The sequence below is a fragment of the Podarcis muralis genome, chromosome 6, assembly GCF_964188315.1.
Source record: "Podarcis muralis chromosome 6, rPodMur119.hap1.1, whole genome shotgun sequence".
NCBI classification, from domain to species: domain Eukaryota; kingdom Metazoa; phylum Chordata; class Lepidosauria; order Squamata; family Lacertidae; genus Podarcis; species Podarcis muralis.
Window position 1 is genome coordinate 5,852,128 of NC_135660.1, and position 141,336 is coordinate 5,993,463.

Sequence of the window (141,336 nt, forward strand, 5' to 3'; positions counted from 1 at the left end):
TCTTTCCTTTTCTTTGATGGGGTTCCTACTTCACCCCAGCAGTTTAAATGGTAATACTTCCTTGCAAGATTATTATTATTATTATTATTTGCATTTCTAATTAAAAGGTAAAGGTTGCATTTCAGATTACTGAATAAATTTGCCACTGGAGATGCTGCCAGGAATTAAACCTGGGGATTTGTGCATGCAAATTAGATGTTCTACCACTGACCTACAGAAGGGTTAGAAGGAATCAAGCAGCCCTTAAAGTATCCTGGACCCAAGTCATTAAGGGCCTTGCACATTAATACAATGACCTTGAACTTGGCCCAGTAACTTATGATCAAACAGTGCAAGGTTTTTAAGCACAGGATTTATGTGCTGGTGGTAGTTTGCCTCTACCAGCATCTAGCTACAGCATTTTGCACCAGCTGGAGCATCCACACCAGGCCTCCAAGGGTAGCCCCACATGGTGTGCATTGCAGTAATCAAGCCTTGGGGTTACCAGAGCATGAATCATGGTGGCCAACCTATCCCTGTCCAATACATCGCTGGCATAACAACAACAGCAATTTGACTGGTTTGCTTCCAACAAATATAAAAGCACAATAAAACATCAGGCATTAAAAACTTCCCTATACAGGGCAGCCTTCAGATGTCTTCTAAAAGTTGTATAGTTATTTATTTCCTTGATATCTGATGGGAGGGAATTCCACAGCGCAGGTGCCACTACCGAGAAGGCCCTCTGCCTGGTTCCCTGTAACCTCACTTCTTGCAGTGAGGGAACCGTCAGAAGGCCCTCAGAGCTAGACTTCAGCGTCCAGGCTGGATGATGGGGTGGAGATGCTCTGTCAGGTCTACTGGGCCGAGGGCATTTAGGGCTTTAAAGGTTAGCACCAAAACTTTGAATTGTGCTCAGAAACATATTGGGAGCTAGTGAAGATCCTTTAGGACTGATGTTATATGCTCCCATTGGCAGCTCCCAGTCACCAGTCTAGCTGCTGCATTCTGGACTAGTTGTAGTTTCTGAGTCACCTTCAAAGCAGTCACTGATAAAATTCCTAGCCACTGAGGCTGCCTGTGTCACCTTCAGTGACAAAGATGGATCCCCAAACTATTAACCTGTTCTTTCAGAGGGAGTGCAACCCCATCCAGAATAGGCGGCTAACCAATCTAATCTCCTCAAGTGGTTTTCTGGTATCAAACAATCTGCAAGTGGCCTACCTGAACTCTTCTACTGCTCAGCGTCATGGTGTCAAGGCTAGTGTAGCTGGCAGCACCGTTTGTACAAAGAGGAGCTCCTTTGCTGACGCAGCGTCCTTTATCCCAGGCAGATGCTCTCTTGCGCTGACATGCCAACTAATCCTCTCCCACCATTTTGGGCTGCTTTATTTCCCCAGGGCAGCTGGTCTCTGATGCAGCACCTGTTTCTCAGCAGAAGTCTAATCTAGCTGTTTTATTCCTGCCAACCAGCACAGTTTCTCCTCGTCAAACCCAGCCTTGCCTTCAGTGATGCTGTAAACCTTTAGTCTAAAAATCCTTGCCAAGCCCATTATCTAAATAATACACTCATTAGCTTCCCCCCGCCTTGGAAAAAAAGATAAATGGGTAAATATCTCGTTTATATTTCGTATCAGGTTACAAATATGATGTCTTTTCCTAGATTACTACAGATCCAGGGGTACTGGTATGGCCTTGGTCCAGTATACCTGAAGCAGCGTCTCCACCCGCACCTGTATCTGAAGAAGTGTGCATGCACACGAAAGCTCATACCAAGAACTAACTTAGTTGGTCTTTAAGGTGCTACTGGAAGGAATTTTTTTGTTTCCACCCGCACCGTTTAGCCCAGACACTGAGGTCCAGTTCCGAGGGCCTTCTGGCGGTTCCCCCCCTGCGAGAAGTGGGCTCAGGACTGTCCTACACCTGAGAGAGGCATTGTTGTTGTTTAGTCGCGTCCGACTCTTCATGACCCAATGGACCAGAGCACGCCAGGCACTCCTGTCTTCCACCGCCTCCTGTAGTTTGGTCAAACTCATGCTGGTAGCTTCGAGAACACTGTCCAACCATCTCGTCCTCTGTTATTCCCTTCTCCTTGTGCCTTCAATATTTCCCAACATCAGGGTCTTTTCCACGGAGTCTTCTCTTCTCATGAGGTGGCCAAAGTATTGGAGCCTCAGCTTCAGGATTTGTCCTCCCAGTGAGCATTCAGGGCTGATTTCCTTAAGGATGGAAAGATTTGATCTTCTTGCAGTCCATGGGACTCTCAAGAGTCTCCTCCAGCACCAGAATTCAAAAGCATCAATTCTTTGGCAATCAGCCTTCTTGATGGTCCAGCTCTCACTTCCATACATCACTACTGGGGAAAACCATAGCTTTAACTATACGGACCTTTGTTGGCAAAGTGATGTCTCTGCTTTTTAAGATGCTGTCTAGGTTTGTCATTGCTTTACTCCCAAGAAGCAGGCGTCTTTTAATTTCGTGACTGCTGTCACCATGTGCAGTGATCATGGAGCCCAAGAAGGTAAAATCTCTCACTGCCTCCATTTCTTCCCCTTCTATTTGCCAGGAGGTGATGGGCCCAGTGGCCATGATCTTCGTTTTTTTGATGTTGAGCTTCAGACCATATTTTGCGCTCTCCTCTTTCACCCTCATTAAAAGGTTCTTTAATTCCTCCTCACTTTCTGCCATCAAGGTTGTGTCATCTGCATATCTGAGGTTGTTGATATTTCTTCCGGCAATCTTAATTCCGGTTTGGGATTAATCCAGCCCAGCCTTTCGCATGATGAATTCTGCATATAAGTTACCGCAAACCAAAGCACTCACGCAGGACCTGCTCCAAGTCTGAGGAGAGGCAAGTAGGCAAAATTTTATGCATTTATCCTTATTTAAAAGAATAAAAATAAAAATAAAAATTGTATGCGGGGTTCCCTGGGGAACACCCTCCCATCAAATGTCAAGGAGATAAAGAACTATGCAACTTTTGGAAGACATCTGAAGGTAGCCCTGTATTGGGAAGTTTTTAAGGACTGATGCTTTATTATGTTTTTATATGTGTTGGAAGTCGCCCACCATGGTAGCCAGACGGGTGGGGAATAATAATAATAGTACTGTACGTACTGTAAAAATAATAAAAATTATGAATAAAAATTATAACTGTTATTATTTTACTCTGAACTCAGCAACCATTTTATTTGGGTGCAGGATCGCTTCCCAACTTCTGTGCATAGAACAAGCCGCTAAAGAAAAAAAGGCGCCGGAGCCACGCGAAGGCCCTACGAAGTCGAGCGTGCGCATGCGCCGCGCGGGTCCCTCACTCCTCGCCTTCCCACCCCCTCGCGCGGCGTCTTCGCTCTCCGTCTTTTGTCCACTCTGAGGCACCGTCCACCTACCCCCCCCCTCTTTCCGGAAGCGGAAGAGGCGGGCCGACGGAGGCCGCGAGCGAGAGCGAGGCGCGATGGCAGCTCGTGTCGGCGGGTCCTCCTCCGGGAAGCGTGGAGCCGGGTCCGGGGGCTCCCGGGGAGCCGAACCCCAAGAAGAGCCGCCGCCGCCTCTCCAGGCCGTGTTGGTGGCCGACAGCTTCAACCGCCGCTTCTGCCCCGTCTCCAAGGACCGGCCCCGGGTGAGGCGGCCGGGGGGGGGGCGGCGTGGCCTTGCCTCCCTCACGGAGCGAAGCGCCCGGAGCTTCTGCCTTGCCTGAGGGTCGGTGGGGGGGGGCGTGTCCCAGGTTCGACCCTCAGAGGCATCTCCGGGCAGGTCTGGGAGAGACTCGCTGCCTGGGCAGCGCTGATCATTCTGAGCTGAGTGGACCAGCCTTGGGTGCCCAGGTGTTTTAGAGCCGTAGAGTTGGAAGGGACCCCGAGGGTCATCTAGTCCAACCCCTTGCAAGGCACGGATCCTGGCTAAAGGATCCCTGACAGATGCCCCCCCCCCCGACCTCCACATTAAAACCTCCAAGGAAGGAGATCTCTGGACTACAGCTGCCGGCACTTCTAGCCAGCAGCCAGGGAGGCTGGGAAAGCCTCTGCTGGCATCCGTCTCAGGAAGGTTACAGCGGCCGCTGCAGGTGTAGAGACCGATGTGGAGAGACATGTTTTGTTGCAGCTGGGGTGGATGAAGGCATCTGGTTGTGCTGATGCAGGTGCACCGTGGCATTTCTTCTCTCTGCGCTCCTCTTCCTCTCCTTCCTCCACTGATCACTGCTGTGGTTGCACACCCTGTCTCCAGGCACTGCGGCCATTTGCAAGGGATTCCCACACATCGCTAGCCTTCATGTCACAAATTTAGACATCTTCATAACGCAGAATTGGTCTGCCAGCAGCCTTGGTCCCTGAAGCCGACTCAGCTCTGTGTTGCAAAGATCTCTGCAAACGTTACGTGAAGAATGGCAACATCAACCCTGCTGTGTGGGAATCCCTTGTGGATGATTGCAGTGCCTTGAGGTCTGGCTCGGCCTAAGGCAGCATCCTATGTTGTTTGTGGAAGGGCTGCAGCTTGCGTCTGCATTGACCTGGTTCAATATTCAGTGTCATTGCCAGCTGAGTTGAGAGAGACTCCTGACTGAAATCCTGGAGAGCTGCTGCTGGCCAGTGTAGGCAGTATTGAGCTGGACCCTAGTTGTCTGGCTCATTTTGGGGAAGAGCCACAGCCCAGAGAGTTAAAGTGTCTGCCTTGCAAGCAGAAGGTCCCAGGTCTGATCCCTGGTGGCATCTTCAGGTAGGGTTGGGAGAGGTTCCCTGTCTGAAACCCTATAGATCTGTTGCCAGTCACTGCAGACAGTACTGAGCTAGATGGACCAATAGTCTGACTTGGTATAAGGCAGCATCCTATGTGTACGCTATGAGTAAGCCCCATTGAATTCAATGGAGCTTCCCTGTGGTTGGTCACAGTTTGGATTGTGCTGTCATTCAGTGGTTGAAATTCATCCCCCTTCCTCCCAACACTGATCTTTGCTCATCTTTGGAAAAAGCTTCATCTCTCCTGTTGCATGACAGTTGGCTGTTAAAGCAGCAGAAATTATTTCTTTTCTTATAAAAAAGAATGGCTGACCTTCAACTAAACAATTGCACAAGCCGAATGAGCCCCTTGTGCAATGGACCTTTTGTTTTCTCCTTGCCCCCTGCCCCCATGCACACACCCCATTGTCCCCAAATGTGCTGCAGAAGGTTGGGGGAACTTCATAAAAGATTTAGGGGGTGTATGGGGAGAAGAGAGGGAGAATGTTATTGTGCAAGGAGAAATCCTAGCACTGACACAACATTTCCTTTAGTGCTATGTTGAATTCCACCCTTTGTGTCTTCCATTCTTGGAGAGATGACTTCCATTGTATCTTCAGACTCCATTCATAGCACACTCCTTTCTTAACTGTTAGTTCCAAGAATCTCATTGTAGGGACATATTTAAGATGCTCACCTCCAGCCTCTGAGCCCTGCACCCAGCACTGCAAGCATTTTGTGTACACACAAATGCCAATGAAAAATCTCTGTATTGGGATGTTTTTGGGATAATTTCTGAGGGCTGGAAAGATGTTCTTTTTTCTGAAAGTGAGCCAGATTAAGTCATCTTTCCACCTGTCAGAACATTAGCTTGCATCTTTTAAAGTAAGGAAAGCCATGACCCCTTATATTCAGTGCAATAGAAGGGTTAGTACTAAGACTTAAGCCTTTCTAGATATTGTCAGTTGACGGAGAAGGTAACTTCTCTGGGATAATTCATATGATCCATGAACAACAGCATGCCTTTCACTGAAATTACCAGTTGTTGTGGAAGGTGTGTCATCCTTTGATCTTGCCTTTAAAAGGGGGGGGGGGAATCCAGTATTTAGGAAGCCCTTGTAATCTGTGTCATTGCTGGTTGTTAAGCAGGCTTTGCTGGATAGTTTTTGTAGCAGCCAACTTGCCTGCACAGAGTTGATTGCTGGTGAGATTTATCAGTTTACAGCTGGCAAAACTTATTAAAAAGAGACACCTATTATTGTGAAAATAGCCGCTGAGTCCTGTCATAGTTCAAAAAAAGAGAATCAGTCAGCTCTTGAGCAGATTCCTTGGTAGGCTGGAGAATTCATCATGTTTTCTTGCAAGAGGGAGTCCACAGTGATTGCTACTGGTGGCTGATAAAAATATTATCCAAGTTTGAGGCACCTGCAGTCATCTGAGGAGTTATGTGTAGCACTTACTTGATTGCATGCATGCTTGTTTTGGAATGAACACATGCAACCGTTTCAGCAGAGTGCACGTTAAAGAACACACAAAGAGAACTTGGGACTCATTTCCAACAAGAAACTTTAAGTGAAGAATACCATATGCAGCAAGCTGGAGTGAATTGATTAGACTCAAGTTTCTGCCAAGTTTTTGTGGCACGATGGGGGGAAGGGAACTGAACTAATTTTTTTGCAAGGGCTGGTGGAGACAATAGCATTGCTCTTAAGAAACTCTCATAGATGAACTTGTAGGCTATGAGCAGGAAAGGACAGAAGGGTGCCACGACTGAGAAGGCCCAGTTAAATATAGTCACCTGTCTTAACTTGAGAAGCAGGAGAAGGATTCCCCCCCCCCCCGCAATCTTTGATTTAAAGGGAGAGTGTGTAGGCAGATGCAATTCTAAAAGTTACTGAGTCCAGATGATTAAGGGTTTTAACAATTAGCACTTTGAAGTTTTCCTGGAAGCTGTATGGTTCATTGAGTTAGCTGGCTTTCGGCAAAATGCGCAAGCCAGACACCTAATGTATAGGCACTTGTGTACACCTCAGACATGTAGGTCCCCTTAGGTCTTAAAACTTTAATGTGGGAACTTCCCATCAGTCACTAGTTTACAGTGAAGAAAAATAAACTACAAATCCATGCTGTGGTTAATTAGGAAACAGTCTGCACCAGCAGCTTGAATGATGTTTAACGTTCCGGCTGTTGAAGCTACTGTTGTCATGTGTGCCTGGAAACAATGTGTGCCATTGTGTAAGAAATGAAAGATGGCTGATCACTGTGATAAGAGAGCACTTTTATTCCCTGAAATTTGAGGATGTGGCCATATGTCAAGAACCCTCCCACCACAAGGTAACAGCCAGGGGGAAAGGGAAATAGGAGGGATCAGGGATTATAACAGCCGAAGTATGGCTGTGCTATCTTGTTTCCTGTACTTCCTGTGAATGAAAGACTGAATTTGGGCTGAAACGAAATTACAGGCAGAGGTTTCTAGCAAAAGTTCTGTTGGTTCGCCTGTCTAGACTCTGTGGAATGAAGCCACAAGTCAGGGAATGTGTGAGAAGGCTGACTTGTGGGTTTTTTGTTTTTGTTTTTTGGAAGGTTTACTTGTTAATTGGTTTATACGCAGAAATGATTCAAACAGGTTTTACGGTGAGGAAAAATAAAACACATACCTGGACTCTGTGGTTAGTGAAAAAGGAACTCCAGCAAGTATTTTGGAGGCTGCTTTGCTTTTTACCTTGCTGACGTGGAAGCTGCTGTCGTAATGTGTCGCTTTGAGGGAGTTGTGGCTTTGCTGGAGGCTAAAGAGGCAAAACCACCACACAAAACTGCATTGCTTCCCTGCATTGAATTAGCCAGTCAGTCTTGTAAGAAGAGTACTTTTACTACCTAAAATTTGAGGTTGTCGCAGCCTGGGAGGATGTGTAGCTTAGTGTTGTCCGATGAACAACTTGGGTGCAGGGTACCATAAGGATCGCCCAAGTCCTTATATCCCAGCTTGTTCACTGGGATAATCTGGAGGAACGCTGTTCATTGTACCCACTGCTACAGAGGCCTTACTGGCCTCAAACAGAAGTCAGACATTTAGTGTCAGTGGTCCCATGCCTTGGAACACTTTTCCAGCAGAAATTCAGCAGGCACCCTCACTTTTGAAGACTTTCCCATGCCAACAGGCCTATGTAGCAACTTGAAGGTTTTTGGTTTTTTGAGTGGCCAGTTGTTTTAGTCATTGTTTTGCATGGCTGTTTCCCATTTTATCTTTGTATACCACCCTGATACTGTAGTAGATAAATGGCAGTACAGTGGTACTTCGGGTTAAGTACTTAATTCGTTCCGGAGGTCCGTTCTTAACCTGAAACTGTTCTTAACCTGAAGCACCACTTTAGCTAATGGGGCCTCCTGCTGCCGCCGCGCCGCCAGAGCATGATTTCTGTTCCCATCCTGAAGCAAAGTTCTTAACCTGAAGCACTATTTCTGGGTTAGCGGAGTCTGTAACCTGAAGCGTATGTAACCTGAAGTGTATGTAACCTGAGGTACCACTGTATATAAATAAATGATGACCTTGGCAACTGGACATGCAATGTTTTTAACCTTTGATGTTTTATTGTGTTTTTAATATTCTATTGGGAGCTGCCAAGAGTGGCTGGAGCAACCCAAGTTAGATGGGCAGCATATGAATACAATCATCATCTTGCCACTTATTTTGGGACACTGGTTGAGGACAGAACGGGAACTGTCCCTAAATTTATCACGAGCAGCTTGGTCTTAAGATTGACCAGGAGATAAAAGGATGTGCTTTGCTGGCTGCTGCATCAGCAATAGGAGATAGGAGTGCATGACACAGCAGGAATTCATACCAGGCCGTGTATTATTGGCTGTTAGTATGCTTTGTTGAAGAGTCAGGTTAAATGGAGCCTGCGTGCAGAGATAAAAGCGTGTGGAACTTCAAAGTAGGAGCGCATACTTTGTGATGCAGTCCTTTGCATTTCTGCTTGGGTCCAATTCCCACCAAGTTACGTGGGAATGTGCCTAGATTTGCAGCCTTACAGAGCAATCCTAGGCATGTGTACTTGCGTTAATTGTCCCATTGTCTTAATTGGGGCTTACTTCTAGGAAAATGTGCATAGGATTGCTGCCTTAATTTCTTTGATAGACCAACCAACTAAGTCAGGTTAAATTCGTGGAGCCGAGACTGAGAAAGAATGGAAAATTAGAGGCAGTGGGTGAAGATGTACCCCAGTGCCTGGTTCAAGATAGCTGTTGCTATGCTGTGATGAGGGACGCGGGTGGCACTGTGGGTTAAAGCCTCAGCACCTAGGACTTGCTGATCGAAAGGTCAGCAGTTCGAATCCCCGCGGCGGGGTGCGCTCCCGTCGTTCGGTCCCAGCGCCTGCCAACCTAGCAGTTCGAAAGCACCTTCGGGTGCAAGTAGATAAATAGGGACCGCTTACCAGCAGGAAGGTAAACGGCGTTCCGTGTGCTGCGCTGGCTCGCCAGATGCAGCTTCATCACACTGGCCACGTGACCCGGAAGTGTCTGTGGACAGCGCTGGCCCCCGACCTCTTAAGTGAGATGGGCGCACAACCCTAGAGTCGGACACAACTGGCCCGTACGGGCAGGGGTACCTTTACCTTTACCTTTATGCTGTGATGTGTGTCACCTTCCTTTTACATGAGATGGAAGATGTGCTCATTTGGATGTCATGCTGGCTCTGTTGTATTCTTGGACTAAGGCATGAAAATATTAAGATGGCCTATTGATAAAAGCTACAACTCATTGTTAACTTAGCTTGTCGTTTTAATATCTTCAGAAGGCCACTTGTGGTGAGATTTGGTAACATACACAATTTAAAATTTTAATTGGCTAATGCTAGAAGGAAGATGGAATGGCGTGCAGGATTAAGTCCCTGAAGAACATAAAACTTTCAAACTCGGCAGTGCTGTTAAAGAGGATCAAAACATTATTCTAACAAGTTTCAGGGGCATGAATTCTGTAAACCCAGGGTATGGGGTTGTTAATTTCAAGGTCAAATTACACACTATGCTAAATGCATGATTGCATTCAATATGTCTGGTTGGTTTTTTTAAAAACCTAGTGACTGTGGATTTGGAGCATGCAGGTAGTGTTGCTGTACTGGACATCCCTGTCTAGATGAATATCACCCCTTGAAGTTTGCCATTGGGGAGAAGCCACTGTTAGCACCAGTAGCAGCTTGGGGGCTGATTTTTCTCAGGTGTGCTGGGGAGGGCAGGGCTTAACCCTCCTTGCTGTGGTCCTGATCCTATTCCCCCCCCCATGGCTGCTATTTAAAAACAACAACACACAAACTGTTTCATTAAATACAATCACACATTGAACAAGACATTAGGGTGTGTTCCTGCTAACAGAATTATAGAATATAATGTATTATAACTTTTTTTGTGGAGACGCTGACTTTTCTTTATTCTCTAGGCTCTGATTCCATTGGCAAATGTAGCCATGATAGATTACACCCTGGAATTCCTAACTGCAACTGGAGTAGAGGAAACCTTCGTCTTCTGCTGCTGGAAGTCAGCAGAGATCAAGGAACATTTACTGTAAGAGCAGACACATTTTTGTTGCTTTTGGTCCTCCTTAGCTTTATCTCAGGTCAGCTATTCCTGCTGATGGTGGGTGCATGGCTTTTGTAGGCCGGAGGTGGTCAGCCCCCATAACCTCTTGCTTCAAGTGGCATATAGGTTTGTGGCATCCAAGGGCAGATATTCTACAAGATGATGCTGTGCTTTACTAGGAATTGGGCGCCATGTATGAGTATGCTAAGTGGTGGAACTGAGGCAGAGAGAGATGTTGGGGGGAGAGGGAATGTTAGCAAGAGAGAAAACAGGATTTTAAACCAGCCCCTGCTTTCCTCAAAGTCTGTAGTACACACTCTTTATACAAACAGTAGGGTGACAGAATAGTTAAGATATGAAAGATACCTAAAAATCAACTCATTCTTTCCAGCTTTCTTTTGTTAGGTGACACCCACATATGAGAGGTTTCCTGTAGACGGTTTCTTTCATACTTCATACACAAGTCAATATCTGTTTTCCAGGATAGTCTGGAATAGCTCCTGATCTCCAAATTTATAGCAGTGCTAATAAAGAATAATAAATGTGGGCTAAGCAGTCTTGTAGCTTTATGCTCTGCTCAGGTGGACTCATTTGGTGATTTCGGTTTATCATGCTGGTTTTGGTTTTTTTTAAAGTATGTATGTCTTTGGATTTATATCACTGCTTATTCTGAATGCTTAGAATGACTAGTAGCATTTTAGTACTCTGTGTTTCTTTGAAATCTCCCCCATGCATGGATAAATCTTTTAGCCCGATCCTCTGCATTTTTATTATTAATTAAATTTATTAGATGCCTTCTCTCACCACATGCTGCTCAAGGCATCTTTACAGAAAACAAAAATGGCAAGAAAAAAACGCTTATTTTCTTTAAAACCAATGGGGTGTTAGGGTTATTTCCTTGTTGCTCCCTGAAGACACTTCAAGCCATTTGATTTGTGATACGGTTTTTTTCTTCTAATGCCAGAAAAAAACATCATGGAGTTGTCATCTACTGTACACAGTGTGCATATGTCCCCTTTAATTCCATTCTATCTGCCTTCTTTGCCAGGAAATCTAAGTGGTGCCGTCCAGCCTCTCCAAATACTGTACGGTTTGTGACTTCAGACCTCTACCGCTCACTTGGTGATGTGCTGAGGGATGTTGATGCCAAGTCACTCGTTCGCTCTGACTTCATCCTTGTCTCTGGAGATGTGGTGTCCAATATTAACATTTCCACAGCTTTGCAGGAGCACAGGTGGGTATCTGGGAGGAAGATGAAGCAGCCTTTCTTGATGAGATGGTCTCTGACTGTTTTCTCCTGGTTTGTGTCACTTAAGTTGAAATCTGTCTTCCTTCACCTCACCCTGACCACCTCTTTACAGGCTACGGCGGAAGCTGGAGAAGAACGTGTCTGTGATGACCATGATTTTCAAGGAATCCACACCAGGTCACCGTTCCAGGTGCCAGGAGGACGACGTCATCCTTGCCATGGACAGTGCGACCAAGCAAGTGCTGCACTACCAGAGAACTCAAGGGCTGAAACGCTTCCGGTTCCCTACGGTGTGTTACTAGGGGAGCAATTATCAGGAACCTGAGGATCAGATTGGACTAAACAGTTGCGCGAGTGGGAGCCAGCGCAGCGAGTCAAGTTGGTGCAACAGGGGTCTCCCTTCCCAACTAGCTTTGAGGTGTTGGGGATTCATGTGGGGGAGGAGAGGAGAGAAATGCTTGCAGTGATGGAACAATCCTAATAATGTGACATTGAATTCCTCATCCAGTTATGTTCTTCTCCTGATAATCCATCACTGGTTCCCTTCCAAGACCCGGGGTTCGGCTTGGGCTTGCTTTTGAGCACGGACAGTTCAGTGCACCTCCCGTTTTAAGATTATCTTGCAGGGTCAGTTGATGGTTGAATAAGAAAATGTTATATGCATGCCTAAAACAGGAGTAGGGAACCATGCGCCTGGCTGCAACCCACAGAGCCTTTGGGTTCTCCCCCTCAAAGGAACAATTAGGCTCTGCCTCCATGGTCCAAAGCAGTGTGTCTTGGATTACCAGTTCAGACGGTTGGGAATCACAATTGGGTAGAGTGCTGTTGCGTGCAGATAATGGAATAAAGAAGGGGGGGATGGAGAGGACAGAAGAGTGAGATAAGAGAAGGGGAAGTTTAATTTATTATTATTATTATTATTATTATTATTATTATTATTATTATTATTATTATTATTATTTGAATGCTGTGGATGCTTGTGAATTGATGTCATTTTCGTTCCACTGGTTTCTGGCACCCCCTCTAACACCTTGGGGCAGCTTCATGTTTTATGCACAAGTGCGGGCAGATATGCAAGTGACATTCAATAGTGCATCCTCTTCCTGCGTTCATTGTGGGGAGATGAGTGAGGAAGTTGAACATCTCCCCCTGTAGCAAAGGGCAACTTGCTGCACCCTAGATTCAGTTCTACACTTCCTGCTGTGAAGGAACCCCACACGTTGCCTTAAAAGTGTGGAAAGTCTTAAACTAGGTGCATGATCCTCACTTTCAGTTCAAATCCTAGGCAGGCTCATACAACCAGGGAAAATATGTTCGTCCCCAGCTTTGGTGGGACTCGTCCTAGCCTGAGTCAGTGGTGTTTCAAGTCAAAGGATCTTGGGCTCTGATAAAATTTGAAAAGACACCTTTGCCTGAAACCTTCAGAGCTGCTGGCTTTTGGAGAAGACAAAATTGGGCTCTCTTGGTGTGAAGCAATTTCATATGTTTGTATAGAGGATGTGTTTTCCTTTGTGAGCACCTCCACCTAACTTTTGATACTGTCTGGAAACACTGGGAAGCTTACTGTTTTAAATCTCATTTCACCCTACCAATGGGGTCGCAGGGGAGTGTTGCAGAGCTCTCTAGATTCCCTGTGTAGCGTTGTGAAAAACAGACAGGCCATTCACGAACAGAAAACCACTGATTTTAAAAGAAATGTTAGCATTCTTTACCAGGAAACTTAGAAGAAAAGCAGGTAACGGTTATGCCATTAACATTCAAACATGCATTGATTAAAGTATTAAATGCTGAAAACGTATTGGAGTTTGCTCCTGATTTCAATTCTGTGTACTGTTTCTGCAGGCACTAAATGTTTCTGCTGCAGGTGGTTTAGCCTGAGCTGGTTGTTGGGCTTGGTTCATGTGACACCATACACACGTGGTCCATTCAAGATACTCCTCCTGCCAGATTCTTGCTGTCGATTCTCTAGGTTAGCAAGCAGAGATGTTGGTATCGAATTTGTTGTGCGAGGCTCACTAGGCCTTTGCTGTGTCCTTACCTTTTTAGAGCCTGTTCCAGGGCAACGTTGAAGAAGTACAAATACGACATGATTTGTTGGACTGCCACATCAGCATCTGCTCTCCACAGGTGGGTGTCAGAAGCAGGCTCAGTGTTGCTGCTGGAGAGGCCTCCATCTCAAGTGTTGCTTTGTGTTTAGCAACGTTAAGGCACAATGTGTTAGCTGGACGCTGAGGGCTGGCCAGTGTCTGCTGCTTAGGGAAATAGTTTATGCAGAAGGACTTCTTCATCCTAGAGGAACGACCGCTTTGCAGTGAAACAAACTGAATCTTCCATCCGTCATTGCATGGCCCTGAGTATTATGGGAGAGTGAGAAAAACATTTCTCTCTGCCCTTTCCACACAATGCATGATTTTATACGACTTTTGCCATGCCCCCTCTTACTTGCCTTTTCTCTAAACTGCAAATCCCCCAAGGGTTGTAATCATAAGGCTATGGAGGTTAAGGCTATCAGTGGCTACTTGGATGCATTAAATCTCTTTTGTGTTACACATAATGGGTGTGTGTGTTAGAAATTCACTGCATTTTCTTCATCTTGATGCAAAGCTTTCTTAAGAGGGTTATTTGGAACTGTGACTTCCTGTTCTGGCTTGTTTACCCTTATGTTGCGCTTCTTCTCTTCTCGCAGGTGGCAGAGTTATTCACAGATAACTTTGATTATCAAACTCGGGATGACTTGGTGCGTGGGCTTCTAGTGAACGAAGAAGTAAGTTTGTGTGATGGGAGGCTGCTCTGTGCTAACGTCAAGGACTGATGAAGGGGTTTGTGGGTGGAGGAAGTACAGGGAGCTGGGGGCCTCAATCTTTAGTGTCATATTTGAGCGATGTTTTGGCTAAATGTGGCAGATTGTTGTCCCAGGCTGGTTGCTGAGGCACATCCACTGCCTTTTGACATCAGGAAGGCACCTTCGCTGTGCTCTTTTCGGCATCCACTTAAAATGTTTTTTTTTGCACAAGCCAATTCGGACATACATACATAATTTTATTTGTATGCCACCATGCTGAAGGTGGCTTAACAACATGAGAAAAATATATATGGACATAGCAAAAGTAGTTCTAAACAATAAATAAAGCATTTAAAAATACAAAACCATCTGAAATGTTTCCATATGAATCACAACAAAATCTAAAATAAAGATACAAAAAAGCCAACAGCAACCACATCCTCCAACAAAAATTCCCCAACAACAGCCCAGCTCAGGAGGCTGTTTGGCAGCCTCAGCTTTGTAGCTGGAGTCAGTTAGGGCCCTCCCAGGCTAAGTGGAAAAGGCCTGCAAGGCAGGGAGCAGGTCTTCCAGGGCTCACAGCCGAGACCATCTCTGACCTTTTCTTTATCTCTTTTTAACGTACGTGTTGTCTTATGCTCAGCTTGGTATGTGGCCTAATTATTGAGTGGCGACCTATGAAAGTAGCTTTGCAGGGGTGCCATAGCTGTGTGCAATGAAACCCCTGGAAGGGTAGAAATCCAGCAAGCAGCTGAAGTCTTTGAGAATCCAAAATCCGAGTCGAATTCCAGCCTACTCACAGAAAGGAGTCAAACTATCAGCAGCTTTGCTTGGGAATCGGGGACCATGGCCTGTCCTTTCTGTTTTGGCTTTTTGAATAGCATCTCTGAATAGTGCCTCTCTACTGGATGCTTTAGTTGAGATTCCTGCATTGCAGCGGGTTGGATTAGATGACCTTTGGGCGCCCCTTCCAACTCTACAATTCTGTGATTCTCCCTTCTCCAGGTCCTGGGCAACCAGATCCATATGCATGTGACATCCGAAGAGTATGGCGCCCCTGTGTCCAACTTGCTGATGTACGAGTCCGTGTCCTTTGACGTCCTGCAGCGCTGGGTTTACCCGTTGACTCCGGAGATGAACTTCACCGACGACAAGACGCAGAGTTGCACGCATTCGCGGCACAACATCTACCGGGGGGCGGGGGTGAGCCTGGGCCATGGCAGCGTCTTGGAAGAGAACGTCCTCATCGGGCAGGGAACATCCGTTGGCAAGAAATGCTCCATAACCAACAGCGTTATTGGCCCCAACTGCAAAATAGGCAAGTTCTTCCCTAGGCGAGGGTGCGTGGGTTGGTGGAGAAGTCCACACCGTTTTGTGGCTGAAGGAGCAGGAGTTCTGATAGAAGAAATGATAAATAGCTACCAAGAGACAAATGGGGGAGGTGAAGTTACGTCGGAAGGGGCAGAATTATCCATCTCTGTCTCAGGGAATTGGTTCTGCTACTCAGACAGTGTAGCATAGGCTTTGACAATCTGTTCTGGATTGCAAGCTGTCACAGCTGGGTTGGAGTGCATTGCAGGGCCTGGGCTGGTTCAGGCACAGACTTCATGGGGTTGACCCATTGGGTTATGCTTGAGTCTTCTTTTGCTCCTTGCATTTGCCCTACATAAAAGACCTGCTGCTACCTCTCGTCTTTGAGCGCCAGCTTCCCAACACTGGGAACAGGCTCAGAGCTGTCACAGCATGCTAGGTTCTGCTCAGAACATGAAAGGTGGCACATCTTACCATCTGCAAGAGAAGGATGGGTGAGCGGAAGAGGTAGGAAATTGGGGAAGCTGTGACAAGGCAGAAGCAGGTAAAGGGAGGGCTAGGATGAGTCAAGGTATATATTGGCCATCTCAGGTTCTTGCATGGAGCGTCTGTAGGGTTAGCTAGCAGCATTGGGTGTTTCTGCTGCATGATGGGTAACTGTGTTCTGTTTCATGTCCTTTTGTTTGTGATTGGCAGGGGATGAGGTCATTTTGGACAGGGCGTTCCTGTGGAACGGCGTCCATGTAGGGGACCATGTACGAATCCAACAGTCTATAGTTTGCGACGAGGCCGAAGTGAAGAAGGGGGTAACCTTGAATCCTCGCTGCGTCCTCACTTCCCAGGTGAGTTCAAAGAGCTGCTGCTCTGCCCTTGGACTTGTGATACGTCAGTGGACAAATTTCTGGCCCTCTGTCCCCAAGATGCCGTTTCAGAATTAAAATTCTGGCTGAAGACTTGCTCAACAACAACAACAACATTTTATTATTTGTACCCTGCCCATCTGACTAGGGTTGCCCCAGCCACACTGGGCGGCTTGATGAATGCCCTAGGCTAGTCACTGACCCAGCCTCTGCTGCCAATCTGTGAAATGGGGATAATGATGACCTGCTCTAGGGGGGTCCTTGCGACGTAAAGATTGCAAGGCATTTTGAGCAGCTATCAGCTTTGCTTTAAAGCAAGTGTGTGATGGCCAAGATGAGAATTGCTGGCAGCCTTGACTACTGACGCTTCCGCAGTCGCTTGGATTTGTTATTCGGACTATCTGCCTTGCATGAATGCTCTGGAATTCTGGGACTGGGGTTTGCAGGTGCTTTTTCCTCCAGGAGGAGTCAAAGCACCAGGTGTTCCTGGCATAGATGGAAACATTGCTTCATTTCCAGGTGGTGGTGGGACCTGACATGGTCCTCAAAGAAGGCACCGTCATCTCTCTGCATCCCACAGATGAAGAGGAGGAGGATGACGACCAGTTCAGTGATGATTCGGGTGTGAACAAAGAAGAGAGCAACGTGAAGCTAAAAGGTGTGTGAGCAATTCTGTCTGGAATTGCTGGCAAACAAAGTGTGGGGTCTCCTACCTCCCCCCACCCAATGCCTTGTATTCATGGTGGCTTTTACAGAGCCTTGTGCTTGTTCAGTTTGGAAAATCAGATATATGTGCAGGTATTGGTGGTTAAGCAAGTAGCCGAGGGACCTGTCCCTAGGGGAGCAGTAGGGAGGAGATGCAGGAGAGGACAGAGGCTTCAGCTCCCCCTGTTAGGTGGTGCAGCGTTCAGCATATCAAGCTGATCTTAGGTTCAAATCCAAGCTCAGCCATGGTTTTGCCAGCCTTAATTTCTGCATCTTGGAAATTGCAATTGGGGCTTAACTGCTGGAGAACATAAGAAGAAACTGCTGGACCAAGCAGGACCCAAGCACAAGAGCTGTCTCCCCTCCTGTGGCTTCCAGCAACTGGTATTCAGAAGCGTTACTGCCTCTGACCATGGAGGCAGAGTGTGGCCATCATGGCTAGTAGCCACAGATAGCCTTATCCTTCAAGAATGCGCCTAATCTTTTAAATCCACCCAAGTTGGTAACCATCACTGCCTCCTGTGGGCTAAGTGCCATAGGTTTAACTGCGAGCTACATGAAGCAATAGCTTGAACCTTCTTAAAAGGGAGAGCCCACTGTTAACTCTGCGTTGTTGGTTGGTTCGTTTTTGATAACATGGAAATAATCTGGTGCTGTGTTTTAGAGAACGATTTGAAAAGAAAGATGACTGTCCAGGGAAGAGATACAGACGGGGAAATACCATGCTAAACATGTACAGTACCATTTTCAATATTGAACACAGGCTGCCAGCCTTGATCTACAGGTCATCACGCACTGTTTGGGCCACATCTATCGGGGGTGTGGTCATGCTGGCTGCCTCCTTTTCTTAACCCAGCCTGTTTCCTGAGAAGTGGTTGAAATCAAGCCAACGTTGCTTCCTTTCCCCCTACTCTAGGCTACAATATAGCGGACGTTGGCTCAGAGGGGAGAGGTTATCTCTGGAAAGCAGATGATGAGAATGACGTAGACCAAGTGGAGCAAAGGCAGAGTCTTTGGGGTAAGAACAAACGGCACTTGGGCATAGTGGGTTTGAACAGGCGCCTGTTGGTGGAATGTCACAGCCACAGAAGAGAGGGCTGTTGATTGTGGGCCCTGCCCACCGGCTGCTTGTCCCATACAGATGCCCTTGGAATGATCAGGAGCTGGGCAAGAAGGCAGAAGAGGCAGCAGCTTCCCTTAGCCTTGCATATGATTGACTTGTTCCATGTTCAGGCTTCCTCCATGTGGCACAGCCAGCAGCCAGATACAGGATTCTTATACTTACTATTTTATTTATAGTTATATATATATTTATACACCTTTTCCCATGATGGGAATCAAGGCAGGGGTATCTTATTTTAGAGAGAAAAATAAGAACTGCTAAAAATATAGGGGGGGGGGGACTATTATTAAGGAGCACCTAAACATTGATGCATTTAAAACTATATACACATATAAAATGTATTAAAACCATACAGATAATCACAATAAAACAGCATGGCACCAGCCCTTTAATTTAAAGCAGGCAGTCCCCAAAAGCTGGTGGGAACAGGAAAGTCTTCACCTGCTGGTGGAAGAACAACAAGGAGGAAGCCAGTCTAGCTTCTCTAGGGAGGGAGTTCCAAAGGCTGGGGGCAGCCACCGAGAAGGCCTCCTAGGAACATGTCCTACTTGGGAGGCCATGCTGATGCCTTCCATAGGCAGGATCCTGCACTCCGGGTGACAGTTTCCTTTCCTAATACTTGCTGTGGTGTCCAAAGATCAGCTGAGAGCATCTTGCAGTACATAGTCCTTGGAAGACTGAGCAAGGGTGGGGTGGGGTTCAGCACTGCGTTCTTCCAATTGTTCATCTCCACAAGCATTTCAGCTTGCCAGATGGAACGATCCCCCCTCCCCACATGCGCTGTTACTGAGGTTCTCTGGATGCCCCCAGAGCCAATTTCAGGGGTGTGGAGGGAGGCGAGGGAGGGGTCCTTACTCAGGGTTTGTGCTCAAGGGGCTGGTTAGGCGAACCCTGCCCTTTAAAAAGCCATTCTTGAGTGGCATCATAGCTTTGCATAAACACCCAGCAGGTGGAATATCATCCTCTGGGCTGGGGCGTAGAAATGATGAAGGGGTGCTTGGCCAAATTGATTTTGGGGGGAACTTTCTCTTTCCATCTTCAATAGGTCCCATTTTAAATGCAGAAGAAGAAAGCGAGTCAGAAAGTGATATGAGTCTAGGGTCTGAAGGAGCAGACAGCCGGACAGCTTCTCCTCTGTTGGATGATATCAAAGGTAAGAGCCATTTGGCTTTCAAGGTAAGGAGTTAGCTCTGTGTGTATCCTCTTCCCTGTTGTGTACTGTGTAGAAAACCACTTGTGCAATAAAAAGAATCCAAGTTTGGCCACTGGACAGATTTGGGAACTGATGCCTCCTGCTATTGGCTCTTTCCCAGGGAGTGCTGGTGTTTGGTTGCTTCTGATCTAACAATCTGCTGTTTCCTTGGCTTGCAGTTTTCCAGAATGAGGTGCTGGGTACCCTGCAGAGGGGCGAAGAGGAAAACATCTCCTGTGACAACCTGGTTCTGGAGATCAACTCTCTCAAGTATGACAGTGTTCTCCCCCCCCCCCCACCAGATGTTTTGAACTTGCAGGAGGTTGTTGTTTGAGGGTGGTCAGTCCAGAGACAAGACAATTATGCAGAGCCTCAATTGCACGCGTGAGGCCCACAGTTACATGTACAAAGCTCTATTTTGAGTCAATTTGATTTTTGAACAGCAGGAGATAAAGCAGAATTCAGGTCAATTCCCTGTTCTGTTCCTCTTGCATCTCTGGCTTACTTCTAAAGCCAGTCACAGAAGCGGGCAGGAGGAGGAAGAGGATGCTCTGACCAGGCGTGTCTCTATGTTCCCTGTCTCTCCACCTCTTCTACGATAGCAGAGACATTTTGGGTGGTTGCAGTGCTAAACCTCTAAGTTAGGAAACTTCTCTAGGCTGGGTTTTGGTGCTCCAGATGTTGTTCGACTCTCTTTCCAGTCATCCCTGACCATTGACCACGCTGCCTGGGGCTAGTGAGGCTTGGAGTCCAACAACATCCACCCCTGCTCTAGGTCTGTCTGCTACAGGATCCTTCCCCACTCTGTAACCTTACGCCCACGGAGGATAAGGCTATGCTCTGCCTCCACGGTCAGAGGCAGGATGCCTTTGAGCACCAGCTGATGGGAGCTGCAGGAAGGATGCAGAGATGGATGCTGGAGCAGGTGGATCATTGACCTGGTCCAGGCTCCTCTAACATCGATGTTCAAGAGCTGCCCACTGTTTGAGAACCACTGAAGCAAATAATCTGACACATCTTCATGTTCTCCTCTGGGGTCTTCTGTGAACAAGCGCATGGGCTATACTGCTGGGCTGCAGGGCCAAACTCCCAAATGCCTCTGCGATAGCTCAGTGGGTAGAGCAAGAGACTTTAATCTTAGGGTTGTGGGTTCAACCTCACGAAGGGTGAAAGATTCCTGCATTGCAGGGGGTTGGACCCTTCTAACTGTGATTCTATGATTATTAACATTTGTAGTGTGAGTTACTGTATGAGTTTCTTTACTGCTAATAGTAGGCGTAGTAGTAGTAATAACTCAACTGAGAACATAATCTGTGAACTTCTTGTCAAATCGGCATGTTACTTATCAGCATGCTATTTATATAAGATTATTTTTGTGGCAGTAAAGTTCTGGCTGTAGGCTTTGCTGGCACTCTTAAATATTTAGGGCTGGGTCTGGACACTGGGGACTGTGGCTGAGCATGCAGTAGCACAGAGCAGATCAAGATTGTTAAAAACAAAGTAGTGAATAGAATGTTTTTTTTCAAATGACAGCTATGTTAACACAGAATCTTAATATAAGCATGATAGCCGTAAAGTGAATCTCTAAACTAGATCAGTGCCTCTACCCAAGATAAGTGAGTTATGGGAGAAGTGCTGATAGTCTGCTTACCAAACACAAGGCATTTCATTTTCTCCTGATGAAAGTAAGTTGTTCAAGTCTTTCCAGTAGCTCTCTGACCTTGCTTCCACCCTCCAGTCATGGGAATTTCATTTTTGCCTGCTAATTTGTTTTTTGTGAGGGGAAGGCAGGGATAGGCAAAGGCAGAAAGGAGAAGCCCTGAGAGGAGGGGAGGAGAAGAAAATATAAATTTTTCCAGTGTGCAGCTTTAACTTCAAAAACTACCATGAGTGCTGGCTGTAAGAAAGAGCCTATATGGCAATACTTCAAAGATGTTATCTTTGTAAGTAAAAAATGGAAGCATGTAAAATATGCAGAGGTGCCAGGTCTGGTTGGAATGAAGAAGTGTAAACAAACAAAGAACAAAAAAACCACCCTACTTAGTTGTAAATGAAAACCACATGGTCAGACTTCCGCCATTGTTTTAAAAATGTCAGACAAAGGATCACAGCAGGAAACTTTTTCAAATTACTTAATTTATTTTGGATATTCTTCCTTGCTCATTTGATCCAACCCACCCTGCAATGCTACACTAGTAATTACAGAGTGTTGTTGAAAGCACTGTGCATTTTCTTTAAATGTTGATAGTGGGTAGCAGATCAAATAGGGGAGATTGATGAGTTCCCCATCTATGTCCCATAATGCCTTGCTATCTCTCTCTTCCCCATTCAGATATGCCTATAATATTGGCCTGAAAGAGGTGATGGAGGTGCTCAGCAAAGTCGTTCTGGAGTTCCCACTGCAGCAGCTAAACGCGGAAAAGGACCCTCAACATTACTGCATGCTGGTAGTCCCTGTGAGTTTCCCTGCTCTCTTGGTGGATGTAGTGTCTGTCTTTAGTTCTTCAGGAACTCCCCTCTGTGTTTGGAGAAAGGGCAGTATTTGCTGTTCCAGAGACACAGGTCTGAACCAGCTGCCTCCGATGAGATACTGCTAGATTCTCCCTGGGCCATTGTTTCCTGTGTTGGATTTTGTGAACTGTAAAAGCATTATCTGCAGAGAAAGTGCTCGCTGTGTTTGCAATTCCTGCTCATTTGTGGTCTGGAAAGCTTATTATCTGTCTTTTCTTTTCTTTTCTTTTCTAAAAATACTTCTTATGCACCCTTCACCAAAAGGGCAGCATACGAAGGTATAAGTAGGATCAATTCACGCAGCATATATTAAAAGCCAGCAAAGCATGCATAAGAAAATCCAACAAGTCAAAATCCCTAACGTAGCTGCATCTTTTCGTTCTTGCTTCCCCCTCCCCTTTCCTCTGTCATGGTGCCGCTGCCTCTTAAATGCTTTAATAGTTTTCTTTCGTAACTCCTCTTTCCTGTAAGTATAAAATAGTAAGAAGCTGTTAACAGGCTCTGGCCGAAGTGCTATACTTAGTGGGGCTGCCTTGCTGCTTCCAGAGTGCTAATTAAATGGTGCAGGAGAGGATTGGCCAGGAATGCAAAGGGCTTCCTGTCTTTCATCCTTTCTCCTGTTCCTGGCAGTCTGCGCTGATAATCCTTGCAGTGCCCTGACTTGTCTCGGGCAAGCGCAAACGGAACTTCAGGAAGGCTTCTTAAGCGAGGGGTGCATTCGACAACTAGCCTCCCCCAGAGGATACTAGGGGGGCTCCACTGGAGCCCAACTTAATTGCTCCTTTCTTCCACTCCTGCTGTTGTGTCACAGGAAACTGCCTGGTGCACTCTTGCTCAGAATTGTCTACACCAGAAGTGGGAAACCTTTTAAAAAGAGGATTGGACAAATTCATGGAGGAGAGGGCTTTTGGTGGCTACAATGCGGGTGGCGCTGTGGGTTAAACCACAGAGCCTAGGACTTGCCGATCAGAAGGTCGGTGGTTCGAATCCCCACGACGGGGTGAGCTCCTGTTGCTCGGTCCCTGCTCCTGTCAACTTAGCAGTTCGAAAGCACATCAAGTGCAAGTAGATAAATAGGTACCGCTCTGGCGGGAAGGTAAACGGCGTTTCTGTACGCTGCTCTGGTTCGCCAGAAGCAGCTTAGTCATGCTGGCCACATGACCCGGAAGCTGTACGCCGGCTCCCTTGGCCAATAAAGCGAGATGAGCGCCGCAACCCCAGAGACAGTCATGACTGGACCTAATGGTCCAGTCATAATGGCTTTAGCCATAATGGCTGTTCTCTGCCTCCACATTTTTGAAGGCAGCAATGCTGCTGAGTACCAGTTGCTGGAAACCACAGGAGGGGAGAGGGCTGTTGTGCTCACATCCTGCTTGCGGGTTTCCCATAGACATCTGGTTGGCCTGTGTGTGAGAACAGGATGCTGGACTAGATGGGCCATTGGCCTGATCCACCAAGGCCACCTGTCATGGAAGTTTTAGCTGAGATTCCTGCATTGCAGGGGGTTGGACTAGATGACCCCTAGGGTTCCTTCCAACTCTCTTCTATGGTTCCGTGTTCTTAGTGGGCTTGCTTGTTTGTTTTTCATCCTGAGGCCCATATTTGCTCATGGTCAACCTTCCTGGGGCCACCTGCACGTTGCAGGTAGGACAATGGGTGTGGCTCTTTGTGTAGTGGGCTATAGGTCATCCATGCAAAAATCGGTGTTTTCTATAGAGGCATCTCTCTCCATCCAGGCATTAACACAGCTGAATGGCATATAGCAGCCAGGCAAAAGAACTGGAAGAGTTCTTTTGATTGGAATCCCCTCTCCATTCTCCCCCACCCCGTGTTGATTTCTCTAAACCAGGAACCTCTACCCTTTCCAGACCCAGAACCCACTTTTAATGCAACAGGGACTCATTTCTTAACCTTTCACCATATGTTTGCATGGTGGCAGTGCTCCTGTTGAGACTCACCTTGGATCAGGCTGCAGCCCACCAGGTGAAGACCAGTGTTCTAGGCTGATACATTGCTTTGGGTTGGAATCTGTCCCTTCCATTGAAGGCTCTCCTCTCCTCCTACCACCCTCCCTTTTCTCCAGTCCTCTGGAGCTAATCTGGGGAAGGTGTGAGGGTGGCTGCAAGAGGGAGGGGAAACTGGGCAGAAACTACCTCCTTCCCTGTCCCACGGACAGAAGCCTCTGCTGGATTAGAGAGCCTTCCGTCCGCAGACAGACCCTGCTGGATCCAATCCAGTTCTTTTCATAATGAATATTGCAGGGGTTTTTTTCTTTCAGCTAAATGTTTTCCATATTTAACTGGTTTTGTTTTACTCCTTGTGTGTTGCCTTGGGTGTTTACAAAAGGTGAAACATGAGTAAATAAATTCTTCTTTTTTAATGCCTTTTTCATGGTACATGCAAAACTTGCCATTCATTCCTGTTATGCGGAGGGCTTTGCCAGGATGTCACTCACGTCCTCTTGACTGTAAACAAAGCTTGCAAATTAATTCTGAGTTTCCATGCCATGCAAGCTGCCCACAGAATTAACTACACACACACACACAGAGTATATACAGCCCCCGCCCCTTGCATCTTTATTTTAATTTATGGAATAAATAATAATCCGCTACATTATCAAGATACTTAAAAAAAAATCAACCTAATTTTCAGAACAAATGGAAATTTCCTGTTTTTTTACAAGCTCTCTGTTAATAAGCAAGCAGCTCTGGTCCTTGTGAGAATGTGAGCTACAGTGGTATCTCGGGTTACAGACGCTTCAGGTTATAGACGCTTCAGGTTACAGACTCTGCTAACCCAGAAATAGTACCTCGGGTTAAGAAATTTGCTTCAGGATGCGAACAGAAATCGCACGGTGGCAGTACAGCAGCAGTGGGAGGCCCCATTAGCTAAAGTGGTACCTCAGGTTAAGAACAGTTTCAGGTTAAGAGCGGACCTCCAGAACGAATTAAGTTCTTAACCCGAGGTACCACTGTATTAGTGGGAATGCTGACTGCATTTAGAGCAAGATTTTGGCTCCCCAGCTCCCATATTCTTTGACCATTGGCCATTCTGGCTGGGGCTGATGGGAGTTGTAGTCCAAGAACTTCTGGGTGGCCTTTGATGGTGCACAGACAATGCACATAGTTATAATGGATAATGTGAAAGGAGTTTAATTTATTTCGGCTTCGCCCAAATCTGCAACCTGTAACCGGTTGTTGTGGAGCAAAATCAACAGAAGGGCTAAGCCTCAAGTACAAGCGATTCTTGTTTATTTGTAAGCTGTAATAAATTCCCACCATGCTGCAGTGTATGTGATGGAGCTGCGTTGTAAGGCACTCATCCATCCTGAACTGCCAAGCAGGGACAATGCACCATCTCCAATTGCACAAGTTTTAATTAGTATCACATGCAGATGTTGCTACAGGTGCTAATAAAGCAGCCTGCCGTTATGTTGCCAACTCTTTCTGTTGCCTATATTTGTATAACGTACTGCAGTGTTTCTCAAAACTTGTCTTGCTAGCTAGGGATGATGGGAATTGTAGTAAAAAAAACAACAGCTGGAGACCCAAGTTTGGGAAAGACTGATGTAATGGCACGTCTGTATATGATACCTCTAAGTCTTTTTTCTGCCCACTTTACCCCTCTAACAGTTGCTGAAGAACTGGGCTCCAGTCTTCAAGAACTACATAAAGCGGGCGTCAGATCACTTGGATGCCTTGCACGCCATCGAGGAGTTCTTCCTGGAGCACGAAAACCTATGCATGTCCATGGCCAAAGTGAGTTTTTATGCGAATGGGAAGGGTGGGTGGGTGAGAGGGAGAAAGAGCTTGTTCTTTCCAACGTGTCTGCTTGAATTATGCCTTGTTTTCTGCACCAGCACTTAGAGTTGTCCCTTATCAGGAAGGGAAGGGTTCATGTGCCTGTCAGCAGGAGTTGATTAAGAAGCTGCTTTCCGATCGTTGAAAGGGACTTGTTTGTGCAGCCAACACAGTTGGCGCAGAACCCACTGCTGTGTGCCCCTTGTTAAAGGCAAATGTCCAAGACGCACAAACACCAAATGCCTGCTATGTAGCAAGAAGACGCTAACCCTCAGATCAGATCCCAGTTTAGAAAGCAAGTTTTGCAAAGGCTCAGAAGCCTAAGCTACTCAAACCACGGGGTCCACACAAAGTCTTCTGTTTTTGGCTAAGATGCCACCTTTTCAGACTTTTCCTCTGTAGCAGTGTTGAGTTTGAAGGAGGGGTGTTAAGTGAAAATGGAGACCTTTGAGATTTTGCTCCGGCTCCTGAATTGCAGAAGTCTTTCTTCTCCCCTGAGCTGGTGGAGGCATACAAGTCTCTTGCATCACCTGCACTGCTGAGACTGCCAGGGACCTTGGAGGGCGTGTGTGCCTCTTTGCCAAACGTTCCTCTTCAACCAGGCCTTCAGCTGATTAATATTCCACAGCGTTTTAAATGTGTTTGTGGGAAGGCGGTGGGGGGCGGGTGTTAATAGTTTTGGTGTCTTTGGTGTCTTTGTTTTAACTATCTTGTATTTTGTTCTGTGAGCCACCCTGAGATCTTGTGATGAAGGAACATTTTTGCCTGGTGCCTAAAGATATATAATGAAGACATAACTTGGGTTTGGCAGTGTGGTGGGGCTGCATTGTACAGGTTTGACTTTTGTCACCAGCTGTTTTCCATGCAAGCCTCAGGAGGAGAAGGTTTTTTATTTCAAAGTGCTGGCATTTCTATGAAGCCTCAGGAACTGAAAGAGGGTTGTGTGGGCCTTGCCTGCTCTGCACAGTTCCCTGTCCTCAGCCTCCTCATCTTGCATCCCAGGGCCTCTCCTACCTACCAACCAAGCTTCTGACATTGGTTTGTTGTGCCCTTTTGGCCCCCAAGTGAGCACCTGATCCAGAATAAACTGCCCACTTCATCTTAAGTGCCCAGGGCTCTTGTTGCAGGTGTTGATGACTTTCTACCAGCTGGAAATCTTGGCAGAAGAGATGATTCTCTCCTGGTTTTCTCAACGGGACACATCGGATAAAGGCAGGCAGCTTCGTAAAAACCAGCGGGTGAGTCTCCAGGGTGAGAGGAAGTCTTTATTGGCAGTTGTGTTGACACTTTTTGTTGAGACCAGCAAGTGCACACATGGCACCTTTTGGCAGTCTCTCTCCAGGCTTTCAGGCAGAGGGAACTGCCAACCCTACCTGGGGATGGGGGAATGAACCACGGACCTTCTGCGTACATTACAGGTGCTCTGCTGCTGAGCTCCAGCCTATTTAAGCGGGGTAACATTCAATAATGTGCCAACACACCCCTGCTGGAGCCTGAAATGGTACAGGCCATTCTGCCACCTCATTCTGTACCTGTAAGCCCCATGCAGTGTGTGGTAAACCAAGGATGAAGTGAGCAAACTTCTGTGTACTATACAAGTGAGCTCAGTTGTTGGTCATGAAAATGTCTGAAGCTGTTGGTGTTCCACTGGGGAGTTGCCTTTGCTGATTTTGTCACGTCCTATTACAGCTTCTTCTTTGCTTCCTCAGCTTCAGAAGTTTATCCAGTGGCTAGAGGAGGCCGAAGAGGAGTCATCCGAAGGGGAGCAGAACTGACCTGGCAGCCTCTCTCAGAAAGAGATGCTCCCTCTCCCTGCTTCCAAGAGGGAGAGGGCCGCAGTGCCAGACCTTGCCTGGCGAAGCGGCGGAGCGAGCAAGAGCGAGACCCGGTGCATGGCGTGTACGTGGGGGACCTGAAAATCAAAGCTGACTGACAATCCCATTGCTGTTTATGTACTTAGCATCTTCCCCTGAAAAGGCACCATACGCAGGACAGTGAGAGAGCAGTCAGAAGGAAAAGCCAGAGACATTTGTAATGTTAAAAGATTTTTCTGAGACGTGTATGTGTGAGGGTGCGTGTTTGTATGTGTGTATACAAACACACAAACATGTATGTGTATACACACAAACATCTATGGTGCTGTATAAGGAAGCTGTCCACTGGGACGGGGGCTTTGCTGCTGCTGGAGGTGGTGACAGAGGCAGATCCAGACCGATTTCCATGTCAACCTTAACCCTTGGGGGCTTTGAGCCACTTCAGATTTGCATAGAAGACAGTCCCGTAAGACCAGATGCCCCAGGAGCCCCTGACTTTCCTGTAGTGCTGCACGTGCAGTGGGTGTCCCCCCTAGTTTCCTTGAAGGGAACAGCTGGTAAACAACATGAGGCAGGAAGAGAGTTCAGCAGCCCAAAGTCAGGGCTGATACCCGAAGCCTCTGCTGCAGATGGAGGTGGAGCTGTTCCTGGATCTGGAGAGATTCAGAAGAGAGGTGGCTTAGCTTCCATTTTAGCTTGGAGGTCCACTTGGCAATGCAGCCTTTGCCAGAATCACAGAGCCTTTTCTGTTTCAACTTTTGTTCATACAAAACGGGGAAATGTTCACCTACCTCACCAGGAGTTCATTCATAAATGAAAAATCTGTAGCAAGCAAGTGTTGTTTTTACGCCCCTGATGGTGGGAGCCTTTTGTCTGCGTCAAGCCTGCTTACTGACCAATCTTAACCCTTTGGATCGGGAACAACAGATCCACACCCAGCTGCAGCAGAACAGATGTTCTTGGTATCTTACCAAGACGCTGCTGGAGTGTGTCCTCTGCAGCATTTGACAGGTTGCTTCAGAACCCTTTGGGAGTTCTGTTTTGGCCCTTGGGGACACTCACACGGCATAGATGCAAGTTAGGTCAATCACACATGCTCCACATAATTCGAGAGATTTTCCAGCCATGCTTTATATAGGGCATAACCAAGATGGTTCCTTCTAGATGTTGTGGGACTAGAACTCCCATCAGCCCCAGCCACCGTGACCAGTGATCAAGGATGATGGGAGTTGTAGTCAAAGCAGCATCTGGAGAGGACTGCATTGGCTAGCCCTGTTTTATATAAGAAACACTTATGTTTCCTCTTAAATACTGACATCAGAAGGCCTGTGGTTCTGGGTTTGGCACAGGAGTGTGTGGTAGCACGTTCTCCCTGCCCTGGCACCATTCTCATAATTCACAGATTCCTCAAGCAGCCGCCTTCTCTTGAGTTGCAGGTCAGCATCCATCCTTCTGCTAAAAGGGAACATGAGGCACAGCAGGCAGTTGCCTGCGTCTATCAGTCCGTCTGACTTGTTGATCTTGTTCCTTCCGGGAAAGGGCTGCAGTCTGTCTAGAGGAAGGGAACCCGAGCTTTGCCAGTCTGGAGGTGGCTGTAACCATTGGTGCTGCTGTGCCATGCCGGCACATGTGGACTGCCAGAAGCCTCTGGGGGAGCATTGCCTGCTGGGATGGAAGCTCTTGAACATTGGCGGTGGTGTTGGGCTCTTCTTGTCGTCACATCCTCTTGTAAATGTTGGGAAAGACGATGTGCTTTTTCTGTGTCTGCCAATATTTAATTTGGGAAGTAATTAAACATCCCTTCCGCAAAGAATGGGCTTTCTGTTCTGTAATATGTCGGCATCTGAGCAAAAGTCTTGGGTAGGCCTCATTGGTCTGAGGCTCACAGATTACTCCACATACGAAGAGTCTCTTAAATCCTGTTTACATGTTGCTCAATTGGTGTGGTTGCCATAGCTCCTGCAGTACCTGAAATGAGTTCTGCCCGTGTGGTTCACGTTCTTGTTATGTTTACGAACCGCACAAATGATGTCTGGACCCTTGGGAGGCCCACCACTAATGCATGGTTCTGCCGTTCTGCCTCTCCATACCTGCATGGAGGGGAACGAACAACCACAGAGGTAGTGGCAAATGTAGCAATTAAAGGCACGTCGAATGGGGAACTTAAGGTCCATTCCTTGTTTTGTGTGCTGAACAGGAGTTCCAAAATCCTTGTTGTGACTGGATTCCAGTCAGTGACTTAGTAGGGATTTTAAGTGGATTAAAGGGACTGGTAACTTTTTCAATTAAGAGATACATGCCATTCTGGGAAATCAGAAATACTAGTAGCTGTCCTATTTTGGGTAACGTGACTGATGGGGTGGCTATAACGCAATCAGCAATGGAAAACGACTCTTGGGTGAGCTTCTGACCTGAACCACAGCAAGGCTGGCAGAATTGGGAAGGTGGTGGTGAAAATGTATTTACGGTAACCAGTCACACACACACACACACACACACACACACACACACACACAGTTGAAAATGGGCACTCCAGCATTGGTAATCCAATTCACATGTGATTTAAAAAACAACACCTTTGTCCCAGTTCACAAGTGATAGGATTGCACTTCCCTGATAAACTGTAATCCAGTGATTTCACTACTTATTTCCTGAGATAGCAAATCGTAGCAGAACGTGTTTCTTTCAATCCTGGTGTCATGCGATGCACACATCTTACTTACTTTTGCTATGGGTAAAATTTACCTCTCCTTTTTAATATTAACCTGGTCCCTTGAGAAATGGAGGGTAATGTCTGGCAATTTTGAAGTCAGGGAAGAATTTGTTGTTGTTTAATCTTCTCTCTTGGCTCTTGGAAATGTGTCTGGTTTTATGGAGCATTAAATTGAAAAGAGTTCCTATTTAAGTCTTTGTAAAAATTTTGCCCCTCCTGCAGCGATAAATTCTGTAACTCCCCCCCTGTACACTATAACCGTTTATGGATGCAGATATAACACTCCACACGCTCTAGCCTACTGTGAGCTCTTCAAGTGTTTACAAGCTGTATAAAATGCAGACATTTTAAAATCTCACTGGATGCCTGAGGTTTTCTCTTTTAACAGTTCAAAGGTGGCTTTAAAATGGGTTTACCTTGTAATTCCATATCTGATGGGGGGTTTTTTTGACTAGAGGCAGAGAATACTTTGTGCCACGTAACAAATCTATGTTCTGCTCAAATCCTGTGCTCTGAAAGTACCAATTTTTATTGTGGGCATTGATTGCTAACGTTCAGTCATACTGGAATTGGAGCATTCTCTAGATTTGTTGAACAAAAGAATCCAGCAGTGCCATCCTATGCATGTCTGTTTGGAGGGGGGGAATTCCTACTAGGCTCACTGGGATTTACTCCCAAAGTGTGTTTTAGGCAGCAGGCTTGAGAGTATGAAAATGAAGCTGTTACAAATGATATATCAGAAGCAACCATCTGAAAAACATTTGCACCGTCCAGACCAAGGTTTCCCAAACTTGGGTCTCCAGGTGCTTTTCAACTATAACTCCCATCATCCCTAGCTAGCAGGACCAGTGATCAGGGGTGATGGGAATTGTAGTCCAAAAACAGCTGGAGACCCAAAGTTTGGGAAACCTGTGTTCTGGACGATGTCCAGTGATGTTACTTTTAAGAACCTTTCTTTTGAAGAGTAGCCAAGCCTGAAAACCTAATTTCAAGGTAGACTCTCAATTGTAGCTGAACAACCCTTTATATATTCCTACTTGATAAGTGGAAAAGAAACAGCTTCCCCCCAACCTGGGCCTAGCCTATATGCATGTGGTTTGTGTTCAGCAGTTACACAATTCCCTGAAATAATTATGTGCTGGGGCGTATCAAGCATTTTGCTAGTATAAAAATGAATAATGTTGGATGCGAATCACTCCGTAGAATATATCACAGTCTTTAAATGTGCATCAGCATAACCCTTTATATGAAACGGAGAGGATGTGCTTGCTTCTCTGATGCTGCTCATGCAGTTGCCAAGGTACGAACAGAAAGACAGTGTTGGGCTAGTTGCTGATAAATCTCTTTGGTCAACAATGGAATTTGGACTAGGGGGTAGAATCCTGCCTGTTTGGATTGGCACGGTTCCACTTGAGAGGGTGGGAAACTAGCCTGAGTGCAGCAATGGGAATAACAAATCACAGTGCAAAACACAACCACCCCTGTGCTTGAGGCTATGTGCAAACTGCAATTCCACACAAGTTCGGAGAAGGAATTGTGAGAGTGGCATTGGGCATTGAATTCTGCATTCCTGAAAATCTTTGCTTTAAAATAATGTTTAGCCTTCACGGGTGTGAAGATATGCTTGAAAGCTCATGCAAAGGCTGAAGAAACCTTAGCCACAGGGATTGCTAAGTAAGATTTGTTCAAGGAAGAGGTGGGGCTTAAGACTTGCATATCTTTTTGGCCCTTTCCATGACTAATAGAAGCAGAATGAATAATTCAGAAGAAATTATACAACTGTACCTAATTTGTATAATTAAAAAAGGCTCCAGAACTTGCCTTTTCTTGCTGCATCATTTTAATTTATTTTGTGTTTTTTATTTTAAATCTCTATAAATTTTGTATAAATAAATGCAAGACAGCTTAGAAAAAAGAAATGTCTTTAACACACATCACTTGAGAAGGGGAAATCAACAAAAAAGAAAAAGAAAACATTTGGGTTTTTTTGTATGCTGCTTTTCCACGGTAAACCAAGCAGTACATAGTGTTGTACACTGCATCTGTTTTGCCAGGTGATCTGTTTAAACTGCCTGGTGGCAATTTTATCCATTAAAATAAATATATTAAAAAGTGAAGGTGGCAATTTGATCTATTAAAATAAAATTCCAAAACCCGTAGTTAGATGATACCTCTTACTGGGACCAACCAAAATGTCACATTTGCAAGCTTTCAAGTTATCCAGAATTCATCAGGTAAGAGGTTCTAAAAGGTAGGAACTGGAGGGAAGTGCAAAACTGTTTGTTGTAGCCATACAGTCAGCATTTAGATTGCCCCATTTTCAAAAAGAGGGTGCAGCTATTGCTTCTTTATCCTTGCTTTGTAACCTTATATGTGTAACACCTAGCACAAACTTATTCAGTCTGCAACTTCCACCTTGGAATGAAGTCTAAAAACCAGCCTTATTTGCGTAACATCTTTCCTGATTAAGTGTTCTGGGTGGCTCAAGCATTTGCATATTTTGGTTGCTCAACAATGGATTTTGGAGTTCCTCTATAGATAGAAATCAGTTCACATTAAGATCCGATCACTAGGCAATCAGCAAGCCCCTAGCTGTTGACAGGATCAGGTACAAGTGTAAGCCCTTCTGCAAACGAAAGGAGAAGCAGAAGCAGTCTGACAAGTCTTCATGTGAGAGAATTGGTCTCAGGCATTCCAGAGGGGCACCTACCAGGTAAGAGGCCTTTGCCACTTGAAAGGTTAAGGCGGCAACCTTGCACAACCACTAGCCTTATTGAACATTGTGCTACCTACTTCAGAATAATCACCTACCTAATAGCTGACATAAGATTTAGCTTCCCACCTCACAAAAGGAGAGAGGGGAAATGTTATTAGGAAGTAGCATCTGCTACAGGGCCGGCCCACACATAAGGCAAAGTGAGGGGATCGCTTCAGGCGGCAGGATCCACAGGGGCAGCAGATCCTGATCTTCCTTGTTCTTGATTTTCACTCACCCCTTCTCTGGTGTGGGAGGCACCATTTTGCAGCTTGCTTCAGGTGCCAAAATGTTTTGGGCTGCCCTGTTCTGCCGTTATTGCGTAAATATAAACAAGGTCAGGGTGACAAATCAAATCAGGATGGTTGCAACCTACCATCTGGAAAAGAAGTGGCAAAGACTCAACAGTGTGCATGGACACCTAAGAGAGAAGGGACCACTGGCATCCGTTCAGAACTAGCTGCTCTCAGTCTCTATTCAGCCCAACTCCAACAGGACCGAATCTCCATATAAATTCCGACCCAGCAGCTTGAAATGTCATGCTCTGTCTCCCCATGAGAGCTATTTCCACAATAAATGCGCTAGTTTCTAAGGCGCCTTAGGATTCCTTGTAGCTTCTGCCGCAGCAGAATAATGACTGGAATGCGGTTGCTTTAAAACTGCCTTTTTATCAGTTCTCAGACTGTATTTAAGCTCCAGAACCAACATGGCTATAACAGAAAAACATTAAGCACCCTTCATTCACTGCATCACCAATTAATTTAAAGCTTATCAGTGATCTAATGCTTACTTAAAGTAGCAGCAGCTTTATTTGTAGCGATTTGAGCAGCCACAATTTAAAGTCAACAGACGCTCTGCCTCCACTCATGTGCATATGGTACCAGCAAGAGAGATGGGAAACCACTAGCTCCAAGGGAGCAGGGCCTGCTGGCTAGTCCCAAGAATGCATACTGAGCACCAGTCTTTGAAAACAACAAAACAAGCCTAAGTGAACATTTTTGCTTCTGAGCCAAAGATAGATAGTAATGTTGTTGTTTAGTCATTTAGTCGTGTCCGCCTCTTCGTGACCCCATGGACCAGAGCACGCCCGGCACTCCTGTCTTCCACTGCCTCCCGCAGTTTGGTCAAACTCATGTTCGTAGCTTCGAGAACACTGTCCAAACATCTCGTCCTCTGTCATCCCCTTCTCCTTGTACCTTCCATCTTTCCCAACATCAGGGTCTTTTCCAGGGAGTCTTCTCTTCTCATGAGGTGGCCAAAGTCTTGGAGCCTCAGCTTCACGATCTGTCCTTCCAGTGAGCACTCAGGGCTGATTTCCTTCAGAATGGGGAGGTTTGATCTTCTTGCAGTCCATGGGACTCTCAAAAGTCTCCTCCAGCACCAAGCATATATGCTTGTTTTTGTTTTAACGGGGCTTGGCCTGGGCTTCCTATGGAATGTTTTCTGGTGCTGTATACTTCCCCTCACGCTGCAAGTTTAGCCCTGAAACATCTTACAAACAAAAAGAGATCAGGCCAATGGCCCATCTAGTCCAGCATCCTGTTCTTACAGTGGCCGACCAGATGCCTGTGGGAAACCCTTCAGCAAGACGTGAGCACAAGGCCCTTCTCTCTTACTGTAGTTTCCAGCATTGCTGCCTCCAACCGCGGAAGTATAGAATCAGAGAGTTGGAAGGGACCCCAAGGGTCATCTATTCCAACCCCCTGCAATGCAGGAATATGCAGCTGTCCCGTACGGGGATTGAACCTGCAACCTTGGCATTATCAGCACCACACTCTATAACCAACTGAGCGGGATAGCCCTCTCCTCCATGAATTGTGATACCGTATTTTGTTTCTGTCCTTAACCTTATGCCCCATATACACTTTGCACATACCAGAGGAATGAATGATCAGTTTATTACACAAAATTGAATTTATTTATATCTTCCCTTTTCCTGCTAGGAGATCAACAGAATACTGTGCAGGGCGGACTTGTTTCCATTTGTAATTATGGCATGTATTTTTGTATTCCAAACCGCCCCGTGATCTTTGGTTGAAAGGTGGGGCAGAAATTCAATAAAGAGGAACAGCAAATTTGTCCAATGCTCTCTTAAAGCCATCCAAGTCGGTGGCCATCCCTGTCTACTGTGGGAGGGAGTTCCATAGTTTAACTCTGCTTATCTGTCCTGAATCTTCCAATATTCAGCCTCGCTGGATGTCCATGACTTCCAGTTTTATGGAAGAGAAGTTTCTGTCGTTCAACCTCTCTGCAAGCTGTGCATAATGCCATGCGCATAAAAAACATTGAAAAGCATTGGAAGTACTCAACTGAGGTTCTGTTCCCCGCCCCCCAAAATGACCTGTTTTTGGTGGTGTGTGTGTGTACATATACATATGTATGAATACATGCATGCATACATGCATACATACCCATGATTTCCCCCCAAAAGCCCCCCCCCCTGATGCCATGCATTTCTATCATGGCAATATTTTAGTACCTGTTTTCTACTTCTATGTGGCGCGCTTAGGAGTCCTTAAAGCGGTCTGGGTACCACCTCCCTCGGGGCAAAAGAAATAAATAAATGGGGGGAAAACCTTCCCACCAATAGCCGGCCTCCCCCTGCGAAGAAGCTTCTCCCTGAGGCGCGGCTGCCCCTGGCCATGGAGGCTCCATTCTGCTGATATTCCCTGCAGGGCAGCCCCGGGGACGAGGCGAGGGGACGGGGCCGAGGCCGGCGTCCGCGTGAGGCGGGGCTGGAGAGGCGGCGCTGGCGAGGCCCGGCGGCCGCGGAGGGGAGGAGCCGCCGCCGCCGCCGCCGCCACAGGAGGCGCTGAGGCGGAGGCGGGAGTTTGCGCGGTGAGGCGGCGGCCGAGGGGACCCGGCCGGGAGGCGCGGAGAGCGCGAGGCCTGCGTGGCCCGCCCAAGCCGCCCGCCCCCCTCCGGCTTGTGGAGAGGCCGCCGCGGCCGGCGGGACGCTGGGCTTGGGCTACTGCTAGGCCGCGCCTGGCTTTGCTCCAGGGGTCCCGGTGAGGACGAGCGGCGGCGGCGGCGGCCATGGCGGCGGCGGAGACCAAGATCATCTACCACCTGGACGACCAGGAGACGCCGTACCTGGTGAAGCTGCCCATCCCGGCCGAGCGGGTGACGCTGGGCGACTTCAAGGCGCTGCTCAACCGGCCCAACTACAAGTTCTACTTCAAGTCTATGGACGATGATTTCGGGTGAGACGGAGGCCCCGCTTCCCTCCCTCCCTCCCTCCTTTATCTTCTCCCCCCCCCCCCTTTCAAAATCAACGCCTCGCCACGGACACGTCTGCAGCAGCAGCAGCGGCGGCGGCGGCCAAAGCCCCCGGGATCCTGCCGCAATGAATGGCCCCCTTGGCCCGTCCTGTGTTGCTGACCTCCTCTCCCTCTTTCCCTCTCCTCCTCGCGAGTAGTGAGGGGCGAGCACAGCCTGACTCTAGTGGGACCCCCAACAGGCAGGCAAGAGCTTCTCCTTTCATAGGAGGGGATCCCATCCCCCGGGGTCGTGTACTGCAACCCCCCCCCCCAATGCAGGGATCTCAACACAAGCATCCATGGCAGATGGCCACCCGTGTTTTGCTTAGAAACCTCCAAGGAAGGGGGAGCCCACCAGCTCCCAAGGTTGTCCCCTTCTCTTCCCAGGCTGAAAAATTCTCAAGCCTTTGCAGAAGAGCCGAGGGGAAGGGGAAAGAAGGGGCTTGGGGAGACATAAATCCACCTTAACCAAAGAGGTTAAATGTGGAGTGAACCTTAAATGCTCTTCTCTGCTAGGAAGATCTTCCAGTGGCCAGCCAGTGCCAGAATCGAGGTCTGTGTCTCTTTCTGGCTGCCTCTCACACACAATTCTCCCCAGTGCTCTTCAGGAGAATCCCCATGTCATGTTGGGGGTTCTTTGCATTGGGGATGGAGGACTTGTGGCCCTCCAGATGTTGTTGGAACCCCCCCCCCAATCACACCCAGCTAACATAGGCTGGGAGATGGGTTCCAGCATTCCCTAATTCCCCAGACCTCCCTTGATCTTCCCTCGAATGCATTAGAGCAAGGCACTTTGTAAGTACCCACTCCTGATAAATTTCATTCTTCCTTGAGGAAGGAGATCTGTTGTTTGTGGGAACGGAGGAGTCTTCCAGCACCAGCCTTACTGCCTGCACGCAGCCCAAGCGAGGAGAGCATAGGGCCGCTGGTGACTTGAGTGCGGTTGTAAGAGATGTGCCCCAAGAATCCCTTGCCGGGTCAAGAGGATGGGCTCAATAGTTGCCCTTTCTTTCCCCAGCATTCTCTACAGTGAGTGCACTTCTTAGCTTGTGCAGTGCAGACCCCTGAAAGGCCCTTTGTATGCGGTTACTATCTAAAACTGTTCAGAAGAAGCAGCTACTGTAGAGTCCTGCTCTTTCACCCTGCAGCGCTCCCCAACATCCAGATCTTTGGTGTGTTGGGGACACTGACATCCCAAGGGAAATTAACCATGGTGTCTCTCCTGTCACTGTGCCCCCCCCTCCCTGTTTTGATGCTTCCTTTTGCAGGACAAGGTGGTGTCTCTGAGTAAAATGCAGGAGAGGTTGTTTTCTTTTGGGCTGGCTTAGCTTCCCAAAACCTATTCCTTGTAAAACCCTGCCCTCTGCTCTGATTGTGTTCTGCTCTGGTTTGTGAGCCTCTCCCACAATCCTCTGAAGGCCGTGTAATTTTCCAGACTCTGATTGTATGTCCTAAGACACAAAGAAATTCCTCTTTAAGGAATTGGCTATGTACGGCTGCTGCTCCTTTCCTCCTCCTTATATTTCTGTGACACTCTCTTTCCTTCTTCCTAGGATCTTTCTGTCTCTTGCAAATACATACACACACACTTCACACCTTGCTGTCTTTAACATCCTATCTCTGTGAACCTTTCCTGGTTTCCTGCTGCTCCTAGGGCTCCAGTAGCATTCACAAGATTGAAGTGTTCCTTTGGTCTTTGCTTGTGAGAACTGGACAGCAAGTTTTGTTAGAGCTTCGTAGTCCTACAAAGACATTCTGCTTGTGGCCACCTACCCTGGGGTTGTATCCTTCTCAGAGCTCTTGTTATAAAAGCTGATCTACAAGTGCAGCACAAGTACATGGACCAGCCTTTTTGGGACTGTAGCAATTCACAATAGAAATCGGTATTTGTGTGCATGCTCCCCCATACACAAAACATTTCAGCAAGAAAGCTAAGGTAGAATCTCTCTTTCCATGGGCAGGAAGCATTTCATGTGTGGCACATTTGATTCTGTGACTTTCCCCAACTGCATTCTGATATAGTACAGTCCCATAGCTCTCCCCACCCCAGTCCTCCTGAATTTGCAGATGACTGCAAAGGCTGGTTTTGACCTGCACAAAGCTTGTGGAAAATGTAGGGAGTAAATCAGTAGGAGGCATTTCCCCCCATATAAAGCACAGGCCATGATTTGCTGGCTTTCCTGGCATATGAAAAGTTCCAGGGATGTTGAGTTTTTTTGGCTCACATATTTGCTGGCTCTGTGTTTGCCATTCTTGATTTCAGTATATTGTATCTTGGTCCCTAAGCCCTAATATTTTAGCTGAGTCTGCTGTGTGTTGCTAAACAGCTGTTGCCTCCCAGGCAGAGAGGGCTTGCCCTTTCCTTGGTGGAGGAAATGCTGTGGATATAATGTTTATAAACCAGCACATTAGGATCTTTGAAATCTTACACTGGAAAATAATTGGTGCAGGTCTGTTGCAATCTTGCCATATGGGCTGAAATTCTATAGTGGTAAATGGAACATATGGGAAAAGTCAGGCTATTCATATCCAGCACTTTGGTAGGATAGTGACTAGTGGATCAGAACTTGACCATGGAGACTTGGTTTGAAGCTTTGCTTGGCCAGTATCAATAGCTCAGTTTAAGCTGCTTTATAGGGTTTTTGTGAGGATAAAATAAGAATACCGTGCACCCCCCCCCTAAGTTCTCAGAGGATTGGTGGGATAAAAAATGTAACACAATGATAAAATACTTGATTTGGTGACAAAGATTCAAATTATTTATGCAGAAGAAACTCTTTAAATAAATAGGGTGAACACCACAGTGCCTGTCCACCAGTCAAATGGACACCACTGGCAAAATAGATTCTGCCTGCAACCCCGCTTGATTTTTTCCCCAGAGGGTTGAAGGTGGTAGGGAGGAGACATTGGATGGGAAGGTCATCTCACACAAGCAATGGTTGTCTGCAATGTTAGAAAATAAGATGTGGAAGCTAGGAACTAAATGGCTCATTAAACCTAGGTTATGGGTGCCACAGCAGAGTGTCTAGGCGGTTTTTATAACAAGAATGCAAAGCTGCAAATGAATGAACTGCAGCTACAATCTTATGTTCATTTTTCACATGGTCTAGTTTTCATCTTGGTATGAGCTTAAGAAGTGTGCATGCACACGAAAGTTCATACCAAGAAAAAACTTAGTTTGTCTCTAAGGTGCTACTGGACAATTTATTTATTTATTTTTATATATTTCTACTGCGTCAGACCAACATGACTACCTACCTGAATCTAGTTTTCACCTGAAGACTGAAAAAACAACAACCCATACTTCCCCTGCCTTCCCTCCCTAATATTCTTATGAGGGCTCCTTCTCCAGTCTTAAGAATGGCTGGAAGTGGGGAGGCAGAAAAAGGTCTTTCTTTCCAGCAGTGGCAGTTTTAATCTGAAATCTTAGGCGCCGTACTGCACCCAGAGCTCAGGAACTGCTCGCATTAATGAAATTCCCTGTCGAAAAACGCGCCTAGAACAATGGGAGTTAAGAACACTGGTTTTCGGCAAGAGTATGTACTGTAAAGGTGTACATCAGCTCAGTTTGTGTATTGCACGTTTGCAAAACGTCTGCTTTTTTTTTTTTTTTTTTTAGATAAACAGTGTGGATAGCATGTAAAGCCAGGCCTTAGATCTGCATTTAAATACTACCTTTGCAAGGATACGTTGTGAGTAAAAGAGGGGAAAAGGGCTTCTAGCAAAATATTACTCAGTGGCCTGGTTTGCATGTTACACTAAAGTTTAAACATACTATGGTTAAATGCGTCCATGTTGCTCAAAAGTTCCTAGGGTGCTCCTTTCCTGTTCCTGCTGTTGCCATGCCAGAGACAAGAAAGCTGGAGTCTGGCTTTTCACGTTATCTGAACCTGGGCTCCTCAAAACAAACCGCAATCAGGAACCAGGGTTTACTCTTGGCTTAGTGCTAGAGAAGCCAACCATGGGCCTGAGTTGGACAAAACACAGCGGAGACTCTGGCTTTTGTTATCTGCAGCACGGCAAAAGCAGGAGTTGGGGAAGTACTTTGTGGGAAAATCTTGAGCACTGTTTACAGACACACTGCTCAATCACATTAAATCATAGCTTGCTTTAAGCTATGAGTTAATGCAGGGGTGGGACACCTCTGGACCTCCAGAGGTTGTTGGATTACGGCTCCCATCATCCCTGACCATAGGTCATACTGGCTGGGACTGATGGGAGTTGAAGTTCCACAACACCTGGCAGGCTACAAGTTTCTACCCTTGGCTAACAGGATGTGTGGACAGGGCCAGTTTTCTTTAATATGCAAAAAGGAGATAGGATGTTTAAGAGAAAATGAAAACAGGACTAGGAGATAAATAAGGACATTTATATCTATATAGTCAAGTCAAGTAACCTTTATTGCAATCACATAAGAACATTCAGAATACATTCAGAATAGATAGGCCAGTGCAATCTCGTTGCCACTCCAACGGCACAGTCACCCGCCAAAGGGCAGAAGAGGCGAGCAATCCGCCTCATCTCTGTGGGTTTCCAGCAGGGGCAGGATCCTGTAGCATATTTCGGCGACAAAAAATCAGATAGAGGAACTTAGCTACTGTCTTGGTGAGGTCCTGGTCTCTCCCTTGTAATAAGAAGTGCATGACCTCAGTCTCTGGTTTCCATATTGGAATACATAGATGGTCTAGAAACTGTTGGCAGAGATCATCATACATTTTGCATTTAAGGGCCATGTGAATATCTATATAGTAATGGAACAAAAGATTCCTCAAAATAGCTTGAGAAGTGCATTCCTATATAAGCGTACTTAGAATTAAGTCCTGTTGAGTTCAGTGGGGCTTCCTACTGAACTCAACAGGGCCTAGGATTGCAGCTGAAAGTGGATTACACAGCTCCCAAATCCTTTGCCAGTGTACATTTTGCCAGTGTACATAATGAAGATTTCCACTTCGCGTGAGCATGTTCTAAAATTTAAACAGTACTGGAGAAATATAACAAATATATCATTTAATAAATAAAACAGTTGAATGTTGGATGTCATTTCCATTAATTTTGTTACTTTACTTGAAAGACTTCCATAGGAAACCATTATAGAAACCATTATCATTGTATCAACAACTGCTGGAATAGGCATGACAAAGAATTGTGTCACTAAACTGAAGGCTCTAGAAAACAGTGGGGTTAACTTAGTAGACATAGTTAGTCAGCATGTGGGAACAGAGCCGACATCTGAATAGCTTCATTAAAAACATGTACTGTAATTTGTGAAGTACTTCATGCCTTTTTTACCTTTTACTTTTGAAAACTGCTGTGAGGTAAGCTTGTATTATTCCCAGATTTGCAGATTGAGGAGCTGAAGTGGAGAGGAGATGTCTTGCTCAAGGCCTTGCCAGGAATCTTTGACAGATCTGTCTTTGGAGCCCAGCTCCCCCAGTTCCAAGGCCAACTCTCTTTCACGAGTTCTTGTTACACCTAACAAAGTGGGCTTGAGTCCATGAAAGCTCATGCTGTAATACATTTGTTAGCCTTTAAGGTGCCACAAGACTCTTTGCTGTTCTTGCTACAGATGTTTTTCTTTTAACGGTGGGAATATTGAGTTACATCAGTAAGCAAATCAAGTTGGTTTTTTTTTGCGAATTTCCATATGTTTTGCTGTTCAGGTATCACTAATGTTATTTAAGCAAAGGTTCTAAGGTTCAAATGGAAAAGGTCCTATATAAATGGTAGACAGTAGTGAATTTTGGAGAGTGGTTTGTGTTAGGAGCAGTTGCCTTGGTTTCATAAATGGTTCCACAGAGAGAGAAGGGCAGGGTTTAATCTTGCAGGTCACAAATGGGATGTCTTTTAGATCCCAGCAAGAGCTGAAAGAACAAATGCGGAATGCTCAGGAATGGGCAGTAAACCTTGACTCACTTGGGCCCCAAAGCAGCTAAAACAGCTGTGGAGGAAATTCATCCTACACCCTCATCCTCTTGAGAACTGGGTTGCTTGCAAAGCAATGCAAATTTTACAAGATGTCAACTTAATAAAAGCCACTGTGTGTGTAATAATGGGCAGTTATGTAACGTGGCCCAGTCTGCCTGGGCCTGGGCCCCACTTCTATTCAGAAGAAAATCTCTTTCTCTGCAAGACAATAGGAACACCAGGCCTGGAATGTTGTTGTGCTCAGCCCTGGGCTTCTCAAACAAGAGGAATGAAGAACTGCTAATTTGGAGAAGAGCTTACTGATGTGTCTACTTGAGATTAGCATAAAGACAGAGGGCAGTTTGGGAGGGGGGAAGCTGCAACTCTGTAAATGCATTGAATTTCTCCAAAGGCTCAGGGTGGGCAGCTGTTTTCCCTTCCCTCTTTTATAGTTGCATTAATCCTGCAAGTCAACAATATTCCTGTTTTACAAATGAAGATTCCTAGTCTTTGCAAGTATTATTTGCTCCTGTCACAAGAAGTGGAATGTGATGACGGGGAGAGGCTAGAGCAGGGGTGGTTTGCCTGTGGTGCTCCGGATGTTGTTGGACTCAAACTCCCAGCCGCCCCAGCCAGCATGGCCGGCAGTCAGGGAAGATGGGAATTGTAGTCCAACAACATCTGGAGGGCCACAGGCCAGCCACCTCTAACATACAGAATCCCAAGTTCCATGAGGGAGGGTGTGACACTGATGTGATGGATGAATGCAGAGATGGCAAGGAAGCCCCTGGATGGAGAGAATAAAAAACTACTGACCCCAAAGAACACCTACAGTTGGAAGCATGCATGCCAGGCTGTGGGCAAGAGTGAACCATTTTGTATTAGATCCCTGAGTGATGGATTGGCTGCCGATCTTCTGTTAAGAGTTTTCCACCCCCTGTTTGTTCTAAGGTCCTGTTTGTTCAGCTACATGCATTTCGTTGTGAGCTGAAGTACTGTGTTTAACTGCCTTCTCACTGTTCCAGACAATTTGCCTTTTGCTTCAGGTTGTGTGGTATCTTGTAACTGCTGTGTGCTTGGGTTAAAGTGAATGGCGGTCACCTTTTATATGGTTTTTTTAAAGCCCTTCCCACTACATTCCTCACTCACACACACAGGGACATGAATGGCATGTTGGCATCTTGTTATCTTGTTCAGGCTTCTCCAGGTTTTTTTTTTTAATGCCGGTTAGTGCTTTGTACAGTTGTTACTCTGCTTGTTCTTGTGGTTCTGTCCTGTTTTGCACAGCACTGTTGCTAGGAGTCAGAAGTCCAGCAGGTGTCTTCCTAACTGCTTTCTTCCTAACTGCACATAACAGCCTCTGTTGCAGTGTTTGGGATGGGCACCCTGCCACTTCTCATAAAAGCCAGATAAAACTATCAGTAAAGGTAAAACATACTAAACGCCTGGGCAGTGAGCCTTCCCCTGTTGCAGAAAATACAACAGTACTAGGCAAGCCTCCAGAAATAATATACTCCAATACATATTTTACTGGTCTGCGGATTCATACTGTGACAGTCTCCCAGTGTGTTGCTGATTTGATCTCAATCTCTTTGGTCAAGTTTGCATTCTCACTCTTTCCATCAAACAGAGGTTTCTGTTGTGGCCGTTGATGAAGAGCATGATTACCAACAGAAGCTGATCCTTCTGGTCTTTCCTACATAACATTTCTGCGTTTGGCACTTTGGTTGCCTGTGCCAAGCATACAGCGCTTTACCATAGACCTTTGGGGCTAGTATGACACCCCCTCTTCATTACTAGGAAATTGTGGCAGTTTTCATAGAGTTGGAAGGGATCACGAGGGTCATCTGGTCCAACCCCCTGCAGTGCAGGAATCTCTTGCCCAACATTGGGCTCGAACCCACAACCCTGAGATTAAGAGTCTCATGCTCTACCAACTGAGCTATCCCCTATACAGAAGTTCAAGAAGCATGTTAACGTATCGCAGCTCTAGGGTGATTGGCTAGTGGTGGCGAGGTTGTGCCTGAAGTTCAGCAGTGGGTTAGTAGTAGTGCTGTGCCAAAACGGTTCCTCCAATTTCTCAGAAAGCTTTTCCTCTAGGTGTGAGAGAGGCTTTACAGTTTCAGTTAGTGCAGGGTTGAGCTTAACTTGCCCTTGAGAGATGGCCGTGCGCGGTGTCAATTGGAAGGTATGTTGAGGTCCTGTAGGGTTAAAATATATAATTTTGCATCACAAGGGTGTGAAGACCTGCTCAAAACCTATCAATTTGGCGATTGGAGCAGAAGGTATGTGTTAATAGAGAGATAGTGACACTCCCTTAAGCTGTTGAAGGTCTCCAGGCAGGGGAACGTGTTCATTATCCTGACAGCTGGCAGGCGGTGCAAGGTTGGGACAGCTGTAGGCCTGTACTCAGCTGCTGCTAAGCAGGGCTTCTAGCATTGCCCTATCCTGTGAAAGCAAAAGGGTTTTTCTTCCTAGGTGTTGGACTGCTTCCCCCAAGCCATCAGATTCCTGAATACCAAGCTTGCAATATCTTGCTCTGCTGACAATTGGTTGCATCTACAGTTAGACACTTCACACCCACACCAGAATTAAGAAGTTTGATTGATTTTGGCCATTTTTCTGGATAAATTTTGGAGTCTGTGGCAAGTGATGGGTGGAGAGTGGACAGATACTTTTGTGTGCAGTGGTGAGGAGACTACGAATGTGAGAGATACTTATCAGGATAACAAAGGCAGCCATTCAGATAACATCTTGGGTAGGTCAACTCACAGGGAGATTTGGATTCCTTGCTTATCCTGCCTTCTAGCTATGGCAGCCTGACTTGTTGCTGGAAAATATTTTTGATGGGAAGTACATAGTTAGAAGTTAGAATTTCACCACTCCAATGTATGCCACTTCATTTATTTCTTGAATTTATTTATTAAAATGTATGCAGTATACAGCTTGATTGCAAGAAAACACCTCAAAGTGGTTATAAATATAACCTGCCCCTCACTGTATGGTCCCAGAGAGGGTTACATAAGCAGTCACATTTTAAAACAATGTTCAAGTCATTGAAACCATACATTAAAACCACAATGCTAAAGAAAATCATAGCAACAGAAAAACAGGAGTTGCTTGTTATTATATTATGTATGTATGTGGTTTTATACTGTAAACCACCCTGTGATCCTCGGATGAAGAAGGATTGTATAGAAATACAATAAATAACAAATCACCATCATCTTGAGAGGGGAACTATCTACTCAGCCCAAAGTCTTCCTGTTGACTTACTTGATGTGCTGTTGCACATTCACCTAACCTGGAGAGATCATCTTGGAATTCCAGTTCTCCAGGTAGCTGTGTGTGCTGAATGTGGCCCTCACTTATGAACACATTGCCTTGGGATGCCAGGTAAGGCATTGGGATGGAGACCATTTGTCTTCTCCATGAAAGTAAATGGTGTAGGATTCTTTCCATCGACTTGTATGAGGGGCCATAGTTGATACCCACTTCACCCCAGACTTGGTTGTTCAGGGTCCATCTCCCTTACCACCCAGCAGTAGTACTCCATTGGGGCCCCCTCAGTCACCCCTGCTCTCTCTGTCTGTGCTCTACTCCCATCATGATGCCCAGATCAAAAGAGATGAGGACTCTGGAGTTTGAAGAGGAACCTGGTGAATTAAGGATAGGAGTAGAGTGAGTTGTAACAGCCAGAGTATGAAATTTCAACCAGGAAGGCTTGGGTTTGTCTCCATTGAGACCTGAGGCTTGCTGAACTCATTTGGGACCATCACTGTCTCTACCATAAAATGAGAATAAAATGTGGGAGCAGAGGGAACAATATGTGGCTGAAGGATGGGAAAAATGAAAGAACAACATTGCACCACTGCTATTTTATAAAGTAAACATCAGCTGGCAGGCAGTCTGAAGCCTCTGGGTCGCTAGGCCTGGTATAAATGCCAGGAGCCTGGCCTTCTTGCCTGTACCTGTTCAACAAAGCAGCACCTTCTACCTGCTGCACACCTGGCTCAAGTTTCAGCAAAGGACAACAGGAACCCTGTGTTGCAACCTCACCATCTCAGGTCTAAAACAGGTATGGCCCTAACTGCCCCCCCCCCCCACTCCTATTTGAGAATGCCTGGCTAGGGATTTACTTGCAAAGTAAACAACCCTTCCCCTAACAGAGAAGCAAGCGGTCTTTCTGTTAGTGTGACACAGCGATGAGATAGCTGCTTTCCCCTCCTGATTCTTGCATCTCTTTTTGCAGCTGGTGTTTCCAATTTTAAGTTCCGAGAGATTCCCTGGTCTCAGCTGGTGAGTGAAAATTAGTATCCCAAGTAATTGCTGGTCTGATGACTAAGCCAGGGCTGCTTAATTATCACCCATCTTTCACGGGATGGGTTCAAGGCTGAGCTTTGCGGGACTTCGCAGAGGAGAGAACAAAGAAAGCGCTGCTGGAATTCCCAGTGTGTCAGCCAGACGCTGCTGGTATTTGGCAGCCTCCTCTCACACACATGTGCATGGGGGAAATGTGTTGACGTGGGCAGAGCAGCAAATTGATTTATTTTTATTGTATGTCCTGTTTGAAATCAGTGCCAGGAACCCCTGCCCTCCTAGCAGAGACATTTTCCAAAGAGAGGATGGATCTCCTAATAAATTGCAGTCCTCAAATGATGTTCCACCTTCCCCTGCTTTGTGAACTGCTAGCCATTTGTATCCCAAGTTGACATTTCTTTCTATTGTTGACAGTTTGCAGGAGCCCCATGGCTGTGTCATGCCGCTAGCTGATGATGGCTGCCTCTGTCGCTTGAAGTGGGTTTTGTGGAGGGCCAAGAGAGAATGTGAGGACACTATTTGCAAGCTTTGGATGTGCTGTGTGGCTTGTTTGCTTTATTAATTTCCATTGTTGCTCATCTGGTTGAGTGGCAGGGCTGCCTTGCTTCTGAGCTCCAGGCACTGACTTGCTGGCTCCACCCAGATATTGTCGTCTGGCTCCTTAAAAGAGCCGGGAATGTTCTGCCCTTGAATTACCTTGGTTCGCCTATTGTCCACTGAGGCGCATTTTGTCTGTTCTATTGGTGCAGAATGATGTGATACCATGTTTTTTTCTCTCTCCTTTCAAAATATTCCCACAACTCCACTTTCTCCCTAAAACCATTTTGTCCTCCAACTGAATTTAAGCCTGAATATGTGGCCACAGAGCTTAGGAACTTGCCGATCAGAAGGTCGGCGTTCGAATCCCCGTGATGGGGTGAGCTCCTGTTGCTCAGTCCCTGCTCCTGCCAACCTAGCAGTTTGAAAGCATGTCAAACTGCAAGTAGATAAATAGGTACCGCTCTGGTGGGAAGGTAAACGGCGTTTCCGTGCGCTGTTCTGGTTCGCCAGAAGCGGCTTAGTCATGCTGGCCACATGACCCGGAAGCTGTACACCGGCTCCCTCGGCCAATAAAGTGAGATGAGCGCTGTAACCCCAGAGTCGATCACGACTGGACCTAATGGTCAGGGGTACCTTTACCTTTACCTTATGTGCACATTTGTCCATTGTTACCCTTGCCTCTCCCTTCTGTGGTTTCAACCCCTGCCCCCAACAAAATTAGTGTGTAGCTTCCTTTGAGCAAGGACCTGCTGTTTTGCTTATGAAATGGGGTGGACTTTGGCACTGTGTAAATAACTACTGATCCACATCCCCACCCCGTGGGACTTGATGGCAAGTAATACCTGAAAGAATTCATCCACCTTTACTTGGGGGAAAGGAAGCCTATAGTTTTATTTGGGAAATGTGTGCAGCCATTGCGAATAAATAAATACAGTCCCCAAGTTTCCCTCGACCATTTTGTAGTACACTTCCTAGAGTTCCACTATCAAAAGCTCGTTCTCCTTCTTTTCATACCTATTTCAGCACCATAGGCTTATAACACACCTCTTGTTTAGATAGGTTTCTGTAAACTGGTAGATAGCTTGTTGCCGTTGCTGCTTTTACAGTATTATTATTTAAATGCATGGACTGTGCAACACTTGTAAAGCTCTCATGGAAGAGAGTAGTGGAAGGTTGTTTTAATGTGTTTTTTTAATGCTGCTTTCAGTGCAACACTTAACACCAGGTTAAAAAACTAGTGAGCTGCAAAGTCGCTCAGAGGTCTCTGTGATGCAATGTAATGGCTGTTCCCTGAATAACGGACATTCACATTTAACTTGAGGAGCACAGTGCTTTACTGTGTTCTACTGATGCAGGGCATTTTCCATTTCTGAAAAGAATGGCCTCAGATTCTGTACATTTTGGTGGTTTTTGAGGGAACCATCTAGACCAAATCTGCACAGTTGGCAGCATCTATGAAGAATTGCCAGAAGACCCCGTGCCAGGTCAGGTCTTGTTAAAACAGTGAGTCATCCTCCCCCTCTGGCTACTTGGAGAAGAGGACTTGCGTGGTTTTCTGGTTTAGCCTGAACTCGCCTGTCTTTGGCTAACAACGAAGCTATAGCAGCAATTTGTTTGATCTGCTGATGCATCTTTTAAGATTTATTTCTTAGGACTTTGTTCAGATCCGGTTGCCATTTAGAATGTGAACACCTGCTGCAAATGGAGAGTAAATTTCAGCTTCCCAGAAGGACACATCCGGCACCTCTTTGAGGGCCTCTGTTATTCACTGCTGAGAGGGCTTCCCTGTCAGCATTATTGTATCAAAGATAGGGTCACCAGACGTCCCTGTTTCCCGGGGACAGTCCCTGGATTTGCAAATTTGTCCCCGGACAAATTCCATCCCCGGAATGTCCCCGGATTTAATCTAATATCCCCAGGAAACGTGGCAGCAGCAGCGGCAGTCTTAGCAGCCCGGAAGCAGCCTGGTAGCGCAGTTGGCTCTGGCTGGCTTCAGGAGCTGCCAGCTGCCATGGCGCCCGCCATTTTGCCTTGCTGGAAGTCCCCATATGATGTGCTGCGCACAAGACACATCATATGGGGACTCGGTGTAGCGGCTGAAGATGCGGTGCTGGGCGCCACCAGCGGGTAAGAGCTGCTTGGGGTTGTTGATCTAGGTGCGCCACTGTGACTTGGTGCTCAGCTCGCTGTCGGTGCTGCTGTCCAAGACCAGCAGCCTGGGGTCCGGCTCGGCCTCCAGGTGGTGCTTGGGCAGCTGCGGCTGCTGCTCGGCTTCACCATTGTGCTCCTCGACTTGCAAGCGGTGGCTCAGCTTGTTGGCCAGCTTGTCTTTGGCCATCGCGGACGAGATGTGAGCAGGAGACGAGCTGATCTGGCCCAAGCGCGCCTCCTCCTGCTTGCTCGTCGCCGGCTCTGCCCCGGACCCGCTGGGCGGCCGCCAGATGATTCCTGAGCAGGAGATGCCCAGACAGGCGGGCAGGGCAGCAACAGGAGGAGGGGGTTTCTGCTAACGCTTACTCCTGAGTAAGCATGTAGGGGATCGCAGTGCAAGGAGGGGGAGGGAGGGAGGGGGGAAGCATGGCTAGTGCTCCAAGAAAGGCCGGGACACAGAGGAAGGCCATGCAACAGAGGAGACCACAGAAGAGAAGATACTACTTCTTTATTTTTTAGTAACTTTTTCCTCTTTTTTCAAATTAAAAAAATATTTATTTATTTATTTATTTATAGTGTTCCCGGATTCATTGAAAAAAATCTGGTAACCTTAGTCAAAGAGCTTTATTGAAGTATAATACACAAGGCTTGGAATTTTCTCATAATAAGGCTCTGTTGAGACAATTGAGTTTAACTGCCGATAAGCCTTGTGATTGGCCAACAAACCGAAACTAGGAATCATGGTTTAAGTCTTCCTGTAAACTATGGGTTGGTGTGATGTCCGAGTTGACGAACAGTAGTTAGGGCAATTGCCTCGAGTGCTGAGCTGATGGGAAAAGAAAGCATGTGAGCATCTCTGAACTATGGGATGTTCAAACCATGGTTTGGGTTGTGAATCCATCCCTTTGAGTTTTCTAATCAAACTTGTACATGGATGTACTCCTTTCTGGCAAGTCTTTCCTCTGCCACCTCTCTTCCTCAACATATCTTACCAAAGGTTTCCTTTTCCTTAAACCTATTACAGTACTCCTGCTTTTTCTCAGAATATTTCCGGTGCCTGGGCGATTGCTGACCAAAGACTAAAGTCCTGCAGCTGTGCAGCATCAAACTGTTCTCTCCTCAGCCAACAATATGTCTGCTGTGTCTTCTGCACAATGGACCCTGTGATTCAGGGCAGCTTCTGAGCTGCCCCATTGCTGTTCATGGCCTAATTCCCTCGTAATTAAGGAAATAGCTGACAATGCGCAAAATGATGCAGCACATGGTGCTTCCTTTGTGCTGGGTGAGATCATCACTTGGACTGGGGTGGGGGCAGAAAAAGCATGTTGAATTGAGTGTCTGTCATTGTGTGTCAACTGACTCATCCTGCCTGTTGCTTACCTCTGATAGCACCATCTTCTCCCACAACCAAGGGAAAAGCCTGGCTAGGCTAGGTAACACCCCTTAGATTCCAATCCTTAGCTCCCACAGTCTTCCAGGTGTGACTTTCCATGACCCTCAGATCTTGCTAGCTGCTTGCAAGTCCTGTGTACTAGATAATCTAGTTGTGAGAAGCATGGTCTGGCTACTTGGCCTCTGGCTCTGTTTGCAGATTGTCTTTTAGGGTAAGCATGCAGAGTGACCCCATATTCACAGAGCATGCTAAAGCATTCCCACATTTACCAGTTTCTGCCAACTTCCACTCATTTCTGATGCTTGGGATGATGCTACTCCAGGTAGTACTCCAGGTATTTGCCCATCTCTAAAGCTTTCAATGGAGCCTGGACTTGCCTTCATTTTTAGGTATCTGTAGGACGGAGCACTTTACTCTCTACCCTGTCAATTTCTGGCCAAATCATCTTTTCAGATTTGGTTTCCTTAACTTACTTGTCTACTTCCTTCAAAACCCTGTAGTTGGCATATTGTATGTTCTCTTTAAACACGTACAGTCATTACTCACTCCTGCAATTAAGAGTGAAGGGGGGGGGTCCCCTCACCCACTGCCCCTGTTGTTGTGACCCATGGCAGCTCTACTGCCACACTGTCCACATGATGGCAGCATGCCTGCAGTGCCCCAAATGCACGTGGGCTCAGTACCAACTGCTGAACAAAAGGGAGGCATTGTAATAAATTAACAAGTAGAAGGAAAGTTTCTCTTGATGTGTGTGAAATTTTAGTTTTTTCTTATATCATGGTTCTACAAGTCCATATACACAAGAGCCTAGATATTAACTTCCATTACTTCATGTATTCAGGCTATTGTGCCTACAGGAGAGAGGATGAGTGCATTGCCCTTTTGACAATGATCTGTGCAAGCCTTAGCAGAGAAGCAACATGTTGGCCTTGCATTAAGCTACAGCTTTCCCCCTTAAATTGAGTCCAGATGTGTGATGGAGCTGTAGCAACATATGGAAAAACCCCACTGGCTGCTTGTGAGCAGCAAGTCACTTTGGCAATTGCAAGAGCTTGGCTTGAGGCCTTAAGACTAATTGCCAGTTGTCTTAAGCCACACGCCCCAGCCCAGGGAGCTAAGTAGCTGGGCAGGGGAGGGGTGTGCGATGATAACTAGCTTCTCAGAATTTACTTCTGACATTTTATCCTAGCCTTCGCTGCTGCAGGTCCCCTTTGAGCAGTGTAGTTGGGGCTCGGCATCAAAAGTAAGTGGGTCTGTCTAAAAATTAAATATTCTGTGTAGCCCCGGTGGGTCCTACCCACTTCATAGGCAAACTTCACCCACACTGCACTCGGCAATGAAATTTGAATGTCATGTGTGGGGCCTATATTTGGAGTGGCAAAGCCCCAAGCAATGTAGCACACCAGGGCACGCACATTTGGCAAAAGAGTTTTCACTCATAACTTGTCAGTTTTTACTCTCGAGCTGCAGTTACTATTTTGAGACGCCTGCAAATTCATTTCACATTCTTGATCTGGCACTATGCTGTCCTGTGGGGTTGGGAGCCTCCAAACTAGCTGCTACTTATTGACTTTGTAAGAAACATCTACCCTTCTGAAAGCTGAAATGTGGCCAACTTCTTGTCCAAAAAAATCTTTAGAGGGAAGGAAGAGTCCAAGCGAATGTTGTGTATGCTATGCTTTTGTCAGCTTGTATTTTTATGATTCAGGGTTGATTTCAGCTTCTAGCTGGTTCAATATTTTGGAGAGGAAGAAGGGCAACACCCTATTTCTTGAGGGTGTGTGTGTGAGAGAGAGAACAAGAGCTGGGAGCCTCTGACCGTGAAGTTGGATGAGATGTATGGAGGGAGATAATGAGGCTGTGTGTGTACTCAGTCCTCAGAGCCCTGTTCAGGAGCAGAAGGGAATGGCCATATACAACATGACCCTCTGCTATTAGCAGGCAGGATAAAGCATTCAGATTGGACCGGAATATGTATAAATGCTAGGATCCTTTTGTCCTGGTTTGGTCAACAGAGCAGCACCTTTCTCCAGTTGCACTTCAGGCTTCAGTGAAGCCCCAGTTCAAGTAGAGAGGTAGCCCCCCAAAAAAGGAGAAAAAATAATATATTTTATTGGGGAATTTCAGGGCAGCTTTTAGCCCTTAGCTGTTGTCACTTTTCTAGTTGTAGCAGGAAGAGGACTTATGTGGTCCTTGCAGGCTTTGGGATGAGCTTGATACGCCAAGGTGCCACGCAAGAAAAATCCCGTTGCAGAGAGAGGATAGCTGCCAGAAGGCCATATTGCCTGTGCTGGGAAACTTCTCTGTCCTATTTTAGCTTGCCTTTGTTTCTTTGCTGAAACATGTCCAATGAGCTTCTTGGCCTCATTGGCTTCTCCTACCTGTTGCTTCTTTTTGTTGCTTGATAGTTGGCTTAGAAGATCCATTTAGAAGTGGATACTAGCAGTTTTGTAGAGGGGCATGCCTGCGTCATTGATTGCTTGCCCTGGCCTGAAAGAATTGAGATTTAGTAGGAGCCTAACAACTTGAGATATGAGGTTTGATACAGAAGATGTCACTTTCAGTTGATGGAACCTTTCACCTTCACGTTTGATAACCATGTGCCTGTGAGCAGCAACACCACAGATGTCTCTCAAGTGCTATTGGTTGGCAACTGGCTAGAATACTTTTAACCAGCTGCCTTGTATTAAAAATCTTCAGTTATAAATACAATTACATTTGCATAGGTTAGCATAATTACAGAACTGTTTAAATTCATTGAAGTAATATATACATTTCAGCATAACAGCCCTGCATTAGCTTGAATTGTGCTTTATATTGCATATAGTGGTTGGCCTAGGTAGGGACATGCATCTCTTTGAATGGATCAGGGACACCCATCAAGCCAGATGTGTACTACAGTGTACATTTGGCTGCATATCCTCATAGGCTGCAAAGGGAGATCTCCCTTGGAGGGTTGGGACACATGTCTCTGTGAGTTAAATATATATATATGGACCTGTTTTTCTGTTTTATCATTCTGTTGGCATCCTGTAACCTAGATGGCCACTGCACAAGCTTTTGATGTTCTGTGGCCTGGCCCTGTGATGGGAGCTAAAGGGGAATGGGGAATAGTTCAAGGATCACATAGAATCATAGAATCATAGAGTTGGAAGAGACCACAAGGGCCATCGAGTCCAACCCCCTGCCAAGCAGGAAACACCATCAGAGCACTCCTGACATGTGGTTGTCAAGCCTCTGCTTAAAGACCTCCAAAGAAGGAGACTCCACCACACTCCTTGGCAGCAAATTCCACTGTCAAACAGCTCTTACTGTCAGGAAGTTCTTCCTAATGTTTAGGTGGAATCTTCTTTCTTGTAGTTTGGATCCATTGCTCCGTGTCCGCTTCTCTGGAGCAGCAGAAAACAATGATGTGGCACACAGTGTAAATGATGTGGCACACAGTGTAGCAGCTTTTTGGGGGAGAGCATCCACTGAAAGATGCAACTGGTGTGGACGTCATTGCAATTTGTTGTTTCTGTTGATGGAGGCAAGGACGGTGCAGTCTGCCACAGCTGTTACTCACTGACCAGTGAAATAAATGACTTTGTAAGACAAAGAGGAAACAAAGCTGTAGCTGAATGGTCAAGGGAGATCTGGAGTGGAATTCTTAGGCTGGAGCTGAAAACTCTTGATGACTCTTCACAAAAACACTTGGCAAGATCCAGGAATGTGGCTTTGAAGCTGGTCGCAGCAGATAACCAAGGCCAGCCCACATCTTTCTGGTAAGTTGATAGAATTGTAGAGTTGGAAGGGACCACAATGGTCACCTATCTAGTCCACCCCTGTAATGCAGAAACCTTACACCCAATGTGGGGCTCAAACCCATGACCCTGAGATTAAGAGTCTCATGCTCTACCATTTTTTTTTATTTGTTAAAGTCATATTCTACCATTCCTCCTAAATCTGTGAAAGAACATTACCATTAAAAATAAAACCATGTTTGGAACGTTTAAATACAATAAACATAGCAAAACATTAAACAAATGTTGAAAGAGATATGACTAAATCATGTGTCTGGATATGCCCACTGAATCAGAAAAGTTTCAGCAGGCGTCACAGTGTTACGATGTCATCTGCCTAGTGCTAGTGGATAGGGAATTCCAGAATCCTGGGTCTGCCACATTAAAGGAATTATTGTCTGTGCCGTTTTGCGTGAAGAAAGTCTTGAGTTTTGCGCTCTGGAGAAACAATGGAAATAAGCAAGTTGGTGGTATTCAAAGTTTTACTCAAAGTAGACTTACTGAAAATAATGGACCTAACTTGGCTATGTTTCGGTGAGTCTACTTTGAATAAAACTTAAAAACCACCCCATTTATTGATAACCAGTTGAATGTTATTTCCAAACCAGTTGTTTCTATTTTTCCTTCTTCTGAAATTGCAGTATTGTTGGCATTATGGGGCTAGTGGTTAGGCAGCTTTTTGTGATAATGCTTCTAGGTGTGGGGTTGAAGAAGCTCAACTCTGTTCTTTTTTCTCTTTTCTCTCTCCTCCCTCGGCCCTTCCTGCCCTCCTGCTGAGTTGAGGCTTTTCCAGGAATGAGCAGTTTTGCTCACAAAGCACATTCCACAGCCTCAGTTCCTTTTTGGCAAGAGCATTTGCCTGCTATTAAACCAGAGCCAGGCCCAACTTGTCAACCCTTTTTCTAAGGGGTTGCAAAGCAAATAGAGGGGTGCAGAGGTGCTCTATTTAGCTGCCTACTTGAGGGTTGGTTCTGCCTTGATACCTGCTAAGCCCTCGGTGTCTGAGGAGCACACGGCTACTACCCTCCCCCCTCCCCCCGCTCTGCATTCTGGCCAGACAAACTTACATGGGACAGTCTGAAATCCCTTTTACTACACCGTCTCCTAGGCATTAACTGAACTTTGTTGGCATACATCTGTCTCAAGAGACAAGGGAGTACGCCTCCAGTGGTGAAGTCAAACCTGTGTTAGCAGCACTGAAGTGACTTCCCCAGTGTGCAGGCCTGGGCAGTGTGTATGTAAATCTTGGGCTGCCCAGATGAAGGAAACTGAGTGTGTGCAGGGCTTAAAGCACCAACACCCACCCACAGATTTATTGCATTCCTGCATTGCCCCTTTTCCCTTTATGGATCTCAGTGTAAAGGTGGTGAACTCCCGGTCTCCCACTCTGTTATTGGCCAGCCTCAGATCTGCTTAGCATCTGTGATGGAACAACAGCCAGCACCTTCAGGCCATTTTCTGGGGCTGGATTTGAACAAGAATTCACTTTGCAGCCATATTTGTGGGGTAAGATACAGAGGGCGGTGAAAGGCTTATTGCAGTCACAATATAATTATGTCTAGTCACAACATTTTAACTATCTTAATTACTACATGCAGAGGTAGAAAACATGTCACTAATGTGTTCCCTAATGGTCATTGTAGCCTCTTATTATCCTCAGAGCAATTTCAGTTTTCGGTGTGAGTAAAACACACTTCTAGGCAGTCAAGCTTTACAAAAGGTCGTTCTCATCCCCATTATTTGTTTTTTCTTACAGGCTACAAGTAATTAATATAGTTAGGTGTGTGTGCAGACAAGTAAGAATATTGGAAGGTTAGCCATTTCTGTGGACTTACTGCCAAGCTAGGATACAGCAAACAAAATAACAGACTTTTGTAGCTGGCAGCACAGCATCAAGTGACTTGTGTTGACAGTGATGTAGATTGTGTTATATGAACAGAGGACACATTGCTAGATTCAGTCAAAGTAGCAAATTCATCTTGTGCAGTTTGCCGTTCCTGTGAAATTTTGCCAGTGCTCATTGGGATGGCGTTCCTAGTGAGAAACCGCTTATGACAAACACAGGTTTGATAATCCTGGTGTGTGTTACGTTGCCTGTCTTAATATGGGCACTGCTCTTGAAATATAATCAGTAATAATTTCTAATAGCTAACAACATTCAGGGTGGGATGGGCATAGCATTTGGCTCAACAAGCACCTGGAATCCCTTCTAGTATGCTGCCTAGGCAAGATTTGTGCGCACTGCAGCCTCTGTGTCCTGGGTGTCAGAAGTGGAGTGGATGCCAGCCTTGGCATCAAATTTACTCTCAGCTCCCTCCATTAAAGGGGGAGGGCTCCTGTGTAACAGGATGGTTCCTTGACTGGAGAAGCTGAGAGAGGTATATCTGGAAGGCAGGTGATGGGAAGCACTTCTCAGAATTTCCTGAACCTACTTTGGGGGGGGGTGTCTTTTTTTTCCTTGGGGTCTGACCACTCTTCCAGGGGACTCATGACAGATGGGAAGGGCTTCCAGCATTGATACATCTCTCTTGAAAAATGTAAGTCGCAGGCCATATGTATATTTAACCTTCAAGTAGATCCCACTGAACACAGTGAGGGTGCTCTGAGTCTGGGTGCATGTGATCCAAGTGTGTGGGAGAAAGAAATGAAAAAAACCTGAGCATCCGGAATGCTTCCCTGAATTGCAGTTAATGTAGAAGCAACATAATGGGACTAAAAAGTAAGCAGTTCATGCATTGCAGTTTGACAGATATAACCCACATGTTTTTATTCCATTTCCCCCCATCCATGAGGACTAGATCCCCCTGCAAATGAAAATGACAATCCTTGGGTTGCCAGCTTCTTCAGTAGGTTCTGTTCTGACTCTGTTGACACAGTGCCTGCCACCAAAATGTATACTGAGTCAGACTGTTAGTCTGTCTCGTTCAGTATTGACTTTACTGACTGGCAGCAGCCCTCCTGGGTGTCAGGCAGGGGGTCTTCCCAGCCTACCTGGGGATACTGGTGATTGCACCTGAGATGTTCTGCAAGCATAGCAGGTGCTGTACCACTGAGCTATGACCCTTTCCACAAAAGGACCTGCAGGCAGGTGATAAATTTAAAAAACCTGAGCATCCATAAGCCTCTTTCACCTAGAGTTATGATCCTGTGTCAAGGTGGTCCCTTGGTGCTCTGCAGATTGCACTCCTGGTTTTGTGAGTAAGGGGTTGGCCCACTGGCTTGCAGTTCAGTTTCTTGGCACAGAGCCTTCTGGATCTCTTTGAACCCCTTCTGCCTGCATCTCAGTAAGACACAGGTAGCTGGTTGGTTGGTGCAGAAGATGTGGGAAATGGTGTCACTTTAAAAGACTCCATTCAGATTAAATGAGTGCATCTGAGCCTTCAGGGCTTCAAGGAGCAGGTTCCTTTGATGTATAAAGTAGGGACAGAAGGCGTCGTCTGGGTGGGGCAGAGTTAATTAGGATGGAAAACCCTATTTGCCTCCTGCAATTTTCTGTCCATGTTTTGAAATGGGCAGAAAAATCCTGCCTGCAGAGGAGTTCCACAACTGGAAGAAGCACCAGGAGTTTCTGACTTCATCTTATTACCCCAGTTTCTACGTGGATACAGGAAGCATGCAAGAGGAGTGCACCTCCAAAGCTAATCATAAAATGAGAAAACATACTTAACATGCCCGCCGAAGCAAACATGTCTTCTCCAAGTGCCTGAAAGGGGCCTGTCTGATCTCAGCTGGGACTGAGTGACACTGAATTGAGCCCACAATATTGAACACTCCTGGTGGATCTGAGTTGTGTAATTCCTCTCAAGAGCTCTGTGATTGGGCAGGGATATAAGGCATCCATCAGTCCCTAAGGTATCCTTGAACCTAAGTCGTTAAGGGCCTTGTAAATTAATACAAGAACCTTAAATTTGGCTCAGTAGGAACTAGTTGTTGTTGGCACCTGTTTACCTCGAGAGACAATGGAGTGTGCTTCTGGGGGTGAAGCCAAACGGCTGCACTGGGAGCACCGAAGTGGCCTCCCTGCGATGCAAGCCTGGGCAGAGTGTATGGAGGCCCTAGGTTGCCAGAACGACAACACAAACACACACGGCATTGCTGATTTGGTCCAAAGGAAAGGAAATCAATACGTTTGGCACCAGCTTGGCTGCAGGTGTTGCCAGAAGGAGACAGTGTAGTAGGCTCCATTCAACCATCTTAGGGGCTCCACTTTGGATTTGTGTAGGGTTTACTCCTTGGCCTCATCTTCTTGCTTTAAACACTATAGTTATATGACAGTAATAGCCTGTCCAGACTTTCTCTGTGTCCCCATGTAATTTCCAACCCTCCTTCCCTCCGGTGCTGTAGACTGACGGGCCTTTAAAGCTCAGCTTGCACATTTTCCAAACCCATTTTGATGTATGGATCCTTGGAGCACTGGGAAAGCTGAAGATGACTGAAAGGTTCTCCATATAGGTGTCCATTTTTCAAATAATATTTGTGCTGTACAGATTGTAATCTTCATCTTGTGCATGAAGTTACTTGAGTCCACTTTTTTTACAGAACTCAAGGTCAGACCAGAAAGCCAAGGATTCTTGTGTGACCAGAATAGCCAGTGGATTTATGAAGGGTGGGATTAGTCACCACCCCAACTAGTAGAAGCCACATTGTTTCTCAGCCTTTTAGGCAACCATGAGGACTAGAAACCCAACATTCAGAAAGCTGAGCTTCTGAGGATTTTGTTGGAGTGGATACGTTTTTCTCAGCAGAAGTGGGCTTGGTTGATCATGGCACATTCAGAGGTGTTTTGCCTGAAGAACATAGGATTTCCAAATATGAAAGTGATTGACTCCCCCTTTTAAAAAGATGGGGCCTCTCCTAACAGTAACACAGCGTCTGAGCTGAAGCCTGTGGGCTGCCTTCTCTGCACCCTCCATCCCGCCAAGGCGTTGACCCAAATGATTGTACTTTCTTGCATGGTTCCATCTGGTGAAGCGACTTCAAAGTCTGTCTCATTTTGGCAGCAACATATGGCCTTCTATAAGTGAGGAGGGTTTTGCGGTGGAGATATCTCAGCCTCTGTTCAGCCTACAAGCACAATTGCTTTCATTTATGGAGCTTAGACTCTGTGTAAATTGAGGAGAAAAGGCCATATTTGTGTCTTGTCTTATGCCCCAGGATGCTCAAACATGTTGCTACATGTTCTTTGCTGGGATGGAAATAAAGCGATTTAAATAAGAGTCAGCTAAAGATTTCAATCTTAAGCTTTTAAAGGCCTTTTGTCAAATAGCTCTTGTTTTGCTGTGTGCCCGGGGAAGGTTAAGCCCATGTGCCTCTAAATCGTCTTCACCAGCCAAGGATGCCTGAGGCCAGTTGCTGGAGGACTAAAGGAGGGCAGCAATCAGACAGCTCCGCTCTGTTGGCCAGGCAACAGCAGACGGTCAGGCTCCTTGTCTTTAAGTTATGGCTGGCCAGTCCAAAGACCTTTTGCTGCCTGCCAGATTCAAGGCCAGATGTTGCTCACACCTGTTCCCTTCTGTCCTCAAAGGGGCCTCTGAGAGCTTGAGTGCCCCAGAATCCCTGCCGCTCTGATCTGGAGGCATTGATACACTTGCGGAACAGAAGACAACCGTCCTTTCTTGTTCACAAATGTTGCATCTATAGCATGGCTCGGCAAACTAAGGCCTGTGGGCTGGATCAGGCCCAATTGCCTTCTGGATCTGGCCTGCGGATGGTCCGGGAATCGCCACGTGGATCGCCAGCACGTGCGCATTCTTTCCCTTTCCCTCATATGGCGGCTGCGCCTCCTCCCTCCCTCCTCTTGGCTTCTCCCTGCCCTGCCTAGAGGAGGAAGGGGGCAGGGCTTTGTTGGTGCCAGCAGCAGCGCTCGAGCGGCCACCATTTTAAGCAGCCCCTCTCCGCAGCCCTTTTGCGTGCTGTTCATCGTCCCTCCACCGCTTCTACCAGCCCCTGCTGCTCGCAAGACACAGGTAAGCAGGGGCTCGTAGTGCTCTTGCATCATCCCCCCCCCCCCCCGCCAAAATATAGTCAGGCTCCCAACAAGGTCTGAGAGACAGTGGACCGCCCCCCTGCCGAAAAACTTTACTGACCCCTAATCTATAGGTTCACTCCATTTAGCCAGCAACTGTAGATTTTCTTTCATATCATTTGCTCCAAGTAGGCTTGCGTTCTAAGGAATCTCTGCTATTTTTTTTTTAAAGGAAACATTAGTCTTGGCAATGCAATATAATATAGGCTCCCCATAGTTTATGCAGGTTACAGAACCCAGTTTTCCTTTGTACAGGATTGGGACCATCCCACCATGTCCCCTTTGACTTCTGTCTTCCGGGTATGTTACGTTATAGTCTGCCTTTCATACCTTAAAATACCCTTGTGGTAAGTTGTTGTGTGTAGTCTAGGAGCCAGCAATAGAAAGGGGATCAGTTCTCTTCCTCAGAATAAAACATCAATTGAAATATTGAGACCTGACTGGATAATGTGGCTTACTTTGATTTATCATTTTAAAGTGAACAATGTTTTCACCTGTCATTGTGCAAAACAGCCTTGTTCTCCCCCCTATCTTTCTTTTAAGAAGGATTCCTATGCAGATTCTTGCTTAGTCATGTAGTTTTCCGGGCAGCCTAGACACGTCTCTACATCTCAATCTTGCTTCGCTTCACAGGGCTCTCTAAGGGATAAATGAACTGTTAAGCACACACACTTCCTTTTATAGAAATCATAAATAAGAAGCAGAAATTGGAGAGAGCTTAGCTGCAAGTTGACAGATCCACAAATATGACCTGAGAAATAAGCAGATTAGGAAGTACAGATGTTTCTGGTTGGATTTGAGCTGTCTTGGTTGGGTAGGTAGGGCTTAGGATGTGGAACTGAGATGCACTGATGTATCATGCCCAATCTCCGCCTCTTAAGAAACATCCTCAGGTTTTATTTTCGTGGCAATCCAAGTTCTTCTGGGGTTTTTTGCCCTAGAATCAGGCTGCCAGCTCTGTTATTTTTTGACCTCATGTGCTGGCCTGTACTTTGACATCTGTCTCTCTCTTCTTTTCGCAGCGTTGTGAAGGAAGAAATCTCAGATGACAATGCAAAGCTTCCCTGTTTCAATGGCCGCGTGGTGTCTTGGGTAAGCTGGATTCTTGACTGGGTTTCTTTTTCCAGGCAGCCATGTACAGGAGTGGCTTTACCATGTGGGCAGGTTAAGCAGCCGCTTCAAGTGACATATTGGAATCCAATTAGCTGAAGTGCCCCTCCTCACAGGGCCTGTAACTGCAGTGCCTAATTCTCAGGTTTACTGTGCCTATGTGGCCTCCTCATCTTTGGTTCTCTGGCCTCTACCCACCCAGCACCTTCTCCTTTTCCATTTAAAACTGAGCATGCTCTATACCACCTTGTCCAACTGGCCGCAAAGGAGCAGCAGCAGCAGCAGCAGCCTTGCCTAGGAAAAAGAAAGGCAAACACAGCTTGTCCACTTGCCGGTCAGCTGGCAGGCTAACCTGCTGGTTTGAGCACTTTATACCACACTGGGCTAGGAGCTCAGCTCAACCATTGGAGAGGAAGGCAGCAGAAGCCTTAAAACTTGGAAGGTGAAAGAATGTGAGAGTTAGCGGCTGTGTGGATGTGCAAGTCTTCCCAGCAGTCCTAAGCTGAAGCAATTCCCTGTTCTGTCTTCACTTGCCCTGCTTATACTTTGGTGTGAGAGGAGCCAGGCCTTTTTATCTCTCTCCCCCCCTCCCTTTATCCCTTAAAAGGTTTTTGCAAGGTACTTCCTTCCAGTGAATGCCTTAATTTTGCACATGTTCAGTTGAGACCAGATGGACCACCTCAGAGTAAGGAGGGTTGGGGATCACATTCTAGGCTCTGGAGCACTTCATCAAGCAGGACACAATCCATAAAACCCATTTTTTGATTCCTTTGGACTCTTAACCCAGTGGGTAAGAATCTAGCAATGTAAAACTTTCATCATCATCATCATCATCATCATCATCATCATCATCATAATAATAATAATAATTTATTATTTGTACCCCGCCCATCTGGCTGGGCTTCCCCAGCCACTCTGGGCGGCTTCCAACAAAGATGAAAAATACACTAAAATGTCACATATTAAAAACTTCCCTGAACAGGGCTGCCTTCAGATGTCTTCTGAATGTCAGGTAGTTGTTTATCGCTTTGACATCTGATGGGAGGGCGTTCCACAGGGCGGGCGCCACTACCGAGAAGGCCCTCTGCCTGGTTCCCTGTAACTTGGCCTCTCGCAGTGAGGGAACCGCCAGAAGGCCCTCGGAACTGGACCTCAGTGTCCGGGCAGAACGATGGGGGAGGAGACGCTCCTTCAGATATACTGGACCGAGGCCGTTTAGGGCTTTAAACGTCAACACCAACACTTTGAATTGTGCTCGGAAACGTACTGGGAGCCAATGTAGGTCTTTCAAGACCGGTGTTATATGGTCTCGGCGGCCGCTCCCAGACTTACTCAAAGGTAAGTCCCCTTCCGTTCAGTGGAACATACACTGAAGCAAGGGCGCATGAGATGGCAGCCTTGGCATGAAAGAGGAAGGAAGCAGGGAGAGACTCACTGGCAAGTGGCAACCTCTTCTTTTCCTTCCATGGCTGGATATTGGATAAGCTCCAGTGCATCCTCATGAATTAACTGATTGTTGCTGGAAGTAGATGGATCTTTGGTATTTAGTCACCAAAACAATTCAGTTGTATGCCACTGATAGAAAAGTTGGGCAAGTTATTGTGTTTGGGGACATGCTTCAATCAATTTGAATTAAAATTAATCAAGACCTTAGTAATATGTAAGTGCAGCATGGTTCAGACCAGTGTTTCCCAAACTTGGGTTTGCAGCTGTTGTTGGACTACAACTCCCATCATCCCTAGCTAGCAGGAATAGTGCTTAGGGATGATGGGAACTGTAGTCCCAAAACAACAGCCGATACAAGTTTGGGAAACCTTGGTTCAGACAATCATTCCTCATTTTATAAACCATTAGAAGAAAGGATCCTGGCTAATTTTCCTGGTTCGTTAACCAACACTAACGTAGATTAAAATGCTGAAACAAGGCCAGTACACGTTTTCTAAATGGGAAAGATCTCATACCACAGCTAAGCTCCCAGCTCCTTTAAAGTCTCTTTCAGTGTTTGCCAGCGGAATGTAAACATCTATCCTAGTTAGGTCTAATGCTAAACTAGCAATCTGCTAAACAAATCAAGACATTCTAAATTAAAACCTCTAAAGTCACAGGCTACTTGGTAGGTTCGATAGGAGTGAATGTGTAAAACTGATTTCTGACTGTTGGATACGCTGTAAAACAGCTGCTGTGTAATGAAGCAGTGTCTTTAGCAGCCTCTTTTTGTATTTATTTTCAGACACATCCAGATATCTTCTGTGAGCTTGCTTTTACAGCAGCCATAGAATGGGCTGGGCTGGGCTGCCATAGTGTGTTTTGCTTCAGGAAGCAAATGTCTTAGCCCAGTACTGGCTGCACAAGCCAGATGTCGTCTTCTAATACCACAGGTCCCAGTGGAGTGTTAGCTCTGTGAGCTTAGAGGCCCGGATTTAGGTTGCCGCTTATGCTAGATTTGGATTCTAAACGCTTTACCATCGGTTGCCCCTTTTATGACATGAATAATATCAAGACTGCTCTTGTCCCTATGATTTTAAGGAAATCCTGCACAAGTTGTGCCCTGCCAGGTTGAGTAGACCTCATGTTTTGGGTGCCTGCCCGAGGCTGGAAAAACCAAGGGGTGGTTCACCACTGAAAGCCCGCAACTCATGACTGGTGCAGTGTGTTGGTTTTATGGGTAATGCATTGTGCTGGCCTGTTCTAGGGTGCAATAGTTTGCACGGTCGCTTTACTGTGGAAAAAGTCCTCCTTATCTTCTCTCTCAAGGCAGTCAGTCACAGAACTGCTGCTGCCATATTAATATTGCCAGTTGCTCCAAAAGTTGCTGCGCTGGCTGGTGGTGATGGGAATTGTAGTCCAAAACATCTGGAAGGTACCAGTTGGGAAAGGCTGTTGTAAATGGTTGAACTTTAGCAAGGCCTTCTTTGGGGCTCAGTCCTATTCCTGTAATGCAGGGACAGTGATAATGTGTGTCTTCATACATCATGCATAGCCACTGCTTCCACCTTCCGTTGCACTGTGTCACCCGCTTCTGGAAGGGGGCCACCCACCCACATGCAGGAGGAATCCAGAGGGTGGAAGAGGAGGAGATATATATACACTATGAGCAGACACCTGTCCTCCCTGCTGCCTTGCTGCCCCCCCCCCCCAATCCCTACTCCACCACCCTCCATTACAGATTTTGGCCCATCTTCTCTTTCTCATAGAAGCCAGTAGTCCTCATTGACCTGTAACAAAAAATGAATGAGGCTGCAGTAGGAAGACGTTTGATGGGGAAGACAACCTGTCTTGCTTATCTGACACTGGTATCAGTTATCACTTACCTGGGATTTGGGAGGGGGTGGAGAGACGCCATATTTCCACAGCATCAGCTGCGTTTCTGTTTGGATAAAAGTTGAGGGACAGTCAGAAACAGAAACTGAGGTTGGGGAGAAACAAGTCTCATAGATATGATCGGACCAAAAGTTAGTTGCAGCTGACACTGCAGCCCCTTTCACCTCCCCTCTGATAGATGTCAGTGGCTGCTGTCAATCGCCATGGGAGGCATTGACAGAGCAGCAGCTGGGAAGGTTGGGGCAGCGGAGAGGTGAGGGGCAAAACCTGCCCCCTTTTAGAAATAGATGACCTCAGAAACAGCTATTTGCTGTAGAATATCCTGCTGAACTATATAGATTACCAATGCTTAGTAGCACTCAGTCCTAGAATAGTCATTATTATTCCACAAATATGGCTTCTGGCACACAATCCTGAAAACTTCATTTTGAAGAATAAACAAAGCTTCTAGCCCGTTTACCTGCAAATCGGGAAATACTCTAAACCTATTACTGTACTGTGTTAACTATCTGTGCTAGACAGAGTGTTGAAGGACTTTTGAATAGCCAGGTGTGAGATCTCTGCATTTATTTACCTGTTTCTTGGCAAGGTCCTGGCATGCCTCCCCCCACTATCTTTTCCTTCCAGGGATCATTGCAAAAGATCCCACATTCTGCAACCCCTGAATATTATCCAATTAGAATAATCAGATTTCCTAACTGGCAGGGTTTATTCCGGGCACAGAATTTTGAGATTTCTAGGCACAGCCTTTTGGCTTTGTATGCCATCTGTTTCCTAGCAGGACAGCTGGGCCCTTTGAGTGAAGAGTGGCCTCTTCCTTTGTGCATTGTGCCTGTCGCCTCCTGCTCTCATATCCCCCATGACTTAGGGGTGGGGTGAGGGTGTGTGTGTGTTGCTGGGTCCAGACACTGAGGAGCTATTTCAGGAGTGTGACTCTAATTTTAGGAAGATGGGGTGGGGGAGTTCAGCCAGAGTCCGTCCAGACAGCTCAAGAGGCCAGGGATTAGGCTGGATTGTTCATCCAAGGAATCCTGTCTTCAGGCATGTTGGTAGACGGATTCCCAGCCTGTCGCTCCTGGGAGAAAGAATCCACCTACTTCCTGTAGCTGCCAAGTTGGCTCTCAAGGCTCTTCTCTACATAAAGGTAAATGGACCCCTGACCGTTAGACCCAGTCGCGGAGAACTCTGGGGTTGCGGCGCTCATCTCGCTCTATAGGCTGAGGCAGCAGGCGTTTGTCCGCAGATAGCTTCCGGGTCATGTGGCCAGCATGACTAAGCCACTTCTGGCAAACCAAAGCAGCGCACGGAAACGCTGTTTACCTTCCCGCCAGAGCGGTACCTATTTATCTACTTGCACTTTGACGTGCTTTTGAACTGCTAGGTAGGCAGGAGCTGGGACCGAACAACGGGAGCTCACCCCTTCGCAGAGATTTGAACCGCCCAGCCATAGTGCCACCTGCATCCTTCTTCTCTACACAGGTTTCTTTAAACATATGCATTCATTTTTGCAGAAGGGGGTCACTATTAAGTGATGGTTTAGTACTTTTAGGAAGTACTTAATGCAGGGAAAATGGTTGCAGCAGCACCGGCAACAATTAAAGAACATCAAATACTCAGTGGGCTACCTCTGTATTAATGTCAGTAAACTGATAGGCAAGTGGGTGGCGCTGTGGTCTAAACCACCGAGCCTCTTGGGCTTGCCGATCGAAAGGTCGGCGGTTCAAATCCCCATGACAGGGTGAGCTCCCCTTGCTCTGTCCTAGCTCCTGCCAACCTAGCAATTCGAAAGCACACCAGTGGAAGTAGATAAATAGGTACCACTCTGGTGGGAAGGTAAATGGCATTTCTGTGTGCTCTGGCTTCTGTCACGGTGTCCTGTTGCGCCAGAAACGGTTTAGTCATGCTGGCTGCATGACCCAGAAAGCTGTCTGTGGATAAATGCCGGCTCCCTTGGCCTGAAAGCAAAATGAGTGCTGCAACCCCATAGTTGCCTTTGACTGGACTTAATTATCTGGGGTGCTTTACTTTTTTTACCTTAGGGTGTCCCCTCCCCATCTTTTGTAGCTTTGTTTTTTACTATTTTTAGCCTGTTTGTTACTATTTTTAGCCTGCAAAGCTGATTTTTAGTCTTCCTCTGAAGCCACTTTTTGCAGGTGCCTCCGTTAGTGCTGTGATTTGTCCTTTATCCCTGCAGTTAGGCGTTAGATCTTGGCTCCCATCCCAGCAGCACAACCTCAGAGTAACATCCTTATTTCTTATAGTGTCTCTAAACAGATGTACGTAACTAGACCAATAGGCTGCTTTGTTATATTGCAATACTTTGAACCTACCCTTCAAAATAGAAGAATATTTTTATCTGCCTAGGCTGGCTTACCTTGAGCTTGTTTTCTCCTTTCAGCTGGTGTCTGCTGAGGGGTCTCATTCGGACGCCGGGTCTGTCTGCGCCGACAATCAGCCAGAGCTACCGCCCTCCATTGAGCGTACTGGAGGGATAGGAGACTCCAGGCCTCCTTCTTTTCAGTAAGTTGTGTGTCTGTGTATGTGTATAAGGAGCAGCCTTACCTTGAGCAGGGAGAAAGTTGAGCAGTTTCTCTGCAGGAAGCGCGTTCAAGGTTCCATTCTCTTCTGGCGAAAGGGAAGCTTAGTCTCTGCCTGTTTCAAGTGGCAGGGATAAAAGTTAGAATCATAGAATCATAGAGTTGGAAGAGATCACAAGGGCCATCGAGTCCAACCCCCTGCCAAGCAGGAAACACCACCAGAGCACTCCTGACATATGGTTGTCAAGCCTCTGCTTAAAGACCTCCAAAGAAGGAGACTCCACCACACTCCTTGGCAGCAAATTCCACTGTCGAACAGCTCTTACTGTCAGGAAGTTCTTCCTAATGTTTAGGTGGAATCTTCTTTCTTGTAGTTTGGATCCATTGCTCCGTGTCCGCTTCTCTGGAGCAGCAGAAAACAACCTTTCTCCCTCCTCTATATGACATCCTTTTATATATTTGAACATGGCTATCATATCACCCCTTAACCTCCTCTTCTCCAGGCTAAACATGCCCAGCTCCCTTAGCCGTTCCTCATAAGGCATCGTTTCCAGGCCTTTGACCATTTTGGTTGCCCTCCTCTGGACATGTTCCAGTTTGTCAGTGTCCTTCTTGAACTGTGGTGCCCAGAACTGGACACAGTACTCCAGGTGAGGTCTGACCAGAGCAGAATACAGTGGCACTATTACTTCCCTTTATCTAGATGCTATACTCCTATTGATGCAGCCCATAATTGCATTGGCTTTTTTAGCTGCCGCGTCACACTGTTGGCTCATGTCAAGTTTGTGGTCAACCAAGACTCCTAGATCCTTTTCACATGTACTGCTCTCAAGCCAGGTGAACACTCATCTCAAGTTAACACTAGAGAGACCCAATTCCTGAGCATGGTGGCCTCATGACCAGCCTTGTGCCTGGAGTGCTCTCAGCACGGGATCCGCTGAAAACTTGAGACCACTGTTGAACCTACTGGGCTTCTTTCCTCCTTTAACACTTAAACTTGACGCAGTGGCTTATGGACACTGTGCTCTGGCATCCACCCCTGCTGTATGTAGGCGTGCCCATGTGTTAATCCCCAGTAGCTCCTGTTGAAAAGGATCACAGATTGCTGGGAAATACCCTGACCTTGGAAAGTTGCTCCTGCTCAGAGTAAACAGTACCAGGCCAGATGAATCAATGCTTGGCCTCGGGGTAAGGTGCCTTCATACATTGCTGTTGCTGTACATGGCTACCTTCATGTTGAAAAAACCTCAGACCTACCCTAGAGGAATAGGGGGCAGTTGGGGTTGCCACTCACAGCACTCCTACTCCCAGAAAACAATTGTATTATTGATGGAGTATGTGAGGTCGGTGCAGCTGGGAAGTGTTTCTTTCTTGTGTCCTTGCTGAAGCATTCTGATGGTCTGACAGGTAACTTTTATTTTAAAAATTCAGAAACCTTAACCCCCCCCCCCCACGGGCAGGTTGTTTAACAGCATTTTAACAGGGGCAATGGTCCCAGGATCCTGGAAAGAGTCTAGAATAGTGGTATGAGTGAAACCAGGTAAAGATTCAGAGGCTCCAGAATCATACAGACCCATTTCACTCATTGGGCGGGGTGCTAAAATATTTACTGGTATTTTAGCTAATAGATTGGCAAATAGTATAATCCATGCAGATCACATAGGTTTTGTTAAACATAGATATATTGCAGATCCCGTATGTAAGATGCTTAAAGCAGTATATATTATGGGAAACTGTTGAGGAATCTGTGTGCAATTGCTTCATTAGATGTCCATAACACTGTTGATAAAATAGCTGTTGAAGTATTCGGGGGGGGGGGGGAGCAAGTGGGATTCTTGGCAGCATCATGTAAGGTTTGTGGGTGCAGCCTGAGGACACTGGGAGCGTTGGCACTCCAGATAACTGCTGGCTTCCGCCCCTGACCAGAAAAAGTATCTAGTGCAGCCTTTTCTGGAGTGTACTACTTCAAGGAGCCATGTGTTTAGATGTTTTCCTGGCACATGTGAAACTAGCAGGAAAAAGAAGCCTGATAACATTTCTCTCTGATATGAAGACTGGAAGAAATTTAAAGAGTATCTAAAAAAATACTGTAAAATTAATGAAGGTTAGAAAAATGCTGGATTGGTCATTAAGGGGTAAAAGCGGTAAGGGATAATTTGAAGAAAATAATTGTTATTAAAACTAATTCAAAAGTAGGGTAAGGATTTGCTGGCAATTGAATTTGAAATTAGAATACAGAAAGGGAAGGTATGAGGAAGTCGTGAAAGTAAGCTAAAAGAAAGTAAAAATTGAAGTTATACGTGTTTTATTTTTTGTATTTGTATGTCATTTTTCTTCTTTTTTCTTTTTTCTCAATTTGTTATGGTGTTGTTAAAACTTCAATAAAAATTTAATTTAAAAAAAAACCATTTCTCTCTGATATGCTAGGATTTTTTACATATAGAAAGAAGAATGTGCATTTGGTTTTTTAAAAAAGAAAATACAGGGAATGCCAAATATTCAGGCCCCCATCCTGCCATCTGACATGGTACAGTCCAGAAAGGATTGCACAGCACACCTTTTGCATGTTTTAAGTTCTGCCCTCAGCCTTTTAAGCGTCACTTCTGTGAGCAAATTTGGAGGAGGTGCTTCTGCGCAGAGTTTTCTACTATGTGTGTGTGTGCGTGTTTGTTTTTTACTCTGCAGCCCCAATACTGGAGGAAGTCGAGAGAACCTGGATAATGAGACAGAAACTGACTCAGTGGTATCGATACAGAGGGAAAGGCCGCGCAGGAAAGATGGACCTGAACATGGTAAAGGTTATTTCCTAGAGTTCAGCTGGCTGTAGTAGTAGTCCCCACCCCACCTCTAAGTCTGCTCAGCAGGCTGTGCCCTTGACTCTGCTGCTGTGTGCATGGGTCAGGTTCATCCCCATCCTTGGGGCCTTGGGAGGTCCACCTTCCCTGCCACCATCCCAAGCCAACATTTTTTGAAATTCCCGTGCAATTCAGGGCCCCAGCATCCCTGTACCCACTCAGGGCCTGGCTCCTCCACAGACCCAGCTGCCTATCTGACCAAATGGGCAGACTTAACTTCCCCTTTTAAAACAGAGAAGAAAAAATGATCTGATGAGTTGTGGGGAGAGGGAGCCTGCTCAAAGATTGCTTGAGACTCAGGAAGGCCTTCCCCTTCCCATACTGCTGCTTCTCACAGAGTGAAAACTGGGTTCAGATTTTTAGTTTTCTGCCAACGGAAAGAGTTTGCCAACGAGGGCTGCTATGTTGATATAACCCTCTCCCACTCAACCCTGCCAACCTCCTTCAGGGTTGTTGTTCTGTAGGATTGCCTAGTTTGCACAGTGTGTTATGAAGGCACCATTATTTGTAGGCCCCCTTATATTTTCGCTTCCCCATTGCTAGAAAGGCAACTGGCGATCCTTTCCCAGGTGGGATATATATTTGTTTGGCTCTTTGAAGGCCTTCTCTTCTGAATGGCTCCCCTTGGCCGTTGACCCTCTCCTCCTTTTGCTCCAGCCCCCAGGGTGAACGGGACAGCCAAGGCGGAACGGCGGCGGGAACTAGGGGGCTATGAAAGCTCCTCCACCCTCATGAGCAGTGAACTCGAAACCACCAGCTTCTTTGATTCAGATGAAGATGATTCTACAAGCAGGTAAAGGAATATTCATGGCTTGGGAGAAAATGACCTGCTATGACTGGAGTCTGGTGAAGGATCCCAAATAAAAACTCCTCAGTTCCTCTTTCCAATCTAACGCTTCTCCCTTGACTCGCCCCAGTCATCTTTCTTCCTCCAGATTTTAGTCTCCCTGGAACAATTGCGGAAGCAAAGAACTGATTTGAGTTCCAGAGATTTGGCCTTTCTTCACATTGTGGCAGTCAGCCAGGGTTTGCAAAAGTGTGTGGACTTGCCAGGGACCTGACCCTGACTCTCTTGAATGTACGCGTAGGAGACACTTTGTTCAACTGTGCTTGTCTTATTTGCACACACTGCAGTATTTACCTGTGCATCGTTTTTCTTCTAAAGAAGAACCATCGCATCAGTATTTGCCTGGAGTTTGGTAGACTGAGTGCAGGATATCTTTCATCTTCCAATTGCTCACATTGCCAAGCTGATTTAGGAAGTTGTCCCTCTGTCCTGAACATTGCTCTGCCACAGTTAGGTACAGCTGCAACTAGAAACAGACTGTTGAGTGACGCCCCCGAAATGCTCTGTAGGTATGTTTTGCTCACCACCGGCTTTTGTTAGAAAGTTGCCCACCAAACATGTTCAAAGGAGGACAGTGTGTATTCCAGTTCCTCCCCAGTTCCCTTAACACCAGGAACGGGATACCTGTGATCCAGATGTTGTTGGGACACCGAACGCCCGACTGCTCCAGTCAGTGGTCAGGGAAGATGGGAGTTGTAGTCCAACAACACAGGACCCCACTCCCTTCTTTATGCAAGAAGCAATAAATGAAACTTTTTAATTGTTCGCCAGGTTCCCCATGGAGTCATATTTCTCCCACAGTGTAAATTAGTCTTTGCCGAACTGGTGGCCCCCAGATGTTTTGAACGACAACTTCCATCAGCCACAGCTGTGCTTGCAGAGGCTGATGGGAATTGTGGTCCAAATCTGAAGGGCAACATGTTGGCAAAACCTGGTACAGAGAGCCTCTGCAGCATGTGGCCTAGCCCGTTCTAATCTCTTGGAACTCATTTTTGTGATGTGTCTGTTCATTTGCTGCTTTGTTTTTGTGTGTGCTTGGGGACAAGAAATGGATGGAAGAGGAGGTCCTCTCTTGTGCAAGGGATTGGCCAAGGTGGCTCCCTGTCCTCTTCTAATTACATTCCTAGTTACCCAGAGGGTTTTGGTTTTTTTGCCTCCTTGCTCCCTTTTTCTGTGGTTTTCCTGGTTGCCACCTTGTGAGCCTTGCTTTTGCCTCCATACTGTAGGTTCAGCAGCTCAACAGAGCAGAGTAGCGCCTCCCGGCTGATGAGAAGGCACAAGCGACGCAGGCGGAAGCAGAAAGTACCACGCATTGAACGGGTGAGATGCCTGGGAGTAGGGGAAGTGCTGCAAGTGACTTCACGAGTGGTTGGGCACAATTTAAAAATTAAGGAAAAAAGGGAGAGAACCTCTGAGGGCATCGTTACCCCACCCTCTCCACAGGTCTTGTAAGTGGCATGTAGGTTACGTTTTGGGTCTCATCCTCTTCCTTTCTGTTGTAGTCCTCATCCTTCAGCAGCATCACAGATTCTACCATGTCGTTGAACATTATCACAGTTACCCTCAACATGGGTGAGTACAGGTAGTTGCTTGAAGCCATTTGGCCCACATAACCCAGATTGGGATGGTGGGAAGGAAGTGGGCAAATGGATATTTTGCATCTCAGGCCTGATTGCTGAAGAGCAAACTACAGTCATACTTTGGATCCCAAACACCTTGCGAGTCGAACGTTTTGGTTCCTGAATGCTGCTAACCCGGAAGTGAGTGTTCCAGTTTGCGAACATTCTTTGGAACCCGAACGTCCGACGCGGCTTCCAATTGGCCGCAGGAGCTTCCTGTAGCCAGTTGGAAGCTGCGCCTTGGTTTCTGAACATTTTGAAAGTCGAATAGACTTCTAGAACGGATTTCATTTGACTTCCGAGGTACCACTGTATTGGATTTATTCTACCATAGACAAAATGTTATTTCAGAATGTAATGCTAAATGGCCTGTGCCATTTATTTATTTTTTGCTAAGTGCTACATGTTTATATCGTTTTCCATTTGTCCATAGTCTCTAATATGTGCTACCACATGGGTAATGCCTATCTCTGTGTGTCCCCCCCCTTTTTTTTTTTAAAAAGGCAGTTTCCTTTTTTGCTTACCAATAAAACAAGATGATTTAGATTTGGTCATCCAATCCCTCCCAAACATTTTCAGCCTGTCTCCATTTTCTGTTGTCTAAAAATACCTAACAGGCATTCCTTGTAGCAAGTTAATGGCCTGACTGGATTAATGAAATGCTGGCCATTGGTTGTGTGCTGTTCTAACTGCACAAATACCTCCCCTTCGGGTCCCTTCCAACTCTATGATTCTATGATTGTGCAGAGAAGTACAACTTCCTGGGCATCTCCATCGTCGGGCAGAGCAACGAGCGTGGTGATGGCGGCATCTACATTGGCTCCATCATGAAGGGAGGGGCTGTGGCAGCCGATGGAAGAATTGAGCCCGGAGACATGCTGCTGCAGGTGCTTTTTAATTTTTTTAAAACTTCGAGAGCCAGATGTCCAAGAGGCCTTGGTTTCATGCTATGCTCACAATACGCGAAGCTCAGTGCGATGTGACGCGCAAAGGACTGGGGAGGAGCAAAGCAGCCGCAGGTTTCTGTCCAGGAGCCCACACAGTTGAACAGTGAGCTTAGGGTTTGGCTGAACATGACGTGAGAACCAGGCCTCTTTCTACAGAATCTGTTATCCTGTGATCACGACAGAGATTTCAGTTATGGCAGAGCATGAGACTCTTAATCTCAGGGTTGTGGGTTCAAGTCACACGTTGGGCAAAAGGGGGTTGGGCTTAGATGATCCTCCTGGTCCCTTCCTCTATAATTCTGTGATTCTGTACCAGAGAGTGTACTTGCTATCTGTGGAAGGTTGAGTTCACATCTCCGTAGAGAAGCGCAGGACAGAGATAAAATCAGGGTGGCTGATTTGGAATGTCTTGTTTGTGTAAATGATGTGGTTCGTATCTCAAGGGAACCCTGGGGGCCATGATAAACCCTCTGGGCTGTGTACCTAAGGCTTTGAAAGCTTAAAACCTGCCTGTTACTAGGCAAGAACTGTCAGATCTAGGAAAGAGGCCATAGGTGGGGGGCAGAGCACACACGTTGCGTGTACAAGCCCAAAGCTCAGTCCATAGCATCTGTTTAAAACATCTTTGGTCAGCCCTTCACTGACAAGGAACCCCAGGGCAGAGAACAACAAAGCAATTAGTATTCTGCAGTACAAACACTAGAGCCGATAATATATCACCGCAGCCATACCCCACAAATGCTTGGTCTTCAGGTGGTGGCAGAAACTGCTAGGTGATTTCTGTTTCAGATAGTCTTCTGTCTCAGAGGGATTGGCACCAGGGGACCACCACTGAGATAACTGCATAGCAGATCTCAAATGCCTGCAGCACAGCCGGGAAAGTCTGCCCTGCTGATCTTAATGCAGAGGCAGTTTCATATATATGAGCAGATTTTTCAAGTATTTAGGCCCCCTGTTCTATAGGGCTTCATAAATCACCCCTAGCCCCTTGAATTTTGCCCAAACAGCATATTCTGAGCAAATGGAAACCTTTCAGGGTAGGCGTTCCATGCCCCCAGTGGGTTAAGCCACTTAGAAGCCTAGCTGTCACATTCTGCACTCGCTGCAGCTTCTGGATCTTCATCAAGGGTAGAGCCCCCCCAGCACATTATAATAGTCCAGCTGGGAGGTCACCACTTCATTGGTCACTGTAATCAGGCACTCCCTGTCCAGGAACTGCTTTACTTGATGAACCAGCCATAGCTAACAGAAGGTGCTCCATGCTAGCCATCTCATTGTCCAAGGAAAGGGCAACCCCACTTGGAACAGGCCAGCAATCTACTTCCCGGATCTGATAACTGCCCATGCACAGCTCCTCTGTCTAGTTTGGTTTCAGTTTTGTGACCCTCCTCCAGTCCACCACTGTGTTCAGGCATTGTTCCAAGACTTGTACAGCCTCACCTGATTCAGATGGGAAGGAGAAACATGGCTGGGTGCCACTTTGCTCCGTGATGCTAAATAGCATGAGGGATACAATAGAGCCTTGCAAATCCCCGCAGCACAAAGTGTGCCACAAGGCTGAGCAATAGCTCCCTTCTGAAAGTGGCCCTGCAGGTAGTAGTGGAACCGCCAGATCACTGTAGGCTTCCTAACCCACAGAGCTGGTCCAGGAAGATGCCTTGGTCAATGGCATCTAAAGCCACCAAGCGATCAGGAGATCAGTCACACTCCTGCTGTCACGCTCCTGATACAGGTCATCAGTCAGGGGAGCCAAGGCTGTTTCAGCCTCAAGCACAGGACTGAACCTAGACTGGAAAGGGTCAAGGCAATCAGTTTCTTAGAAGCCTATCTGATGTGGAGCAGCCACTGCCCTCTCCAGCACATCTCTACCTTGAAAAGGTTGCAGGCTGGGAAATACTTCTACCTGATGGCGACCAGATTGATCCATCTATCCCAATAGAAGAGAAGAAGAAGAGTTTGGATTTGATATCCCGCCTTTCACTCCCTTTAAGGAGTCTCAAAGCGGCTAACATTCTCCTTTCCCTTCCTCCCCCACAACAAACACTCTGTGAGGTGAGTGGGGCTGAGAGACTTCAGAGAAGTGTGACTGGCCCAAGGTCACCCAGCAGCTGCATGTGGAGGAGCAGAGACACGAACCCGGTTCTCCAGATTACGAGACTACCGCTCTTAACCACTACACCACACTGGCTCTCAATACTGCTATCAGGCATCTCCACATGTTCATTTAAGACCCATGCACTTTGGTGGGGCTCGTACATTTTCATCTTTCTCTGCAGGTGAATGATATCAATTTTGAAAACATGAGCAACGACGACGCTGTGCGAGTGCTGAGGGAGATTGTGCACAAGCCAGGGTAGGTAGCCTTTTCTCCCCCTGCAGCTCCAAGGCAGCTCACTCTCCAAACCTGTTCTTGGGAGTGTGGGCTTGGTGGTGTCTGGTAATGCAGGGCTGGCGCTCAGTTTCTAGCAGTGCCCCCTGGTGCCCTGCAGAAGATCCATGGCCATCTTGGACTGCTGACTGCTCCAAGTGGACCTAGAGTACAGTTACCGTATTTTTCGCTCTATAAGACGCACCAGACCACAAGACGCACCTAGTTTTTGGAGGAGGAAAACAAGAAAAAAAATATTCTGAATCTCAGAAGCCAGAACAGCAAGAGGGATCGCTGCGCAGTGAAAGGTGCAATCCCTCTTGCTGTTCTGGCTTCTGTGATAGCTGCGCAGCCTGCATTCGCTCCATAAGACGCATAGACATTTCCCCTTACTTTTTAGGAGGGAAAAAGTGAGTCTTATAGAGCAAAAAATACGGTAAGTCCCGCAGATCAGTAAAAATAAAAATTTTCAAGGAAAGATAGCCCAAGGTTTATAGGTTCGTTGTGTGCGAGCAAAAGACAAAGATAGTGGCACTAGCCTTCATCTTTTCTAGTTGCTGCATTTGGGTTTGGTGGCAGTGGAATTCTGTTTAGGCAAAAGGACAGCCTCTCTGGCCCCTGACATTTTGTTTTCCCCTTTTATATTATGTTGTTTACTTTGATATAGCAGAAAGGGGAACACAAAGTGTCAGGGGGCCAGTGTTCAAAGCAAGCGAGAACTTCTCACATGTTTCCCTGTCTTTTCCCATCATAATACCCCAGTAATGAGATTTAGGGATGTAAAACTCACCCACTCTGTTTATAGGGGAAGATTTATTCTTGTTTCTTCTGCATGTCTAGACGTGTGTATGTGGGTGGCTTTTCTGCGAACTGAGCTGACCAGATCTGGTAGCAGTGACAGCCATTGTGTTTCTCTTCCAGGCCCATCACTCTGACTGTTGCCAAGTGCTGGGATCCCAGCCCCAGGGGCTGCTTCTCGCTACCCAGGAGTAAGTGGTTTTTGCTTCATTTCTTAGTTTGCTTAGTAGTGTGCATGAGGACTGGTATTCTATAGAACCAACAGTTAATAACGTGTCTCTCCCCTTCCAGATTGCCTTGTTGCAGGATGCAAGTGGCCAAGGGAGTTGCATGTTTGAATGCTCCTTTACTGGGATAGAGTAGGGGCTCCTTGTACCCAAATAGCGTATGGGAGAGAAAGCTAGGCCGAAGCCCTTCACCCTGCTAGTTTTACAACATAGAGGGAGATTTTATATACATGAGACCCAGTGTGGTATTGCGGTTAGAGTGCTGGACTGGGATTTGGAGGGCCAGGGTTCAAATCCCCACTCAGCCATGAAGCACCCTGGGAGAACTGGGGTGCCAGTCGCACTGGCTCTCAGCCTAACTTACAGCACATGGTTGTTGGGAGGGCAAAACAGAGGGGGGAGGAGAAGCATGTTTGCCACCTTGAGTACCTTGGAGAAAGGTGGCATAAAAATGTAACAACAAATAAATATTTTGTAGGCGTGATCCCTTACCTGCATCAATAATAATAATATTAATAATAATAATGATGATGATGATGATGATGATGATGATGTATTACTTATACACAACCCATCTGGCTATCTTGGAAACACCTGACTGCTTCTTTCTGTTGAATGTATAAATTGGCCCTAAGGGTGTGACGGAGGTTTCGAACCCTTTTTTTCTGGTCCTCTGTGCTGCTCTCTCTTTCTCTGCCTCTCTCCTGCCCCTTTCCATCTCTGCCTAATCAGTCCCCTATTCCACATCACACCCAAGACAAGCTACCAAGTTAGCAGGCCAATTACCTGCATGCAGCCCATGCCCCGCATACCCTCCCCGTGCCCCCCTGCCCGCCTCCGCCTAGGGGGAGCTCCCCCCGCACCCCTCGTGTTGATCCTCCCTCTCTTCTTTCTCCCCCAGTTGCTCCCCAGCGGATCTGGGCTGGGCCAGACTCTCCATGCTCCGATCCGGGTGAGTCCCGGCTGATGCTGGGGGAGGACAGGGCTTGCTCAGAGGTGGCAGGTTTGGCGAGAGGGGATGACTCTTGAGGAGGGGGCCTCCTCACGTGCCCTGTGTGTTCCCTTTAGGTGAGCCCATCAGGCCCATTGACCCAGCAGCCTGGGTTTCCCACACCGCAGCGATGACCGGCACCTACCCAGCGTACGGTATGAGCCCATCCATGAGCACAATCACTTCCACCAGCTCCTCCATCACCAGCTCCATCCCAGAAACCGAACGTAAGTCCTCGTGCCTGTGTGTCCCCCACCCCTGCTCGGCTTCTGGTCACCTGCACGCCGTAACCTGATAGGAGCAATACATGCACAGGGGCAAAACCCAGATTTGAGGCTTGGAAAGAGGATGGTTTCCCTCACTAGCTCTTGAGCTGCATGGAAAGAGGTGTTTGCTCCATCTTTGGCTAAAGCAACAGGGGTGCTTTTAGAAGCTAAATATTTTAAACCAAAGATTAGAGGATAAGCAGGATGAGGGACCTGTGTGAGGCTAGGCGAAACAGAAGGCCACAGATTTCTTCACTTAGTTGCTTCTTCTAGGATAATGAGCGTTTCGTGTTTGTTTGTGTGGTCGGTGGGAGAATCAAGAGGGTTGCAAAAAGGAGGGAGGAGAACCCTGACAACTTTACAGGGCCATCTATTTTTATTTATTATATGTATTAGTAGCATTTTTACATCCATGCCTGAAAGCGACTTACACGTTGAAAATAAAAATAACAAAAGACATGACATAAACATGTAGCAGTGTGGAGCGATTTTTCTGGTGGAGCAATATCCTTCTCAGTGAAGCAGCGTTGACTGAATTGCTTGAGATAAATGGCTGTGTTTGGGGCTGAAACACTGCAAGAGTCCCTTGTAAATGGATTGAAGTTAAGCAGTCGCTGGCTGAGAACCCTGAACGGTCCCAGAATAACTTCAGGGAGCATGAGTTATTCAGGTGGACGCAGTGCTGGCTTCCTGTTAGGCAAATGGTGAGGAAGTTGGAAGATGTGATGCTGAGCACAGGAGAACTTACCCTCTCTTCCAAAAGGGAGCTCAAGAGAGGAAAGGTGGCTGTGTTAGGAATTGTGCAGCAAAGAGGTGCTTTTGGGACAGCTGCCTCATAGCGCTGGCCTCCTGAGTGGGTTTTGGACAGAGGCTATGAAGTTGGCCCATTGAGAAGACAGGCAAGGCCTGGTGCTGCAGCGCTACTGAAACTAAGCAGATGTGTACCTGATCAGGTGTTTAAGCTGCTCTGAGCTTTCTACAAAAAGCTGTTGTTGAAGGATAAAACAGTCTGGGTAGTAATGGAGGTTGTGTGCCAGGGACTGGCAGGGCTCCACAGAGCAGGTGGAAGGCGTAGTTGGCCAGAAGCTGATCTGGGGGAAGAGGGTTGCGATTTATAGGGTTTTGTGCCTCCTGCGAGGCAGCAGCCAGAGACGGAGGGTAGGGAGCAGCCTGAGCAGTCAGAGATGGGGGAGGAAGGACAGAATGTGCTAGGAGAGGAAGGAGATGCGGTGTCTGAAGGGGTGAGGCTGCAGAATCCCCGCCCCACTGTCCCCCAGGAGCAGCTTGAAGAGGCAGGCACAGCTACAGCTTCCGTGTTGAAGGAGTCACAGGCCGTCAGATTAGGGTACTTAAGTTTGGGGCAGCCACCCATTGCGCCAGCAGTCCAGCTCAGAGCATAAGCCCGGGGAGGTGCGCTGGCTGCCTAGTCACCAGAAGTGTGCCTGTGTTTGTTTAGTGCACCTCTGGGGCAACTGTAAGTTTGTGCTTTGTCAGTAAAGGATTAAACCACTGGCGATTTGCCCTGCTTGGGCTGGGTGTGCTCAGGGTGTTGTGGTTAGACTGCAGTTGACTGTTTCTAGGAAAAAGGCAAAGAGCAGCCCTGTATGAGGCCTGCTGCTCTGCTTTTTTGCACCTTCAGTGGTTCTTAGGGGGAATCCTGACCCAAGAAGGATTGCAGAAGCTTAGGGTGTGCCTGTGATGTATTGTTCCCTTGCCCTACCCTCCTGTGTGTGGCACCTTCATGTGCTCCTCTGCCTTTCCATCCCCTCTCATCTCTGCCTCCCTTCCCTCCGTCCGACCCGCAGGTCTCGATGACTTTCACCTGTCCATCCACAGCGACATGGCCACGATTGTCAAAGCCATGGCTTCGCCAGAGTCGGGCTTGGAGGTGCGCGACCGCATGTGGCTGAAGATCACCATCCCCAATGCCTTCATTGGTAAGACGCAGGCCCTCCATAGGGCAAATGGGTGAAGGGCCACGGGAGAACCACTCGCTGTTTGCCTCTCCCAAGCAGATAACGGTCTCAAGCCCCTATTTGAGATAAGCAACGGTAACTTCATAAGGAGGACAGGTTAGATGTGTATCAGAGAGAAAACATACTAACCTGTTTGCAAGAGAAGTGTCTCTAAATATAGGATTATACATGGCATCTGCTGCAGAATTGGATTCCTTAGAGTCTCAGCTTTCATTCTCTAGCCCTCAAGATCAGCAGAATAAAGAGGATACTTAGCATTTACACAGTGCACTTAAGTGTTTTATGTGTCCTGTAAGATGGGTCTTACTATGCCTGTCTCACAAGTGGGGCTGGGGTGTCCTTGAGGCTGAGAGCATAATGGCTTGCCTGAATTGAGTTCAGGGGTGAGAACAGATTTGGGTCAGAAACTTCTGGTTCACAACCATCATTCTAAGCACAGATCGAGCACAGAGGTTGGCAAGATGTTATTGAGCATGTCAGGAGGAGCATATAGGTATATTATGACTTCTGAACCTCATCTTCTTTATAGCCCAGTAAGCTGGGTGGCACTGTGGTCTAAACCACAGAGTCTAGGGCTTGCCACTCAGAAGGTTGGCCGTTGGAATCCCTGCAACGGGGTGAGCTCCTGTTGTTCGGTCCCAGATCCTGCCAACCTAGCAGTTCGAAAGCACGTCAAAGTGCAAGTAGATAAATAGATACCGCTCCGGTGGGAAGGTAAACGGCGTTTCTGTGTGCTGCTCTGGTTCACCAGAAGCGGCTTAGTCATGCTGGCCACATAACCCGGAAGCTGTCCCTCGGCCTATAGAGCGAGATGAGCGTGCAACCCCTGAGTCGTCCGCGACTGGACCTAACGGTCAGGGGTCCCTTTACCTTTAAGCTGGACTAAGGCAGCAAAAGAAGGCTGGAGCCAGCTTCCCTCCAAGCACCTTCCTCTCCTCAGAGCAGAACAGGTGCTGTCTGCTTACATCCTTGCTGAGTCCCTCTTTGCTGCTGTCTCTTGGCAGGATCCGATGTGGTAGATTGGCTCTACCACCATGTAGAAGGCTTCACAGACAGGCGAGAATCCCGCAAGTATGCCAGCAACCTCCTGAAGGCCGGTTACATCCGACACACTGTCAACAAGATCACGTTCTCGGAGCAGTGCTACTACATCTTTGGCGACCTCTGCGGCAGTAAGACTCCTTCTTTGCACTGTGCAGGGGATGGGGGAGCAAGAACAGGTAGTGGGTGGTTCTGGCAGGCTCTCAACGTGGCCATCTGTTTCCTGGGAGAGCAGAAGTAGGAGAGCCCTCAAAGCAAGCCCATGTGGCTTTTCAGAATAATAGAATTGTAGAGTTGGAACGGAACCCGAGCTCATCTAGTCCAGCCCGCTGCAATGCAGGAATCACAGCTGAAGAATCCACGACAGATGGCCACCCAAACTCTGCTTAAAAATCTGCAAGGAAGGAGAGTCCACCACCTCCCGAGGGAGTCTGCTCCACTGTCAAAACAGCTCTCATCATCAGAAAGTTCTTCCTAAAGTTCAGGTGGAGTCTCCTTTCTTGCTGAGTCTGACATTATCCTTTCCCTTTTGCCCTGTATTTTGGAGTCAGACTAGTCACCTCCTCTGCAGGGATCTTTAGCTTTCAATTAAAAACTCCCCACCATGAGATAAGCATCCTCCCATGCCGCCCATTCCCTGTTTGCACTACAACCTGAATTTCATAGGTAAGAAATGAGGATAAGCTCACTTATGCCCTTGCTCCTGGAGTAACCTTTGCCCTTTCTCTGTCTCTATTTCACAGACATGGCCAGCCTGTCCTTGCATGACCACGACGGGTCCAGCGGCGCCTCCGATCAGGACACCTTGGCTCCTTTGCCTCACCCAGGAGCTGCCCCATGGCCCATGGCCTTCCCCTACCAGTACCCGCCACCCCATCCATACAACCCCCACCCTGGATTTCCAGACCCAGGCTACAGCTATGGAGGCGGAAGCGCGGGCAGCCAGCACAGCGAAGGTAAATGTGAGCCGTGTGGGACATGGGCGGAATTCCTCCCATGCCATAAAGATCGTATCACATGCAAGCACTTGGCTTGTTAAGTCTGAACAGCTGGGCTTCCTCTTGAGGAGCAACCTCGCTTCTGCCCAGAGATAAATGGGCCAAGTGGGTTTGGGGGGGGGGGATTTGTTCCTTTGGATTGCAGGTGTTTGTTAGGGTGCCAGAGCCTGAATTTGCTCAGTTGTGGACCTCTTTTGGCATCTCTTTGTCAAAGTCAGGAGGTTTAGTGACTGATCCCAAGGGTGTGAGATCTGCTTAGAGTCCCCATGGTTCCCAACGTGGGGCATATGCCCCACGGGGGGGGGGGGTTGATTTTTAAGGGGGGCAATTCGGGAATGAGTTATCAACAGTGAATGGCCTTTTAGGCTTCCTCCACGTGAATAGGAGTTCACTTTTTGAATAATAAGAATTATATGTCACGGCAGGGTGGGTGTGGGTGTGACATCAGGATTTTAGAGATGCTTAGGTGGGGCATGGCCAAAACAAGGTTGGGAACCACTGGCTTAGGGGGGGGGATTTCATTTAGAGCAGAGAGATCTGCTGAAAGTATTCAGAGCCTTCTCTGTAGCAGCACCCAAATGATACCCAAAGGCCCTTCTCGGTAGTGGCGCCCGCCCTGTGGAACGCTTTTCCATCAGATGTCAAGGAAATAAACAACTATCTGACTTTTAGAAGACATCTGAAGGAAGCCCTGTTTAGGGAAGTTTTTAATGTTTGATGTTTTATCGCTTTATTATTATTATTATTATTATTATTATTATTATTATTCTGTTGGGAGCTGCCCAGAGTGGCTGTGGAAACCCAGAGAGATCGGCAGAGTATAAATATTATTATTATTATTATTATTATTATTATTATTATTATTATTAATAATAATAATAATAATAATAATATTTAATCCCGGGAGATCTGTTTGGCTTTTGCCCTGGCCGTGTTTTAATGTTGCCTGATGGCCTTTCTTTATTTCTGAAGGCAGCTGTGTACAGGGAAGTTTTGTAATGTTTGATGTCCTAATGTGTTTTAATTTACTGGAAGATGCCCAGAGCCTTTTGTTATATGGTTGCCATTTTCCTTCTACTGGAGATCATATAACAACAACAACAACAACAAAATTAGTATAACATCCCTGCCGCTTTGCTTCCTGCTCCCCACCATTTGCCTGGCTTCCCACTTTTGTGCTGCACTTCCATGGACTTTGGGCCCAATCCAGCAAAGTGACAGCCGGAGGCCCCTGTGAGGTTATTCCTACCTATTCTGATGGGCCTGACCCGAATATTCTCTTGTCCTCCCCCCCCCCCCATTTCTTGTGCAGGAAGCCGGAGCAGCGGCTCCAACCGCAGCGGCAGCGAGAGGAGGAAGGAGCGAGAGCCCAAGGCCGGGGAGTCCAAGTCGGGCGGCAGCGGCAGCGAGTCAGACCATACCAGCCGCAGCAGCATGCGGAGGGAGCGAGCGGCCAGCGAGCGCTCGGTGCCGGCCAGCCAGCGCAGCCACCACTCGATGGCTCACAGCATCCGCAGCCACCACAGCCAGCAGTCCTACGGGCCTCCCGGCCTGCCACCCCTCTACAGCCCTCCCATGCTGCTGATGCCTCCGCCGCCTTCCGCCCTGGGACCCCCGGGGGCTCCCCCTGGCCGAGACCTGGCCTCTGTGCCCCCTGAACTGACGGCCAGTAGACAGTCATTCCGAATGGCCATGGGCAACCCCAGTGAGTTCTTTGTGGATGTAATGTGAAACGCCGCCCCTCCCTCCGCCTGCCTGCCGCCCCCGTCGGTTTTGTCTCCTAGGAACAGCCCGGCCTGCGGGGGATTCCTTTTCTTTTCTTTTTTTGGTCTTGGCAATTATGAAAAGGGAAAAAACCCCCCGAAAATAAACTGAACTAAATGTTTTTGATTCTAATCCCTGCCTGCAAGAGGGCCCAGCAGCCTCGCCTGAACCACCCCTGGACTTGATTGCAGAGGCGCGTCCCCCCCCCTTGCTTGTGCCAACCCCTCCCCCCATAACCCCTTCTCTAACCCATTAATCCGCATCCGCCTGGGGACTCTGCTGCTCGCCTGTGTTTTCCCTGCCGGCTCACTTCTCCTGCCCTAAACACATGCCCTCTTTCTTCTCGCCCCTTTTTGTGTCCCTCTCTGTCGAGCAGCCAAGAATTACGGGGTGTTTGACTTCCTCTGAGCTGGCCGCCCGTGCTGGGGAGAGCCGCAGCGTGCTGTGGTGGTTGGGCTCCCCCGCAACCGAGGAAGATGCAGAGCCCTGCAGGCAGGCACTTGGCCATGTGGGGGCTGAAGATGGCTTCTTTCTATCCTGGTGGAAGGTGCCCCACCTTATCCATAACCCCGGGAAGGGAGCAGGGCTCAGATCCAGCTGTGCCTTCAGTCTTCCATCTGATAAGATGTAGCAGCTTGGTGGCCATTGGCATGAGGTTGAGAGGAGAGCTCCCACCTTGCCAGGCAGGTGAGAGTTCCCCTTGAGAGCTTCTCAGATGGTGATAAGAGCCGGAAGCCGCCAAAGAGGCTCACACCCTTCCTTGATTCTTTGCCTCCCATGTCTTGATTAGCGCCAATAGCGAGAGTGCCAGCCCCCAGTATCCATAGTTCACGTTCCTGAAGAGGTACTACAGGTACAAGTGCCCCCCCCTTCTAATATGCTTTCTTTCTCTACCCAAGCACTCATGGTGAGCCATCTTCTTGCTGTATCTCTTCGACGTCTGGTGGCCTGTTTAGTAGAGCCTTTTTTACTGCCACCGTTTCACACCCAGGTCTCTCTTGTGCCCATCAGTCCGTTGTCTCTTAAGCCGAGCTGTTTTTAGATGCTCTCTGCCTTCAGCCTGCTCCACTGTTTCGTTTATGCCGTGCATCCACACTACATAACCCTGGCAGCAGTATCCCTTGGTATTTCCTCTGCCCACCTCCCCCTCTTCTTTGTCTCCTACCTCTCTTTCATCCTTCCTTTTCTTTTTAACAATCCCAAAACTGAAAAAGTGATTTGGGGGGGGGGGAGAGGAAGAGATGGGGGATGGGGAGGTAGACAAATATCAAAAAGATAATTTCATTAGCACAAATAGTATGAAATAAGTTCTGTGGGATACAGGTTTTTAAGCAGAGGTTGGAAGGCCACCTGTCATGTATGATCTAGTTGCGATTCCTGCATTGCAGGGGGTTGGACTGGATGAGCTTCCAACTCTACAATTCTGTGAGGATTTTAACAAAGCAACTTTTGGGGTCGTCATGGTTGTGAACATGGATGGATCTCCAAAATCAGAAGAGTTGCTGCACTAGGCTTATGTCCCAGGGGCCAGATGAGTTGCCCCAAGTGGACCCCTGCACCATGATTGCCAGCAGCAAAATAAAGAATAAACTTAGGTGGTGCTCCTGTTCACTGTTCCTGTCACTCAGCATTGTCCTCCGTCATGACGCTGAAGTCCGTTTCCCTCCTCCCCCAAACATTCATTCATCTTTCCTTGGCCATTGAGAATACACTGAGATTTTTATTGGGTTCTTTTTAGGGTCTCCCTCCCAAAAAAGTATTTTATGTACTCCAGCAAATATCAGATTGCTGAGCCTCCTCCCTCTTGGATGCAGAAGTCCAATAAATATTTTAACTGTATTTTTAACCATAACTATTCTCAACCATAGCTGCTTCTAGAGGTGTGCTTAATTTACCCAAGTGCCAAATTGTTTTGCTGCAGCTCCATCGCCCAGGCTAAGGATCAGTGGGGAGTGGCTGTCCATAGCTTTTTCCTCTGCTACTTTTTAAAGACTGCTGTGGTGATCTGTAATCATGGACTCTTCCCTTTGATAGCTGGGGGACAAATAGAAAGTTTACCAATGAACTATGACCACGTTTATTCTGAATGTGCCCAAGGTTAGCTGAAGCCTCACCCTTAACTTAGACCAGCACATTTTATGCCAGCTGTTATGCCACTACCCATCCCAAACTGATGCTGAGCCACGCTTGGAAATGAGGCCTAACTTTTCACTGTTGTGTATCGAAGAGGGGGATTTCAAAATGTACTCTCCAAGCTGAGTGCTTGCTTCTGCTGTCCCCACCCTCTGAACGAGCACCAGCACACCAGTGAAAAGCAAGTGAGCAGAGCATGTGTAGAAAATAAGGACTCACTCTTGTCTCCCTGCTGTCCTTTCCTTAACAGCTGTTAGGCCTTTCTGGTTTCTTCCCTTTTCTTCTCGGACACAAGTGCAGCAAGGTTTGGGCTTGAAGACAGGGGGAAAGAGTCCCACAACCAAGCCCAGACTGCTCTGTGGGCACACTGTGCATTTCTTGTGTGTCTGGGATATAAGCAGGGCCTCTGGCTTACCTGCATTGCTTGCTGCTGTGCTGCAACATAGACACTCCAGAATCGCACATGGCAGAATGTCAGTTTCCAAAACATTCCTAGCCCTCACACTTGCAGAGGGAGCACAGTGGCCGTGTTTGCTAAATCATAGAAAATACAAATGGTTGAAGAAGGGATTTAGGAAGTCCAGAGACATCTTCACCCAGTATAGCACTGTGTCCTTCCTTGTGGATTCTGTTTAAACCCCCTGCCTTTTCTATACTTGTCCTCTCCACTCCCTGCATTTCTCAGTGAATCCTAGCCCATCCTTCTTAGCCACCCATGCTCAGAATTTCTTACATCTGCAGGTAGGGAAGGCTTGCAATAGAGGAGTTATACTAAACTGCAAAGCACACAGACAGATACAGTCATGCGTGACTTTACACAATTTTCACGCAGTTTCCCGTACAGAAGTTCTTGTAGGAAACTCATCACAGTGAAGCAACACTTAACTCTGCTTGCTATGGCAGGGAATTGTTCAGTGGAGAATTCCAGAGCCCTTGAGCATCCCACGCCGATGCAAAAATCTGTACGATTTATCACAGCCCACCTTTAGCTAAACTGCTTTTGTGCTCTTGCCAAGGACCTGGTTGGGAGAAGCACCCTCTATTAGACGGTACATTCTAGTCCCCTTGCGGCCCATAACCACCTTTGGCCTTCCTGCCATGTAACAGTTGTCTTCTGCACTAAATATCAACCGTTTTTGGAATGTCTTATGGGGTTTGTTGTTTTTAAGATTGAAGTGTTCCTTCACTCCTGCTTTCCTCTCTAGTCCAGCATCGGTTCCCCCTTTTTTGCTAGTTCGCTACGCCCACCACCGTGATGCCAGTTCTTCTACACCTTTGCCACTGCTCTGCTCATTTGGTCTATTGAACCATTTGCCCCCTTTCTGCCTACCATTAGTCTCTCTTTCAGGGCATTGCCCGTGATCTCAAGTGTCAAGTTTCCAGTCCTCCCTCGCTCCTTCTCCTGGTGCTATATTGCCATTCTGTCTTCCCTCTTCCTCCTCCTTCTCTAGTCCCTTCCTCACCTGGTACTACGTCGCCATCTTGCTCTCTTTTCAACTCCTTTCCCCCCACTTTGGTGCTATTTTCTCTTGTCACACATATTGCCCCTTCCCTCACACACCCCTCGGTTTTATATAAATTGAAACCACCCTACTTGTTTTTATTTATAAAATAGTTTTATTGGACTCCACCTTGCCTGTGTGTGGCTCATTTTTGTCAGTGTCCAGAAGATTTAGCCTGCCCCTTGTACACATGACATCATCATAATCATATACAGCCGTACCTTAGATCCTGAACGCCTTGGTACTCAGACATTTTGGCTCCCAAACGCAGCAAACTTGAAAGTGAGTGTTCCGGTTTGTGAACGTTCTTCAGAACCCGAATGTCTGACGGGGCTTCTGCGGCTTCCAATTGGCTGCAGGAGCTTCCTGCAGCCAATCAGAAGCCACACTTTGGTTTCCGAACATTTTGGAAGCCAAACAGACTTCCAGAACGGATTCTGTTCGACTTCCAAGGTACGACTGTATTTTTTATTCTTAATTATTATTATGTATGTGCTGCCCATGTGACTAGGTTGCCCCAGCCACTTTGGGTGGCTCCCGACAAAAAATAGTAAAAAACAAAATACTACAACACACACTAAAAACTTTCCTCAACAGAGCTGCCTTCAGATGTCTTTTGAAAGACAGATGTTTTATCAGTTTGGCATCTGCTGGGAGGGCATTCCACAGGGTGGGCATACTGCCGAAAAGCCCCTCTGCTGGGTTCCCTCTAACCTCCCCTCTTGCAATGAGGGAACCACCAGAAGACCCTTGGCACTGGATCTCAGCGTCTGGGCTGAGTGAGATGCTCTGGCCCCATTCACATTTTCAGCTTTCGTTTCACTATAATGTCTACACACCCACATACTTTAATGCTTATGGAAATGCCCCTTTTGGCTCCCTCCTGCTTCTGGAGTAGAGCCCAAGCACTGGATGAGGTTTTGGAGCAGTGTCTTGGGAAGCTGTGGCTCAGATGTAAGCCTGGTTTCCAGGGAAGACCACTGTACAAAAAGGAGCAATGGGACAGATAGGAAGCAGGGGAAAGAGGGTCATGGCAGAGGGGAGAATGCAAAAGAAGAGAGCTGAGATGTTAAAAACGGGGAATGGAATAGAGAATAAAATACCAAGTGGACAAGAAAAGAATGGAAGAAAGGGATGTGTAAAATAGAAGGAAAAGGTTGTGGAGAAAACAAGCAATGGTAAAATGGGGAGTGGCTCTTCTGAAAAGGCAGGTAGATGTGAAGGAGGAAGTGGAGCAACACCCTGCACAAAACGGCAGCAGCACACAGAAGCCACTTTCTGCTGTTCACCAACACCTGTGTCAGCTCCCCATCCCAGTGGTGGTCAGTGGTGCCTACAATTTTCCATCCCTCAGCAGAAGAGTGAACTGGAAGGAAGGGAAAGATGCAGCAGATGAGTTGCATTTGTAACCTCACAATGTATTTCGACAGTATAGTGAGCTTGGGAAATTGAGAATTTTCAGGCAATTATCTATGCAAATAGGACATCAAGATAACAAGGCACTGGTGCACTTCAAGTCAATGGGAATAAAAGCACCAACCTATTCTGCCTTGCTCAGACCACACCTGGAATACTGTGTCCAGTTCAGGGTGCTACCATTTAAGAAAGCTGTTGACAAGCTGGAACGTGGGCAGACAAAGGTAGACAAGACAATCAACGGTCTGAAAACCAAGCCTTATGAGGAATAGTTGAAGGAGCTGGGGATATTTAGCCTGGGAAAGAGGAGACCGAAAGAAGATCTAGCCAGTGTTGGGGTTTTTCTGTGGGAACTCAAGCACACTCAGTACCGGCACCTCCATCTTCAGATATCTAAAGGGCTGCTAGTGTACTTGGAATAATACCACCCGCCAATTACACACAAACAAATGTTGAGAAAAACATGTAGTACATGCTTCTGGTACTATATGGACCACTTCAGAATGCAGGCAGTGGATCGTTTTTCTTGAAGAGAGATTTTTCTTCTTCAGCCTGTCTGTTCAGCTGCTATGCCATTGCTCTGTTGGCAAAAATAAGTCTTGTGGCTCCTTGAACACTATTTTGGGGGCAGAAACTTCATAATACTGCTACCCCTGTGTCAGCTTTTTTTTTTTAATGTACAAGTCTTTTTGAAGTCTTTGTTTTGTGGGGGGAAACCCAAAAATGATCAGTGTTCTTTGGCTGCCTCTAATTCCCTTTGTTTAAGTTTACTTGAGTTGCTTGGTGCTATTTACAGTCAGACATGACAGTATGGCATGGATATAAAATATACATGTTATAAATGCCCTCTAGATTATGTTTGTTAGCTGTCTGTGGGGTATACATCTTAATGAATTACAGTGTCCAGGTCTAAAAGAGAACAGGTTATTTAATGGGCATACAGTGGTGCCTCGCAAGATGAAATTAATCCGTTCCACGAATCTCTTAGTCTTGCGGTTTTTTCGTCTTGCGAAGCACAGCTATTAGCGGCTATTAACGGCTTAGCGGCTTTAAGAAAAAGGAAACAAACTCACAAGAACTCGCAAGACGTTTCGTCTTGCGAAGCAAGCCCATAGGGAAATTCGTCTTGTGGAACGACTCAAAAAACGGAAAACCCTTTCGTCTAGCGAGTTTTTCGTCTTGCGAGGCATTCGTCTTGCGGGGCACCACTGTATAGAAGATGGAATTTATACATCTCTAACAGGTGTAACAGGGACACAGGTGGTGCTGTGGGTTAAACCACAGAGCCTAGGACTTGCCGATCAGAAGGTCAGTGGTTCGAATCCCCGTGACGGGGTGAGCTCCCGTTGCTCGGTCCCTGCTCCTGCCAACCTAGCAGTTTCAAAGCACATCAAAGTGCAAGTAGATAAATAGGTACCGCTCCAGCGGAAAGGTAAACAGCGTTTCCGTGCGCTGCTCTGGTTCGCCAGAAGCGGCTTAGTCATGCTGGCCACATGACCCAGAAGCTGTACGCTGGCTCCCTCGGCCAATAAAGCGAGATGAGCGCCGCAACCCCAGAGTCGGTCATGACTGGACCTAATGGTCAGGGGTCCCTTTATCTTTATAACAGGTGTAAAGAAGAGGGAATCTCAGCAAGTATAGCTTGTCATATAAGCTACTAGTAGTGCAGATAGGTAATCTAAGACTAGAGCCTGGGACTTCCCCTCCCCCTTCCCTTTAAGCATCCATGTGTATTACTTTACTACTGAACCACACAATTAACACTTTCCTTCTCCCACCTGCGGCCAATTACCTAATAGGACAAAACCAATTTGTCATTCCTTTTTTTAAAAAAATACTATAAAGAAGACAAATCATAACACCATCATTACAGGAAATAAAATGTGAGTTTTGCTTCTGCCAGCTTGATGCACAGGTCATTTCAAATGAGCAGTTTTGTTTTTAGAAATATATAATACATTTTAAAAAGTTAATTATAAAAATTACTGGAAGGAACATCCATGAAAAGGGTCAGCCAGCCTCTCCCGTTAAATGTTTTGTATGGTTCAAAGGTGGGTTGCAAATTTTTCTTTTACTGTTTTGTAAACGGCTTTGAGGGTTGGTTTTTATTTGCAGTCAAGCGGTGAATAAATTGTGCAGATGCCTGATGATCATCTTCCAAAGCAACTACTCTATTCCGAACTTAAAAATGGAAAGCGTAATGCTGGTGGTCAACAAAAGAGGTTTAAAGACTGTCTCAAGGCAAATCTAAAAAAAATGTAGTATAAACACTGACAACTGGGAATAAATAAAAATAATAGAAAAGAAAGTACCCCGTCCCCCGTCCCCCCCGCCCAGTATGCAACGGCGGCAGCCTCATCCTCCCGTAAGCAGTTTCTGTAATCGAACGGATGGATATAAACTACACTTCCCATCGTGCCCTGCACGCCACCTCCACCTCGAATGGAATCCGCGAGCTTGCGCGTTGCATTCTGGGTTCAGCAGCAGCAGCAACCGGCCCCGCCCCTCCTCCCCGGCACCCGCTCGTCCTTAACCAGCATCCCGAACTCGCCCTCTCTAAGGAGGGCGGCGGCGCATGCGTCCTGGGGCCCGGGCGCGACCCGCGCGTGCGCAGTGGCGGCGGCTCTGCAGTGATAGGGGAGGGGGGAGCGGCCGCCATCTTGCCAGTCGGTGCCGGAGGGGGCGCAGCTGGAAGGACCGGCAACGGCAGCCGCCTCAGCGACGGCGCCACTAGGTGAGTCCGACCGGGTGGTGGTCGCCGCCTTCTTCTCCTTGCGGCCCATTTGACGGCTCTTTCGTCGTTAGGGTGGTTGTCATTGTGGCTCCTTCTCCTCTTCTGAAAGGGGGCCTCGCCGAGGCGGGCTGGGCTCGTCCTCCTCCTGAGGGGCTTCTTCTTCGCCCTTGAGGGCCGCTGTTCCTAAGCCTCTTCCAGCCTTCGAGGGATGTGGTCGGACACCCTTTCCCGGGAAGCTTTATGGCGTTTAATTGCGTTTTTCTATATGTTGGGGGCCTCCCAGAGTGGCTGGGGCAAACCAGTCAGATGGGCGGGGTACAAATAATTTTATTATTATTTATTCTTAATTAATTCATGTGGCCTGCTGTGGCGACAGCCGTGAAGCGGGCCGAGGCGCCGGAAGCGGCTTTCTGAGGGAGAGAATCGCCCTTCAGCAAACGGGGCGTGCGAATAACGGGCTGCCTTCTCCCTGCTCTGGCGTGAAGCTTCCCATGGCCGCTTCGGCTTTTCAGAGCAAAAACACCACCGCACGTCCTCGGTAAGGATGTGTCTCCTCCGGGTGCTCGTGGCTGTTCTGGGTGGGATCGGGACGAGCCCGTTGCTCGTGAGGAGCCTCCCATTAGGCTTGGCACTCGCGGAGCCCAGGAATTGCCCCATGCCGAGGCCACCCAGCTCAGTGTTGGCGGCACTGGCTGGCAGCGGCTCTCCGGGGTTTTTGCTGGCCCTCCCTAGAGATGCGGTCAGGGATCCTGATCTGGGACTTCCTGCTTCGCGAGGCAGGCTGTCTACCAGTTAGCTTTGGCCCAGAGGCGGGGTGAGAAGGGAGGGATTCTGTACAGAGAGACAGTGTGGTGTAGTGGTTAGTGTTGGGCCTGGGAGACCAGAGTTCAAATACCCACTCGTTGGGTGAACCTGGGCTATTTACTGCTTCTCAGCCTAATCTACTTTACAGGGCTGTCTTGGGGATTAAATGAGAAGATCCATGTGTGATGCCTTGAGGTCCTTGGAGAAAAAGGTGTGCTATAGATGCAAGAAATGATTAAATTTAAATAAATCTATCCTGCAGGGTGTGTGAGGCCCGTTGTTTTTGAACTTGGGTCAGGGGAAAGGCAGCAGGTCCGTCCTCATCACTCTCTTCATCCCTTATTTATAATGCTTCTGAAATTACTCAACTGGCATGCAGCGAATCCTCAGCGTGAGGTAGAAAGGCCTTGCGTGGTTCCCCCATGAGTAAGTCCCTTTGCCTTTTGTCCTTTACCTTTTGAGCGCATTAAGTCAGAAATTGTATTTTGAGGGCAGTGCTGGCTGTCCCAGTGTTTGAGGCTCTATGCAGCTTAATGCAGAATTGGAAAGCTACAAATGTTTGCCCCCCCCCCCCAAACTTGGGGTCCTGTTGATGTAATAGCTCAGGAGTGTTGGGCTTCAAATTTGGCTAGCATTTGTGGGATCGGGGCCAAGTTAGTGTGACTCAATATTTGAGGGGGGGTGCTGTCGGCATGATCAAGCAAAGATGGTACTACTGGTATTCTTTATGGGGCAGGAGACTTTTGGCTTCTTGGTAGCTCTAGCATATTTCTTGCTAATGTGAGATCTCTTGCCAACAAGATGGATGAATTGAGGCTGCAGGCAGCAAAGAACAGCCTTGTAAAAGATTGCTGCGTTTTATTTGTCATTGAGACATGGCTTCAACCGTCCATACCAGACACAGCTATTCAGTTGGAAGGCTGTGCGGTACATCGTCATGACCGAGGCATGGACTTCGGAAAAACCAAAGGAGGGGGGCTGTGTGTATATGTGAACAAATGCTGGTCCAATAATTCGAAGACTGTGGGCAGTCACTGTTCACCGGATTTGGAATATGTGGCTGTTAAATGTAGACCAGCCTATCTCCCTAGGGAGTTCACAGCTGTTATGTTAACTGGTGTGTACGTGCCACCAGATGCCAATGCCAACTTGGCTTTGGGATGCCTGCAGAGCCTTATCAGCAGCCAGCAAGACAAGTATCCTGAAGCTGTGCACATCATTGCGGGAGACTTCAACCATGTTGAACTTAAAACAGTGCTCCCAACGCTCTATCAGCATGTGAAATGTCCCACAAGAGGGGACAAGACACTGGATAAAGTTTATTCGAATGTAAATCACGGCTATAGGGCTTTACAGCTGCCACACTTGGGCCAGTCCGACCATATGTCTCTGTTCCTGGTACCAGCATATATCCCACTCAGGAAACGGGCTCCCACAATATTAAAATCTGTTAAAATCTGGCCTGAAGGTGCTATTCACCAGCTGCAGGACTGTTTTGAGAGAACCAATTGGGATATTTTCGATCGTTCAGACCTGGAGGAGCACACGGCGGCAGTTCTGTGCTATATCAATCACTGCACAGACACTGTCACAGTAAATAAATCCATCCGGTTTTACCCCAATCAGAAACCCTGGATGAATAGAGAGGTCCAGTGCCTGTTGCGGGAAAGGAACAGGGCTTTCAGGTCAGGCGAGGTGCAGCTTTACAGTGTGGCAAGAGCAAACTTGAAGAGGGGTATTCGACGGGCAAAATTGGATTATAGGCTGAGGATTGAGGATAATTTAAGGAGCAACAACACAAGACAGATGTGGCAGGGGATTCAGCATATTACCAACTACAAACCTAACCTTGGTGCTGTCGACGGTGACCCTTTGCTGGCGGAGGAGCTTAACCTCTTCTTTGCTCGCTTCGAGAAGGAGCCACCTGAGACGCCGGTATTACAGCCACCAGCCCATAGGGGCCCCTCATTCACGGTAGAGGAACATGAGGTGAGACAGGTATTGAGGATGGCGAATCCGAGGAAGGCGGCTGGACCTGATGGCATCACTGGAAAGGTGTTGAAGGGCTGTGCGGATCAGCTGGCGAGGGTCTTTACTAAGATCTTCAATAAGTCCTTACACCAGTCTATTGTCCCACCCTGCCTGAAGTCGTCAACTATTGTCCCTCTGCCTAAAAAATCCACAATCAGTAGTTTGAATGACTACAGACCAGTTGCACTGACTCCAATCATCATGAAGTGTTTTGAGAAACTGGTGCGCCGTCACATTATTTCCTGTCTTCCATCAACTTTTGACAACTACCAGTTTGCATACAGGGCAAATAGATCCACAGAAGACGCTATCACCACCACTCTCCATGCTGCTCTGTCCCATCTGGAGCAGCCGGGGAGTTATGTGAGGCTGCTGTTTGTGGATTTTAGCTCTGCTTTTAACACTATCCTCCCCCATAGACTGGTGTCCAAGCTAGAGGCGATTGGACTCTCCAACTCCACCTGTCTCTGGGTTTTGGATTTTTTGTCAGAACGTTCTCAGAGGGTTAGAGTAGGGTCACATATGTCCACAGCCCTTAGCCTTAACACCGGCTCACCACAGGGTTGTGTGTTGAGTCCCCTGCTCTATGCTCTCTATACGTATGACTGTACAGCCATCTATTCCAGCAACAAAATCATCAAGTTTGCTGATGACACTACGGTGGTAGGGCTCATTTCAGGAGGGGATGAGTCCGCCTATCGGGACGAGGTGGAGCGGCTCTGTGTTTGGTGTGGAGAGAACAATCTGGCTCTTAATACGGCTAAGACCAAGGAATTGGTGGTGGATTACAGGAAAAAAAAGGCGGACATTCAGCCCTTGTATATCAACGGGGAACGGGTGGAGAGGGTGGCGGAATTCAGGTTTTTGGGAGTAACTATCGATCAGGGCATGACTTGGAGCGCAAATACCACTGCTCTGGTGAAGAAGGCCCAGCAGAGAATTTATTTCCTCAGACTTTTAAAGAAGAACAATCTGAGTGAGAGACTGCTGGTGTCCTTCTACCGAGGCTCCATAGAGAGCATTCTTACATACTGTATTTGTGCTTGGTTCTCCAGTTGTACAGCTAGGGAGAGGAAGGTGCTCCAGAAGGTCATAACCACAGCCCAAAGGATTATTGGTCATCCTCTCCCATCTTTGGAAGAACTGTACGGTTCCCGTTGTCTTAGGAAAGCAAACAACATCCTGCAGGATTCATCTCACCCGGGACACAGTCTGTTTGCACTACTGCCTTCTGGCAGGAGATATAGAAACATCAAGTCAAGGACAAATAGACTGAAAAACAGTTTCTATCCAAGAGCTGTGGCCTTTTTGAATGCTGTAACTCGATAGTGTGACCTGGGAGTTTGATGGGTGTTGGTGTGGGTGTGGCTGGAATGTGGTTTGTTTGGTTGTTGTTGTTGTTTTGCTTTTGTTGTTTTTAAGGGATGGCATCCAATTTCGTTGCACTTGTGCAATGTTGCACTTGTGTAATGACAATAAAGAATCTATTCTATTCTATTCTATTCTATTCTTCTCTTTTGTTCCCTGCCCCCACAACCTAGCCCAAAATTCCTGCGGTGTGGTGTCTTGCACACCCCGCTGTAAGAAGCTTTGAAGATGTAACTTTATCATTTGAATGAGGCATGTGGCAAGTGCAAGAATAAGGGAAGGTTTTTATTTGGAAGTGTATTCAGTTTAATTGGCTAGATGCCAGGAATAACGGACTTCATCCAGATCTGGCTGCATGTTGTTGACCAAAGCAGTGAAAAGAGGCATTTCCTTGGGAAGGAAGTTGGAATTGCTGTTAGTCCTCTATCCAAAAGTTTTAAGTAATTTATGTCCAAAGGAAATACAGTGGTACCTCGGTTTAAGAACAGTCCGGTTTAAGAGTAATTCGGTTTACAAACTCTGCAAAACCAGAAATAGAACTTTACGTCGGTCTAAGAACAGAATCCAAACGGTGGAAGGGCGCCGGTGGCGGAAGGCCTCATTAGGGAAAGCGCGCCTTGGTTTAAGAAAGGCTTTGGTTTAAGAATGGACTTCGAGCACAGATTAAGTTCGTAAACCGAGGTACCACTGTACCAGTAATGTCTCTGCAAGTGTGAAGCGGGGGTTGGGGTAGAGGGTGCAGGAGGTTATTGCCGACTTGCTTGAGTTAGCATAAAATTCAGCTCCCCCACCTTCCTCCCAACATTTGTTGGTAACATGTATCTTTCTTTCGGTTGTGGAGTGTTTCTGGGTGGAGAGCGGCATATAATAGGCTATAAGGACCAAGTGATGTATGCAGTCTGTGCACATTTATTTTGGAAAGCAGTAGAAATATCACATTGCTGAGAAGATGTGATTTTTTGTAGTTTTCTAGACATGCTAATTAACTATGTGCCTGGAATACCAGTCATACCAACCATGGTTGCACATAAGTATTGTGACGGAAAAAAATAGCTGGCTGAAATACACAATAAATCCTTTTCTCTTAAGCCAATTTCCAGTGTGCAGATGGCTACCTTATTTTTCTTTCCACCAGAAAGGAAGGCAGGACTAGTAGCCGGCATAGCATTCTGCTGTGACTCTTCTTGCCTTAAAGTGCTAGTATCTCTTTAAAAGTAGGTGGAAGAATGAATTATACAGGTTTCATAGTGCTTCATATTCCACAGGACCATGATAACTGCATGGGTGGCACTATTCCTACTGCCGCTATAATAGTATAGCTGTAATCCTGACTATAATAGTAGTGTTGATATCTTGCTGCTTGAGGGTGATTGTGACTTGGCCAAAGGTCACCAGAACTCATTAAATTTTAAGGCTGCTTTATTGTTTCAGTGGTCTGGTAAACCTGGATGAAGAGACGTGGGTGACGGTGGTCTAAACCATTGGGCCTCTTGGGCTTGCCGATTGGAAGGTCAGCGGTTTGAATCCGTGTGACGGAGTGAGCTCCCGTTGCTCTGTCCCAGTTTCTGTCAACCTAGCAATTCGAAAGCATGCCAGTACAAACAGATAAATAGGTACCGCTGCGGCAGGGGAGGTAAGTGGTGTTTCCTTGCACTCTGGCTTCCACCACAGTGTCAGGTTGCACCAGAAGCGGTTTAATCATTCTGGCCACATGACCTGGAAAGCTGTCTGTGGACAAACACTGGTTCCCTCGTCCTGAAATGAGATGAGCGCCACACCCCATAGTCGCCTTTGACTGGACTTAACAATCTAGGGGACATTTACCATATTTTTCACTCCATAAGGTGCACCTAGTTTTTAGAGGGGGAAATCAAGAAAAAACAATGTGTAGCCTGTCTGCTTCTCCCAGAGCTTCTCGGGGCAAAGCAGCCAAGACAGCGAGCGGGATCCATCCCGCTGGCTGTCTTGACTTGTGTCTTGGCGGCTATCCCTGAAGCCTGGAGAGCGAGAGGGGTCCAAGCTTCAGTGAAAGCAACGCAGCAGCCCCGAGAAGCTCTGGGAGAAGCAGACAGGCTACACGTTGTTTTTTCTTGATTTCCCTGCATTCGCTCCATAGGACGCACACACATTTCCCCTTAATTTTTGGAGGGGGAAAAAGTGCATCCTATAGAGCGAAAAATATGGTACCTTTTTAAACCTGGATTGCCCCAGCCACTCTGGGCGACACCCAACAAAATATTAAAAACACAAGAAAGCTTCAAACATTAAAAACATCCCTTCAGATGTCTTCTAAAAGTCATATAGTTGTTCAGTTTATTTTTGGCTTTAATGCTCATGGACAAATCCAAAGGTTTCTGCTAAAGAACTGGCTATATATGTATATCAATTGCATAGATAGACTAGAAATGATTGATGGTAGCAGTACCACCTCACAGTCTTGCTAAAAGTTTACAAGGAGACCTTCTGGGACTTGGGGTGTTTGTGTAATTGTCCATTTCTGTTTGAATGTTCTAAAATTATATTGAGATCACTAGTAAAGATCAGCTATCCTTGCTGGAGGACAAGGTCCAAACTCTTCAAAGAGCATCCTCTTTCCTGGAATGGCTTTCACCTTCCCCTCAGGTTTTTGCTAGTTAATAGGGAACCTAATGTAAATTGTCAGCAGCTGGGCTGAGAGGGGTGCCTTTAAGGGAAAGGTAGAGGGCTAATGGCAGAACTTGCTTGCACTGCCACTTGCTTTTGGCCTTTCTTTTTGAGGACAAGCTTCTTTTTTTGCATAGTCACTGCTCTAGGCTTCCAAACAGGAGGCAGACTTGGAACAGTGTCAGTCAGAAATGCCAATGGTGGACTCCTCCATAGTTGAGTAAATGCCTTGGCTCACAGAAACACACATTTCTTTTTGTCCAGTGGTTTCTCATTTTCAGTACTGAAAAGTGTGCCTTCAGTGTTCAAAACTCCCACTGTTCTAGGCACAATTTGCGACAGGGAATTTCATTAGTGCGAGCTGTTTCTGAGCTCTGGGCACAGTACTGCACCCAAAATTTCAGATTGAAACTGCAGAGTGGAAGGAAAGGAGAAGAGACCCTCTTAATAATATTAGGAGGGTGGGCAGGGGAAGGACTAGACCATGGAAAAATGAACATAATATTTTAGCTGCAGTTCATTCATTTTCAGCTTTGTATTGTTATATAAATAGTACGCCAAGATATTCCATTGTTGCGCCCATAACCTAGGTTTAAGGTGCCATTTAACTCCCAGCTTTCATATCTCAAATACTGTGTGACTTCTCTGTTAAGAGGTTTGAGAAATGCTACTATAGTTAACTGGGTAAGGGGAACAGCATTCATTATAAGTGATGGTGACTTGAGCTAATTAATCTGTGTAGCAGATGGCTCTCAGAGATCAGAGAGCCATATACTGTCATACCTCATATTACGTTTGATTCATGATATGTTTTTTCAGGTTGTGTCCTGTGGCGACCCGGAAGTACCGGAAAGGGTTACTTCTGGGTTTCGCTGCATGCGCACAAGCGCCAAATTGCGCCATGCACATGCACAGATACGGCTTTTCATGTTGCGGACGGGCCTCCAGAATGGATCCTGTTCGCAGCCAGAGGTACCACTGTAAATCTAGGATTTTCCAACTGGGGGTGGGCGATATATTGATACATTGTTCCAAACCGGTTTGAAGTCCATATCATGATATTGGTTTCATAATTTTTGACCGGCCAAAAACCCTGAAGCCAGCCAATACCTCTATATAACTCCATCCTTCTTTCAGACATCACGATTCATCACGATGTTGAAACATTGTGATATATCACATTGTTGAAAACCAGCTATCACCCAACCCTACTTCCAACAAAGTGTTTCTTTGAGATTAGGATAAGGCTAACTCCCTTTTAAGTTGGTGGCCATTTCTTGTTACAAATTCCATAGCTTTACTTCTCACTGTATGAAGAAGCTCCTTTTGACTGTCCTTGGTGTTCTACCACTCATTTTCATTGAATGATGATTGGCTTTAGTATTATGAGAGGTGGGGGGGGGGGCGGAAACCTTTCACTCCACTCTATGCATACTTTTGTAAATCTCTATCATATTTTCTCTTTCTGATGAGCCTGTTCATATTCTGCTCATTTGAGCTCTGACTACTTAGCTTGAGCTGAGCTGTGGAACTCCTTGTGACAAAGTTAGTCAGCAACATAAATTTCTCTAATTTATTGGGGTGTAAATAATATTTGATACATGGAATAGAAAGCGTTCCACTGTGTTGAGAGGAAGTCTTCCCAATAGGGTTGAGGAAAGCAGCGGTGCTCTAAGACAGTGTTCTTCAACCTTGGGTCTCCCCTCATGTTGTTGCGCTATAGCTCCTGTCATCCCTGACCATTGGCTATGCCGGCTCAGGATGATTGGGAAGCAAGGTTGAAGAATTGCGCTCTAAGGAGCATGAAGTTATTTGAGAGAGAGAGATACTAGTCTGTACTGATGCTCTCTGCATTATTTGGAGAACGGAACAAAATATGCATGGCTGGCTGTGATCTGTAATTGCCATCAGCTCAAAATGGCTATGTGCAAGTCTGCTGTCTATAATCTCCCTTGCACAGTACTGTTAGGAAGCTAAGATAAGAGTCGTTGTTAAAATGGATGTGCTGATTTGTGTACAAGACGAATTTGTGCTACACCCTTCAAGCAACGATAAAGCCGCTTGCTTCTCTCAGAGCAGTTTGTGAAAGTGGTAATCCCAATTTGATATCAACTTGGATGCCCACAATTCTGCTTGCCAGGGCAGACTATCTTTTCCCTCCCACTCGCAGCAGCCTCTAACAGGTGTTCGCTTGTGCAGTTTGGATAAGAAAAGAAAATGGCTGTAATTTCCTTGTCCTTGAACCAATGAAGCAAGACCCTGTTGTGTTTGCAGAATCAGTAGCCAAAAAGGTAGAGACTTGGCTAGTAGCCCAAGCTGATACTTGTGGATTATTGTATAAGAAGCTAGGAACAGTGGTACCTTGGGTTACAGACGCTTCAGGTTACAAACTCCGCTAACCTAGAAATAGTACCTCGGGTTAAGAAATTTGCTTCAGGATGAGAACAGAAATCGTGCGGTGGCGGCAGCGGGAGGCCCCATTAGCTAAAGTGGTACCTCAGGTTAAGAACAGTTTCAGGATAAGAACGGACCTCCAGAACGAATTAAGTTCTTAATCCGAGGTACCACTGTACAGTAGTGTTTTATTCCACCTAGTACTCTTGGAGCATGACATTGAGGGGGGAAATGCAAATTTAGAGCCAAAGGTTATTGATTATGAAACAAGTTTTCTCTTTCATGTGACAACCCTTAAGATATTTGAAGATGGCTATTAGGCCTGGCCAGTGTATCGATGCATCTGAAAAGTTCTCACTCAACCCTCCCACCCATCCCAAAAAACTCTCAGCTGCACTGCTGGGAAACTACACAGAATGTGACTGATTGTGACTTCTGAATCTGGGCTCATAGTTTGTGTCTCTCCAAACAAACCATAAATACTAGCCAAGATTTTTGTAAGTCACGTTGAGGCTTTTTTCTTTTTAGCGATCAGATGGTATATAAATTTTATGAAACAAATAATAAATTATTGGCTTACTGTTTGTGGTTTATTTGGAAAGCAGCAAACTGTGTGCCTCTACCTTGGATGTCATGATAAACCAGATTGTGTCTTGTTTCCAGCAGTAGGCACTGGGGAGGAGCAGAGTAAGAATTTGGCTGCTCATTCACATTAAACCATTTTTTTAAAAAAACAAAAAACTTTCGTGCTATTCCATAATTTGGTACAAATGGTGGATTCTGTACCCAAGCCTACTTTACATTGTTTAAAATATAAACTTTCTTGCTACATATCATGAGCTGTTGGTTCAAGGCAGAACTGAGAACAAAGCTTCCTCTTCTAATTCCAAAGAACAGCTATGGACAGTTACTTGGAACATGACTTTGTCTTTATGTGGAACAAATCTTGGCAACCTTCCTTAATGAGTCATCCTGCTGTGTAATGTACTACAATCTAATGTTGCCAGTTCTGTGTCTTACAAGACTGTTCTGTTTTTGGAGTTGCAAATCTGTTAATTAAGGAGCCACACGATTCGTTCAGAATACTCATAGCACTATCTATGACACTTACTCCTGAGCTACTTCCTTTCTGTTATATAATTGAATGCACACAGGTTTTCTGGCCCAGTTGTTCCCAGAACTGTGGTGGTACATCCTTGAATTCTTATCTAAAAGCATCTATCCTACCCCACTTTCCTTAAGATGTCTAGAGCTCCTGGTTTCTCTGGCTGGAGGTAGGCATCTGTCAGAGTTCCTCAAAGAGCTGAGGTGCATCCTGGCAAATAAGAATAAGGCTTGTGGAGAGGCAGTTGTTGTTGCTACTAACAATATTCTCTTGCTTCTATCTCCTTGATGCTTTGCTCCTGGAAGGATGCTACCTTCCTGTTTTAAAAAGTTGAGTCAAGTGTACACATTTGTATCTGCATAGGTGAACAATCATAAAGCTCACTGCCACACTAAGTGAAAATTGTAACATATTTTTGCTCTTATGCAGCTTCTGAAAATGGTTATGGCTGGCTGGCATGCCTTCTTAGCCCTTAACAGGGCACTTTCATAGCTAACATTACATCATCCAACCTATAAAGCGTGCCACTTATCAACATAAAGAGTTGGTAAAACATGAGAATTGTGGACCCTATGAAATCAATACTTCTTATTCCTACTTGAGAGCTCTCATCAGCTCTAAGTTTCCATGGAGAGCCTGGGGAAGCCCAGAACTTTAAATCTTCAATTAGAAATTACCCAGCAGGTAGCTCTAGAAATCTCTCCTGCAGTGTTGGGACAGGCTGCATGCAGATTCATGTAACTAGGAGCCTATTGAGTGGTGAAGTAACTTGCACTGTTTGCAAGTGTGCTTTCAAGAGCTGCTTTTGCAAGGCTGATACTGAAGTTAGACCTATGCAGGTACAGACGAGCAGCTACTTAACTCTTCAGCTGCACCTTGCAAATAAGTCTAGCTTAGACTCTAAGGAACACAGTATGAAGTTTGCCTTGACCAGAGATCATAACAAAATATCTTATTGGACTACCTCATTTAAATATTGCAGTTCCGTGTGACTAATTAGGGGAATTGGACAAGCTTCCAAGCCAGTGTTTGCTTATTAGGCAAAGAGTAGTTTTGGGACTAGAAGGCCACTGATGTCAGTTGGTATTGGTATTCTGCCAAAACCTGAAAGGACTCAGAATCTTGTTCTGGCAATTAGATTTATAAATTTGAGCACTGCATATTATGGAACTATCTGTGTAGTAGGGATTGTTGGTAAATTATGTAAGCATTAAGATGACAGCATGTTCTGTTAGGATGCATAAATACTGATTGTTTGGAATAGAAGTGCAAGGTATATGCTTCCTTGATGGGAACAAGCCAGTGTCCAAGAATAATCTTGATCTGGTGAAATGGGAGTCGGTGAATTAGCCGACTTATCAAAGCTATTAAATTGTCTTAAGCCTATGCTCTGTACTGTAAGTCTCATAATCTCCTCTCTTGTATCTGTAGATATGATTTAAGCACCATGGAAAAGAAAGATTAAGATTTCAACATGATTGGAGGCCTATTCATTTATAATCATAAGGGAGAGGTTTTAATCTCTCGAGTCTACAGGGATGACATTGGGTAAGTACTTCAACAACATTTTCACCCTGCTTTCATTCTGCACCCGCATCCAAGTTCTTGTAGCTTCTGAGCTGCTGCTTTAACTGTGTATGCATGTAGAGATTGTGTGCTATGTGTTGCATCTAGTCTGTGTCTATTCTGCTACGTCTCTGGGTATATCATAGCTTGAATCATTCCCAGTCAAATGTCCATCATGATAGCGTAGTTGGGAATAGCTCTCCTTAAATGCCGTATTGATTCTAGTATGAGGAGAACTTCTTTAGGATGGTCTCTCATGGTTACAGGGCTACAGCCATTAATGTGACATTGATCATCGTCTGAACAGTTTCATAGGCTTTAATTTCTTTAGGAAAGTACTTAAAGCCTATGAAACTGCTCAGATGCTGATCAGTGTCACTTTAATCATTGTACTCCTGTGACCATCACAGACCTGTCTTGAATGCAGCACCTTGGTGTCTTGGTTCAGATTCCTGAGTGCTTCTATGTTGGGTTTAGAGCATGGTTTAATTCTAGCTCCCTAGAAGTATAGCTGGCTTCTGGATCAGGACTAGATTTTAGTATCTTTTTTGTCTCCTATCTTCCTTCAGCTTAAGAAACCGATGCATGCTTTGTAGAAGACTAGAACTTGATCCAATGAGTCAACCTTGCAAGCATTTACTATAATTCTGCGCTTCAAGATTTATTTATTTATTTATTTGGTCTATATACTACCCTTTATCCAAAGATCCCAGGGTATGTACAACATTAAGAACATACCTTACACAGTATAATATTAAAAACACAATACAGTACATAATAGTACACAGCATAATAAAATAATCATAAAAAACAACAACCCCATCCCAGCCCTCAAGCCTGCCTTGATGTTGTGCCACATACCTGAGCAGCTCCACTCTTTTCACCCATCAAGGGCTCAAAGACTTACAATTGCTGTAGAGTAGTGGCCTACTCTCTGTTCTGCTTGTCAGGGCTGCTTTGCCTTCCCTGTTACAGCCCTTGTTCCAGCAAAGGAGGAATCTGAAGCCCATGTTAAGTTCCTGATTGTTCACTTGAAGACCCACCCTTACTTGCTGCACATCTGATGGCATGTATGATGCTCGGTGTAGTGCAGCTGAGCATGGCTTCCTCTGAATGGTCTCATGGGCCAAATTGGGAAGCATGGTGGGTCAGTTTTGGCCTACGGGCCTGAGTTCCCTGCCCCTGAAGTACAAGTTTAGCATAGTTTCCCATATCTTCTTCAGACTTGGGCCTGCTATGGTGATTGGTGTCTGATCTTTTCTGTTATGCTTTAGGCAGCAGGACCTTGGATCCCTTTGGTGACTGTTGGTCTCATAACCTGGTACTGTTAAGCACTGTTCTGGCAGAAGCTGTAGCCTTTAAGTGCATAATTTTAGTCTTGAAGATGAGTTTTTCCTCTTAAGGAAAGGTAAAATCCGGTTCTTAAAATCAAGAAAAAATCATAACCGTACATTAAAACATACAAAAGAAAGAAAAAAGGTAAATACCTCTTTACTAGTTATAGATTTGTGAAGTATAGCCACACTCCAGTAGCTGGCAGATGAGACGTAATAGAAAACATTCTGCACACCAGATGAGGGAAAGTAAAAGTCAAGTTCTACAGCTACATAACTTCTCAGGGAGTTACTGTATTTTTAATGAAAAGAGTGCAACTATAACTTACAGCCAAGGCCACACTGTCAAATGAGTTTTTGATTTTGCCTGCAGTGTCTTATTCTGGATCTACTGGGCAGCTGCATGTTCAGCTACTGTATCTAGTCTCCAAAATATCACTTCTCATATCAGCTCAGTGTAATGCATAATGCATTATGCGTGAATGTGTCTTAACTTTGTTCCTAGCCTTGGAAATTTGTGCTTTAACGCTTGGAACATGGCGTCTGACACTTACGCATGGCTCTACCCCAGGAGCTCATGCTAAACTGGTTCTCATCTCTTTTTGAATAGATAATGTAAGCCTCACTATTCAGGTTTGTAAATAGCAACTTACCCATTACCTGCGGCTATTTTATCCCTGCCAGGAGTCCTTACAAAAGTTGTTAAAGCAGAAAGTTGTTGGTATATGTGGGATAAGAGGTCACCTACTTCTTGTGGACTGATAAAGCTGGATCAAATTTATTATGATGAGCCCAGCATTCACTATTACCTATTTGCCAGAAAGTTGGTGCATTTAAAAAAAAATAATTTTTTTTTTGTCTTGTCAAAGTGCCTCTTCTGCCTCCTGAATGGTACATTAAACTATTGGTTTTGGGGAGGGAGAGGGGTTTGAAACCTGTACACTATGGACACACAGAGTAAAGCTTCAAATGACACCTTTATCTGGTGCCTAGACATGATCAGGGTGACTAATGTAGACTGTGGATTGGTCACAGCTCGAATTTCTAAAGACAAAGAGGGCTAATAGTAGCATGCCTGCATGAGCTTGGAACTTCTGCACAGCTTATTACAGCTGATCTGTGCTGCCATCTTCTATCACAGGACTCTCAATCCTCTTCTCATAGGAGGGCTGTGATATGAAACTAGTTAACTATTTTGAAACATGTTTTCCTTTAACTATTTTTAAACGCACTTGGCTGCAAAGGATTGGGGCAGAGCTTTAAAAACCTGTAACACTTGTGGCCAGTCTCAAGTGGAGCTTCTGGCTTCCATTGAACAGCATGTGTCTGCCTAATATGTGAAAGTAAATTCCATGAACTTCGCATGGTTTAAACAGTGTAAAAATTAGTGAGTCAAATTAAGAGTTCTGGATTTTGTCTGAGAGCTTTGTACAGTACAGATCACAGTTAACACTTAAAAAAAACACCCTTATGCATGTATAGAGAAGTGGGGTGTAATTTGCACAGATCCCGTTGCACGATTGTGTATCGATACAAAACTAATACAGCTAATCCAGGATATGTAGTATGGGAGATAAGCCCTACCTGCTATTCTTGGGTGCATCTAGTGCAGTATGGAAGTGCTACAAGTAGAAAATAGATGGTTGAATCTTACTGTTAAGCAGTCTGCTTGTCAAAGCGGAAACTGCAAGGAAGCAGGGTTGCTGACTAAGCCCCAATTGGGCCAAATCATAGTGAGATGGGAAGGAATGTGCATGTTTGCAATAACACTTGTCCAGATAATGCTGTTATTTCCCAATAGATGCCACACTATTAATAACTCTGTCCAGGGCAGCAAAATAATGTAACAATGTTATAAACCTCATGTAATTCACTTGGCAACAGATTTGTTAGATAACTCCATCTCTTTGCTGAGATATAATTTTCATTCTTGGAACAGCAAGTCCCAAGTGACACTCCAGAAGCCACTGATGCAGAATTGGCTGCAGTTCTAAACAAAAGTGATGCCACTACTAAGTTTCTATTTGCAGATTTTAGTATTACAAGCAGGTGTGGGGAGCAGAATAGATCTGTGCTGGTGTCTTGCAGAGAACATGCAAGGATCTATTGCTGCTAGCCATGCCTTTCCTAGTTTCTACAGAAGGAAAGCTTTATTGGGCAAATTATAACTTCTGTTATCCATGAAATGTGTTTACATGCATTGAGGGCAAATTACCAGAGCCATGTGGCTTTGGACCTTGTATGCCTATATAACAGTTTGATAAAGCAATGTCCTGAATTACTATACTGCTCATGCAAGACTTCTCTGGTCAGGTTTGTAGTATGCATGGAGCATGTCTGTCTAGTGTGCAGCAGTGATCTTCTAGCTGCATGTTGGCTTGGCAAAAAATAAAAAATATTGCAGTACAGACAGTCATATTAGGCAGCTATGAAGTTTGGGTACCAATCAGTCATTGTATTTCCTCATTAGCATTGCTGCCAGATACTGAATTTTGAGAACTTGCCCCTTCAGTAGCTTTCAAGAATCTGTTCCAAAACATAACTAGCATTTAGGTATTTGTATTTCTACCAGTTTATCTCAGTTAGAGCACACTTGTTCAGATTAGGATATATTTCAGTGCATCGACTAATTCAACGAAGTATTCTTTAGGAAAGGAAATAGAAATATCAGATTGCAGCCACCACTTTTAGATGGACAAGGATGTGGCAAAGGATGTGTAGGCTAGATATAGGCTGCTCTGCCCACAACAGCACGCTGTCTTCGTTTAAATGGTAATAACAGAATCTGAGCATATTCTAACTTGAACTTACATATGTAAAGTTGCTGCCTTAAACATCAAAGGAAGTGAGACTTTACAACTTGCTACTTGAATTCTTTTAAAATTTGTGTTTCTTCATATTGCATTTGCATAGCAGAGTCAGAATGGCTTGAAAAGTGGAACCATCCCTCTGAATCTTCAGTTGATGTAGAAATTGTCAACTGGGGCTAAGGGCAAAGAAAAGTGTTTGGCAGGGACTTTCAAAACTCGAAGTATTTGTTCCAAGAGTTCTTGTTATAAATAGGATGAGGCTGCACTCATAGAAACAGAGTAATTTATTTCAGTTGGTGGTTTTGTGCCTCAAAGGACTTTCGAGAACTGGCAGGCTGATGCTTCCCATCTCCTAAAGCAGCCGAATTGCCCTCCAAAGTTGTAAGATGGACTTGAAAGCTAGCTAATAATGCAAACTCTAAAACATTCTGAGTTGTCACATTTACTCTTCAATATATTTAGGGCATGAATGTTGGCATTCAAGTTTCTGCAGCTGAGGACTAGAAATAGTTAAAGCCAAAGCAAAGCAGGCTATTAAAAGTGTGGCCAAAGGCTAATTCAAGCTTTGGCTTCCTTGTCCACTGTTTTATCAGTGGCATCAAGTGCCATGATCTGTAGCTTTCTCTTGACCTTGGGTTCTCCATGAACAGTGTTAAACCTGTATGTTTTGCTGCCCCTGTAAGAGCTTCAGCTGCTGCCGCCTAGGGAATTTAAGTACCACTTTGAAACTTTGGAGTGGGAGGGGGTTGCTGTCTGTCGTCTCTTCTTTCTTTTCTTTCTTTTTGTTCAGATTCATTGTGCTTTGTGTGTATGTGTGTGTTCTAACCTTTCTCTTGTTGCTGTCACTCCTCCTTTTTCTTCGCTGGCGCCATTTCTGTTCATCCCATCTCATTGGCTGCTGTAGCAATAGGTAAGAGATGTATGGCAGGATGTAATGGGCACTGCAGTATGGGGGAACGGATTTGATATACCAAATTTAATAGTATGGCCAAAGTCACTGTAGTATTACATCAAAAGCATATGTTAACATTAATGCAAATAGTCCGGCCCATTTCAAAGCAACTCATCACTCTCCCAGTTTAAGAGGTTGAAACCTACAGACTCTTAAGTCGCTTGTATAACACATTGTCTGACCTCAAGGAAACTGGTGTATTGAGAAGCTATGTACACCTGAGTCTCCTCCCATTATTCTTAGAGCTAGTATTACTTGGGCAGATTCATCACGTAGTAACGTTGATGCAAAAGAAGCTTGGAAAGTGCACTCTCTTAAGAGTGAAACAGACACATATAACATCTGTCTGCAGCACTAAAGGCAGTTTGGAGCTCTGAGTAGAGCAGGCAGCTGAGCACCAAAGTTTCAACAAATCAGGTGTTCTGTCTTTCTGGCTTCACCTCTCTTGGTTTTTCCTTCAGTATTCTTCCCTGTCAAAAGGCAGATCTGGGAGGCTTTGGAGAAGATAAACTTGTACATTTTATAGTGCTCTATCCTTGCCTTGCCTTGCTTTATTTATTACACCCTGCCCTTTCTCCAGTGTGCTTAACATAGCTTGGAAGGTCTCTCCTCCCATTTTATCCTTGCAGTCCTGTGAGGTAGGCTAAGCCAAGCAGGAGTGACTGTCCCCAGGTCTCCCGGTAAGCTTGGTTGCTGAGCAGGAATTTGGGCCTGGGTCTCCCTGGTCTTAGTTGGCAATCTAGCCATGATGCCACACAGACTTGATTTGAGTTTGGTGGAGCATGTATATTGCAACAGACTCTCACTCACTACTGCAACCAAATATTCAGTATGCATTGGCAGATGCATGGATGATGAGGAATGATGTGCTTTGGTACCTGAAAGCATTAAATGGTAAATAAAAGGTACTGCTTTGAAGTTTCTTACCATAGCAGAAAGGGACCCAGTAAGTTCCCTGGGAAGTTCCCTGTTGTTAACATTCCCATAGATGCTTGCAGAGCCTCCTGATTGACAATCTCCCCAGGGTGGAGATTCCTTGCCCTCCTGGGCAGCTTGTTCCACTGCTGAACTTACACCGGCAAGCAGTTGCTTCATGTGCATAACATACTGTTGTTCTGTCCATAGTGTTTTTAGTGCCCATAGAGCAGTGCTTTTCAACTTGTGATACTTCACCATATGCCTGACTGTTCAAGTGTCATTAGTTGAAAAGCTCTGATTAAGAGCTAAATTTTACATCTATTTAATAATAAACTTGGTATAGACTATACAGTGGTGCCTCGCAAGACGAAATTAATTCGTTCCGCAAGTCTCTTCGTCTTGCGGTTTTTTCGTCTTGCGATGCACGGTTTCCCATAGGAATGCATTGAAAATCAATTAATGCGTTCCTAGGGAAACCGCCTTCAGACCAGGTCCGGGGACAGTCTGTCCCCGGACCTCTTCTGAAGGCTGGGGGGGGGGGGGACAAGGGCTTTTCTTCCCACCCCCAGCATTTTAAAAAACCCCGGGACAGCGGAGGACTTCTCCGCTCTCCGAGGCGATTTAAAAGCCCCTGGGAAGGCAGGCAGGGGGGACAAAGACTTTCGCCCCCCGCCCGCCTTCAGAAGGTGTTCCCGCCCCCGCCCCGCTTCGGAACAGCTTTCCGAAGTGGGGCGGCTGGGGCAGGTGTCCCCGCCCCCCCTCCCCACTTCGGAACAGCTTTCCGAAGTGGGGCGGCTGGGGCAGATGTCCCCGCCCCCCCTCCCCGCTTCGGAACAGCTTTCCGAAGTGGGGCGGCTGGGGCAGATGTCCCCGCCCCCCCTCCCCGCTTCGGAACAGCTTTCCGAAGTGGGGCGGCTGGGGCAGATGTCCCCGCCCCCCCTCCCCGCTTCGGAACAGCTTTCCGAAGTGGGGCGGCTGGGGCAGATGTCCCCGCCCCCCCTCCCCGCTTCGGAACAGCTTTCCGAAGTGGGGCGGCTGGGGCAGATGTCCCCGCCCCCCCTCCCCGCTTCGGAACAGCTTTCCGAAGTGGGGCGGCTGGGGCAGATGTCCCCGCCCCCCCTCCCCGCTTCGGAACAGCTTTCCGAAGTGGGGCGGCTGGGGCAGGTGTCCCCGCCCCCCCTCCCCGCTTCGGAACAGCTTTCCGAAGTGGGGCGGCTGGGGCAGATGTCCCCGCCCCCCCTCCCCGCTTCGGAACAGCTTTCCGAAGTGGGGCGGCTGGGGCAGATGTCCCCGCCCCCCCTCCCCGCTTCGGAACAGCTTTCCGAAGTGGGGCGGCTGGGGCAGGTGTCCCCGCCCCCCCTCCCCGCTTCGGAACAGCTTTCCGAAGTGGGGCGGCTGGGGCAGGTGTCCCCGCCCCCCCTCCCCGCTTCGGAACAGCTTTCCGAAGTGGGGCGGCTGGGGCAGATGTCCCCGCCCCCCCTCCCCGCTTCGGAACAGCTTTCCGAAGTGGGGCGGCTGGGGCAGATGTCCCCGCCCTCCCTCCCCGCTTCGGAACAGCTTTCCGAAGTGGGGCGGCTGGGGCAGGTGTCCCCAGCCGCCCCCCTTCGGAACAGCGTTTTAAAATGCTGGGCGTCGGGAGCGAAGCGCTGCCGACCCCCAGCATTTTAAAACCTTCCCGGGACACGGGGAGATTTTAAAATGCAGGGGGTCGGCAGCGCTTCGCTCCCGACCCCCAGCATTTTAAAACCTCCCCGGGACACGGGGAGATTTTAAAATGCAGGGGGTCGGCAGCGCTTCGCTCCCGACCCCCAGCATTTTAAAACCTCCCCGGGACACGGGGAGATTTTAAAATGCAGGGGGTCGGCAGCGCTTCGCTCCCGACCCCCAGCATTTTAAAACCTTCCCAGGACACGGGGAGATTTTAAAATGCAGGGGGTCGGCAGCGCTTCGCTCCCGACCCCCAGCATTTTAAAACCTTCCCGGGACACGGGGAGATTTTAAAATGCAGGGGGTCGGCAGCGCTTCGCTCCCGACCCCCAGCATTTTAAAACCTTCCCGGGACACGGGGAGATTTTAAAATGCAGGGGGTCGGCAGCGCTTCGCTCCCGACCCCCAGCATTTTAAAACCTCCCCGGGACACGGGGAGATTTTAAAATGCTGGGGGTCGGCAGCGCTTCGCTCCCGACCCCCAGCATTTTAAAACCTTCCCGGGACACGGGGAGATTTTAAAATGCAGGGGGTCGGCAGCGCTTCGCTCCCGACCCCCAGCATTTTAAAACCTTCCCGGGACACGGGGAGATTTTAAAATGCAGGGGGTCGGCAGCGCTTCGCTCCCGACCCCCAGCATTTTAAAACCTTCCCGGGACACGGGGAGATTTTAAAATGCAGGGGGTCGGCAGCGCTTCGCTCCCGACCCCCAGCATTTTAAAACCTCCCCGGGACACGGGGAGATTTTAAAATGCTGGGGGTCGGCAGCGCTTCGCTCCCGACCCCCAGCATTTTAAAACCTCCCCGGGACAGAGACTTCTCTGCTGTCCCTTGGAGATTTTAAAATGCTGGGGGTCGGCAGCGAACGCTTCGCTCCCGCCCGCCAGCATTTTAAGATCGCCCCCGGCAGGCGGGGGGAAGGCAGGCGGGGGGGAGCAAAGACTTTTGCCCCCCGCCGGCCTTCAGAAGAGGTCCTCTTCTGAAGGCCGGCTGTGGGCGAAAGTCTTTGCTCCCGACCGCCAGCATTTCCCTATGGGCTTTCGTCTTGCGATGCAAGCCCATAGGGAAATTCGTCTTGCGAAGCGCCTCCAAAACAGAAAACCCTTTCGTCTTGCGGGTTTTCCGTCTTGCGAGGCATTCGTCTTGCGGGGTACCACTGTACATTTAAACCAGATTAAATCCTTAAGAAGCATGCCTTCTGAAGTTGGAGGAATAGGTCAGCATGCCTGTGTCTGTCAACAACACTTTGGTTTCTTCAGCAGAGATATAGGTAAACAACTTGGTGGGATAGTATGTATCCTGTCTGCCTGGTGCTTTTGGTCTCTCACTCTTGTCTTCCTGCCACATTCCAATTCTCCAGGCGGAATGCAGTGGATGCCTTCCGGGTCAATGTCATCCATGCACGGCAGCAAGTGCGCTCACCTGTTACCAACATTGCCCGCACCAGTTTCTTCCATGTCAAGCGTTCCAACATCTGGCTGGCTGCTGTCACCAAGCAAAATGTCAATGCTGCCATGGTCTTTGAGTTCCTCTACAAGATGTGTGATGTGATGACTGCCTATTTTGGAAAGATCAGTGAAGAGAACATAAAGAACAACTTCGTGCTCATCTATGAGCTACTGGATGGTGAGGATGAGCCGTTCTGACTCAATGCTGGGGGGGCTTGTTTAGCAGTAGATGCCCAGAACTTGCATTGTAAACTTGGGGTTCTTCCATCAAGTGAATCCTAGATTTGGAAACAAGATTTCAACTCGTAATGTGCTTTGTTTGTAGAGTTTGTAGAATTAAGTTGCAGACTGAAGACTTTATTTAATGCAGGGTGTGTGTAGTACAAATACCACTTGTTTGGGAGGTAGAACTCTGCTGAACAGCCTTAGCTTACACTAACTCCATAATGGTCACTAGTGTACTTATAGAAATTCTGCTTTAATGAAAGTCTCATGACTTGACTAGTCCCTAACTTGCACCAAGGAGACAATTGGCTGTATCTGAATTTGCTGCTCTAACTGCAACCTTCCAGTTGGCACCCCTAATTCTGTTTCTGCTGCATTATTTGACCATTCTGATGCAGGGACTCTGCAGAACTACCTGCCCTCAGATTAGATACATCGTGGAATGTTTCACATACAGAAAGATGTGATTAGGTTTGCGAGGGCAGGTAATTCTTCATATTACATGCTTTAAAAAGTGAACCATGTGATCAGAAAGCAAACCTTTTCAGGGGAAAAGTGAAGTGTGCTTGCGATTCTAATTCAGGAAAAAATATACACCCTCATTTAACAGTCTGGTAAGCCTTGGTTTAAAGAATCCTTCTTAACAGCTGCTACTGAGAGATGTTTCAGTTCAGCTCTATTCCCACAGGCTAACTACTACTCAAAAGGTTCAGTACTTTCATTTGCAAGGTGGCAGATGTCCACTTTAGTTCTTAATGCTGGCCTTTCTGTGATCCAAAGAATGTAATTAAGCTTCCTTAGTTCCCAGATTCTGTAGTCATGGTTTAATTACTGCTGTATCAATGTGACAAAGATAGTGGAATTCCAGGAATGGCACCAGTGTGCTGGAATTTATGAGTCTGGTTCCTAAAGCTTCATTCAAGCCTGTCTGGGAGAGAGAGTGGGAAGGCTATATAGATCGTCAGCTTGCTGGAGTCTAGCAGGAAGCAGGTCCTCAAGCGCAGTGTCACTTCCTATTTGTGTTGCAGATCTGGATCCTGAGAGGCAGCTCAGAGGGAGGGGCTGGGGGGGCAGCTAATGGCAGTTTTCTTTTTCCCAAGCCTGGCTGGTCGGCCTGCCCTGCGACACCTGCTACTCTGCTGTTATTTTTTTAGGTTTTGATTTTTATGGTATGCTCATGCGAAAATCAAAACCTAAAGAAAACGCTGCAAAGATAGATTATTCTGCTGCTGTTGGATAATCCTGCTTCAGAGCAGGTTCCCTTGGATGTCTGGATTCCATCCTGTTAAGTGGACTGTCTGTCTTACCTTTACTGCTGCAGACTATAGGGCAGCTCCGTGGGATCAATGTCGAACATGATTGCAGTTGGTGTGGGGAATTGGGTGGTTGCTTGTCAGCATGAGCAAAGGCTGCAATTGATGCTCCAAACTTTCTGGTGGTTGCCTTTTCTCTGATAACTCTTTACCCCCTTCTGTAGAAATCCTGGATTTTGGTTACCCTCAGAATTCCGAGACGGGGGCCCTGAAAACCTTCATAACTCAGCAAGGAATCAAGAGCCAGGTAAAAAAATGGGAAAGTGGGTAAGAAGAGTTGGGATATGGGGTGTGCACTTTTCTGTACATAATTAGTTAGAGTGACCACAGACTCTCAATGACTGTGACAGAAAATGGCTATTTTAAAAACATACTATGCCCTTTTAAAATGTGGTTCTTTTTTTGGGGGGGGGGTGTTATTTGGTTGCTGTTTTTATTTTGATTATATATATTGTGGTTTTATATGTTCTTGTTTTGTGAATGCCCTGAGACCTCCGGGTATAGGGCAGTATATAAATTCAACAACAAATAAATAAATAAATAAAACACGGAGCTCCTCCTATTGGGAGATGGATGGTTTTCTGGAGTCCCTCTTTTCTCATTGGGAAACAAGGTGTATGAATCCCTGAAGTGCTCTTACTGTCTTGGCTTATATCCTCGGACTATTTTAAAAGAACAGCGTAATTAAAAGACCCTATTCAGCTTTGCCAGTTCTAGAATAACCTGCCTGCATCCAGTTCTCTAACATGGTCCGGGTAGGTGCTGGTATAGAATATTGAAGTTGGACGCCTGTGTGTTTACTCAGAAAGCTTTCAGTCAAATATTTCAGGTGTTGGCTTCTGCATTGTAATGACTCTGTGTCGTTAGCAATTGTATCAAAATAAGCTGAGATGCTGACTAAAGACTAACACTGTTGTAATAAACCAATGTGAGAAAGCGACGGATCTCCTGCCCTTGGTCTCTTAGTATAGGTGGAAAGATAAGAATGAGATATGGCTTCAAGTTACAAGAAAGGAGTTTCCAACTAAACATCAGGAAAAACTCTGACATTAAGAGCTGTTTGACAGTTGGGAGGTGGTGGACTCTCCTTCCTTGGTTTCTCAGCAGAGGTTGGATGGCCATCTGTCATGGATGCTTTAGTTGAGTTTCCTGCATTGCAGGGGGTTGGACTAGATGACCCTTGGGAGTATCTTCCAACTTTACAATTCTGTGATTCTATTTTTGGAATGGAGGGCAAGAGAAGGATGTTGGAAACGCTCTGAAGCAGAAGACTGGAGCAGAACTATAGCACTGTAATTCAAATGATGCTTCAGAAATTAGTTCTAGGTGGCATATGGAAGGAGTCATGAAAAGTGGCATGTTTTATGCTGTAAGTAATCTGGGACAGATTAAGTATAGATAAACAGGGCTTGTAAATTGGCCAAAAGATTTGACCTGCACTAATACTAGTGGTGCCTGTACAGCTTCCATGCAATGAGTCCTGGACAGTAATTTGGCATGTTGTAACAGGTAACAGGAATGTGGTTGATGTGTAGATAAAAGGCTGCCCTAGAACCAGGGGGATTAGTGAAGAGTTGTCACTGTGGACCGCTGATATGGATGAACAGTCTGGTGCTGGGAAAGAGCAGTAGAGACCAGATTCATATTGCTGCTCAGCAGGTACCTTTGGGATAATCAGTGGCCAGTTTTGGATGTAGTGTTAAGCCAGCGATGGGGAAACTCAGGCCTGGGGGCCAAACCCTGCTGGCCTCAGTCTGTTTCTAGGGACCCTGCCCCCCACAAACCCCCTTCTCAGGCACACCCCTCACCTGCCTTACTTTGCACCCGCCTTCAATTTTTTTTACCTGGCTAGAATGTGCCCTTGAACTCTCTCGTAATGCCTCTTGCTAGCCTTCCTAGAGAATAAAGAGAGGTGTATGAGTCTCTCTAGAAACTAGCCTGCTGTTCAAAGGTAAATTTGACATTTGCTGTTCCGCCTCGTTTGCCCACCACTGGCATGTTACCCACCTCCTGGATACCAGATGTTATCAAAGACATGGGTGGCCAACATGCCAGCCAGTTTTGAGAGGTGGAGTGTGTTCTGGTATTGATATAGGCATGGAGTTGGGTCAGGATGTAGGTACTTGCCATGTCCACCCCCATCGTTTAGCCCGGACACTGAGGTGCAGCACCGAGGGCTTTCTGGCAGTTCCCTCACTGTGAGAAGTGAAGTTAGAGGGAACCAGGCAGAGGGCCTTCTCGGTAGTGGCACCCGCCCTGTGGAACACCCTCCCATCAGATGTCAAGGCAATAAGCAACTATGTTACTTTTTAGAAGACATCTGAAGGCAGCCTTGTTTAGGGAAGTTTTTAATGTTTGAAGTTTTATTCTGTTTTTAATACTCTGATGGAAGCTGCCCAGAGTGGCTGGGGATACACAATCAGATAGGCGGGGTATAAATAATATATTATTATTATTATTATTATTATTATTATTATTATTATTATTATTATTATTTATTAAGAAGCTAGCCTGTGGTCTGAATTGATCCATTGCCATGTGTCAAGTCACATGTGAATGGACAAATGGTCTCTCTCTATATATACAGGTTGTAAATTTAAGAGGAAATCATTCTCTATTTCTGATGCTTCTCTCAAGGGGCAGCTTAGTACAGCATTTTCTGTCTCCAGCTCACCTGAGTTGCAGAGGCATCCAGGCAATCTGGCCTTGAGTCTTGCCCTGCAATGCTGCCTGTTAGATTATTTCTTCCCCATTGCTGGCATTCTCAGCTTAGTCTAGTCCAGCCTTTCTCAACCTGGTGCCCTCCACATGTTTCGGTCTGCAGCTCCTACCAGCTCTGCTCAAACCAAGTTGAGAAGGCAGGTCTGCTAGAAGACTCCTCCCTTGGCCAGGCTTATTAACTGACTAGATGAGCAGCTTTGTAGAACCTGAGATTGTCCTGAGCATAACACTCTTCTCTCTTCCTCCTTCCCTCCCACTGACCTGCTTGGCTCCTAACCCTGTATGTGCTGCGCTTGCTGCTATGCATCTGTTTTTCTCACTCTGCGTGTGACTGGTGGACCTGCCTATAGCATCAGGTAGGAAAATTTGCAGTTCCTCCCAGGTCCTTCCAAAGGGGCACCAGTTATGAGACGGTTCTGAAACGGGGACTGACCAGTGGCCTTGCACTGCGTGAATGATTGTAGAGTCTTTTTGGGATGAAAAACCAGTTGATTGGGCGGAGTGGGCATTGACCCTTGCTCTGGCATAACTACATCTTCAGCCTCCTTGTAGTATTCAAATTGTGTTTCCTTGTCATACTCCTGGCTTGCAAGTGCCTGTTTCCACAGCACATACGAGGGCAGAGTGCACTTTCAATTGTAACATTTCCAAACCCAATGGGGGTGTAACTTTGAAATCTTGACCCTTAGAACAGATGCACCTAAGAACTTACCTCCTTTCCTAGTTGACGTGACTGATGTTCTCCACACTGATCTGCCCACTGGCCCCTTGGGTGTTCATAGAATAAATGGGTAGTGGTTGCAGGTATGTCTATTTGTAGCAAGTTTATTGTCATGCAGGGCAATCTTCTGTTGTTGGTAGAGTTTGCCCGTGACATACTGGGTTCCTAAAAGCATGTATGTTCTTTGTCCTTCAGACTAAGGAAGAGCAATCTCAGATTACTAGCCAGGTAACTGGTCAAATTGGCTGGAGGCGTGAAGGGATCAAATATCGTCGCAATGAACTCTTCTTGGATGTGCTGGAGAGTGTGAACTTGCTGATGTCACCGCAAGGTAAGTGCAGCAAAGGGGCTCCTATTCTAGTGAAATAAAGGAAGGAGGTTGAGGGTGATGACACTTTCTTCTCTCTTGCTTTAGCAGTTGTTCTTTCTGCGTTTCTCTCCAGGTCAGGTATTGAGCGCCCATGTCTCTGGCAGGGTGGTGATGAAGAGCTACCTGAGTGGAATGCCAGAATGCAAGTTTGGCATGAATGACAAGATTGTAATTGAGAAACAAGGCAAAGGGACTGCGGATGAAACAGGGAAGAGGTAGGGGTGGGGGCTGACTCTGGGCCCCAGTTGGTACAGCTGAACTTTGTGTGTCTTTCTGCCCTGTCTTGCTCCCTTCTCATTTGGGAAGCCACTCTAGCTTTCTTGAGGGTGATTGTTCTTGTTTTACACCCTGCTGAGACCAGAACCACTTTTGTTTATAACCCATTTCCAGTAAGCTAGTCGATTGTTCTCTAGTCTTGCTGCTGCTACTTCCAAATTGAGAACGTTTTGAATGGGAGTGAGAACAGCAGAAGGTATAAATAGCGAATCTTGATTTAACGAGGTACCAAGCAAAGCTGATTTTTCATTCTACTCAACATTCCCCTATTGTTGGCTTGGCCAATTAGCAGACTATCCTAATCTAGTGTGTATTATATGTTATGAGCCTGTAAATTAAGAGCCATGAAATTGCGTTCCTTCCCGCTGGGCTAGCTAGTCTGTGGAATGAATGAGAGTGGCGGGGTGGAATAATACCGCAACCAGCATTGGTCTGCTTCTCCCTCCACGTGTCAGCTTCAACTAAAGCATAGCTGTCTGTGGTCTTGTCAGTTTTCAAATGAACCACCTGGGGTGGTGCAGGCTGACTGCCTCTGAGGCCCTCCTTACTCCCTGATAACCACTTTTGTTAATGAATTCTTTTTTTTTTCCTTTTTGTGTTCTGCTGACTCCAGTGAAACAGGAAGGTAGATAACCTGCTTACTGCTGTGTGCACGCACTCCTCACCCCTTCCCCATCTTTTTGCTTTGTGTGACTTGTGCATGTGCCACCATCTTTAGACACTTCCACACAGGTCATGCCTGTGATTGAAGGCTGAGCTGCCACTTGCCTGTTCTAGGGAACAAAGCCCACTACAAAGTGTTGCTGTCCCATCAGGCTGGTCTGGGGACAGTCCTGCGCAAGCTGGGCGACTTTCATAAGGCTTTATAGTAGGGGTTACTACTCCTGGCGAAGGCTGTGGTTGGCTTATTGCATTTAGCAGAGTAGCCAGATGGCGCAAGAACTCCTTCCTCCTCCTCCTCCCAGGTACGAAAGCAGGTGGGGAAACCCACGAGAGAAGCTTGAATAGGAAGGTGAATCTAAATATGGCTTTATCATGATGACAGTGGGCAGAGAAGTAAATTCATTGGGCTGTGGGGAAATTACTTTTCTTCAACACTGCATCATATGTGCGTGAGAGAGAGCCTGAATTTCAAAGAGATATTCCCAGTAGAATGCAAGAGACAAGTTGCTAAGTGAAGCCTTTGCCAAACCCTTTCGGCAAAACACACTGGCCAGGGTGTTCAGCCAGCTCCCTCTTGAAACAAAGCCTGAACCATATGAATATGAAGCAAGCTGTTTCCTATGCCCATTCCATGTCTTGGGCACCCCCTTCTGTACCCTGTGGCCCAGAAGCAACCCTTCTGTACTCTGGCACACCCTCCTTGAATGACGTCTGTGTCTCGAGTGTCATTCGCTTGCTCCCATTCAACACTTGCAGTAGCCAAGAGTTGCAATGAGATCTTGGTGGTGTTGGATTGTTCCTGGAGTTTTTCTTCTACAAGTGGCTGCGGGGAGCCTCCCCTGCCTCTTTCAGCAAAGGTACAAAGAAGTGAGACCTCACTGGATGCTGTAAGTCAACACTAAACTCCAGTGACTTTGCTGATCTTTTAAGCCTGCTAGAGAGGAAATTTTATGGCCCCCAAGTCCTTTCTGGTACATGGAAATGCAAAGGTTGGAGGGCAAAGAGCTCTTTCCGCCTTGTGTTGCTTAATGGTCTGAACAAAATCCCTCTTGTAAGGTTATGTTGCTTCTTCCACCTAAAGGGCTTGGGCAGGGCAGACTGGACTCCAGTCTGCCAGATGAAGTGTTATTGGCAGAGCAGGAGCGAGCCTTGTATAGCGATCACTGGTGGGCTGCTGGGGAAAAGCCTATTACTTTGAGTCTTGATGGATAGCCAAACAGCCCTACTACCTGTGAGGGAATCCGTTGGCTCCAGTTGCTCTCCTCTCTGCCTCGTTTACTTCATAATTCCTTCTGTGATGGCAAAGTGCTCCGTAGAGTAGTCTCATTGCAGCTGATAGCCTGAGTACTGCTGCAGCCTCAGATGCATGCCAGCTAGTGGTTCTGATTGTGACTCTCCTTGTGTTCTTGTGCCGTAGCGGGAAGCAGTCGATTGCTATTGATGACTGCACCTTCCACCAGTGTGTGAGGCTCAGCAAGTTTGACTCGGAGCGGAGCATCAGCTTCATACCCCCAGACGGCGAGTTTGAACTCATGAGGTATGGCTGGTGGGAATAGGCTGCTCTATTCCAGAGGTTTGCCTCTGCCTTGGCTGCCATAGGGGAATCATTGGGGGGCTCCCTGCAAGTCACAGCTAAGTAGTCTTCACTTGGTCACTTGCATTTTTAGTACAGAACTGGCACAAGGGGTGGAGCTTGTAACTATTGCATTGATCATGGGGTGGTGATGATTGACACTCTTCTGCTTGAGACATTGGAGGCCAAATGGTGCCTAAAGATATATAATGAAGGCGCCAGTTAAACCTCCCTGGGGAGAGCATTCCACAAATGGGGAGCCACTGCAGAAGAGGCTCGTTCTCGTGTTGCCGCCCTCTGGACCGCTTGTGGAGGAGGCACATGAAGAAGGGGCTCAGATGACAATTGCAGGGTCTTGGTTGGTTCATATGTGGAGAGGTAGTCTTTGAGGTATTGCAGTCCTGAGCGGGCTAAGGCTTTATAGGTCGAAACCAGCACTTTGAATTGGGCCCAGAAACTAATTGGCAGCCAGTGCAGTTGGGCTTTGAAGGAAAGCCCTGTTTCCCTCTCCCCAATAAATGTGCATAAGCTCCACTGTTCTCAGCACCTTTTTGCCTGCTGAAAATAGATTTGGCTGCATTTTCAGGTTTTTAAATTGCTTTTCCGTTTAATTCTGCAAAGTAGACTGAGAGCAGTTTTTAACTTAACTGTACTTAACACCTGCTCTGTCCATTATGTCCTCTTTCCTTTCAAAAACTAACAAGTGGTTTAGCATCAGGCTGTCCTTTCAGATCAAGTGTCCTCTCAAGGAGAGGATTTGCAAACTGTGGCATGGCCACCCTCTGTTTCTGTAAGCGAAAGCATATCGGTTTCTCTTCTTGTCACCATCCCGTGGTCAGACACTGGGATGCCTTCCCCTCCATCCACTAAAGGATGTTAAATCTTGACTCTCAGGTATCGAACCACTAAGGACATTATCCTGCCCTTCCGTGTGATCCCCCTGGTGCGGGAGGTGGGCCGCACCAAGCTGGAGGTGAAGGTGGTGATCAAATCCAACTTTAAGCCTTCCCTCTTGGCTCAGAAGATAGAGGTAAGTGCAACAAGGACATCAGGTTTGCGCAAGATGCAGCAGTATATTGTAGTGGTGTTGGGAGGGGGCTTCTGTGGAAGGAGTCACTTCACCTCCAACTTGTTAGCCTGTGAAAGATGGGGGCAGGGGCTGTTGTCCCTGCTTTTCCCTCTTGGTGCCTGAGTATAGATGCTGCCAGGCCTTTGCAAAGCCTTTGCTTTTTCTGAAGATCAGAGTGCCGTACTGTCCTTGGATATGATGCAGGTTTTGGCTGGATCTGTTTGCACTGCAACAGAACCACACTGCTAGTAGCTGAGCATGGCTAGAGTCTTTTGGCATACATTTCACTATCGATGGCAAAGCCAGCTGCTTCTTATGTGTCCTGGACTGTTCGTTGACAAACGGGGAAAGTTCTGTTGAAATGACCACAGAAATGACATTTCTGTTTGAAATGGAATTCAAACTACTTCTGTCTTCCAGGTGCGAATCCCAACACCTCTTAATACAAGTGGCGTTCAGGTCATCTGCATGAAAGGGAAGGCAAAATACAAGGCCAGTGAGAATGCCATTGTCTGGAAGTAAGTCCTGTCACGCTTCTTGCTCTAGGCAACTATAGCCTAATAAGGGTATTGGTACTGGCGGTTCTCACACTCCCCTCCAGGCTTACCTGGTTCAGAGAACAGCTTCCTCTTTATTCCCTTTTCTCGTTTCTTAGAATTAAGCGTATGGCTGGAATGAAGGAGTCTCAGATCAGCGCAGAGATAGAGCTGCTTCCCACCAACGACAAGAAGAAATGGGCTCGGCCACCCATCTCCATGAACTTTGAGGTACGAGGCCAGTGTCTTTTCCTGGATGGCTGCTGAAGCCACCTAGGAAGGGGCAGCATTACTGCAAAAACAAAGGTGCAGTGAGCACAGGCATTAATTTCCTGTATGCCCCTGTTTAGCAGAAGTCATTTGTCAGTGAAGAATCTTCCACCATAGCTTTCGTGTGTATGGCCCCAAAGGTTCTGCTTATCACTGTAGGACTTTTCATTCTGATTCCCATTATGATGCAAGTTTAAGAAATCCCCTGCAAACCGAACTCCCTTCCTAATAGTTGAAAAGCTGGAATGAGAGATTCTTTAGCTTCCAAAAGCCACTGTAATTGGCAAGGTAGTTTGCTTAGCTGGCATTCCACAAGGACACTACAGGGTAACTCTGGAACATGGGACAGAAGTGGGAGGTTGAGGAAGATCTCAAGTTGTACTGAAAGCAAAATTTGCACATTCCTATCACAGTTCAAGGTGGTGGTTCAGCTAATCATTAGCTACTTATGTATGTCCCTGCTGGGGAATGAACAGGATCCTGCAAGCCACTTGTGTATTTAAATCTGTCTCCCAGTTGTGTGCTTCTGGGTAACAGCTGCAGATTTCTTACTGGAATTATTAAAGAGTGGCCAGCAATTTGGCTTTTGACTTAAGGAGATCTTCAGAACTGCTGAGGTGGTAGAGAACTAAAAAAGACTCCTGCTATGAGCAGTTTCTTCAGTGCTGTAGGTTGGGGTGGGCAGCTTTTACCCATGGCACCCAGGCTGTAGACTTATTTCTGCTCTCCATCCTTGCTCTCCTTTTGCACAGGTCCCATTTGCACCATCCGGGCTGAAGGTGCGCTACCTGAAAGTCTTTGAGCCAAAGCTGAACTACAGTGACCACGATGTGATCAAATGGGTGAGGTACATTGGCAGGAGTGGAATCTACGAGACAAGATGCTAGCCCTCAGCAGCCAGCTGGCTCCCTCTTCCCCAGCCTCCCTTGGTCTCAAAGTACAATTGAAGAGCATCTCTCTGGCCCCTCCTCCGTACAGAGGCTGGAAGCTAGACTCCTGCAGCTTCTCTGGAAAAAGAACACTGGTGCCTGCTCTGGCTTCAGTCACTGTTGGAGTTTGCAGCTGGCGTTGGGCGGCTAGAGAGCCCCTCCGCCACAGCTTACCTCTTGCTTCTGTCCCAGGGTATAAAAGGGCCAGTCTAACCACCACCCCCTTGTGGTCATTCTAGGGAACATCCACCACCATGTGATAAAACCCTCCTGTTGGTGTCACTACTTGCATCATATCCTAGTATTTTTGGAAGTTCTTGTGCATATGTACTTGTAGAATAGGCCTGAAAACCATAGGCTGGGCAAACCTTGAGTTGATTCTGGCTCCTGTGCTTGCTATTGCTGTTGTGATTGTTGCTGTGCAGCCAGAGTGGGGCTCACACTTCCCCTCCCTCTTTGTTGTGTAGAGTCCTTGATATGGAGCCCTGCTCTGGGAAGGTTTGTGACCAAAAAGGCAGAGGGTTGGCATCTGCTCCTTGTTGGGCTGGGGTGGGTGGGCATAGCACAACATTTCAAAGCCTTGGGGGCCCTGTTAATGGCTGGCAAAGCCAGCACCTTCCCCATCCCCAATCAGAACTTCAACCTCCTCCCAAAAGTAAACCCAGCAGGCCCATGAGGACAGGTCAGCTTGTCTTTAAAAATCTACAGGTTTTTCCTCTTAATTTGGAATTGGCCAGTTACGTAATTCCTTGCCTCCATTCTCTTCTCTCTCCCTTGCCCCCGCCCTTTTTTCTTTTTGCCCAATCAGTTTATGCTTTCATTTCCCAAAATGCTTTTGGGTCAATAGAAATGCTGCTGCAACCCACAGTCCTCTGCTTCTGATAGTGTGGTCTACCATTTTGTACACTTGTGATTTGTCCAGTTCTAAACCCAATAAAAGTATGTAGAACCAGCTTGTTTTTAAGTGGTCCTCTTATTAGGGGAGTCATGGGTTGGATCCATCACCAGACTGTGGCTACCCTGTGCTCTAAAAACTGGGAAGGGACCTGTGCACTTGCCAGTTGTTGGCCTTCTGCAGAGCTTTCCAAACTTCTCATGTTGGTGACACACTTCTTAGACATGTATCATTTCACGACACAGTAATTCAGTTTTACTAGCAAGCAAGAGGTTAAACTAATCCCTTTCCAGCCCCTGGAGGAGCATGGAGAGCATTAGCATGACACACCTACACACTGCAGCTGACCCACCAATGTGTCGTGACACACAGTTTGGAAAGCTCTGTCCTGTAGTGTCAGCAATCAAGCTGTATTTTTCAGCCTTGCAGTCATTGCCTACAATTGAGGAGGGAGAGCAAAGCCTTGACAGCATTGGCACTGGGGACCACCACCTCCTCGCTGCCACAGAACTGCCACAAAAGCACATTTCTGTTACTGATACACAACTCACACCTACAAAGGTCATTGTGTTAAAGTACTGAGGTTTCTCTGCTAAACAATCCCCACATGACTGCTGTGGAGTTCTTGCCTGGTGCAGGTTTCTGGGAAGTGTTCTGCCATGCACTCTCAGTTCCGTTAGGGAACCAGCTGTGGCGTTTGCCCCTGGGAAGTGTCAAGGAAAGGGTTAAAATGGGTGTGCTGTGATTGGCCAGTGAGAATGCAAGGGGGGAGTAAAAGATAGAATGGGAGGTTTTGAAAAGTCAGTTCATAGAATCATAGAATCATAGAGTTGGAAGAGACCACAAGGGCCATCGAGTCCAACCCCCTGCCAAGCAGGAAACACCATCAGAGCACTCCTGACATATGGTTGTCAAGCCTCTGCTTAAAGACCTCCAAAGAAGGAGACTCCACCACACTCCTTGGCAGCAAATTCCACTGTCGAACAGCTCTTACTGTCAGGAAGTTCTTCCTAATGTTTAGGTGGAATCTTCTTTCTTGTAGTTTGGATCCATTGCTCCGTGTCCGCTTCTCTGGAGCAGCAGAAAACAACCTTTCTCCCTCCTCTATGTGACATCCTTTTATATATTTGAACATGGCTATCATATCACCCCTTAACCTCCTCTTCTCCAGGCTAAACATGCCCAGCTCCCTTAGCCGTTCCTCATAAGGCATCATTTCCAGGCCTTTGACCATTTTGGTTGCCCTCCTCTGGACACGTTCCAGTTTGTCAGTGTCCTTCTTGAACTGTGGTGCCCAGAACTGGACACAGTACTCCAGGTGAGGTCTGACCAGAGCAGAATACAGTGGCACTATTACTTCCCTTGATCTAGATGCTATACTCCTATTGATGAGGCCCAGTATTGCATTGGCTTTTTTAGCTGCCGCGTCACACTGTTGGCTCATGTCAAGTTTGTGGTCAACCAAGACTCCTAGATCCTTTTCACATGTACTGCTCTCAAGCCAGGTGTCACCCATCTTGTATTTGTGCCTCTCATTTTTTTTGCCCAAGTGCAATACTTTACATTTCTCCCTGTTAAAATTCATCTTGTTTGTTTTGGCCCAGTTCTCTAATCTGTCAAGGTCGTTTTGAAGTGTGATCCTGTCCTCTGGGGTGTTAGCCACCCCTCCCAGTTTGGTGTCATCTGCAAATTTGATCAGGATGCCCTTGAGTCCATCATCCAAGTCGTTGATAAAGATGTTGAATAAGACCGGGCCCAAGACAGAACCCTGTGGCACCCCACTAGTCACTCTTCTCCAGGATGAAGAGGAACCATTGATGAGCACCCTTTGGGTTCGGTCAGTCAGCCAGTTACAAATCCACTGAGTGGTAGCATAGTCAAGACCGCATTTTACCAGCTTCTTTACAAGAATATCATGGGGCACCTTGTCAAATGCCTTGCTGAAATCAAGGTAGACTACATCCACTGCGTTCCCTTCATCTACCAGGCTTGTAATTCTGTCAAAAAACGAGATCAGGTTAGTCTGACATGACTTATTTTTCAGAAATCCATGCTGACTATTGGTGATCACAGCATTCCTTTCTAGGTGCTCACAGACTGTTTGCTTAATGATCTGCTCCAGAATCTTCCCTGATATTGATGTCAGACTGACTGGGCGGTAATTATTTGGGTCCTCTCTTTTCCCCTTTTTGAAAATAGGGACAACATTTGCCCTCCTCCAGTCTGCCGGGACTTCGCCTGTTCTCCAGGAATTCTCAAAGATGACTGCCAGTGGTTCTGAAATCACATCTGCCAGTTCTTTTAATACTCTTGGATGCAGTTCATCTGGCCCTGGAGACTTGAATACATCTAGACTAGCCAAGTATTCTTGTACTATCTCCTTAGTTATTCTGGGCTGTGTTTCCTCTGCTGAATCATTTGCTCCAAATTCTTCAGGTCGGGCATTGTTTTCTTTATTGGAGAAGACTGAGGCAAAGAAGGCATTGAGGAGTCCAGCCCTTTCTGTGTCCCCTGTTTGCATTTCACCATCTTCTCCTCTGAGTGACCCCACGGTTTCTTTGTTCTTCCTTTTGCTACGAACATACCCATAAAAGCCTTTTTTGTTGCTTTTAACCTCTCTAGCAAGCCTGAGTTCATTTTGTGCTTTAGCTTTTCTGACTTTGTGTCTACACGTGCTGGCTATTTGTTTGAATTCCTCTTTGGTGGTTTCCCCCCTTTTCCATTTTTTGTACACATCCTTTTTTAATCTTAACTCAGTTAAAAGTTCTTTAGATAGCCACCCTGGCTTCTTTAGGCACCTTCCATGTTTCCGTCTCATTGGTATTGCCTGAAGTTGTGCTTTTACTATCTCCCTCTTAACAAACTCCCAGCCATCTTGAACTCCCTTTCCTTTTAGTATTACTGTCCATGGGATCTCACCCAGCACTTCCCTAAGCTTTATGAAGTCGGCTTTCTTAAAGTCGAGAAATTGAGTCCTAGTATGCTTGGCTGCTCCTTTCCGCTGTATAGTAAACTTCAGAAGAGCATGATCACTCGCGCCTAATGATCCTTCCACTTCTACCCCACTAACCAGGTCATCAACATTGGTTAGGACCAGATCTAAAATGGCTGTTCCTCTTGTTGCTTCTCCCACTTTCTGGACAATGAAGTTGTCTGCAAGGGCAGTGAGGAATCTGTTTGACCTTATGCTCTTGGCTGAGTTTGACATCCAACAAATATCCGGGTAATTGAAGTCCCCCATTACTACTATCTCCCTTCCTTTTGCATGCTTGGCCATCTGTTCCAGGAAGGCATCATCTATGTCCTCCGTTTGGCTTGGGGATCTATAGTAAACTCCCACAATGAGGTCACTGTTATTCTTCTCTCCCTTAATTTTGACCCAAATGCTCTCACTTTGGCTTTGAGGTTCTAAATCTTGGATCTCTTCACAGGTATACACATCCCTGACATATAACACCACTCCTCCTCCTTTCTTGTCTGGTCTGTTTCTTTGAAATAGATTGTATCCCTCCATTATTACATTCCAATCGTGGGATTTATCCCACCAGGTTTCAGTGATTCCTATTATGTCATATTTAGTTTGCTGTACCAGGAGCTCAAGCTCATCTTGTTTATTTCCCATGCTTTGCGCATTAGTGTACAGACATTGAAGTCCATTAATCATTCCCCCGTGTCTCTTATTTAAGGATTTTCTCCTCCCACCACTAGGTCTGCATGCTCTTTGCTCCATTCGGTCTATGACATTTGGATGATCATCTTCATCAATTGATAGACTCCTACCTTCAGGAGCACTGTCTCCCTCCCCCACATTAGTCAGTTTAAAGCCCTCCTGATGAGGTTTCTGAGATTTTTTGCAAAAACATTCCTCCCAACCGTTGTGAGGTGCAGCCCATCGCTTGCCAGAAGTCCATCTTCAAGAAACTGCATTCCGTGATCTAAGAATCCAAACCGTTCCTGTTTGCACCATTTGCGAAGCCAGTTGTTCACTTCCACTATTTTTCCCTCTCTCCCTGGGCCACGTCGTTCAACTGGGAGGACAGATGAGATGACAATTTGTGCATTTAATTGCTTCAATTTCCTGCCCAGAGCCTCGTAATCTCTTTTGATCTTCTGGAGGCTATTGCTTGCAGTGTCATTGGTTCCCACATGAACCAAGAGGAAGGGGTATTTGTCAGTGGGTTTTATGATTCCTTGCAGTCGTTCAGTTACATCTTGGATCTTAGCCCCGGGGAGACAGCACACTTCCCGAGACATCTTGTCAGGCCCACAGATCACTGCTTCTGTTCCCCTCAGTAGGGAATCCCCTATCACCACTACACGCCTCCTCTTAGGTCTGGTCGGGGTTCTTCTGTGAGCTGTCGGTTCCAAGGTCGCCTGGACATTCCCAGAGGACTGCCTTTGCTCCTCGTCTTCATATACCTGATCGACTGTAATGAGGGAGAGATCCTCAAATGGAGTCTGCTCTTCGTCTTCCATGCTAGGGGAAAGGACCTCAAAGCGATTGCGTATTTCTAAACAATCAGAGCGAACCCTGGGCCTCCTACTTCTTTGAGTCACGTTTCTCCATATATCTGGCTCCTGTGTTGGTGAACTAGCCACCTTCTCAGGGGAGTCCCCTGTCTCTTCATTGGTGGAGACGGTGTGCTCTGTTGCTTCCAAGAAGAGTTCCAGCTCTCTAATTCTTTGGAGCGTAGCTACACGTTCCTCCAGTTGCTGGACTTTGTCTTTTAAGAGGGCAATCAACATGCAATTGCTGCAGGTAAAGCTGCCTGCAACCTTTGGCAAGATGGCAAACATTGCGCAGGAACCACAGGCGACTGCAGCTGTTCCCTCACCCTCCATCTTGGGAACGTGTCGTTGGGGGTGACTACAGTGGTCCTCTATCATAAAAAGTGTGGAGACAGGACAAATAAATCCCTCCCAAAAAACCTAGGTCTCCCCCAACAAATGTTTGAGACTAGCTCCCCTAAATCTAAAATATGGATCAAACTGCTGCCCTGAAGCTCAGTTGAGGTCTGGGGGTTGACAGTTGGGAGTTGAGATTTGTCAGTTGGGAGTTGAGGCTTGGGTTGGAGAAGGAAGAGGGTGGAATACGCAGTGGGTTGGTTGAGTTGTATTGTGTGTGAGAGAGAGGAATTGTTAGGGAGTTAGACAGATAGTTGGGAATAATTCAGTTTGAAGTTGTAGGAACTAAGATTTAAGAAACTGACGAGAAAAATAAACCGAAACCATACGCTTGTTCCTGCACTTCAAAATAAACTTGATTATTTGTTTATGTTAACAACTGTCTGGACTCCGTGTGTCCCCGTGAGAAGTGGGGTGGTGGCAGCGAAGAAAGCAACCGCAGTGGTGGCACAGGGTCAATAGACCATGAAATGTCCGGTGGCCCTGTGTGATCGCCACACCAGCCAGACCTGTTGGGCTTTATTGTAGCTCATAAGAACAGCATGAACGTCACACTGCAGCCTATCCCTCCCTTCAGGGCTGTGTCATAACAAGTGATTGGTCGAGGTGGAGAAGAGATCTTTTGAGTAAAGTGTTTCAGTTATTATCACACTGACGGGAGTCATATCCAGCGCATGTTGAGGTTTTTCGGAGAGGATCAGCCTTGGACGCATTAACTTATGCTCAAATGTTAGTTTTTGCTTCACTATGGAAATTGGTCAATAACTGTTGAGACAGTAGAAACTGCCTATTAAAACCAGGCAGCCAGCAGGGAGATGGCCAGAGTGAATTTTACTGTGCCGCATCGCAGTCCTGGACCCTACAAAAAACGAAACCTTGAAGAGGATTTTTAGTCAAAGCTCACTTTGCACTCGGAAAAGGGTTGTTCTCTTCATATAACTTTGCTATAGGGCAGCCTCCTCCAACCTGGTGCCCTTTGGGCTCTGAGGCAGGCTGCTTTAGTACTTTACCAGCTCAACCTTCCTATTAGTATTTTTGGCTTTAGTGGCAGTTCACTGAGCCAGTCCACCTCCCCTGCTTTTCCAGCAAGCCAGAAAGTGGATGCTATCATTCTGCACATTAGGCTGTGGCGTGGAGGTGTTCCTTATGTTGCTATCGTGAATGGATTCTGGATTCTGCAGCGTCATAGAAGGCTCCAATTGAAAATGTTGCCTTGCTGCTGTGAAGGAACTTCACCACCAGGGGGATTTATGCTCTGTGAAGCCTGCCAGCACTCTTTGAGCAGTGGGTGGGTGCACATGCTTCTCTTAGTCTCTCACAGCAAATCTAGCCTGAAAGGGATGTGACATAGGTGATTGGCAGATTAAAGGTAAAGGTAAAGGTACCCCTGCCCGTACAGGCCAGTCTTGCCAGACTCTGGGGTTGTGCGCCCATCTCACTCAAGAGGCCAGGGGCCAGCGCTGTCCGGAGACACTTCCGGGTCACGTGGCCAGTGTGACATCGCTGCTCTGGCGAGCCAGAGCCGCACACGGAAACGCCGTTTACCTTCCCGCTAGAAAGCGGTCCCTATTTATCTACTTGCACCCAGGGGTGCTTTCGAACTGCTAGGTTGGCAGGCGCTGGGACCGAGCAACGGGAGCGCACCCCGCCGTGGGGATTCAAACCGCTGACCTTTCGATCGGCAAGCCCTAGGCGCTGAGGCTTTTACCCACAGCGCCACCCGCGTCCCCGATTGGCAGATTACAGGGGAATAATTATCCAGGGTATCGGGTCAAGGCCAGCTAGAGTGGACAGAAACAATGTGATTAATCTCACTGAATGCATCAGCCTGTTTATGGGGGGCTGTCATAAGCCACTTGATTTTGCAGCCAGGCTTACCCTGGCTTACCCTGTCAAATGCCTAGCAGGCTACAATCTATAGATGCTTTTGGCTAGTTGTCAGAGGTGCCGGATGACAAGACAGCTTGTGGATTGCAGTCATTATGCCGGAAGCGGAAAGCTCAGTAGACTAGAACCTGCTTATCTTTCGTTGCACAGCTGCCTCAGAGAGTAGGCCAGTTGTGTCTTTACCACCTAGTAATAGCTGCCGCTACTTCCCTCTCAACTCCTAGCCCACCCAGATAGGAAGGAATACAGGGGAGCCGTAGGAAATACTAAAATCCTGAGACAATGCACCCTGCGTTTCCCAGCCAAATCCCTCTCGCTATGCACAGAACCAGCCTACCGCACCCTGTCTTTCCCAGAGATCAGAGCGCTTACTGTTTTTTTACACCTGCAATCTTACGCTCCTATATGAACCCAAGTGGCTTAGACATATGGGAGATCACTAGATTACCAGATTTTGGCAAACACGCACTGCAGACACCAGTAGCCAAAGTACAAGAAGTTTTATGGAAGGAAGGGAAGAAGGCAAAGGGATAAGGCAGGTTTTTTGCTTTTTTTAAGGAGTGTTGTGGCTGAAAGCTACCTATCGTGACCTAATAAAAACTGGCTTCTCAGACTATTCACAAGCATTATAATGTAGATGGGCATGTTCTGATGGATGAGGGCAGATGACTGACCCCAGTAGTAGGGAGGGAATCGGCAGACCCTGATGCGAGGAGTGGGGAATAAGGCAACAACTCAGAGTTAAAGGGCTTTTTTTCGCACACTGGTTTGAGTGGTCAAAAGGAGACAGGTGTCATTCAGAGCCTGTGTCACAGTTGATACCTTTGGTGGGGAAGTGGGAAGGTGCTAGACACCTTGGGGCAGATGGAGCTGGTTATTTTTCCAAATTTCCTGCCAGACAGCAATGGAAGGACAAGAGATCAGGCTCATGGTGGTTATTATAGAGTCCTATGCCGGGAGACCCAAATTCAACTCCCCACATTTACATGAAGCTCACTGGCTGACATAAGCTAAGTTAGACTAAGAGTAACTAGCCCAATCTAGTGACCGTAAGTATAAAAGGGTAGGGGAGCATATGGATGTATTCTGGCTTGAGTTCCTTCCAGGAAAGGCAGGATATATAAATTAAATAAAAATGGAATCCAATGACTTCCTCACCAACAAACTCCGGCAATCTCACTTCCAGGCTCAAGTGACTTTATTTACATTTCCATACTGATTAACTGTTCGCATCAGAAAGAAATTGAACAAGAACAACTAACTACTTCAGACTCGGTCCCCTGCTTACAGTGAACTCTTAGTAACTTTCTTAAGTGCCAAACTAGGAATAGGCTAATTTCATCCATAAAAAAACCTGTTTTTAATATTAAGCACCAGAAAGTTAATGTAGGGTTCCCATTATTTCAAGAAGTGAAAATCCAGACCCAAAAGTTGTTGAGCTTTCGGGAAGGTCCTTTTTGGGAAGATCCTGCCATGGCTCAGCATCAGTATCACTAGCAAGATCTGCTACTCGTGAGTGAGAGAACAACTTTTAGGCACTTTTGCAAACTTGGAACTTTAAATTTGGCAGGGCTGGTGCACCAGATGGAACTCCTTCCTTCCTTCCTTCCTTCCTTCCTTCCTTCCTTCCTTCCTTCCTTCCTTCCTTCCTTCCCTCCCTCAACATGTCAATTTATCACAGCTCCTCCATGGCTTCTATATTTTAGCTCTGGTCCAAATTCCACCATGATGAGTTCTCAGTCACAGAGGAGCCTGGAAGAAGAGGAGGTGGGGTTAAAACAGTGCAGGAAACTAGAGGAGCTTGAAAAAATAGCAAATAATGCCCTCCCCATCTCAATGCAGATTTCAGCCAGAGTTTTGCACGCAGGCCAAAGCAGCACAAGTCTTCGCTTGTCTGTAGTGTTGATTCTGGCCTGGGCAGCTATTCTGGGACAGTAAGAGGCAGTGTGCAAATTCGGAGTAGGAAGCGGCAGGCCTTTGCTGAGCAAGAGGGGCTGCACCAAGAATATGCTGCACTCTCCAAAAGCTGCTGGCTGGGTACTCTGCTTGCAACTGCAGCCCACACAGAGGCCCTGAGGACGTCTGCATGTGGCAAGTGCTTGCACAGGCCGAAAATGTGAACATAGGACGCTGCCCTGTATTGCACCAGGGAATTCATCCATCTGTCAGTGTCGTCTACACTGACTGGCAGTGCAGCTTTCTGGGTTTTCAGTTGGGAATCTTGCCAGTCCTGCCTAGAGGTGCCTTGCAATGCAATTGAGATCTTCTGCAAGCTTAACACTAAGCTCTACAATCCTTTCCTTCCACGCCACTGAGGTTTGCTGGAGGACAGCGCCCCCTTCTGTCCTGATTGCAGCAGCGTCGATACTTGCTAACTGCTAACAGTTGCTTCTCCCTCCCCTTCTAATGTTTTCTTTGGCATGCTTGAATCTCTACTGCTGGGTCTTCCATCAGTAACTCCATTTGGTTTAGCCCCAGACCTACATCTGGAAAGGGAGAGTCTTTTGACAGTTGGAGCACTGCCAGTGGTGAAGGCCTGGCAACACGGATGCGTGGATAGGCCATGCCAGACTCTCCCTTTCCCTTCAGACAGAAACAGCAGCAGGTAAGATTAAGGAGGGCATCACCAGGGCTGCAGGACAAGATGCCTCTCATGCCTGGGACAGTGGGGTAAGATGTACTCTTTGCATGAAGGATGGTGACCAAAACACTTAATTCAGAAGCGAAACAGAATTAAGGCTGTGAGCTGAGTTACATCTACATCAGTTTTGCATATTGAATGTTCTGCTTTTCCCCCCCACGGTGCTCATGTTACAGCCCTCTTGCACCTTCACCCTTCCAAAGCTGCCATAGTAGTAGTAGTAGTAGTAGTAGTAGTAGTAGTAGTAGTAGTAGTAGTAGTAATTTATTATTTATACCCTTCCCATATGGCTGGGTTTCCCCAGCTACTCTGGGCAGCTTCCAACAAAATAGTCAAAATATAATAAACCCTTTCCCCCTTTCTGACCTTGCTGTACAGCCTTCTCCTCTTCATCCCTCTTCCTGTGTTTCAGCACCAAAAATATTGCAGCAACAGATGAGAAAGGCTGGCAGCTTTAAGGCTGTAGGGAGGCAATAAAGAGTTCTATGCTTGGGCCGGCAGAAGGTTCGTCAAGTTCTGCAACCTGACACGTGAAGAATCTCGCAAGCTCAGCTAATACAGCCAACAGCTTTCTGTTCTTTTGTTCCTGACAACTGGTATTCAAAAGCACCTTGTCTGCTGCAGAGGTTCCAAATGGCTTTTGTGGGTAGGCTCATCCTCTCTGAATTTGCCTGAATCTATCAAGGAAAGAAAAAATACATCAGTGGCTGTCACCACACCGGCTGTGGCAAACTGCGGGGTGGCCCCAGCCTGGTGGTTGAGCATCTGCTTGGCATGCAGAAGGCCCCAGGGTCAACCCCAAACATCTCAAGGGAGGGCTGGCAAAGATTCCCCGCCCGTAGCCACAGAGAGCCATCGCCAGTCCGAGCAAACACTCCTGGGCTGGATGGCAGCTTCCTGTGTAATTTCATACATTCGTTGCGCCTTGTGGTTGCGGTGCCGAGGAACTGGGATGTCGGCGGTTCTCTTGATCGTAGGGAAGAGATGGAAGTCTGCATCTGGAAGTTCCAGCAGGCGCCTGCTTTTGTTCCTGTATATTTTGGACAGATGGATCCAATCTGGCGAGGCTGGGGGCTGGCCGTCTTGCGGCAGCAGTGGGGCTCCTTTTTGCAAGGCTGCACATCTTCATGGGGTAGGCGGCAGCGATGGGCGAATCCTAGAGGCCCAGGACGTTGGCAGGAGTGGCCTCCATGCAGAGTCCTGGACTTCCTTCAGCTCTGAGGCCCCCTGTGTGCCCCAAAATGTCAAAGTGGGGCTGGGCAGCAGCGGTAGCCGCTGGAGCAGCAGTTGTATTCGTTCTGCTGCCCGCAGCTCCTTGGATTCTGCAAGATGTGGAGGCAGAGGTGAGTTGGGGGGGCTGTGCCTGGCAAGGGAAGCTGATGGAATGCGGTTGATGGGAATTGAGGGGGGGAGGAATTTAGAGGGGGGTCTCTTCGCTGTTAGATGGGAGCAGCTTTCTACAGAGAGGAAACGATTGTCCCCAGAAAGGGGATGCAAATTAAACAATAAACAGTTCCACTCAAGTTCATGGTGGAGGGAGGAGAGGTTGCAAAGGGGACTGGTCAAAGGTAAGACCTTTGCAGGGCAATCCTAGGCATGCCTGCGACTCAGAAGGTACTGAGTTCCGTGAGGCTTACTCCTAGGTGAGTGTGCACAGGGCTGCAGCTTCGAATTCCTTCTTCCATGCACACCTCCTCCCCCCTCTCCCTCTCGCTTTTCCTTGACAGCCTCAATTTGCTGGAGGCTCCCAAAAGGTGGGTGAGGAATTTCTCCACATGGCAGCCAGCCAGGAAGACTAGCATTTACATAGCTTGAGGTTAAGGGGAGTGGCATGTGTGTGTGAGAGAGAAAGAGAGTGTGTGTGTGTGGGGAGAACATGGGTTCCTCCAAGTTTAAGACTAGAATGGGGCTTTCAGCTGGAATGGCTCAAAAGATTTGCTGAATGGCCTCCCCTGCCCTTACTTTTTTGCAGGGGGACGAAGCAGCCCAATCTGTTGTGGCTTCTGCTACTTGGCAACCCAACAAAGGCTTGACCAGAAGGAGGCGCTATGCAATCAACCCTCTAGGCTACAAATGGGACCACGTGAATCTGACCTACAAGTGAGCATGTTTATTTGGGGTGGGGAACCAATAGCCTAGTTATTGCAGGCTTACTAAATACAGTGTCACATGGCAAGTTATTGTTATAATAATTTTTTTTGGGAGCTGTTGTGTTGCTCCGTTGCGGCCTTTGATACCATCGACCATGACATCCTTCTGGACTGTCCAGAGGAGTTGGGAGCTGGGGGCACTGTCATACAGTGGTTCCGCTCCCTTCTCCTGGGCTATGTCCAGAAAGTGGTGTTGGGGGATGAGTGTTCAGACCCCTGGGCGCTCACTTGGGCGCTCACTTGTGGGCGCTCACTTGTGGGGTGCCTCAGAGCTCCATCCTCTCCCCCATGCTTTTTAACATCTATGAAGCTGCTGGGAGAGATCATCAGTATGTTGGAGGATGGATGGCAGCTAACAGACTGAGGTTTAATCCTGACAAGACAGAATTATTGTTTGGGGGGGACAGGGAGTGGGCAGGTGTGGGGGACTCCCTGGTCCTGAACGGGGTAACTGTGTTCCTGAAGGACCAGGTGTGCAGCCTAGGAGTCATTTTGGACTCACAGCTGTCCATGGAGGCGCAGGTCAAATCTGTGTCTAGGATAGCTGTCTACCAGCTCCATCTGGTACGCAGGCTGAGACCCTACCTGCCTGCAGACTGTCTCACCAGAGTGGTGCATGCCCTGGTTATCTCCCGCTTGGACTACTGCAATGCGCTCTATGTGGGGGCTACCTTTGAAGGTGACTCGGAAACTACAATTAATCCAGAATGCGGCAGCTAGACTGTTGACTGGGAGTGGCTGCTGGGACCATATAACACTGGTCCTAAAGTATTTCAATGGCTCTCAGTCTGTTTCTGAGCACAATTCAAAAGTGTTGGTGCTGACCTTTAAAGCCCTAAATGGCCTCGGCCCAGTATACCTGAAGGAGTATCTCCACTCCAGTTGTTCAACCCAGACACCGAGGTCTACCTCCAAGGGCTTTCTGGTGGTTCCCTCACTGCGAAAAGTGAGGTTACAGGGGACCAGACAGAGGCCTTCTTGGTAGTGGGACCCTCCCTGTGGATTTTGCCACTGGTATGTATGGCTAGACTTGGTGTTTTTTTGCGCGCGGGGTGGTGGTAACATGACAGTATTCATATTTCAATGAAAGTGCTGAGGTTGCCATCACGAAAGAGAGAGAAAGAGAGGTGAGTAGCATCACCAAAAAAAAATTGGCTAGACTGACCATTTGAGGATTGTATCCTCCCTACAGCACCCCCTGGTGGAAGAACCTGCCAGCACAAGAGTTTGAAATCATCCCAGTCTTCTGCTGCTCATAATGTTCCTGGTTATGCTTTTTCCCTGGCTTGCTCTCTCTACCTCTTTCTGGCTGCAGGATTGTACAGTTCCCCAGCACCCTCAACAAGGTGGACACCGAGCGAGCCATAGCGAGCGCCTTTCGCATGTGGAGCGATGTTTCTCCCCTCAGCTTCCGGCGCTTGGCCCCTACCCAGCTGGCAGACATCACTATAGGTAGGAGCTGTATAATGAACCCATCCCTAATGCAATATTATTGTGTCAGGAATATCTTGCCCAAGGCACCTGCCAGTCTGGAGGGGCCACTGCCCTAATTCTGCCCACCACCCCATTCCCTTGCTGTCAGTCATTTTCCCACCAGCTCCTCTGTCACTGCAGAGAGCAGTTTCCTAGTCGCTTTTCATATTCCAGGTGGAAAGTGAAGCTGTTGCTTCCAGAAACGGTTTTAAGGAGCAGGTAAGAACCTCGGGCGCTCCCAACTGCTGCATCAAGACAAATGCCCATCTAGTTCATCATCCCTTCTCTTGCAGTGGCTGAATAGATCATAGAAATCACAGAACTGTAGAGTTGGAGGGGATCCTGAGGATCATCTAGTCCAACCCCCTGTAATGCAGGAATATGCAGCTGTCCCATACATGGATCGAACCTGCAACCTTGGCGTTATCGGCACCACGCTGTAACCAAGTGAGCTATCTGGGCTGATGCCTATGTGAAGCCCCCAGGCAGGACCTGAGAGCAACTGGCATTCAGAGCCTTACTGCCTTTGATAGGGCAGGTATATCTTACAAGGGGTTGTGATCATCTTGTCTCCAAGATCTATTTCTGCATATCACATAAGTGACTGTAGTGGTGCCATTTTGATTTTTATTCCACATGTGAAAACGCTCAAGGTTGGGACTGCCCTGGAAATATTAGAAAGTGCCTTTGATGGTGCCCAGATGCCGTGGGTTGGTCTGCCTTGTGCTCCCAGACGTGGATTTAGCTCAGCACAACTGGTTCCCCTGCCCTGGGCAAAGAGCTGAGGGAAGTGTCACAGGGCCTTGCAACTATGACACAAGGCGTGTACAGAATGGAAGGCGGGGGGACGGGGACGGACACAATGACCAAATTTTGACCTTGCACAGGGCACCGCTGAAATTTGAAAGACCAAAGTCCACCCCTGGTGCTTCTCTACTTTCCGCCCCCCCCCCCTTTGCTACTGTTTTAACATCTCTTCCAAACTGCTTCTGGCGTAACCCAAAGAGCGGAAGAGAGACTTCCCCTGGCAGATTTATTACATCTGGGCTAGTTGGAGAAAGTTCAGAGGAGCTCAGCAGAGATGAAAAAGGCAGCAGGGGGAATGGAAGACACATGGAGAGAGGCAGCAGGAGTGGGATTTATTTCGCCTGGATGCAGGAGTGTGGGGGAGAACAAGAGAAAATGTTGGTCTAAATGGGTGATTGTTACTTAAACAGAGGGGCTGTAGGAGAACGACTTGTGTCTTGTGTTTCTGAAGGGAGATTTGGTAAGCAACAAATGTCCGACATAAAATAAGTTGGGGATTCCTAGCCCTGCTTTGGTTCAAGGAAATGGTTTGTAGAGGTTGCCAACATGTTGCCTTCCAGATGTTGTAGGCAACCATTCCCATGGCCACTGGCCACTGGTCATGCTGGCTGAAGCCGATGGGAGTCTGATACATAACGTTGGCTACTCCTGGTTGAGAGTCTGGTGATGCTACATCTTTGTCCCATCTATGATTGTGGGATTCACACCCTTTCTCAGATATTTTCTGCTGCATCAAGGCACCCGGGTCATAGGACAGGGGCTCAGAACCTATTCTCTTGACTACAATACAATTCTTCTTTCAATTCTGTGAGCCGCCCTAAGGGGTGGTTGATGAAGGGCGATATGTAAATGTAATAAATAAACATAATAAATAAAATAATCCTAATTTCAGCGGGGGAGAGGGATCCCCCAAGGGCATCAGGAATGGCCTCTGCAGGCACCATGTTGGAACATCCCCTACTCTAAGATAAAGACCACGTCTGTATTCATTTAGACTCGGCTTCTTGCACTTTTGCCAATCACTAGTAGGGAGGCTGGATAAATTTATTCACAACACAAATACACCCCACGTGTTGTTAGACCCTTCTTCAGAGCCTCAAAATGCAAAGGAGAAAAGGCTCTGGTGTTAACGGATATAAGACCTTTAAAATGAAAGCACCATTTTTGTTCTTTCTGCTGCTTTCTTCTCTCTCTTCCTGCATTCCGATTCTATAGTTCTACAATTTCTCCCAGAGACCCCTAAATTATGGCTTAGTTCTCAGTGAGGCAGGGAAACCTGATTCTGGCCTGTACCACTTCAGTTTGCTGGTGGGGGGATCACAGGACTGAACACTCCTCCAGAAAAAGTTCCAGCACACAGAAAATAAATAATCTCAAGGAGATGGCTTTTCTGCCTGACATGCTAGCTTGCCAGGTGGAATGGAATTGTTTTTGTGTGGGCAAACATTCAGTCCAGAAATCTTCAATAAAAGGAGATTTCTGAATGTCTCATATTTGCTTGGCTCCTGGTCTGCAGAACAGGGAAGCATGGCATTCTCTTACCCCACAAAAACAAAACCTAACACGGTTCTCTTAAACTGGTTCTGCTACCACCGTTCAGTCTAACTTATTCCCCCAGTAACCTGGCAGCTGTGAGGTACAGGAGTAATATTAAACCAGTCAGGTACAGTTACAATATTTAACAAAGGTATTTGAATAAATAAATTGAATAAATGAAATACTTGCATTTATTTATTACAAGATTATTCTGTGCCCAAGCTTATCTGGTCCCTTTAAAATAGCACTGGCTCTTTGGATGAGTCAACCCAAGAAGGTATAGGGTTATAAAGGCCAGGACTAGCCGCCTGAGAAACAGTTTCTATGCTAATGCAATTCTGGTTCTAAATGCAGCATAAGGGGTCTCTGTAGTATAGTGTATTTTAAAATGGGCTTTTAGAGTTTTTAGGGGTTTTTGAATGTTTTATGTAGTTTTTATGTAGTTTTATGTAGTTTTGTGGTAGTTTTATGTAGTTTTATGTAGTTTTTCAATTTCATTGTTCTGCAAGGGACAATGACAATAAAGATATCATAATCGTAAAAACTTGTAACTGTCACTTGAAATGGCAATTACTTATTGTCCCAGGACAGCTTGAAGGAAGCAGTTCATCCCCCCTATTAAAAACCCTTTTAGCCAAATTACTGCTTTATTATCTCCACCCCCTGGTTAAACCTCACCAGCGGGATAACGGAGCCCTCCGCTGGAAAGCTCCTTTCCCAAGTGTTTACTGACCTATTGAAGCTCAGGTTTGCCTTGCTGCCCTGCCCTGGAAGTCTTCCCTCTGGTCCTCTTCTACCAGTCACCAGAGGCTGACGTCCCACGCTGCTTCTCACGCCTCCCCTCAAGTGCTGCAGACGGGTTCCCCCACCGTCTCTTCAGCCTCTGTCCCATGACGCAGCTCCATAGCTCATCTGGCAGAACACGAGACTCTTAATCTCAGGGTCCTGAGTTTGAGCCCCACGTTAGGCAAAAGATTCCTGCATTGAAAGGGGTGGACTAGATGGACCTTGGAGAACCCCTGTCTCACTCTACAATTCTATGATTCTATGTCTTCTGCCACTAAGGCACTCCACCTGCCTCTCAGGTCTTCCTCTGCTTCCTTTGATTCTCTGCTGTTTTCTTCTGGCTGACTCTGCAAGCAACAACAACTCCAGCTAACCAACTTCTTGCTCCCCAGCTCCTGGCTATATATACCGTTCTTCTGGCCCCTCTTAGTCCAGCTCCAGCCAATCACACTGTCTAACTGAAAATTCCAAACCTGCACCCACCAATCGAAATACGTGTCCCCTCAAACCTTGTTTTGCATAATGAGAATTCTGACACCAGCTGTCAGTTAAGGCCCCAAGTGACAGAACTTTGTGCACTGTGTTATGGGAGCAAATGCTGGC

The 141,336-nt window shown here is 46.9% G+C and overlaps 4 protein-coding genes across 12 annotated transcripts in view; all 4 read left to right on the forward strand.

The window, feature by feature from the left end:
- The first annotated feature begins 3,391 nt into the window (after nt 1-3,391).
- Nucleotides 3,392-32,143, forward strand: EIF2B5 (eukaryotic translation initiation factor 2B subunit epsilon). Its single transcript, XM_028731760.2, has 16 exons — nt 3,392-3,598; nt 10,128-10,252; nt 11,316-11,501; nt 11,629-11,806; nt 13,563-13,643; nt 14,203-14,280; nt 15,304-15,616; nt 16,306-16,451; nt 16,989-17,127; nt 18,091-18,192; nt 19,343-19,450; nt 19,669-19,759; nt 21,822-21,945; nt 25,633-25,758; nt 26,928-27,038; nt 27,510-32,143. The coding sequence occupies exons 1-16, from the start codon at nt 3,434-3,436 to the stop codon at nt 27,573-27,575; spliced, it is 2,139 nt and encodes a 712-aa protein (XP_028587593.2). The 5' UTR covers nt 3,392-3,433; the 3' UTR covers nt 27,576-32,143.
- A 3,756-nt stretch (nt 32,144-35,899) lies between these two features.
- Nucleotides 35,900-87,885, forward strand: DVL3 (dishevelled segment polarity protein 3). 3 transcript variants are annotated; one of them, XM_028731757.2, is made up of 17 exons: nt 35,901-36,285; nt 61,480-61,549; nt 67,287-67,408; nt 70,111-70,217; nt 70,938-71,073; nt 72,354-72,447; nt 72,630-72,699; nt 73,494-73,633; nt 75,970-76,046; nt 76,983-77,050; nt 77,988-78,038; nt 78,155-78,304; nt 80,149-80,280; nt 81,324-81,491; nt 82,104-82,316; nt 83,671-84,063; nt 84,499-87,885. In XM_028731757.2, the coding sequence occupies exons 1-17, from the start codon at nt 36,119-36,121 to the stop codon at nt 84,528-84,530; spliced, it is 2,190 nt and encodes a 729-aa protein (XP_028587590.1). In that variant the 5' UTR covers nt 35,901-36,118; the 3' UTR covers nt 84,531-87,885. The 3 variants fall into 3 exon arrangements, with proteins under 3 accessions (XP_077785776.1, XP_028587590.1, XP_077785777.1); XM_077929650.1 differs by lacking the exon at nt 77,988-78,038 and having other exon boundaries at nt 35,900-36,285; XM_077929651.1 differs by lacking the exon at nt 77,988-78,038 and having other exon boundaries at nt 83,671-87,885.
- A 3,867-nt stretch (nt 87,886-91,752) lies between these two features.
- On the forward strand, nt 91,753-124,606 carry AP2M1 (adaptor related protein complex 2 subunit mu 1). 3 transcript variants are annotated; one of them, XM_028731756.2, is made up of 11 exons: nt 91,753-91,907; nt 103,684-103,800; nt 112,900-113,165; nt 114,690-114,772; nt 118,163-118,298; nt 118,411-118,552; nt 120,694-120,813; nt 121,744-121,879; nt 122,339-122,436; nt 122,574-122,685; nt 123,477-124,606. In XM_028731756.2, exons 2-11 carry the CDS (start codon nt 103,727-103,729, stop codon nt 123,609-123,611), a joined length of 1,302 nt encoding a protein of 433 aa, XP_028587589.1. In that variant the 5' UTR covers nt 91,753-91,907; nt 103,684-103,726; the 3' UTR covers nt 123,612-124,606. The 3 variants fall into 3 exon arrangements, with proteins under 3 accessions (XP_028587589.1, XP_077785783.1, XP_077785782.1); XM_077929657.1 differs by lacking the exon at nt 91,753-91,907 and adding an exon at nt 92,421-92,445; XM_077929656.1 differs by lacking the exon at nt 91,753-91,907 and adding an exon at nt 97,723-97,743.
- A 10,261-nt stretch (nt 124,607-134,867) lies between these two features.
- Nucleotides 134,868-141,336, forward strand: part of LOC114598156 (matrix metalloproteinase-23-like) — a 13,260-nt gene continuing 6,791 nt past the window's right edge. For 3 of the 5 annotated variants that reach the window (XM_077929653.1, XM_077929652.1, XM_077929655.1), the window contains exons 1-3: nt 134,868-135,324; nt 135,964-136,081; nt 137,447-137,583. In XM_077929653.1, the coding sequence (XP_077785779.1) occupies nt 134,868-135,324; nt 135,964-136,081; nt 137,447-137,583 (712 nt within the window). Of the gene's footprint in view, nt 135,325-135,953; nt 136,082-137,446; nt 137,584-141,336 lie in introns of all 5 variants that reach the window. The other 2 variants (XM_028731866.2, XM_077929654.1) reach the window with 1 other exon arrangement.

Bases quoted from the DNA above. Each gene is read 5' to 3' on its own strand.
- EIF2B5 (XM_028731760.2), top strand. From the start codon at position 3,434: ATGGCAGCTCGTGTCGGCGGGTCCTCCTCCGGGAAGCGTGGAGCCGGG. The intron at 10,253-11,315 runs GTAAGAGCAGAC...CTTCTTTGCCAG, and splicing joins GAGATCAAGGAACATTTACT to GAAATCTAAGTGGTGCCGTC. The intron at 19,451-19,668 runs GTAAGAGCCATT...CTTGGCTTGCAG, and splicing joins TCTGTTGGATGATATCAAAG to TTTTCCAGAATGAGGTGCTG.
- DVL3 (XM_028731757.2), top strand. From the start codon at position 36,119: ATGGCGGCGGCGGAGACCAAGATCATCTACCACCTGGACGACCAGGAG. The intron at 67,409-70,110 runs GTAAGTTGTGTG...TTTACTCTGCAG, and splicing joins TCCAGGCCTCCTTCTTTTCA to CCCCAATACTGGAGGAAGTC. The intron at 78,305-80,148 runs GTAAGTCCTCGT...TCCGACCCGCAG, and splicing joins CTCCATCCCAGAAACCGAAC to GTCTCGATGACTTTCACCTG.
- AP2M1 (XM_028731756.2), top strand. From the start codon at position 103,727: ATGATTGGAGGCCTATTCATTTATAATCATAAGGGAGAGGTTTTAATC. The intron at 118,553-120,693 runs GTAGGGGTGGGG...CTTGTGCCGTAG, and splicing joins GCGGATGAAACAGGGAAGAG to CGGGAAGCAGTCGATTGCTA. The intron at 121,880-122,338 runs GTAAGTGCAACA...TCTGTCTTCCAG, and splicing joins TCTTGGCTCAGAAGATAGAG to GTGCGAATCCCAACACCTCT.